General features: G+C 43.2%; 8 protein-coding genes across 15 annotated transcripts in view; 2 read left to right on the top strand and 6 right to left on the bottom strand.

Annotated features, from left to right (window-relative positions):
- The window catches only part of zbtb34 (zinc finger and BTB domain containing 34), an 11,498-nt gene extending 689 nt beyond the window's left edge, over nucleotides 1-10,809 (top strand). The window contains exons 1-3 of one of the 3 annotated variants that reach the window (XM_029439715.1): nucleotides 4,707-4,811; nucleotides 5,714-5,881; nucleotides 7,779-10,809. In XM_029439715.1, coding sequence (XP_029295575.1) covers nucleotides 5,858-5,881; nucleotides 7,779-9,338 — 1,584 coding nt within the window. In that variant the 5' untranslated portion in view covers nucleotides 4,707-4,811; nucleotides 5,714-5,857 and the 3' untranslated portion in view covers nucleotides 9,339-10,809. Of the gene's footprint in view, nucleotides 1-4,706; nucleotides 4,812-5,713; nucleotides 5,882-7,778 lie in introns of those variants that run through there. The other 2 variants (XM_029439714.1, XM_029439716.1) reach the window with 2 other exon arrangements.
- Nucleotides 10,810-24,841: 14,032 nt separating this feature from the next.
- On the bottom strand, nucleotides 24,842-35,507 carry angptl2b (angiopoietin-like 2b). The gene is given in 6 exon segments (XM_029440382.1): nucleotides 24,842-26,021; nucleotides 26,133-26,403; nucleotides 27,318-27,511; nucleotides 29,531-30,089; nucleotides 30,091-30,427; nucleotides 34,840-35,507. Coding segments are annotated over 5 exon segments (1,542 nt in total). The 5' UTR covers nucleotides 30,409-30,427; nucleotides 34,840-35,507; the 3' UTR covers nucleotides 24,842-25,821.
- Nucleotides 35,508-60,343: 24,836 nt separating this feature from the next.
- On the bottom strand, nucleotides 60,344-101,272 carry hmcn2 (hemicentin 2). The gene is given in 82 exon segments (XM_029439320.1): nucleotides 60,344-61,748; nucleotides 61,858-61,984; nucleotides 62,066-62,185; nucleotides 62,295-62,588; nucleotides 62,673-62,801; nucleotides 63,227-63,352; nucleotides 63,641-63,760; nucleotides 63,980-64,114; nucleotides 64,280-64,399; nucleotides 64,495-64,554; nucleotides 64,672-64,912; nucleotides 65,039-65,160; nucleotides 65,450-65,587; nucleotides 65,977-66,129; nucleotides 66,370-66,540; nucleotides 66,802-66,883; nucleotides 67,504-67,694; nucleotides 67,782-67,916; nucleotides 68,119-68,332; nucleotides 68,413-68,603; nucleotides 68,698-68,967; nucleotides 69,102-69,236; nucleotides 69,375-69,509; nucleotides 69,601-69,708; nucleotides 69,839-70,003; nucleotides 70,086-70,207; nucleotides 70,292-70,448; nucleotides 70,585-70,712; nucleotides 70,883-71,027; nucleotides 71,130-71,271; nucleotides 71,372-71,508; nucleotides 72,132-72,213; nucleotides 72,527-72,717; nucleotides 72,803-73,081; nucleotides 73,251-73,348; nucleotides 73,454-73,637; nucleotides 73,718-73,842; nucleotides 74,414-74,573; nucleotides 74,677-74,820; nucleotides 74,950-75,081; nucleotides 75,169-75,250; nucleotides 75,575-75,771; nucleotides 75,970-76,083; nucleotides 76,201-76,362; nucleotides 76,524-76,620; nucleotides 76,706-76,884; nucleotides 76,987-77,100; nucleotides 77,213-77,425; nucleotides 77,551-77,701; nucleotides 78,517-78,653; nucleotides 78,725-79,003; nucleotides 79,213-79,370; nucleotides 79,457-79,583; nucleotides 79,846-79,990; nucleotides 80,144-80,274; nucleotides 80,705-80,896; nucleotides 82,585-82,668; nucleotides 82,907-83,158; nucleotides 83,312-83,439; nucleotides 85,560-85,719; nucleotides 85,930-86,089; nucleotides 87,477-87,589; nucleotides 88,519-88,663; nucleotides 88,758-88,885; nucleotides 89,033-89,128; nucleotides 90,108-90,299; nucleotides 90,384-90,542; nucleotides 90,624-90,737; nucleotides 91,450-91,577; nucleotides 91,839-91,980; nucleotides 92,338-92,610; nucleotides 92,864-92,985; nucleotides 93,452-93,596; nucleotides 93,710-93,973; nucleotides 94,070-94,079; nucleotides 94,081-94,191; nucleotides 94,281-94,387; nucleotides 94,496-94,667; nucleotides 98,148-98,270; nucleotides 98,735-98,893; nucleotides 99,329-99,399; nucleotides 101,014-101,272. Coding segments are annotated over 82 exon segments (12,582 nt in total). The 3' UTR covers nucleotides 60,344-61,369.
- A 1,438-nt stretch (nucleotides 101,273-102,710) lies between these two features.
- On the bottom strand, nucleotides 102,711-117,476 carry LOC115013225 (neuronal calcium sensor 1). 3 transcript variants are annotated; one of them, XM_029439321.1, is made up of 10 exons: nucleotides 117,301-117,476; nucleotides 116,564-116,687; nucleotides 115,401-115,543; nucleotides 112,480-112,504; nucleotides 108,611-108,749; nucleotides 105,789-105,867; nucleotides 105,368-105,456; nucleotides 105,209-105,286; nucleotides 104,429-104,536; nucleotides 102,711-103,954 (listed from the first exon to the last, which is right to left on the bottom strand). In XM_029439321.1, the coding sequence occupies exons 3-9, from the start codon at nucleotides 115,462-115,464 to the stop codon at nucleotides 104,438-104,440; spliced, it is 573 nt and encodes a 190-aa protein (XP_029295181.1). In that variant the 5' UTR covers nucleotides 115,465-115,543; nucleotides 116,564-116,687; nucleotides 117,301-117,476; the 3' UTR covers nucleotides 102,711-103,954; nucleotides 104,429-104,437. The 3 variants fall into 3 exon arrangements, with proteins under 3 accessions (XP_029295181.1, XP_029295184.1, XP_029295182.1); XM_029439324.1 differs by lacking the exon at nucleotides 117,301-117,476 and adding an exon at nucleotides 117,004-117,022; XM_029439322.1 differs by lacking the exon at nucleotides 117,301-117,476 and adding an exon at nucleotides 116,997-117,017.
- A 4,088-nt stretch (nucleotides 117,477-121,564) lies between these two features.
- On the top strand, nucleotides 121,565-132,065 carry adamts13 (ADAM metallopeptidase with thrombospondin type 1 motif, 13). The gene is made up of 29 exons (XM_029440012.1): nucleotides 121,565-121,585; nucleotides 121,848-121,914; nucleotides 122,077-122,210; nucleotides 123,317-123,400; nucleotides 123,492-123,616; nucleotides 123,716-123,862; nucleotides 124,262-124,396; nucleotides 124,781-124,931; nucleotides 125,026-125,130; nucleotides 125,247-125,398; nucleotides 125,476-125,539; nucleotides 125,852-125,978; nucleotides 126,069-126,217; nucleotides 126,301-126,421; nucleotides 126,501-126,581; nucleotides 126,671-126,852; nucleotides 126,940-127,096; nucleotides 127,494-127,623; nucleotides 127,721-127,900; nucleotides 128,171-128,369; nucleotides 128,447-128,549; nucleotides 128,628-128,757; nucleotides 128,870-129,055; nucleotides 129,147-129,351; nucleotides 129,597-129,873; nucleotides 129,946-130,089; nucleotides 130,181-130,360; nucleotides 131,381-131,556; nucleotides 131,650-132,065. The coding sequence occupies exons 1-29, from the start codon at nucleotides 121,565-121,567 to the stop codon at nucleotides 131,803-131,805; spliced, it is 4,068 nt and encodes a 1,355-aa protein (XP_029295872.1). The 3' UTR covers nucleotides 131,806-132,065.
- LOC115013808 (carnitine O-acetyltransferase-like) lies at nucleotides 132,027-138,012 on the bottom strand. Its single transcript, XM_029440330.1, has 14 exons — nucleotides 137,840-138,012; nucleotides 135,994-136,263; nucleotides 135,751-135,869; nucleotides 134,711-134,764; nucleotides 134,443-134,605; nucleotides 134,151-134,325; nucleotides 133,828-134,006; nucleotides 133,635-133,735; nucleotides 133,429-133,548; nucleotides 133,219-133,341; nucleotides 133,003-133,138; nucleotides 132,854-132,916; nucleotides 132,637-132,774; nucleotides 132,027-132,521 (listed from the first exon to the last, which is right to left on the bottom strand). The coding sequence occupies exons 1-14, from the start codon at nucleotides 137,864-137,866 to the stop codon at nucleotides 132,306-132,308; spliced, it is 1,884 nt and encodes a 627-aa protein (XP_029296190.1). The 5' UTR covers nucleotides 137,867-138,012; the 3' UTR covers nucleotides 132,027-132,305.
- Nucleotides 138,013-138,795: 783 nt separating this feature from the next.
- Nucleotides 138,796-139,955, bottom strand: ier5l (immediate early response 5-like). Its single transcript, XM_029439930.1, has one exon. The coding sequence runs from the start codon at nucleotides 139,740-139,742 to the stop codon at nucleotides 138,864-138,866; it is 879 nt and encodes a 292-aa protein (XP_029295790.1). The 5' UTR covers nucleotides 139,743-139,955; the 3' UTR covers nucleotides 138,796-138,863.
- A 2,286-nt stretch (nucleotides 139,956-142,241) lies between these two features.
- Nucleotides 142,242-143,034, bottom strand: part of asb6 (ankyrin repeat and SOCS box containing 6) — a 6,434-nt gene continuing 5,641 nt past the window's right edge. For all 4 annotated transcript variants that reach the window (XM_029439915.1, XM_029439914.1, XM_029439913.1 and 1 more), the window contains exon 7: nucleotides 142,242-143,034. This exon is cut by the window's right edge and continues 163 nt beyond it. In XM_029439915.1, the coding sequence (XP_029295775.1) occupies nucleotides 142,464-143,034 (571 nt within the window). In that variant the 3' untranslated portion in view covers nucleotides 142,242-142,463.

Genomic DNA, 143,034 nt, shown 5'->3' with positions numbered 1-143,034 from the left:
TGTTTGATAGTTGGGTGGTTCGGCCCTGTGAGCCGATGCAAAACCATTTATTTTTCTTAACTACAAGTTTGTGTATACATGTTAAATGGTGCAGAGAACAAACAAAAGCAAGTGGATGTGACGGTCAAGCTAATGTTAACCTTAGCTGCTCTGCTAGGTAACTTAGTGTATACCCCCCCCCCATCAATAGCTAACTAACTACTAACAGAATGGTTTGCAATAAAGTTTGAGACACCGCACATTTTGCACCCCAGTGTATCGGTACTGTATGCATGTACAATGGCATCTACCGTACATGCTAATGTCCCTCAGTGTCCATGCACACGGGTTATGTGCGATGCTTAATGAATAAGCTAACGTTAAGTTACCGAATATGAAGCGAGACTTGCAATAAAAAGTGTTTTTGTTTTTTTAAACCCTCTTTACGTTAATGGGTGGTACCAGGCCTGTATGCATTTGGTTAGTCATAAACATAATCTTTAACGTTACCTATAATGGTTTTTTACTGTCAAGCTGAAAGACTAAATATACCAGTATTAGCAATGGTTTTGGTCATAATTAATGTACCGGTAAACTAATTAAGCGTGGTGGTATGGCAGAAAAGGACAAAGTGCAGGGACATGGCAGGTTATTCTGTTAACCAGGGTTCACCTGAGTCATCAAAGACTATTTATTACCATTTCTGTGACATTAATTTGCTCTGAAATGCCCCAATCTGTTGCGTCAAAAGCGCAGTTTGGAAACAACCGCATGCGTTATTCCAGGACATTTGCATCTGAAACTATTCTAAATATGTTGAACTATAAGGCATGTCAGAATACAGTGGCGCCAAACCAATTACGACTTTTGCATAAGCAACCATTATGGCTTTGCACCCATTCAACCCTATGTTTATAGTCCTGTTTCTGTTAAGGATAAGCAGTAAAACTGTATTGGTTTCATCTGCTAGCTGAAATCAGTATTGTGCATATAGGTGCATACAGTCAGACATTACATGGATACATTTACAGGGTTTTTCTTGCATTTCAGCAGGAAAAGGTTGCGTTGGTTGAAGTATTTTCTACCATTAGCAAAACCTGACCATTTGGCAGTAATAAAATCTGTTTTAAGGGCATTGCGTCAAATGTATCACTGCCATCTGTAATTGCAACAGTGGAATCTCTGCAGGGTGGCTCTAGGTGAAAAGGCAATGTGGCAGGATGATATCCTAGCTAATTAGTGCTGGTCATTAAAAGCAGTGTTCACGCTGCAAACAAGATGTGGTAAATTTGTTAAGGTTGATGGTAGACAAAATGCAAGATAACGGGCTGCACAAGGGAAAGGGCAAATTATGGAGGTCAGAGTGCTTTGATGGATCAACTAGGTTCACTTTCAACAGTTATTCTCAGCTGGGTGCATCAGTTGTTGCTTATAGTGAATGCCCTGGAGAGCGCTTATGCTACGCGTGGTGTTATAGAATACAATATACAATAGCGGCTATACTTTTCAACTGTTTTCTTGTTCCTGTTATTCATATTATTATAGATAAATAAAAGCAAAATCAAGTTAGGACTCCCCTGATTAATCCGTGTAATCGATGATGTTATCAATATTTAAACAAACGCATGTCACTGCGCCACGATTCGTGCGACCACACCTAGCTTTATACCAAAAGTTTACAGATGGCCTCTTTAACGTTACCAGGCAACCTTTTAGCATTGAGTTTGAATCCTAAATACTTTGACACCAAATCCTCTGCCATTGTCCTGATGGTCAACTCTGTTTACTCCTGTCCTGTGATGAGGGAAATCCGACTCCTGCAGACACTTTCAGTTTATAATTGTAGCTCAATTGAGCTTGATGAATGCGGGTGCTGATAGCCTATGTGAAAATTAAATATTAGTACATTAATGTAACTGCTTTGGCCTCAATTCTTAATGTAAACATTAATATTCTCAATATTGCATCAGGTTAGAAGATTCCTTGTTGAATTAGCGTTAGTTCTCTGAGAATCTCTTTCACATCCAAGCGATATTAGTATTGTAACTGAAATATCCCTAATCAAATCAAATTGGGACCTTGTGAATCAGAATTGAATTGCCATAGTACGGTGTAATTCTGTTACTTATGATTTCTGTTCAGTATTTGAGAATGAATATGTTGTTGAAAAGTATAAAGATAATGAGGAGGGGCTCAAGTCTTTTCAGTCTTCCGCTTGTGTTGATGCACATGTGAATAAGCTGAACTGAAAGATGAACATTTTCCCTGTTTTTCTAGTTGTTTACTCCACACAAATCAAATAAGAGAGCACGCCCGAAGGATAAGCATACAATATTTAGCTTTGCATACTGAGCCATAACAATTTCCACAATGTATGTTATTCTCACACCAGTTCCTCACATCATACCTTCCCTTGAATGTATCAGAATCAAGACTATTTTTATCTTGGTTTTTAATATCTGTTTGAAATTGCTCTCCCAACCTTTGCTTGTTAAGCAGTTCTGTTGTGGGTCTGGTCTGCCCCACAAGCTGTTTTTCAAAGTAGGTGAAATGCTGCTGATGTTGAAGAAAGCATACAATGCTTGCTTGCTGACTTTGATTTTTCTCCTAATTTCTTTTCTTCTTTTTTTTTGAGTGACATGCCAAAGTTATAAGCTTTAGTTGATGTCTTACCACCAGAGTTATGCTGACCTTATGGTCGGCCAAACTATCACAATGTACTCAGCATCCTTTAAACCTACCTACATGAAGCAGCTGTGTCAAAAAAAGGTGTATTACCACATAGGCAACTTGAGCTGCACATGGAATTCTTTAGCTGAGTTTAAACATTTTCAGTTTTTCCCACGTGAGCCAAGCATGTGACTCTCACCCAGCATGTGCATCTCAACTACTGAGCATACATTCTTTGGCTGCCCTTCAACTTGGCGCCATTCAGTATGCATGCTGTTGGCAGCCATTACTGGTATGTTTTACTGTATGAACATGCAGTATTTGAAGTCTGCTAATGGGGGAGTGAAAATAATATACAGTATACCTTCTTACGGTTCTCTCTTTTTCGCTAACTCGTCCCCTCTCCTGTGCCAGGAAGACAGCATATGGTTTGTTGGACAGGTGTCTTGGCAAGCTTTGACAACTGGAGAAAGTGTTTACTTTCCCAAAGTGCTGATAGGGACTCAATGCGCAGAAGATCTTGCTGAATTGCCAGCAAGGGGCAGGGAGGGAGGGAGGACGAGGTGCAGAGGGAGAGAAAGGGCAGATGGAGTGGGTGGAGAGGAGGGTTAAGCTGGAGACTGACACATACTAAGGTTTTGCAACACAGAAGCATTTGCTCTTACAAACAGTGAATTACACAGTAGGTAGAGTAGAGTTGGATCTTACAGTTGCAGCTTTTCAAATGGGAGTTTAACCAGTTCTGCTGAGACCACAGACCCTAGGCGTAGGTCTATTAAGATTCATGAACCAGCTAGGAATGCGTCAAAGTTTGAAGTGTTGCCAATCAAGGTCCAAATCAGCGTCCGAACACTTGTTTTATTTATTTTATTTTTTGTGCAGCCGGCAGGGGGGGGGGGGGTAGTAATCGACTTGCAGAAAAGCCGCAAATAAAAAGCTCTGCTAATTCGTTAGTTAACACATTTCACAATAAAAGCCCTGTAATTTCGTAAGTTAAATGATGGTCCTTCGCTGATGCGACTCAGCGCTCTAAAGATGGTAATGGCAATTAACGTGGCATGCTTTCACTCGGTGCGGTCAACACTGCGTGTGTGTGTGTGCAAAGCCCCGCACTCTGAAGCACAGGAGACAGATAAGTACAGGCAAAATGCTGCCGTGACAGTAAATGACAGCAAAACGCAGTAGAGACTCTCACAGTGAGCGCTGTTTATTGTCCCTGTCGAAGCTTTGAATATATTTTGAGTATTTCTCAAGGAAGTTTCGAAGCCCAAAAAGTGGTATTCAGGACAGCCCTAGAACCAGCTGGAGTCAGTATATTATTGTGTTACGGTAGTTTGCACGCTTTTCATGGCGGGATCTGATCTATCAGGTTTTCAAAATGATTCAGCCAAAGTTTGATCATCAGACTTTACATCTTAATGCAGGGAGAGGCTGTTAGCTTGTCAGTTAGAATAACAAGCTCAAGAAGCATTCTCCACAGTTAGGCTGTTGAAAGAAGCGATTCGTCAGTGCTATCGTTGATGCACATTTAATGTATCAAAGAAGCTATGGAGAAAGGCTTTACTCTGTAGGATAGCAGCAGCAAGCAGAACCAGATTTTCTTATTCCTCTGCCAATTGTGGCATACAATGTATACCTTTTATCTCTTCCCTTATGACTGTTGGGAGTTTAACCAGTGGCGATTGATTGCATTTGAATTCTGAATTCATCTTTGGGTTACATTGCCTTCTTTATTTTTACACTGTTTTATACTTGCATTATTAATGTGGTGCCACTCCTAGAAAACAACAAAGTATTTTCAGCGTTTCTGTTGCACTTTATACTGCTCTGAAAAACAAATTGTCTCTCATTCATATATCATGTGGCTATCAGTTATATTTAGACCCAACGCACATAAACTAACTAAAATATGATTTTACAATTGTGTTACTGAATAGACGTCCAGATGTAGGAGGTGTGATTGCTGGTCCACCTTAAAGGTCAGCCCACCTTAAGTGATTACGGGCCGTTATTGCTAACTTCAGGGCTAACCGTTACCCCCTTCACTTTATTCAGCAGATGGCAAGCTAGACGTGGCAGCTTGGCCGTGGTGCGTCCAGTCTAAACAGCCCATTGGTGTTTATTAAATGAACCTATAGAGCGCTGCAGGGATGACGTGTTTGGTACGTACAAATGGGATTTTGGATTATTGCAGAAAAAAAGATTTATGGCAAACAAACATTTCTGATGCTTACACATACGTTCAGCAGGATTATCTCCTACATATTAAAACCACTTCTGATTCTTGAAGTGTAAATGCAATTGCATCAAGTAAAGAGGTAATGTCAGGCTTCAAACGAAATACACCGCGGTCACATGACTCGCATCACCACCACCACCAGTGAGCTAAAGGCAGATTTATGTTCGGCATGATGACGTTCAGTAGTCTCATTTAGCCACAAGACGCATAGAAGCTTCACGAGTGGGGTATCTACTGACGAAGAACAAAACGACTTTCAAATGTTGTACCTTGTTTCAGACTTCTAACCATAAATACTATCCATCCATCTATGTTCTCTTCATCCCAATGTAGTACAACCTGTTTTTTGAAGTTGGAGGAATTAGTTTCAGAAAGGTGACAGAAATGGGAGTGGAACAACTGGTTGCTTTATAGGATGGTTTTGTTGGACTGCCCCACCTTGCTAGTCTACCGCTTATTCTTGCTGTCTCCATGTGCTCTGTGTGTTCGACAGTTGACAACTGACTCATCTGGTTTAAGTTAGGGATGTCTCATTTTCCTAGATAATGTAGCTACGCAGTTCACACTTCAGGTACATTAAAGTTATTCAAATCAATCCAATGTATATGCTTCACCATTGATTAACTCCTGCACTGCATTAAGGGAAAGCTGTTCTTTAATGTTTTTCTTTTATATTTTACAAAAGTGTCCTCCATGTTTGTTGCTTTAGTGCAGCTTTTGCCTGAGTTGCATGAATTAATTATGTATTTCGTTTTTGCCGTCTGTACATATTTAACGCAGATCCCATTAATAAATGAATCTTATTGATTGACTTTTTGCTCGCAGGGCTTTTGTTGCGCTTGCAGTGGCGTTGTGAGTGTGGTTGTCGTCGTCGCCTCTCTACTGCTCTCCGTCTCTCCTGTGGGCGGGGACTGGGCTTCGCCCGTGGAGAAGCGCCATACATGACAGCACACCGCACACTGAGCTGAAATGAAACGAGTCCACATAAATGAGGTAAATAACAAATGCACAGTCTAACACTGCGTTTCTCTGTTGTTTATGGCGTCCTGCACTTACACACACAGAGCTCATCGGAAGGGAAGGGAAGGGAAGGAGAGACCGTTAAGGGAGAGTTGCTGCACTTGTTGTATTGCGGTCAAGAAAGCATCGTTAGGAAAAAAAACTAGCAAAGACTCGGGCCGTGCAGCAGTCCTTCGTCCATACTTAGATGAGCCGTGTGCAGCAGCACGTCCGCCTGGACTGCTGAGGCAGCGAGACCAGAGGCTGTAACTGAGACGAAGTTCCACCACTAGTTAATCGATTGTGGATGCTGGCGTTCTCTCGGACAGATTAAAAAGAAAAGGAAAATGCTGAAATGGGTAGCCAAATATACTTGGGCGGCCGTTAATATACCCTGGGCGACCCAGCCAAGTAAAGTCTATGGGTGGGAAACGCTGGTTAGGCGTTGACTTTTAATTGTTAAGGTTATAATAACCCAAAGGTTGTTCTGCCGTTACTTAAGTAATTCACAGCGTGTTGTACAGCGAATCTTCTCTCTTCTCTCTGAGGTGCAACTGCCACTGATGCAGAAGGAGCACTTCCTGTGGGATTTCCTCCCGGTGAAGCGAGTGCTTGCAGGATGGGGAAATCCCACGTGCAGAGAGTCTTGCCGACTTCCGATCACTTCCCTGGGAGAAACGTTCCCCGACTTCAAAACTTTGGCTGAAATGGTGCTGTGCCGCTGGTCATTCCAGTCTCTGGCGTTTGAGCAGAGCGCCGCAGGTTCAGCCTTCAGAACAAACATGAGAAGTCGTTTGTCCTGAGGCAAACACGCAAAAACGTACTTTGTAAAATGCCATTGTTAATATTTGCCTGTTGAGATACAATGGCCGCTGTTCTTTTCTCTCCATGACCTTATAAATGCATAATCTATAAGCTTGTTTTGTATATTAATTATAAAACAATAATGATAATCGCCGGTGCAAGTCCAAGAATAAGTACAAAGTGTGGACTGGAGGCCGGGAGCCAGTTCGCCTCCTGGGCACTGACGAGGTGCCCTTGAGCAAGGCACCGCCCCCCCACTGCTCCCCTGGCGCTGTGTATATATAATAGCTGCCCACTGCTCCTAATACTAAGGTGTTTTATATACAGAGTCAAAATGTCACTGTTAAAGGAGCGTTAAAAATCCTTTATTTTAATCTTTACAACGCTGTCAGTCGGACAACGAGAAAGTCGAATGCAACCACAGTGAGAACCCTCGATTTGCAAAACTGTGAGATGGTTATGCATAAGGGTAGGATAAGTCGTCAGGCAATGAGTCTTGCAAGAGTGTTCGCAACTCGAGGGATACCATCTAGACATGAACACACAGCAGGCACAATTATGAGAAGTCATTCTGAATATGCAACTCTCCAAATATGGCCGAATCTTCAGAGATAAGATTGCGCACATGCCTGAATATTTGAACAATTATTCACACAGTCCTGCTGTTCATCACTATGATCAGGGTGCTTGTGGATTTCTTTAAAAACTCCTGTTGTGTGTTCCCTGCCCTCCTCAACAATAGAGGCTGACCAGTATTGGATTATTGAGGCTGAGGCCTTAATACTTAAGCTACATTTATATTGTCTTACAGCAAAACAATAGAACAAAATATATCAACTTGACTTAAAGATGCACTTTATAGGCGACTCAAATGTGTCTTGAGTTTGCTGCAATGCAGTCATTGTTGTTTCTTTATGGCATAGAAGTATGTCATCTTCTCCTCCTGTCTCGTTTGTCTTACGTGTACAGTACAATAGTTTATTTTTAACTGTGCAATTGTAAAAATGCTGCAGTGTATTGAACAAAACAAAATGTTTCAAAACCTAATGATTTCCTCTTTCTTTCTTTTTTCTCGTTTTCCCATCAGGCAGCCGACAAACTGGAGAAACGTATCCAAGAAATGGACGACGGCAGTAACATCGAGTTCGATGTGCCGGAGTTCAGTAACACTGTTCTGAAACAGCTCAATCAGCTGCGTCTGCAGGGGAAGTTGTGTGACATCATTGTTCACATTCAGGGCCAGCCATTTCGAGCCCATAAGGCTGTGCTGGCAGCAAGTTCACCCTACTTCCGTGACCACTCGGCTCTCAGCACCATGAGTGGCCTTTCCATCTCGGTCATCAAAAGCCCTGAGGTGTTTGAGCAGCTTCTTGAATTCTGCTACACGGGTCACATGTCCTTGCAGCTCAAGGATATTATCAGTTTCCTCACTGCGGCCAGCTTCTTGCAGATGCAGGCTATCATTGATAAGTGTACCAAAATTCTGGAGAGCATCCACTCCAAGATCAGCATCCCAAGTGCTGTCTGCAGCCCAGAGAAGGACGGCTCGCAGACCAGCGGCAATGGGGTCAATGACAGCAACCTCTTTGTAAATCCTACCCAGATCTCCCCCCCTTACTACTCCCGGCAGAGCCAGGCAGGACACGAAGTGCGCTTTGAGTTGGGAGGAAAAGCCCTATGCCGGGGCCGACAGCAGCCAGAGGAAGGCCAGTCCGACCGAGGCAGTAGTGATAGTGTGTCAGAGCATGATGTTCACATGGAAGGAGAAATGGAGCAAGTGGAACTGATCGGCAAAGATGGGCAAGTAACCGATGTGCATGTGAAGATAGAGAAGACCGAAAGGCCCACTTACTCAGATAGTTCCTCAGCCGGTGATGATGGCTACCACACAGAGTTGGTAGATGGAGAACAGGTATTGGCTGTTAGCGTGGGTTCTCATGGTCCTGTCATACAGTCTGCCTCCTATTCTTTGTCAGGGCTGTCCACCCCGTGCTTTGTCAACCTTAGCAACTCCAGTCCTTCCCGCTCCATTCTCAGTGGCTACAGAGGTGGGCGAGCCAGGGCAAAGCGTTCCGTGGCCATCCCAGTGGGTGTGCTGAGTCATATCAAACCAGGCTCAGATGACAGCGACTCAGTTTTGGGACCCACAGGGTTGGAGAATGATGTGCGAGAGCGTAGCCTGCGGAGCCAGTGGTACCCCTACAATGAGAGACTCATTTGCATCTACTGTGGTAAGACGTTCAATCAGAAAGGGAGCCTGGATCGCCACATGCGCCTGCACATGGGAATCACCCCCTTTGTTTGTAAATTCTGCGGCAAGAAGTACACAAGGAAAGACCAGCTGGAGTACCACATCCGGGGCCACACAGACAACAAGCCCTTCCACTGTCAGATCTGTGGCAAATGCTTCCCATTTCAGGGCACCCTTAACCAGCACCTGAGGAAGAAGCACATGGGAGCATCAGAGGCCAGTAATCATATAGACTCTGCAGAGACGACAGAGGGAAGCGCAGGTCAGAAGGACCGAGTGAATACGTCTGAGGGGATTGCCTTTGAGGCACAATATGCAGAGGAGGCACCAGCCAATGATATGGAGGAGAGTTCAAAATGCAGTCCAGAGGCTCAAGCATCAAGATGTGATTTTTAGGTCCTGCTTCAGGTTAAGGAAGCTTTAAGAAATGTTTATCTTAACTCAACTTAAACTTTTTTCTTTTTGAATCCGCTCCCTCTACTATAGACATTTCTTGCATCAAGGGTTTCTGTCAATTTGTGAAAGTTAGATGTTGAATGCAGAAGAGCAAATGGGTGCTTTACAGAAATTTCAAGCAAAGGGAGTAACAACTTACTATTTTTGAGGAGGTCCCAATAATCAAGACCCCCTATTTGATTTCTCTTTTTATCTTTCCATGTTTTTTAAAACATATTTACAGAGTTATATAGGCATGTTGCAATAATTGATAATGTGAAAGCTCTGGTAAGATGCTTGTCATATCACCTTTTTACCTGACCTGTTTTTGCACATGTGGCCACAGGAGGTCACTTACTCACAAGGAATGATTTTTCTGCCAGTGCAAAGCTTCGTGTGACATATCCGTTCAATACCTCATGATACAACCACATACTACATTACAGACAATATTTTAACTTAAATGAAACTCACCAGGTTCTACCTCCATAGCCAAGAACCTACCAGGCACAGTTTAAAACCCGTTTTAGGTTGTATGTACAGTATCTTTATTGCCAAACCCTGTTATGAATCTTCTCTCGACACAAAGCCTTGATACTTAGGTGAAATATTCCTTGCTGATTGTATGGATTAGGGACATCGTCCTTGTCAAATGTTTCAAGGTCAGCCAGGTTAAAACGATGATTAAGAAGGTGCTATGTTAAGAGTACATTAAATTTGCTAGCTTTCTTGTTTTTTTCCTTTTGGGTAAATGCAGACAATAGAGCGAGAAAACGGCCCTGCATATTTTCAAGATACGAGTTTGATGACTTTTAACGTTTGATCAACAAAACACTTAAGAATTTTATCTCATCACTACTGGAGATCTCACTCTGTTGGACAAGGCATGGTTTTATATGCTGTAATCCATGTATTGGGTGAATTACGTCCATACAGTGAAGTCATTTGTATTCCTCTATACTCTGATGGCAGACTTATACTGAATTATTGTACGTGTAACTTGTTTTGTCCTGAGGTAGGCTTCTAGGTTAATGCTCGGCGTCTGACAGAGACAGGGAGTACTCAACTCAGCACAGTAGGAACAGCTCTGGATCTGTTCACATAAATCAAAAGTATACTCGTCTGAATAATATGCAAACAGAAAGAACAAAGGAATCTCAGCCATTTTGACATGGTGTTTCTCCCATTATTACAAAGAGCTATTGGTTTTTGCTTCCTTCTCTTTCTCTTCTGTCCTAACTTTTACGATGGGACGATTGATCTGTGATCTTTGTTCTCTGCATTGATTGGGGTCAAATGCAGACTTGGAACAAGTTTTCCCCATTTGTCAATTCCTACTTGACGGTGTTGACATAGATGTGGCATAGCTAGATTAAGGCTAAGAGGTAAATGTTGTTAGCTGGTGATCCAAAGTATTGATGCACTTTGCAGAGCTGGTGGGTGGGAGGGATGGGGGTTGTGCCATTGAGAACAATTAGCTAATTTCTGTCTTAATTCTGATGCAGCAGTGGCAGAGTAGGTATAGCTTCACAATAGTGCAGTAAAAAATATTGTGAGCTTTAATGAGACTCTGCAATCACATAATACTATTATCTAAAAGTCGTGCATATGGCATGATCTTTTCTGTATACTGAATCATTGGGATCAGGGATTGGGGTGCTGTTGGTATATAGAGACGTGGGTTTCATTTCTATTGTGATTTTAAAAGTGATTTTAACAATAAATACATACACTTAGAAGGCCTGATGGATTATCCTGTCGTATTTAGGAATTAAAGCTCAGCTTTTTATTAAGAGCACCTGCTATATCCTTTAATTGTGTCCCGTCTGGTCCATGCTTAGTTTGTGTCAATGAGTTTGATTATTTTCCATATAATTTTCTACTTTGTGTGCGGTTGGAGGGAAAATATTGTGTTTTTGTTGCTTATGTCTAACGTCGAGCGCGCAGTCCTTTTATTCCACTGAATGTGCGGTCATCGTCTTCACTCATTGACAGTTGAGATAGCGAACCAAAATGTAGGGGATTTAGCTAAAGTCGGTATAGCTAGCTTTTTTGTTCTCTTTGTGTGTACAGATTTATCACAAACCATTTTGATCATCACACCCGCAGTCCGTCGACCTGTACAGTACTTTTTAGATGAATGTTTACTGAGTTTATTTCTGTCGGCCGCTGATGTGACGTGCGGGTTTGACAGCTGATCTGACCTCATCAAAATCAGTCGCTGGCTACTTAGAATCCGTGTGACGGTTGTTGCGCTTCACCTAGAAACAGAAGGAAAGGTGCATAACTTCTTGTCAGTAATGTTTTGTGAGTAATGGGTACAAACTGCTAAAACAACTTTGTACCAAGAGTTCACACCAAAGACTAATAGGTGATTTTTAACTTTCAATCTCGCATAATTGAATGCTTATTTTAAGAAGAATAGGTTCTTAATTTAACGTAGGACTAGTTCATTGCTATTTGCAAGGAATGCACGTTTCCCAGCTTATAACAATCACTTGTGTAGAATTTGAACAATTTGCTAAGAAGACATTAAGCAGCGAAGTCATAAATAACATAATATATTAAGCCATACAAAAGCTGAAAATATAAAAAATTGTGCAATAGGTATTGTAATTGTTTTAAAGCCAATGTAAACAAACGAAAGTACTTCACAACAAGTGGCATCTTTAACTTAGTGCCTTGCCACAAGCTTTACATTTTAGATTCTGGCACTTGGATTCCTGTGCCTCTTTCATTTTGTAATAGATTGACATAGAGCGATTATAGAATATGGCCACATCATTAATTGTAAAGTGGTACCAAGAATGAATACAAATTAATTCATGTCATCCTTGTTCATTTTGTAGTTTGTTCAGCTCCAGTCCTGCGCCCTTTGTTCTCGCTTTTTATCTTTTGTTTGTTATCTTCGAAGGAACAACTGATTTTGTAGCAATTGATTACAATCAAATGAGGCAGACTCGTTCCCTGCGAGCCGTCGCCCCGTGTTCCCAGATTGTACTGTATCCCTCCTCTCCAACAACTGAGGACAATCTTAACGACATGCTGTAGTTTTTGGCATTTCAACGAAGAAGGGAGATGCATGGCAAACACAAATCTACTTCCTCTCTGTTCACTCGGAGCGTCGGGCAAAGGGAACAGCTGCTCGGGTGTTTAGCAGATGATGAACTTAATATTTGTGTAGGCAAAAAAAAGAAAAGAAAGAAGCTTACCCTCATGTACTGTAGCTGAACTGCACGTTGCTCAACCACAAAATTGTATGAAATTGCCAATGGATCATTTTTTTTACTTGAGTTTTCTTGTATTTGTGTCATCGATTGTGCACTTACAGTTTTTTTGTTGATAGTAAACACCAATTCCATCCGGGAAGTCTAGTTTATCTCTAGTTTCCCTTAAGGGACTAAGCTATTCACTCATTCACTTTGGTCAAACCGTTCCCCCTTAAATGGTGCTTTTAGTCGGATTCTTTCTTTCCTTTCTCAAACGAGTCCATGTAATCATCACAGTTGAATGGAGGGGAAATGTTCATGAACTACAGTGATGTATGTGATTGACACCTACAGAACCAACTGAACTTGGCACACACTCAAATAGACTCTGTCAACTCTTAGTGCCACACCTCGGAGAGGAACACGAGATGCATTATGGGCCACAAGTAATCAAAAGGAAGTGTTTACAGGGAAGGCTGTCAGACTACTTTTTGAAATTGCAGCTCGTCCTATTCTTTTTATAATAAACTCACTTCAGGTAGTTTACAAACACTGATACAGGCTTAGAAAAAAATCTTAAGTCTTCCATAGCGTTTCTGTCAGTTTCTGTCCACTGTGTATTATACGAAAAAGCAATAACCTTTTTAAAAGTGGTGTATTGGGATCATCAAGCCTATTGAAATATTGGCCTGTCATATATCCAACAGACTGAATGTCAGGGAGCTGTTGAATTGAAGTAGGACCAGGGCAATTTGATATTGATTTTATTTTTTATATATTTTCTGAAACTTTGGACAGGTTGACTTTCCACTTCAGAAAAAATATATATAAATGAGAAGAAGAAAAAAAAGCGGCGTTGTTTGCTGGTGTTATAAATGCTCATCGAAATCCAGTGGTAGTCAGTAAACTGCAACAGAAGAACTGAGCGTGTGGTTCAGTCATCAAACTCACTGGCACTGTTCAGAGTTGCACCTCCAGCTGTGTCAAATAATGAAAGGGATTTTGGGCTGTATAGCCACTGTTAGGGAGCGGGCGTCTGTTGTCATGTCGAGGTTCAGTGCTCTCCTTCGGCTCCTCGGGCACCGAGGATGTAGCGGCGCTTGTTTAGGCACAAGGGGGACGTGTTCAGTACGCTATTGTTCCTTCTCCTTTTACAACTCCCTAAACGCTGCACTGCAATGTCTCTGACTCATATGTATTTGGTGACAAGGGAAAAACAAACTTAGAACTCAGGGTATAAAGGGTTAAAAGTGATCTCATAGGACATACTACTCATGTCCATAGTATAAGTGTGCACTTCTCTTCAGGTGGGAAAACAAGTCCTCAGTCGGTGGTTCCCAAACATTCTGCCTCAAGGTCTCAATGAGCCCATATTTTCCACAGAGCTGAAGCTTTGGGGAGCGCTGGAGACCACAAACTGAACCATGACAACAGAAATGCCCAAACTCCTGTTTTTGTCCACTCTACACACAACCTCACAACCCAACTGTGAACCTCAGAACTCTACTGTTTTGTACAACTATGAAGTAAATGAAGCTAGCTAGAGCTGATGTTGTATCTATTGCCATTTATGAATTTATTTTATAGCATGAAATAAAATATATTTATTCAAATTATATATTTTACTCATAATCATTCTGTGCTGCTTCGTTTTGGTTCTTAAGCTTGTAAATTGCTTTTTTTATTATATAAAAAATGTCAATAGAATAACGCGTTTATAAAATAAAGACGCTCATTTGGCTCCGATTCGTCTTTTGTGTCTCTGAAAAATGCATGCAAACAACTGTAATATTCAGCCACCCCTTAAGTAGTCTCATTTACAATGTGTTATATATGATCAAAATGTGTTTCTGGCAGGAATGATGCAGCTGTAAAACTATATACGAATGCCATCTGGAGGGATATCTGACGTATGTGCACCTTTAACCCTCCAGAGGGAGCTAGAGGATAACACATCTCACAGCACGCTCACATGTCGTGCCAGAAACTGCTGTTTAATGCAAACAACATATACATCTCAGAATAAAGTGGCCATTGAGACCTAAAACTGTTAAATATCACTATTATAATGTTACTCATACAAACAGCTGTGAGTAACCGATAGGCCACTGGTTTGAAAATTAAGCTATACATTTTTATGCTTACGATAATTAACAAACCAGATGTCGTTTGTTTTCCTCTTGTAAGTTCTCTTGAGTCTTTAATCAGTTGTGTTTCTTTGCTACAAGCGGTGCTTGTGGAAAAGAACCTATTCACAAAAGTCACAGAAGCCAAGTAGTAGAATAAAACAGCAACACATGACTTTATTCTCAGATGGCTGGTGATAAAATGAATTTATCACCAAGCAGGTTCCTTCCACTGCATCTCCAGTTAGATTCTCTGCACAAATCCTCAGCACTGCGATTTCTCCCGCCTCCCGGGTTAAAAATGCACCCGAAGAGAGAAATGTCTTCATGAAGTGGCACAGCTGTGCAGCAGCCTCCCATAGTGTGACCGCTGTCTGTGGGTTTTACAGAAAGTAAGACCACGAGGGAGCCAAATGACTAATAAAACACCAAATTGTGCAGCGATGTGCTTCACTGACATTTCCTTGAAACAGTTTACAACTCTTCTTCCAGGCTGCGTGTTGCAGTAGATCGCAAATTCAGTTTGTCAAATATATTGTCACTTACTGATCAGTAAATGACATAATGAATGGCAACACGTGAAATAAACATTACTCGTTGCTGAAATTCTTATAAACTGGATGAGTTGTTTAAATGGCAGCGTTATAGGGCTGCACAGACATCTGATCTTAAAATAATAGGCTAGATTGCCCTGTTCAGTGGAATAAGAGAATTTAAAAAACAACAACCACAGAATACAAGGCCAGGAAACCCGAGGCAGTCTTGTTTCCACACGGAGTCTTTAACTGCATGCTATGGTTATGATGTATTGTGGCTCTCTGTAACACAAACTCTTACCAGTGTGACTGGAGTGAATAATTGATGGGTATAGTTGTTTCACACATTTGTTAATATGTGCTTTCAGGGTGATCTTTAGTTTTCTTTCATGGCACATGACTGGTGGCTCTTCAATTCCCTTCAATTTAGTTGCACTTTGTCTCTGCCTGTGTCATGCAGCGATGCACCCACTTAGTCCTGGCTGAAGCTGCGGCCTTCTTACACATCTCAGTTCAGATCGGGTCATCTGTGCCCTGTGGTTTGATAATGTGTCATTATTTAAATCCAAAATGGTAGCTAGATGTTATCTTATTGTCCGTATGGGGTCATTTTGAGTGGCTCGTGGGAAATACAGCAGATGGAGCTTTTAGATTTTTTGCCATTATTGTATTGAACGTGACTAAAACTTATATATATATGCAGCATAAAGGTCGTGGTCGTCATTAAGCGAATGTTACTATCTGATATCTCTCTGAATGAGATAATGTTACACGAGATTTGAGCTGCAGCTCGTGGGGCAGAAGAGGAAAACAGGTGAAGGGGTTCCCACCTGCAAAAGATGAAATACAATCCTGTGGGTTACCAGCTTCCTTTATTCCTGGAGAAATTCCTTTTAGGTAAGAAAACCGTCGGTCTACCTCAAGCATAAACTCGCTCAATAGGAAATACTTAAAGTGATCATTTAGGAAAGATAACCTCTGACCTGTTGGCCTAACAAAACCACAACGTGTGCGATGGCTGCAGGGCGCCAGGTGTGCTCCACGTGATGTGCTATCAAGGCCGTGACAGAATGGAAAAAGATTACACAACATCCAGCAGGTAAAGCAACATTCCTCTCTTAACAGCTGGATATTGCCGATGCTTTGTTCGTCTCAAGCGCCGTAAAATACCTATAAATGTAGCTGCTTGTTAACGTTAGCTGCTGTGAATTGACAAAACAGGTTTGTTTGATGTTTCTGCTAAAAAACTTAAACTATACAACTGCAAGGTAAGTAATGTTAGCTAGCTTTACAGTAAAGCTAACAACTGCATGTGAATGTTAAAACATGCATTTCACTACTGGCTGTTTAAATAGTTTGTGAACAATCGTTGGCTAAAAATACCAGGTCTGTATTGTATGGTGCAGGTGACATTGTGTCCACAGACAATAAGTCCAGGTCCCTGTATTTGTCCTCAACAGTGCCAGACAGGCTCCACTTGCTCACAATGGCCTTTGACATTTAGATTTGGCACAGTAGGAAAAGCACAGGTGTTCATTTTAAATATGAAATGAGCTTCATTTTTTAAATTCCTGTCATTGTGCATTTTGCCTCTATGGTTTACTGGGACAATTGGACACATTGGAGCCATTGTTAAAGGGGCAGCGTGTAAGTTGTGGCCAGAATCTTTGTTTAAAACACCAATATTATCAACAGAATGTGAAGAAGTAACCAGGTTTGTTCTGTGGTTGATTTATTTATTGAACTTTTTGATATACAAGACAAGTACAACCCAGGCCAACAGACCACACAGTATCAAAGGGGAATGCGATGTCGCACTCTATATAAACACAGAGGCAGATCTCATCCCCATCAAAGACGGCGTCGTAGTTTTGCTCTTCCCTATTTGCAATACAGCATCAGAAAAAAAATACACAGACCAGCACAAACAAATACAAAGATAAACCAACAAACCAAACAGTAACACAAAGGGGCCGGCCATGTCACACATCAAAAACTAAAAATGATAAAACAAAATAATATAGATAAATAAAAGGGGGGGGGGGGGTATTAGAGACATTCCTGTACAGAGCAGCATCACTTATATAGTGTAATCCCAGCAGTTATGTATTAGTACATTGTGTGGTTCCCTTCAACACAATAACTGCCAGTCTAGTACCAAACATACTATAAGAACCGACACCACATCTTATAGAATACTTTAATCCTACAGGGAGACATGTATGTCAAATATTCCATAGATATTATATCAAACATAATCTTGTGGCACCCAAAGTAAAGATACATAGAAGTCCCAAGGAATGTAAGCTTTTAAGATATGCGTCTGGCAGCCCAAACAATAGACACGTAGGGTCCTTACGCTATGTTTTTCCAATATTCATCTGGATATATAAACGTCCAAACACAGTGAATGACACATTTCAGATGTATTGTGATCCATTGTATGTCAACGCTGGGGAGTAATCATCATCTGAATGGAGTTTTCTTCCTTTTACAAACTAAAAATGTTATTTGCAGAATTCCATAGCCTATATGTACCCAGGTTGCTTTATCACTGTGCATATAGTTTCCATGCAGTTTCCAGTTTTTGGGAATGAATGCAGTTTTTTCTTTATTGTATTTATAAAGTGCTCTGGAATACTTTTCTTCCTTTCGACAGACAGAAATGAGATTTGACGTTATGTCGAAGACGTCTCTGTATTCTGTTGCAGAGACATGAAATGACATGCTAACAAGCATGCTAACGAGCATGCTAACGAGCATGCTAACGAGCATGCTAACGAGCTAGCTGCAGCCTGTCCTGTTTTGTAATCGTGAGTCACTGTTGCATCCAGTCTGCCCTCAGTCCGACATGAGAGGATGAAGAACTAAAGCTGCCAGCACAATCACGTTCTGCATAAGTTTTAGTTTATAGTTTTTAGTTAGTTAATAGTTAATGTTTTACTTAAAAAGAAAACACAATTGAAACAAGCTAAGCCACCATTCCAATGCTGGTATTTTAGCTATTAGCAACTCCTAGCATAGAACATGGTAACAAATGAAGTCTGTTTTTCCACAAGTCAATTATAAATCTCCCCCACACTGAAACACCTACAATTATGTACTTGTATTTATGTGGATTAGCAAAACGCTTTGTTGAGATGAGGTTAGCGTGACTTGCTGAGTTGGCATAACAGAACCACTACCCAGAAGAAGAGCAACACTGCCTCATTCCCAGAAGCCACTCCTTTTACAATTATAAGTCTTTTCATGTTGTTCATATTTGTCCTTTATTAAAACTAAGTCAATGTGTTGGACTGGAGTTGATCCATGCTGCAAGGACTTTGACTCACAGTCTCGTAATGGTCGTAGAGCTGTTAGAGCACAGCTTGTTGTATTATAGAGCTTGCATTAACTCTACGTAGTAACAATTCATTTGCAGCAAGAAGTTATTGTTTTTAAGAATTTGATAGATTGATAGATTCTTATTTATTACAGTTGTCACTTTACGACTTAAAGTAAAGTTAATGATTAATGAAGACAGACATGCACCGGGGAATGTTTCCTGTGATGATGCATCTTTTCCATGTTTTCTAGGAGCTGATCTCTGGTCTTGTTTAGTGTTGAATAATTTGGTCCACTCTCGTGATCATATGTGGTAGAAATAGTTTGATGGATTTATGAAAGTAATGCCAGATAACAATGACGTCTGTATGTGTGTCATCGTTTCCGGCCTCTGTGTGCAGTTATTGATGCTCTTAAAGGTCACAGAGATCTTAGTCTTACAGTAAAGATACCTCGCTACCAAAGTTTTGTTGAAGAAGCGAAATCCTGCAAGACTGGACTAACCACAAAGTGATACCTTACAAAATAAAATTTCCATTGTGCGAAGGAAAATTCCTCTCAGCCAGTCCCTCAGAGATTTCCTGCAACGCTCCCTGCAAAGGACTCACAGACGTTCTTTGGAAGAACATGAAACAATGGTCGTGGCATGTGGCCGTAAAGCTATAAGCAAATCTGCACATCTCCCCATTTGGGAAATCAGCAAAAATGCTGAGCTTTTGGAAAACGGAAAGATCCTGAATTCAATAGTTCCACTATGTAAGTGATAAACAATGAAGTGACTATTCTCCCAAAAGAGAAGCCTCACCACATTATTATGCATTTCTATTTATAAGCATTTCTTAATAACTCCCATATGCGTCAAAATCATTTTACAGCAGTAATGGGGAACACTTTGAATAAATGACTTGGAAAAAGATGTTGGTTACCTTTTTTATTGCGCTGCATTTTGTTTGGCTCTCAGTATTTAGTATTCCTTGGGGTTCAGAGTGTTTTTGCTGACATGCTGCGTGATGAAGACAGTGATTGGTTGTGTTACCTCCGTGGAATGAGACGGAGAAGGTGAAGCGATGACAGCATCGCTGCGTGACCTCCGCATGTCTTCAGTCTGTGACGGAAAGTTGAAGAGATCATCGAAGAAGAGACTGAAGCGATGACAGAAAGTTGGATGTGAAGGAACTTTGCAGACAATTCATTTTTACCGTCGGTGTAAAAACGTGTTTTAAGGACTGTTTATTACAGGATTCGGCATGACTCTTCTTCACAACCAGTGGAAAATGGGGAAAAGGATACAGTGGAAACGCCATCTCCCCCACACAGTCCACTCTTAGTGCTGGATATGTAACACATCCTGGACACACGCGCTGACCTCTTCCATTCAAACTCTCACTCAAGCTTTTTAAATAGAAGTTATCCAGGGGTCATATATTGTTTTAGATTGGTATTGCTTTAAGGCGTATACTCTGTACCCCAATTCATTCATCATATTTACGTCTTGCATTTGGTGTGTGAAAGCATGAAATGTGAAATGTGTTAAAGTCCCTGGTGAATAATTTGCACTGTTGTTTCTCCTGGTATGACATGCACTCACAACGTGGAGTAAAAAAGGATTTGTGGGCGCACAGGAGAGTTAAAAATGTTTCCTTTAAAAGTGGACATGGACTTGTACAGATGTGAAACAACAATACAGGCCGGTTTGAAGGTTCAGGTTTGAAGGCCCGGGAAATGCGGTTATTTTTGTGCTGAGTGCGCACTGTGTCAGCTCATGGGTTTCCATGTTGGTTGGAGAGTGGGGGCTGCACAGGCCACCCTTACTGAAGGTTTTCCATCGTGGTGAGTCCTCAGACGTACACGGCATCCAAAGAGTCTGTCGTCTTTGTTTATGGAGACGATGAAACGCCGTCCTCCTTTTACCACGAGAAGGTTAATTGACTGAGCAGACTTTAAACTGGTTTTTAAGATGTAATCACTATTTTAAATATTGACTTTTCTGGATTTGGTGCATTTTACCTTCTAATCCATCTTTATTAAAAGCACTGCTGACAAGAGTGACAGTCGCAGTGATGAATGTCTTCCTTTGTCTCATCCAAAGCCACTTTGTCTTGGGGAAGAAAGCTTTTCAGCGTTTGACTTATGAGACAGTTTTAGCAGTCAGTGTTTGTCGGTTTAATGTGGGACAAGTGTTTTGGCTACTAACACACAATCATCCATCTTTATTTTGATGGGACATAACTCTAACACGGTAAGTTAGGTTTTATCCGCAGCGAGGGAGTTTAAATGCACGTGTCACGTTGTGCTCTGCTGATAATTGGTCTCTTTAGACAATCTTGGATTGTCTTTAAAGGTGTCAGTGTTTTTGAATTAATACTAAATTGAGTTTAAATGCTCTCTAACCTGTCTAAACCTTCCTCGAGCCTGTTCACAAAATATTCCATTAATGGAGCTGGGTTCATTGCAAAGTCGTTTTTGCTTCATTTTCCAGCTGCCTTTGCAAATCTCATTGACACATAGTAAAATAAAGGTGGTTTCTGCTGTCAGTGGAGGGGACTGCTGGATGCATTAGTTTTACAGGCCTGTCACATTTCATTTGTCTTTCCCTGGTGCACTCTATATGCAAACCTTGTGACGAATAGTGTTTGGGACAACATGCTTTTATGCAACCAGTTCTCATAACCTTTGAGATAAGAGAAACAGAATGTAGTTTCTCATAATGGCATGTTAATTGTTACTGTCCTTAAAGAAAGAAATGTTTTTAAAACTTTCCCCATACAAATTGTTGATTTTTATTGTAAATGTATTGTTTTTATTTTTTATTTATTGTAAATTAACAATTGAAGGTGTTTTGTGCTATAATTACAACAATAATAATTATACCTAGATCAAACAGATTTGCTGCATGGTGGAGGCACGCACTGTTTTCAGCAGTAATGTTGAGAACTAATATTCATATTAACTTAAACTTATTGGGCAGAAAAGCAAATGAAAACATTTGAATTCACTCAAACAATTCTTACAATAAATTCACATACGATTTATTTTTAAAGCCATCCAATCCCTGTACGCCCAAAGCGAGAGTTGTGTCCGGATACTCGGCAGTAAGTCGGACTCGTTCCCAGTGAAGGTTGGCCTCCACCAGGGCTGCGCTTTATCACCAATCCTGTTTGTGATTTTCATGGACAGGATATCGAGGCGTAGTCACGGAGGAGAGGTGTTGCAGTTCGGTGGCCTGAGGAGCTCATCGCTTCTCTTTACAGATGATGTGGTCCTTATGGCGTCATCGGTCTGTGACCTTCAGCAGTCACTGGATCGGTTCGCAGCCGAGGGTGAAGCGGTTGGGATGAGGATCAGCACCTCGAAATCTGAGAACATGGCTCTCAGTAGGAAACCGGTGGATTGCCTACTCCGGGTAGGGAATGAGCCCTTACCCCAAGTGAAGGAGTTCAAGTACCTCGGGGTCTTGTTTGCGAGTGAGGGGACGATGGAGCGAGAGATTGGCCGGAGAATCGGATGCCACCTGGGCGCCTCACTAGAGAGGTGTTCCAGGCACGTCCAGCTGGGAGGAGACCCCGGGGAAGACCCAGCCCACGGTACCATGTCGAGCAATAGCGAGGGAGCGGGAGTGGGCATGTGTGTCCAGTGTCAGCTGTAACATAACCGTGCAGTGTGTGAACACTTTACTTGTGAATAAATGCTACAAATCCTCAACATTTTCTCTCCATTGATGAAATGCTTCGCCGATATTCTAGCATAAAACGCTTCAAATAATGTATTCATACTTTCACTTTTGAAAAATATAATAAATGTAACATGACATTGTCTACATTAAAATGTCTAAAAATAACTAGACCTTTATTACATATGTTGTTGAGTTGTGCACTTTACACATACATCATCTCAAATGTTTCCAACAATTTTAAAACCTAAAGAAATGTGTAATTTTAAATCCATTTAATCCTGGTTTCCTTTGGTCGCCTGTAATCAAATCAAATCAAATCACATTTATTTATATAGCCCAATATCACAAATTATACATTTGTCTCAGTGTGCTTTACAGACAGTACAGGTTACGACACCCTCTGTGCTTAGACCCTCGCACAGCACAAGGAAAAACTTCCTAAAAGAAACCCCATAATTAAAGGGGGAAAAATGGAAGAAACCTCAGGGAGAGCAACTGAGGAGGGATCCCTCTGCCAGGACGGACAGTCGTGCAATAGATGTCGTGTGTACAGGATAAACAATATAGTACAAATACAACATTTGACAGAAATGATGTTGTGTTGAAAAAGAGAAAGTTTGGATGAATCCAGGAAAATGTCAAAAAGGCTTCCCGGTGTCCAGCAGGACCAGGGCAGCAGGCGCAGCCACAATTCATGATCCTGACGTAAACTTTATCAGTGGCAACCTGCCACATGAGACATAGAAACTCTGGGGATGATGCCCCGGATGTTGAGTTAGTAACATACATTTACATAAATGCATACAGATAGAGAGGGAGAAGAAGAGAGGGAGGGGAGGAGAGAGGAAGAAAAGGAAGAGAGCAGGGAGGTGTCCCCCGGGAGTCTAAGCCTATAGCAGCATAACTAAGGGGTTGATCCAAGGCAAACCTGAGCCAGCCCTAACGATAAGCTTTATCAAAAAGGAAAGTCTTTAGCCTACTCTTAAATGTGGAGAGGGTGTCTGCCTCCCCGAACAAAAACTGGAAGCTGGTTCCACTGGAGAGGAGCTTGATAGCTGAAGGCTCTGGCTCCCATTGTACTCTTAGAGACTCTAGGAACCACAAGTAACCCTGCAGTCTGGGAGCGCAATGCTCTAGTTGGTTTATAAGGTACTATGAGATCTTTAAGATATGCTGGAGCCTGACCATTAATTGCTTTGTAAGTCAGGAGAAGGATTTTGAATTCTATTCTGTATTTTACCGGGAGCCAGTGCAGAGCAGCTAATACAGGAGTAATATGATCCCGTTTCCTTGTTCTTGTCAATACACGTGCCGCTGCATTTTGGATCAACTGAAGAGTCTTAAGTGACTTTTTGGGACAACCTGATAACAATGAGTTGCAGTAATCCGGCCTTGAAGTAACAAATGCACGGACTAGTTTTTCTGCATCACTTTGAGACAGGATGTGTCTTTGCAATGTTACGTAGATGAAAGAAGGCAGTCCTTGAGATTTGTTTTATGTGGGAGTTAAAAGACAGATCCTGATTAAAGATGATGCCAAGATTCCTTACGGTGGTGCTGGAGACCAAATTAATGCCATCCAGAGCTTCTATGTCATTAGAGAATGTGTTTCTGAGGCGTTTAGGGCCAAGTATAATAACTTCAGTTTTGTCTGTGTTTAACATCAAGAGGTTGCTAGACAGCCAAGTTTTTATGTCCTTAAGGCATGCTTGAAGTTTAGCCAATTGATTGGTTTCGTCTGGTTTAATTGATAGATATAATTGGGTATCATCCGCATAACAATGAAAGTTTATAGAGTGGTTCCTTATAATATTGCCCAAAGGAAGCATATATAAGGTGAATAGAATCAGTCCAAGTACAGAACCCTGCGGAACTCCAAGACTGACTTTGGCTGTCATGGAGGATTTATCGTTAGCACATACAAATGGAGACGTATCCTCTCTGCACATGCGTCAGTGTTGTGGTTGTCTGCCAGAAGCTAAAACAAATCCAGTTTTAAAACACATTTTTACAAAACAATTTTTAGATCTTGGTTGTTTTTAACTATGTTAACCGGATGAAGGATTTCAGTTATCGGATTTCTGGAGTTATCAGAGAAACAAGCTGAGCAACTTTAGGTATTAGCTCGCAGCCCCTCAATCCAAACATTGAAACATTGATTTGTAACGTGAAGTTTAACAGTTTAACTCCCTGTGTTAACCCTCCTGAACATCTGGATCTTACGTTATCAGAGAAGCAAGCTGAGCAAACATTCGGGTCAACTCGGCTCGCAGCCCCTCTGCAACATTTCCATGAATTGCATCGGAGAAACTCTGATTTTTAAAGTGAAACTTTGTATTTTTTACCAGTTTTAATCAGCGACTTCGTTCAATTTTGAGAGGAGAAGACGTCTTTGGATAATTCACTCCCAGTAAAAACCTCCTGAATAATAAAGGAATCCTAACTCCCATGATCCCTCGCTACCTCTCCGCGCTACCAAACTCCATCTTTTGTTAGTGTTTTGATTGAGACACCCCTAGTGGCAGAAAATAACATATTGTGCTTTAACTATATTAAGTATTCTTTATACCAAGAGACGCCAAGAAAGAGAGAAACACACAAGCTGTACATATTTTATTGCAACGTAATAGTGACATGACAGGTTTTAATACATTATATTACAAATATCTTATGTACAAACGCAATGTGTTGCATCTATTGACATCAACAAAACACTAAATTTATACAGTAAATACAGTGCTTGATTCATACAAGCATATTGGTGGATACCTGTTTGAGCAATTCAAGATGTCAGAACAAGTATTTTTAAGAAGAAAAAAAAGCAGGACTTTGAAGAGAGTAACTGTTTTTTGTTCTTAGATCTATTAGATGTTGCTTAAGCAGACTGTTAATAACATCAGGTATTGCTATTAACACTTTTGGTTTTATGTTAGAAAAGAAAATGCACTGTTTTTATAGTATATTTAGTTGTAATTAACACAACTGGCCAGAATATCAACCCTGTATAACAAGTCAATAAATGTGACTGTTCCTATAAATTACACATTTGAAAAATGTATTTTGAATAAAATTAAAGTCACTGGATACGTTTCCTGTGTCAACCTCATTTGCTTGTTACTGCAAAAAAACACCTTTTACATAGATACTAAATATATAATGTAGAGTTCCTACCTCAATGCTACTTAACTGAATTCTTGTAATCCGCTCTTTTCTTGTCTAAATCAGGTTCATATAGTTTTTCTCCCTAAGATCAAATGAGAGCACCGACCATTACGCGGTTCTTTGTTTTATCAAAGACAGCGTATTTGAACTCCTCAGCAATGAGCACATGTCTTTACTGATTTTTACATAAAAGGGAAACGATACAGACAGCTGAATAAAGGCGCACTAAGTGCACACATTCTACATCAGCCTGATTTCTTTATATTGCACTTTCAACATCATCTGTCTCTTTGTCCTCTGGCTGGGTGTGGTGCCGCTCCGTTAAACAAAGAAGATAAAGGTTGCACGAAGAGTAGGAGCTGTAAAGGTTTGTGTTTAGCGAGAGATACAGTACAGTATGTGTCCCTTGGATGTTTAGTGAAAGGTGTTTGGGTTTGGACGGATCATCATGACCACTTTCTTTAGTGAATAGGCTCCTCCTCTGAACTCCGCCCAGTAGACTCCGTCCTGGTAGCGGCTGCGGTAGTGTCCTCCTCTGTACCAAACTCCATTCAAATTTGAATGAGCGCAAGAGTTGTACCACCAGCCTCCTTTCTGGTAGTGGGCACAATTGCCTAGAGACATAAAAAAAACAGAACTGTCAGCCTACGTGCATTAACATACATTTTTGCATTATTGGTTTTAAGCTGCCAAGGTTTGCCCATTTTCCATATATTCATTTATACCTGTATATGCGTCATGGTCTCTGTCCAGCGTTGTGAACTGTTTGCCATTATGCCAGGTGAGGGAGTCTCCGGCGTTGCCATGATAACGTCCCACCCTCAGCTTGTAGAAGTCGGCCTCGGGCTCCACCCTGAAGCTGGCGTACTCTGCGAACACCTTCCTGCCGGACCAGTCCTCCAGCGTCACCAGCAGTTTGTAGTTCGCCTGGTTAGTCAGCCAGTAGATGTTCTCCAGACCTAGCCAGTACTCGCCATCGATATTGCCAAAACCTTGCTGTGAAGTGCAGTGATAAGAATAACATCAGTGAGATGAGAACATCCTTTCCTAATGTTCTTTGAAACGCTGTTTTGGGGGATGATTCATGGTTGTTGCTCGTGTTCTGGAGGTAGTTATGAGTGTAGCTCTTGTACGGGGGTTATTTATCGTCAAGGAACATTATTATAAATGGACCCTCTGAGTCAAGTTTATAGCTAGCATCGGGTGTCCAGTTTTCCACTGTTATTTTATTATCGTAAACAGCAGGAAAAAGTGTATATAATATGAAATCCAACATACTAGATGCTGTCTTTGTTCTGGCTCCAGTCATACTGTAAGTGGGTCTGTGGTATCCCCTGCCCTGCACATGCTTTGAATCATGGAAACACCCCTTCTGATGAGTTTACAAATACAATTTCAGATCTCGTGTGGTTAAAAGGTTTTCGTAAAAGTCTTGGAAAGATCTCGATTGTTGCCGTAAGCTGATTTAATCAGGACACTGTTAGCCAGTGAACCGATCCTCCCCGTGTGAGGGGTTTCCCTCGGTTGAAGAAGCTCCCCTGAATAAAACTTGATGTACTCCACAGCCCTGTCTATCAGGTGCCTTGTGATGCAATATCCAGTAAATAAGCAAATTTTTCCAGAACATCAAGAATGCTGACACAGCCAACTATTGAGACATTCAAGTCCAATTTCCCCACATTTTAATTTTACCGTAAACTCATTCACAAAGACCGACTGATGTTGCTGGAATTAATGAGTCATGGCTGTGGTGGCAATGACTGAGGCTGTTACTACATCAGACACTTTGAGACCTCAACAATTACCTATTCATTACTGCTTCACATCTGGTTAGTGGCAACACAACATACATAAGCCATCAGCTTCCCTCCAAACTATGAGCTCGTTGATTTGGTGTGAGGTTGTCGCACCTTGTATGTCTCCCAGTTCCTGAAAAAGTTGACAGAGCCGTCCACCCTGCGCTGGATCACGGTCCAGCCGCCTGGATCATGTCTCTGGTCGCACCACACCTGCATGAGCCGGTTGGCATTCTCTGGCTTCACCAGATACATGCCGCTGGCAGTGTGGCCATCTTCCAGAGCCTGAAGACAATCCTTAAATGGCCCTAAACAAAAATTCATAGCATGTAAAGTCCAGTCACTTACATTTGTATGTTAAAGTTAAGAAAGGGAAATGGAGAAAAGTGACACAAAGGGTTGTTATAGTCTGCCATAGGGAATCCCGTCGTTCAGCAGAGGCTCTCATTTTAACAGTGGAATTGACTTTGGCTGCTACTCTCACAAGGGAAATGGCTGCCGGCTGCACAGCCAAAAGAAACACTGGCATGAGGGTAAAGGGAATCCTGACTACTGAATGATGAAACACTAGCAAAACCGTTCAATCATCTGGGACGCTTTACGGTGCAGGATTATTATTATTTGACTTATTTTCACTTAGTTTTTTGTACTTTATAATATACAGACACATTATTTTTTCAGTTGGAGGCCTCACATCATGTTTTAAAGGATTTCCAGGACTTAAGTGATTCATGAACAGCTTGTAAATCAGTGTCTTAAGATGCACTAAGTCAGCTGAAGTTGTTTTCCGATATTAAGATTAAGTTGTGTGAAGTAACAGGAAAGCGTCCAGGCCACATTAGGTAATTATGCAGCATCAGCCCTGTGCTCTGCTGCAGAAATGGAATTCATGCTACAAATAATGTTTTATTGGATTTTATGGGTCAAATCAGTGAGATCTAATTCGCCTTGTGTGCCTTTACGATTTTACCCCAAAATCCAGACGTAGCAGATGGAAAAACACTCTGGCTCCCATTCTTCAATTGGCTGTGAAAGTGTTTAGCTTCTCAAGATTGCACACTTGTGTGGTTTGCCAACTGGCCCGGATTACAAAGTGTTTAAAATACAATGGAAAGAAATGGAAAGAGAATAAGGGGGTCACACAAACGGGTAGAGGCGAGGGAAGGCGTGCATCGACAGTTTGCAGGAGATATAAAGAAAGAGGAGGTAAATTGAACAAAGCACTTCATTTATAATGTGTCCCACTCAGTTGAGATGTCAACAGAGGAATCGTAAAAGTGTTCCCATAATGTGAATAGCCAGAAGTAACAGTTTGAAGCTTGTTTTGGGGGTTTTGTTTGTGGATGATATGTCTCTCGGCTCACTCTCTGCCATGCATTTGCACTCAGGAATGTCTGTTGAGCAGATACAAGCCAGAGAGCTGCCCTGCCCTGCTCTGTTCTGCCTGATAAAGTCTCTGCCTTGGTGGAACATATGACTGTGTCTTGCCTGGTGCAACTGGAACAAATGACATCATTGACTCTCTGTAGCCTATCTCTTTCTGTTTCTACTTTACCCCCCTCCCATTTTGTGTTGTTAGACTTCATCCCTCCAATTCTCTCTGTTGTTCTTTCAGGTCCCTCTCTTTCCTCTCTGTTCGTGTTAAGGGTTTATATAACTTTTGGGGTGTTAGTTGGCTATGGGCAGGAAATTACTTGCCTCCTTTCAAGCATTCCATACAAAGGCTACCGTTCACATACAACCTTGTGAAAATGGCAAGCAGTAGCACAACATGTCAATGGAAAAAGCTCCCACTAGTCAAGTTGGGAATGTTTTTTTTCTTTTTTTCCACCATTTTAAAACTGAAGTCTCCTAATGAAAGGGAACGACAACAGACTATTCACTGCAACTGATACCACAAAACGCTCTTTAACAAGCTTTATCGTGGACTAACATGTGTTCAAGAGTCCCATGGGCTTGGATCCAGCTATCCATTTAGACACACGTATTTACCCTGCTAATAGGCTTTGTGTTTTTGTGTGGGTTGAATCACGGCAATTAGATGATATGCATCTGAAAAGGCTGTAGACAACAGCAGTTCTGTTCTCACTGAGAGCCCTTTGCCCTGGGAATGTGTGGGACGTATTTGAATGGAAGAATGGGTACTTGGTGTTGTCTTGTGATTAATTATTAATAGGATCAAAACAAAGACAGCACAGACACGCAATACTTTATTTGTGACCACTGTTTGTGAAGGCAACTGGCGGGTTTGGTACGAAGCCGCCAGTTGTCTTCACTTTCATTGGAAGTGAAATGTCTTTATTTAAAGAATCAACTGTTAGACTCACCAGAGGGCTTGTCAGTGGTGGAGGGGCTGTGTGTGCCGGTGGGCATCGTTGGAAGAGCCGGTTGGGATTTCTGGTCACTCTGGATCTCGTTGCTTATTGGTTTGTTAGTTCGAGGAATCACAGGTGGCTGGTAAGGCTTGTTAAGAGGTGGTGATGGTTGAGGTGGCTGTGACCGTGGCTGCGGGACGGGCACGTGACGAGTGGGAAGGCGACTCTGGCACTGCTCCTCCAACAGGGAAATAAGAGTTGATTGGTTAGTGGCCAAAGAAGCCAAGTGCTGGTACTTGTGCTCGAGATCTTTGTATCGACTGGTGAGCTGTTGCATCTCAGAGGTTTGGTTCAGGATCTTGTTCTCCATCTGAGCCAATTCGAGGGCATTGTCTCTCTTCCTGATGATCTCATGGAGCAGCTGCATGTACAGCTGAGTGACTCTGGAGTTCATATTTCGACTCTCCTTCCTCAGAAGCTTGACCTCGTTGACAATACCTCCGTCCACTTCCACCAATTGCTGCAGGGTCTCGATCTGCCTCTTCTGTTTCTGTAGCTCCACATTTAGCAAGCTCTAACTCCTGTTTGTTGACCCGATTCTCCAGCATGGCCTCCGGTTCCTTGGAGTTAACACAGATGGCTCCCGTCACTTTTTGTTGAGGCACAATGAAAGTGTAGGAGCACTTGTCCTGCGGCTGGTCAGCTGGAGCACGCTTGCTCCTTCCAGCATAGAGAAACTCTCTTTCTAAATCATCCTCGCTACTCTCAAATTCTTGGGTCTTGTCCTTGCCATGCCTGCTGTCCGACGAACTCCCCTTAGTCTGCTGGGCACCACATGCTAGTCCATAAACAAGAAGGAGCCCCAGCAGGACCATTGAAGGGGGCTCCATGTGTCTAACTCACCAAAGCCTGAGGAGAATGGGGAAGAAAATGAAGAACATGATTGTATTGTAGGAAACAAATGTCCTAACTAGTTTGCAAGCAGAAGACTGTATATGCATAGTTATTCCGATACTTTTCCCCCTTCTATTAGAATTTAAAGCCCGTCAGGATTGGGCTGCATGCTCATTTTGACAAGGCATCAATGGAGTCCTTCATAGTCTGGCTGATTGAGACCAGAAGAAGGCTGCCCATTAGGTTACACTGGCCTTATCCTCCATTACCAGCCAGGAGCCCTGCGCATAGACACCTCAACCTAGACAGGGCTGGAGGTCATTACAGCTCCTAAAATATAGGCTACTGAAAAAGATTAGATCTGAGAGAAAATGTCTCACTTGCCCCGCTGAGCACTTCAGTGGCTGCTGTTACTTTCCAAGACAGGAAACGCATTATATTCATGTGGAATATATAAAATAAAGAATATCATGGTTGCTACACTGTATGCATCTCTACCGGCATAACTCACACACTGCTGTTTTCCGTGTGGTAAGTGTAATTCATTGAATACATCTGGTCCGGATCCCATTTTGTTTTAATCAGTTTTCCACCATAAAGAGTATGCAGTACATGCTGTTTGAAAGATACTAATCACCTAAAAGAAATATTTATTTTATCTAATGATGCTGTCTTTAGTCAGTTACGTTGCTGTTAGGGGAGTGTGTTTAGCTTAGTTTGTGTGCTGGCTCAGGTTCTCTTTGGGCGACTGCCACTGCACAGAAATACTCCTATCGGCTCCCTTCTGCAGGCCCGGACATCTTTGCTTATGGAAAAGTTGAGACACTAGCAGATGATGCTATTCATGGAACTGTTTTTAAATATTGATCGTGTCGCATCAGGCCTGTCCATGGCCTTTACCAAAAGATGGAAATAAATAGTTTAGACACTGAAAGGAAATTTTAATCCTGGTTTACATATTGTGTGTTTCTGTTTTAACTGTACTAACTGACTAAAAGCTTAATTTAACCATCCAGCGTGCTGAAGAGTCGAATTAGGGAAGTTACAAGTATTTATATTTGATTAAAGATTGGTCTCATAAATTCTGTTTCCTCCATAAATCCATGAAGTTAATGAGAATGAGATACTTAACTGTTAGCCACAGAATTCAAAGAATAGACATTTTTATTAGATAAATAAGTGCAGGGAGTTTTTCTAGATGATGTGGTGTTATTAGGGGATGCCACAGAGTGCTGAGGAGAATGTAACTCCTGTGTAAGGATAACAAGGCCTTGAACTCCTGGGGCACCTTAATTGAAAGCTGCTGCATATTGGATTACAGAGGGGTCCGGTGGAACACCTCCCCAGAGTCAGAAGGGGCCTGTCTAATCAGAAAGCATTACAGAGAACCCTGTATTGGCTTGGTTTAGAAGATCCAACGTCAGATTTGACGTTTTACACATTTTGTTATAAGCTATCTTGGTGTGAAATATAATCTTGCATATAATAGTCAGCACAAATTTAGGAAGAGAGCAGAATTTCTTTGTCTTTTTAATCCGGGCGTGCTGCCAGCACATTAGGTTGGAGACATGGAGAAGAGAAATGCAGCGCTCTCCAAGAACATGACCCTTTGCACATTCGACCCTTTTGGCTTTATCTGTCTAGAGCAGAATGTGTAAACACTTTTCCTTACCGGGGGGGGGTATAATTTTGAAATTATAGTTTACCTGAGCAGAAAAAAAATCTCCTTCAGTACAGAAGAACATACGGTCTGATTCTGCCATGGACTTAGTTAAAAACGGCACCATGTGCTCGGTGGAAACACGACCGCTATGGATAAGAAAAAGCTCAAAGAAGAGTGTAGTTTCACAGACACAAGCTCATACTGATCCTGCTAACAAAGCCTGGCTGTATGACGTCACCTCAGCAAATACTGAATGATTCACAAATGGTGATGTCATAAATATCTTTCGCACTGTGCAAAGAGTTCAATTAATATTGAACTAATCTTTAAGTCTTCAAGCGCTCAAGAAACCACTAATAATAGCTCACAAGCAAGCCCGTACAGAGATAAAAGAGCAGCCCAGAGCCTGTCCCTTGTAATGTGCTGATGACTGTATTTGGCAAGTGTCTCCTGCGGTTTCTCCCCCTGGAACATGAGCTCTGTCTCTGAGAAATGCCGTGTGATGTGCCCCTGCTGCGGAGGAGTCCCATGTTGGACGTCGTTAGCCCGGAATCTCCTGCTCAAGGCTTCACTACACTTCAAAGCTGAGGAGGAAATGTCTGCAGCTTGTGATGAAATGTTTGTGTGTGAGCGAGAGAGTGAATGCGGTATGTGCGTGTCTGCGTTTTTTCCAATAATGTTTGTTTTCAAATAACAACACTCGCTGGGCTCAGTATCCCAGGGACCTGAGAGAGTCCCATCTGCCCCGGCAGACAGCCTGTTATTAACCCATCCCCAGTCTGCCAGAGGGAACAGCAGAAAGCCTCCTCCTCTTCTCTCGCTGGTAACAGCCCCCACAGCTCATCATCAGTTCCCTTTAACAAGCTGCTATTGACTGGCAAATAGCTGCAATGATTAACGGGTGTTGAGGGGTGTCATATACGCCTCCTCCGCTCAGGGCCTAAAGACTAATGTGTGTAGTGTGCAGTAAATAACCGCTCTTAGTTTGATCGGCAGCTCCTCTTGGGTGATTTCTCCAAGTCTGCTTCACACCAAAATGTTTTGGTTTTACTGTCTTCAGGTGGTAAATCTGTGTGTGCACGTCTCCTCCTTCTGGATTTGACTCAGTGTTAAATCAAGTGTGATAGGCGAGTGCGGCGGGGAGGTCAGTGTGTCTCTGACCAGCGCTGTGCTCCAGCCTTTTTGGTCATGCTCAGCACATATTAATTAGAAGGTGGGCAACCTCGCTCAGACTGGCTGATGTCTCTCACCCCAGCCCCTCTCATTTCAGCGTGAGCATGGCATTCCTCACATTCTTCGTCACCTCATTAGAGTGAGCTGCCATACACACATGGAGAGTCAATGGTGGTGGCAGACGGACAGAGCTAGTCCCTCCAGACGCTGGACCACTACTCCCCTTATCCCCTCCGTACCTATAAGACACACCGTATCCACTGACCCAATTTATTCCCAGTGCCCTACTTTCTGTGTGAATACCTCAAAATCACATCATCATCACCCACAACAGGAGATCACAATACAGCCACACAGCACCTAATTTGTCAGTAGCCGAAAAGAAGCGGACGCTTTGCAGGGCGGCTTTGTGCTGCATGGTCAAATTAGCGGCAACTCCGCTGAGAACTGGCAGTCTTCTGCATGACACCCAATATGTGTTGGATCAGAGTCAAATTCAATTTGCTCATGGTAATCTGCACTATTACATTACCTTGAGGGTGACCTCATTCTTTCCTCAAGCATGTAATCCTTGTAAGCGTGTAACATGACATTTTGAACGTGATTAACCTCCACTACCTGCTCAGTTCGGTACAGGACAGTATTTGTTTTGACTCTCCATGGAGCAGGGGAGTTAATGTTGTTCTTCAAATGTTGAGCTTTGGTTCTGTGCCTCACGCTGCTTGGTGCCTTCTTCTGTACTTCACTTGTGATCTGAGTGAGACAGGGAGGCAGGGGGTCTCTGGGATTGTTTCGATAAGTTCCAGCATTGTACCTCAAAGCCCCCTTTATCCAAACACTAGCCTGGCAACAGAAACAAAGAGGGGATTCAACCGCCTGCTTCCCTGTCCTCTTGAGCCCAGGGGAACATCCTGAAGCTGCAGACTGCTTCACACAGTCAGGTCATTTTTTTGTTTTTTTCCAGAAGCGAATGGTGCTATTTAAACACTAGAAAGGGAATCTCCATGTCAGCATGTATCATACACGGCTCCTGCTGCATATCATCTTCCACACACCCTCTTCCTTGACCATGCTTTTGTTAAACCCCTTTAGGGTCCTGTGTTTTGACAAGCTGAGTGTTTTTATCAGTAGTGAAGAAGCACTTAGCCCAGAGAGCCTGCTCTCCAGCATCCCCCTGCGCTGAATTAACCCCCCTCCATCAAGTCTATCAGAGTCATCTGTCCGGTTAGTCATCAGAAAGTAGAATTACCCGTTAGGCACCAAACAGTGAGTCAGATAACAGATGCTGCATGACGAATGCTGAATTTAAAAACTAAATCATTAAGTTAAGTGCAGCAGCTTGAGATTTATCAGTCAAAGCCTGACTTCAGTTTGACTAAATAATCACTTCACATTTAGAAATGTCACCGGGCTGATGGCTTCTGCTCTCACAAACAACTTCAGTCGCATCAAGAAAGGTCATCGTTACTTGTTGCAGTTTATCAATGCAGCGAGTCGAAGTATTTTTGGACTAAATGTAATTTGCATGAATAAAATAAAACCACACAACAAGATGCATGTATAAATAAGTGAAAGGTTACACACTGCTTACGAGATAACTGTAGAGTATGGATGAGGCTCCCTCAGTTGCCTTGCCCTCCTGGCAGAGCTGATTGAAGTTTCTCCTGGTAGAAAGTCATCCCAAGTGTGAAAGCTGCACCCCTGCGTCCTCCTCTCCACCTTTCTGCGCTCTGCCTGTGAAGTTACTCACTCTTCGTTACCTTCGGTCAATTCCGGCCGTGGAGGGTAGCGGCGTTATAAAGCCTGTTATTACAAGACCGTCATTAGCCCAACACAAGGTCAAGTTGCCAGAAACCCTTCAGCAAACATTGAGTAGATTGTTCCAAAGTCCACTTGAAAAAGTTGGAGCACTTTCAAGAAACAACTGGTAACTACAGCTGGATGGTGGAGGTAGTTTTCCTGATTAATGGTCAGAGTCCAGAGCAGGTTGTGTACAGCCTGTGGCCCGTTAGGAGAAGACTGTCACTTTTCTGTGGGCTGAATCCATCACTTCTGCCTCACAGCTCTAAGAGGCTGTCTCTCTCAACTGCACCTCTCTCCCTCTCTCTCTCTCTCCCTCTCTCTCGTCTCTCCGTCTCTCTCTCTCTCTCTCTCTCTCTCTCTCTCTCTATCTCGCTCTCTCTCCGTGTCTCTCTCTCTCTCCCTCCTTGGTGCTTTTAAATGATGAAAAATCCTCTTGCAGTGTTTCACCAGGCAGACAAATTGAGCTCAGAGCCTCCCCCTCTCCCTTAAAAATGAACACATTCTTGTGTAAAGCAACAGCCTTCTTTCTCCACCCCTCCTCCCCATGGCACAAAAGAGATCCACAAGCATGCACAACACCGGCCACACACACACACACACACACACACACACACACACACTCACTCTACTCAAGTTTCCAACCCCCTGCCCCCTGGCCGCTGCTTCACCACTACCACTATTTCTGGCTTGGACTGCACGGTTGTTCTGGTGGTGGACAGCCGCGTTGTTACAATGATCAGATCCTAATTGGCCGTGAATGAAAGCTTGTCTGGAGAGAGCTGGGAAGACGTATAGGAAGCAGATCCAGGTGTTTTGACCTAGACCAGGTCTGGGTGAGCGCCTGGTTTATAGCCTGGAGGTGAGACGTCTGAGAGGGGTTGGATCTGTGCACAAAGCAGCACATTTAAACTGCGTATTGCAGGGGGATAATTACGTAATGACTTTGAAAGCAGAGCTGCGCTTACTTGTCCACGTGTTGGTAGACAAAAGGATATGAAACACGTTGTCATGTCAGAGTGTGGACACTGCTGCCAATGCTCTATAAATTTCCCAAGCAAAGACTTGGCTTCATCTGTTTGTTTGTGACGTCTTCAATAACATCTGAACTCTTTGACAAGCCAATAATGTTGTCATTGGATTTCCTGTTACTGCTATGATAATTAGTATTTAATAGTTGTCTGTACACATAGAAACGTCGGAGTAGCATTTTCCTCAGAGCTTAATTTATATTTTTCAAGCGGCTACTAAAAATGTTTTCTTAATCTGGTATTAACTGCTTTGTCAGCTTTTGAAATTAAATGGTCTGAAACCCAGATGGGCAACAATGTTCATCAGTTATTAGTAGCGTTGTTGTTTTTGTGCCTTGAGTTGCTTTAGTGTTTTATTGTAGCTTTGTGTTAAATAAAATGCGTAAGATTGTCTGTGGAGTATGTTTTACAATGCATACGATGTGTGAGTATAAACTTTAAATATGTTACAGATGGCGACAAACTTTTATGTGTGTCAACTATAAACTCTGAAAGTGTTTGGATGCGTATAAAAAAGGAAAGGAAGGGGTGAAAAAATGAGCAATGAATGAAGAAAAAGTGACTTGTCTCTGTTATAAAACATGGCGAACAAGTCAGTAGCTGCAGCCTTGCAGTTACATTATGAATGTATTCTTTAAACTTGTTTTCTACTAGGTGTGCAACTCTCCAGGTACTCCTACTGATCCTATACTGTACAATCAGCGTTTTCCATCGTATTCTTTAAATTTCCATCCACCTTTCCCTTTAAGGCTAAGCCTATAGATTTAAATATTGGCCCCAGTGCATCTCTGAAATCAGCCTCTTGTACAGTTAGCATTCATGTGTTTTCTATCAAAGAATGTCATAAAACAGTCATACTGCAGCTTTGGGGAAATGTTCCCATGCACTATTAACCAAACGTTGTAAGACTGGAAAAGCTATTTGCAATAGGTAGCGTTCAACCTTTCTGATGTCAGCGGCTGCAACATCCTCGAGGGCATAATTTAGTAGCAAGTGAAAGAAAAAATACTGCAAACTACAAACCAGCTTAAGTGAACGCAACAGCTTTCTGTAATTTATGATGAAGAACCTCATCAGTGTTAAACATAGTCCTTCTTTGTGTGTGTTACATAAATGACTACATCAGATTCATGTATCATTTCCTTGACAGATCATGTGTGTGGGTTGTTGATTTCTTCCACAGTCGATTCTGTTTCTTTCTTAAATGAATGGATGCGTCTAAATGTTTCCCCCTGATGTCACAGTGAAAATGTACAACTGGCTTCATAAGACAAAGTTCCTGGCAGAAGATGTCGTACTGAGGAATGGACACGTTCATTTTGTAACATCCAAGATTAAGCCCGACTGACGGACCGGTCACACGACAAACTAATCCCTTAAACAGATTTTTGATCAAAGTAAAAGTGAGTCAACCCTTAGCTCTGATGCGTCACATGTTAAGCTGAACTTGTATTATCTTTTTCCTCTCCTAAATGACAACTGCAGATGACTCTGCGGCCAACTGGTGAATGGCGGTTTTACTCCGCGGCTGGGAAGCGGAGCTGCTTTTCAATGTTGAGTGCTTTGAGTGACTCACTGGATCTCATCCAAAACCACCGTGTTGGTGCAGTGATTAGTTCTCTTTCCATCTCTAATCCTCAGCAGGTGGAGGGACAACGGATCATAAAAATGTCAGGGGGAAAATGTTAGTCCCATTTTGAAATAGTAACCAATCAATGCATTTTAAAGCTGCGAGCACCACATGGGAGAGGATCATGGAAAGTGGCTCCACGTTGGAAATGTCTCACAGATGGGCTTCTATGTTGGTGAATGAATGAGCATGTTGAGAGAGTTCTCTGGTTGCTCACAGGTCGTCTGGGATTAGCAGGAGGAAAGCTTCTGTTATGAGTATAATTTGTGACCAATTTTATAAAAATGTAGAGTTTAAGACGGGATGATAGCTTATTCATGATATTAATTATTGTAATGAATTCTCTCTTTGCTGTTATCCCTTAAATGGTAAAACAGGTCAAGTAAATGTCTGATTCAATATTAAGTCTACTAAATCAGTGTTTTGTATCTTCCTACAGCGACTTGCATGGGAGTTTTAACAAAACAAGCTCCCACAGATATGAGGAAGTGAAGAAAGAGCAATGACCCTGCAGCACTTTCGTAAGGCAAACACAGCTTTGTTAGATCAGGACAGCTTTAAAGATTTGTTTTCAAGTCTTTCAAATATTAAAGTATTCAAAAAAAGGCAGTGTAACCTTCAACTTATGATGTTCATGTTGTTCATTATGACAGCTGTGATCAAGTGCCCTGCAGTAGAAATACTATTGGGTAGAAAACAAACCTAATAGTTTGCAAAGAAAGTTGGAGCTGTTTAAAATGACAGATTTACATTTTACAGGCTTTTTGCCATCAGCTGATGTTTGTGAAACAATGCTTTTGAGGCAACTTGATGTATGAAACTTTCTTTATACAATAAACAAATCCATTGAGAAAGAAAATATTCACTATTAATGCAAACATTTTTGTAAACCTGTGTTTTAAACCTTTAAATATTCAATAGGATTCATGCTCACAGAGTAATTAAGTGCAATCTGATGAAAGGGAAATGCCCCTAAAAGGTGAAAAGGTTGGGGAGACAATTTCTTGGCGAGTACACAATAGTTAAATAGAATAAAATACAATACAATTGAATAAAATAGAATAAAAGTACAAAATTGTTGATAAAAGATTGTAAAAGTGAATATTGCACAACAGTGGTGGAATCATCAGTTCTTGGTGTGGTGGTCTACCAGGGGCCGTGGTGATTGTACAGTCTGATCGCAGCAGGAAGAAAGGTACTTTGTACCTTGTACTTGTCAGGTAACTCGTCATTTCAATTGAAAACAATGAATGAAAGTAAAATAACTGATATGTTGTGCAGCTGAAAGTCGAACAACACAGCTCCCAGTTCAATACAAACTACCAATACTACTAATACCCCATAATATGTTCCATTGAGTGGGATCACGTGTAATGACGTTATAACCCAATATGAGTGGCTTGCTGTGTGAGGCCTCCACAGTGAGCTTTGTTTAAACATGGGTGTGTACAAGGCCAGCATGTGTTCCTGTCTGCCAGCCATGATGGATGGTTCTCTGCTGACCTATCTCGACCTCGTCACCCCCGGTCTACGGTTGCTCGCTGCTTGTTGTGCATTTTGTTTTGATTGACAAGCCAATTACGACTGTGAATTGGCTTTAGTAATTTGTTGATGTAATAGACTTTTCTTTTGGCTATGTTTATTCTGTGGCTAGATTTCGAATTGGATGGTAATGTGACCGATTTATCAAAAATAAATATTAATATTTTTCTCTGTGATGTGGCGTGGAAACACTTTGCTTAATTGTTCCAAGGCCTTGCTGTGTAGGACTTTCTGTGCCTGGTGGCTAGACCTACAAGGACCGTTCTGTTGGGAGGAAAATGTTGAGTTTTATGATCCGAGTGGAAAGAATGGGACTGGCTCAGGATTTTGTCAAACGCACTCCAACTGTTGCAGAAACCACCAAATGAGACCAGTAAATATGGAACGTGTGAGAATTCAAAGAAACACGATTTCGTTCAGACTTCATTAGTCTGATGTTGAAAGCATGAGCAGCCTGTGTGGCCTTGTCTGCAACTCACTCGTCATAACTCATGCGTGGATTTAACAATATATATCGCTAACAATGCTGAAGCAGCAAATAACCTAAGTAGATCTGGCCATATATGCAGCAAGTGACCAACTTTTATTATTTTATTTTGTTTCTGTTTCTTAACGAGCATTAAATCCCAACGCAGCCCAGGATCCTGCATACATTCAAGTTTGACATTATGCCTTTGTAGCATGGGACTTCAAGATCAAGGTTATATTACATGTTTGTCATGAGGGCTAAAGCTTTACCGTATGTTTTCCAGACTTGTTTTAAAAGGGAGCTGTCTTTACATCATTTGGAAAGAATCCAAAGGAACTCTGTAGGTAAAAGTCTTTTTAACAGGTGTTGTGATGTGGGATCCATGGAAGCGAGACAGAACAATAAATAAAGGACTGTGCCATATAACTTGGAAATAACTTGAAAATATAATGACGTGTTACCTAATGTGCTGGTGAAAGGCAATGGCAGTAGGTGTGTATGGGTAGTATATGCGAGGACAATTTAGGGGGGGGGAGCAGTCTAATGGCCTGTCATAGGAACAGAGTTGTAATATAGGAAAGCCCTGAAATGTTCATGGTAAACACTTATAGTTCTGTCATCGGGGGAGGATGTCGGTTGTAGAGTTTAGGTTTCAGAAAGCTCTCGGGGAAGTTCATGACTCTGTATGGATTATGTCAGCAACATATTTGACCTACTTTCTCAACCTAATAATCATTGCTAGTGCAAATACAAAGAATTCCCTACAAAACGGTCCTAGTGTAGAAAAAACAGAATCTTCCACAATATAAAATGTATATGTATGTACTATCTAGCACACTATTAACACACTGTACGCGTTGCAGTTGTCACAGGCCTTTAGATTTATAGCACAAGTATGCATCTTCAAGTCACACTTGGAGCAAATCATGAATTTAGGATCCCAGTTATTTCATCCCACATGTTCATTTGACAGGTTTGTTTTATAGCAGCAGTGATCACTCTTCATATGTCATCTTCTTGGCTCCGTCAAATGCTATTGGACACTTATTTGGCAACTTTTTTTTTAAGCCAGCCTCCAAGCCAGGTATGGCACGTAGTAAAGCGATGTTAACCGGGAATCGTAGCTCGTTTCTCTCTAGTTCAAGCTGCTGGACTGTGGAGAACACAGTGCATTCTGTAGTTGTGTATTTAAGTGCAGGTCTGCTAGCTTTAATGACTAGTGTCCTGGCTCGAGGTAGACCATAGCTCATTGCTGTACTGTTTATGGAAGTACTGGTGGCAGCTCAGCCTGACAAAAAAACACTGTTACACTGCCTGACACTGACATAAGTAGCATTAAAGAAGCATTATGTGGAGGAAATCATCAATAGCCTGTAAGCGTTGAAAGGTGTTTATGGGGACATCCCAAACTGAGAACGTTTAGTGCAAATAGTCTCATCATAGAGTGTGTCTTTATACCTTATGTAGAGTATTGGGCCAGTCAGAGAAGTACTGTTTGATCATTTCCTGTGTGAGGAAACTGCTAAAATAATACTCCTTTTATGCCAAGGACACACGTTAGATGTGTGTTAGGGACCATTTAGAAAAATCTATACTTGCTTTTGTGCAGTGATTACATTTTGCTATACAGGATGACTTTTGTTACACAAAAGTCGAGAAATCTTGAAAGTAAATGCCGTTCCACTAAATTGGAAGAATCTCGTTTAGTCTGGTTAGATCATCTTAAAACGTATAAGAAGGCTCTCTGTAATGCCAGAGCAGCTTATTACTCTTCCTTAATAGAAGAAAATAAGAACAACCCCAGGTTTCTTTTCAGCACTGAGGCTGACAGAGAGCCACAGCTCTACAGAGCCTTCTATTCCTATATCTCTCAGTAGTGACGACTTCATGAACTTCTTTAACCATAAAATTATAATTATTAGAGATTACATTTACTAAATCTCCTCCTGACCTCAATTGATAATGACTTAACTTCAACCTCCGGAATTTCAAAAACATTAGTAACTCCTGAAATATATCTAGACTGTTTTACTCCAATCAACCTTAACCAACTAACTTCAACAATCTCATCGTCTAAACCATCAACCTGTCTTTTAGACCCAATTCCAACTAAACTGTTTAAAGAAGTTTTACCCTTAATTAACACCTCGTTATTAAATATGATCAACCTGTCTCTATTATCTGGCTACGTACCAAAATCCTTTAAAGTAGCTGTAATAAAACCACTTCTTAAAAAGCCTAGTCTTGATGCAGAGGTTTTAGCCAACTTTTAGCCGATATCTAACCTTCCCTTTCTCGCTAAGATCCTTGAGAAAGCAGTCGCAAAACAGTTGTGTGACTTTTTACATAATAATAGTTTATTTGATGTTTTTCAATCTGGATTTAGAGTTCATCATAGCACAGAGACGGCACTGGTGAAAGTTACCAATGACCTTCTATTGGCATCAGACAAAGGACTTGTCTCTGTTCTTGTCTTGTTAGACCTCAGTGCTGCTTTCGACACTGTTGATCATGACATTCTACTACAGAGACTGGAACATTGTGTTTGCATAAAAGGAACCGCACTAAGCTGGTTCAAGTCCTATTTATCTGAGCGATCTCAATTTGTATGTGTTAACGATAAATCCTCCATAACAGCCAAAGTAAGTCTTGGAGTTCTGCAGGGTTCTGTACTTGGACTGATTCTCTTCACCTTATATATGCTTCCTTTGGGCAATATTATAAGGAACCACTCTATAAACTTTCATTGTTATGCGGATGATACCCAATTATATCTATCAATTAAACCAGATGAAACCAATCAATTGGCTAAACTTCAAGCCTTAAAAACTTGGATGTCTAGCAACTTCTTGATGTTAAATACAGACAAAACTGAAGTTATTATACTTGGCCCTAAACGCCTCAGAAACGCATTTTCTAATGACATAGAAGCTCTGGATGGCATTCATTTGGCCTCCAGCACCACTGTAAGGAATCTTGGCGTCATCTTTGATCAGGATCTGTCTTTTAACTCCCACATAAAACAAATCTCAAGGACTGCCTTCTTTCATCTACGTAACATTGCAAAAATAAGACACATCCTGTCTCAAAGTGATGCAGAAAAACTAGTCCATGCATTTGTTACTTCATGGCTGGATTACTGCAAATCATTGTTATCACGTTGTCCCAAAAAGTCGCTTAAGACTCTTCAGTTGATCCAAAATGCAGCGACACGTGTATTGACAAGAACAAGGAAACGGGATCATATTACTCCTGTATTAGCTGCTCTGCACTAAAATACAGAATAGAATTCAAAATCCTTCTCCTGATTTACAAAGCAATTAATGGTCAGGCTCCAGCATATCTTAAAGATCTCGTAGTACCTTATAAACCAACTAGAGCATTACGCTCCCAGACTGCAGGGTTACTTGTAGTTCCTAGAGTCTCTAAGAGTACAATGGGAGCCAGAGCCTTCAGCGATCAAGCTCCTTTCCAGTGGAACCAGCTTCCAGTTTGTGTTCGGGAGGCAGACACCCTCTCCACATTTAAGAGTAGGCTAAAGACTTTCCTTTTTGATAAAGCTTATAGTTAGGGCTGGCACAGGCTTGCCTTGGATCAGCCCCTAGTTATGCTGCTATAGGCTTAGACTCCCGGGGGACACCTCCCTGCTCTCCTCCTTTTCTTCCTCTCTCCTCCCCTCCCTCTCTTCTTCTCCCTCTCTATCTGTATGCATTTATGTAAATGTATGTTACTAACTCATCATCCAGGGTATCATCCCCAGAGTTTCTGTGTCTCATGTGGCAGGTTGCCACTGATAAAGTTTACGTCAGGATCATGAATTGTGGCTGCGCCTGCTGCCCTGGTCCTGCTGGACACCCGGAAGCCTTTTTGATATTTTCCTGGATTCATCCAAACTTTCTCTTTTTCAACACAACATCATTTTCTGTCAAATGTTGTATTTGTACTATGCTGTTTATCCTGTACACACGACATCTATTGCACGTCTGTCCGTCCTGGGAGAGGGATCCCTCCTCAGTTGCTCTCCCTGAGGTTTCTTCCATTTTTCCCCCTTTAATTATGGGGTTTCTTTTAGGAAGTTTTTCCTTGTGCTATGCGAGGGTCTAAGGACAGAGGGTGTCGTAACCTGTACAGTCTGTAAAGCACACTGAGACAAATGTATAATTTGTGATATTGGGCTATATAAATACATTTGATTTGATTTGATTTATACGTGGGCATTAAAACGTGTGTTACCACCACGTTAGCGTACAGTGTGTACAAACTTCGCCCTCAGGAGTCAGGGGAAGCTGTACTGACACCCATGTCTCTTGACAAATCCTCGGTTTGTCCAAATTTGAGGGTGACAGAGAAACTGATCTTGAACCTAACCCTACTGATGACCTACAACATACCTGTGTCAGGACTACACATATAGATGCTGGCATAATACACGAGTCAGGCAGTATTTCACAATTTTGTTTGTTCTGTTGCAAGCCAATACTTACTTGTTCTTTGTCACCCTTTCTTCACTGAGCATCCCGCATTACTCAAGGTACAGGAATGCACCTAATGTCAGGCCTGACCCTGGTTGTGTTTGTTTGGGGAGAAGTGTTAGGTCTGTTGATTGGAACTCTTTTAGAACTCCAGTACTGAAAGAAAAAACAAGTTGAAAGCCAGTTCAGCCACGTCTCTTAAACTCTACAGATTTTAGTGGTCTCTCTTTCTGAAAATAAGATTGGGAAAATAAACATGAAAGTATGGAATCAACAAAAGTAGAGGAAGGTGTTTACAGGTAGAGAGTATCTTTGTAAGTATCTGACTAAGACCAAGAGGCAACCTCCGAAGATTAGCAGAAGTACCAAATAAAATGCAGTTCCTCTAATGGCCACTTGAGGCTGGCTCCACTAGCGAGTCAATCCTCATAGACTCCTATTTTAAAACGCCCAACTTTACAGCAGAAATAAACATGTTTACAGCCCAGGACAAACAAACGCTTTTCATGACTGAACCCTAACCCTAAATATACACCGGGTGAATTAAGGCTTAAAATGATGCATAATTAAAGGTGTGGTCACTTTGAGTGACAGGTGGACCTCAAATTTAAACCTGCTATCACAGACCTGAAAGCACATTTTCAACATAGAGTTTACAAACCTGAATGTCTGCTTAATACAATAGTTTACACCTTTAATTAATACCCCATAAATCAAAGGCAGTTGTAAGCATACTATACAAATAATGAATTCAGAAACTAAAGTACCCTAATCAGCATGATTTGTAATGAACGTGATGGTGAGATGGTGAGATTCATCAAAATCTGTTGACTGATTTCTGAGAGTATTTTAAGAAACGAACAAGCAAAACAACCAAATCTAATCCATAAACTGTGTCTTCTATTCTCAATTTCTATTTATTTAGCATTTTATTACAACATTCTCACTTAATGAGCAGGTTTCCACGTGAAAGCCGTTGACCTGGAACTCCCAGGGATCACTCACTCCAGTTTATGTGACCATATTCAGTCAAGTGTGGCCTTTTCCATCCCAACAAAGCACCTGTGTTTGCTCGACCCTACCATAAATATTGAACCTATTTTGCCAAGAATTTTAATTTATAAGGCGAATCTGTAACTCTGCTAATGAGCTCTAAACCACTTGAAATGAAAAGTAACAACATTATGTTTCTTTCCTATGCCTCTGAAACAGCTGTTGTATTTCACAAACTATCTTTGTGAAGCCTTCCGAGGACTGAACACTAGTGAGCTGAAACAGCACTTTGTCCCCAAATAATATGGCCTACAGGGATTTCCCCATCAATGTGAATTCCTGCCCCCTGAGAGACCAGGACTAATGTTGCATTTTGCGGAACATCTGGCAAAAGGCTAAATACCAGTAAATGTGGGCAAATTCCATGATACACAACTTATTAAATTACAATAGTAATAATTATATAAGGATAGTAAAAGGCCTGCATTATAAATAAGAATGAAAATATCATAAATTAGTACAAAGAAAGCAAAAAGTATACATTTTAAAATCATTATAATGTAACAGCATGTGTGTTGAGGCCGCTAACAGTAACAAACAATGGATTCTGTGCCTGGCCTCCATCATTTACACCTCGCTCTGTTTTTTATTGGTCTACTTCATCTCATATATTTACCACTGATTGCTGACCACCTGAATGAAAGCACCTGGCAAATATACCATGGCCACATGATATATCCAGATTCAACAGGTTGATGGGGGTCACATAAACACACCATTAAAAAAAAAGGGACTGGCAAGCTGTGGCTGTTTTATTAGTAAGGGCTGAACATGATACGGTGTCACTGGCCACGGTCTGAGCAACAGAAGGTTGCATTTCTAGAACATCCATTGTAATATGGCTTCTTGGCTTTTGTACAGATTAAACAAATGAGATATGTTGTGTTAATTAGCCGCTGGATTGTGAAAAACAAGTTGTGTTCTGTATCTGTGTATTTAGGTTCAGGTCTGCTAGCTTTTAATGAGTGATGTCATGGGGGGGGGGGGACAGCCGGGGGAATAATTGGACACCCTGGCCTGACACTGACCTAAGTAGTTATGAGCCAGAGAAGTTTTGTTTGACCATTTCCTGTGTGTGGAAACCAATAGGAAGTGCAGCGGGGATAACGTGTACCCTCTTTCATGCCGAGGACTTGTGTTGGATGTGTGCTTGGTATCTTTTTCTGAAACTATTTGCGTACAGTTGTTACATTTTGCTATATAACTTCTGTCTTTTGTGAAGTTACACTTGACACTTGTTTGATAAGGATACCCTTATAATTGGGTGATGATCCACTTCCTGTGTCAAGGCTACATGATGTGGATCAGACAGTACGTCATGTTCTGTGGGCAGTTCATTAGTGAGATTTAGTCTGATTTGTATAGTTGTACCATTAATATCTCTTGTTGTCTTCAGTGTACATTAGAAGCTTGTATGTGAGAGTTTGAAAATGTACAATATTGTCCCATAGATGGAAGCGGACCACACAAGTAGCAAAGCTATACTTTGAAACAACAGCATGTTTGTTGTTGGATCGTTCTAGGTCAATTAAGCAGCCACAATTGTGTTTTAGGACTTCTCTGCCACCTTACCGTATACAGTAGCTTCTCAAAACAGGCCAGCCAAAACCAGACCATCATGAGTATTATCACTTCCCTCACATACAGATCTGCAGAATAAATCCCCTCCATTAAATCCTGTATAGACTTTTATGAGTGCACCACATCGACAAATATTCCAACTATCAATTAACAGTCAATAATTTACCTGTTGTTGTAACTGTCTTTGTGTTGCTCTCTCAGTAGCTTTACCTTTTTTATGGGGTATTTTCCACAACTCAACCCAGCAGGAAGCAAATATAGATTAGATTTTCCGTCGACTGTCCCTTTGGTGATTTTTGTTAGACAACAGCTTACAAATCATTTGTTATGGTTTCCTCTGTGAAAACAGCAGTTAATCAGTTGCCGGAAGGCTTTGGCTGTCTCAATGTCAAAAACAGAAGAGAATCATACCACTTTCAAGGAAAACATCCTTGCTCCATTTGCCTCCATGTTTTGATGACTTCTCCATGTGTGAAGAGGAAGTCCTTGACTGAACACAGGAAGCTTTCTAGCAGGACAAACAAGACCTCATAACACGCCAGTGTTATCTATTACGTCTCTACTGGCAGGAGGATGGTGGCGTCACCTGAAAGCTTAAAACCGAGTGAACATTCATCTTTTAAATGATCTGGAGTGAAGCCAACTTATTGTAGGGCAGTCTGACTCTACTCAATCTGTTACCTGAGGGATTTCTCTCTTCCTGAGCTGCTCTCCAGCCATTTTACTTCATGGACCCGCCAAGACAAAAACCCACTTTAGATGGAGGTGGAAAAAGAGTAGCAAAGAAAGGGGCCAAGCGGGTAGTTGTGGTGAGCTAAAATTGCAGACTATAGCATATCTCTAAATCACAGAGCCCAGAGGATGGAAGAGGAATCCTCCTAGTGTTATTGTTTCCCATGTTCTTCCACCCCCAGTAATATTTTCCAGATTAAAGCATGCTCCTTGCCGTTACTCTAAAGACGGACCCTAATTTCACAGGAGAAAACCAAAGGAACCACAGAATGGGAATTGCTTTTTCCACTGCACATGAGATAATGTGTTGCGAATTGTGTTGCGCCTGGGTTCAGCTGCCAAACTAAAGCATTATTTCCATTCTTCACAGGTCTGTTATTAGGAGAAACAATGTCTGTTTGAGACTGAACAGATAGATTCATATATGAAGCTCTCAGAAATGAGCAATTGAGGAAGAAATGGTGATATCCTGCTACCGTTTATTAGACTCAACAGCTTGCAGTGACGTAACGTAGAAGTTTTATAGTTAAGCAAAAGCCTTGGGTGCCTTAATAAGGGTCTTATAGTGTGGAGAAATCTGGCAACAAAATGTTTACTTCTATAACCTAAACATGGCTTTAGTGGAGCAGTGAGCCATTTCCTGAACCACATCAGAAAACGAGACAAGCTTAATAACCCCACACTTCTGGACAAACACATGTATACACTTAGTATCCTCTCAGCACAGGCTGCTTCCAGAGGCCAGTGTTGAGCTCATGGTTTGGCTGAGTGTCAGCAGGCTTTTTATACTGTACGGTCAGACTCCAACAGACAACCAGTCCTGCACGCCTACTTTGGACACCAGCAATCCTTTTGTGTTTACTTTGGAAACTTACCTTGGAAACGTTTCCGAACATGTTAGCTCAGTTGTTTAGTTCTTCCACTTCTTCGGTTGCAGCCATGTTTATGAAAGAGATGACCTGAAGGTCTTGTTTTCATTAGAGCATTTGAACTGAACAGACTCGACGCATGGACAAAACTTTGGGTCATTTGTTGTAATTTACTTCAACAGTAACTGATCATTGGGCCCAACTTGAATCAAGGCCTGGAAAACGTATCCTGATTGTCCCCCACCCTCCCTGTGGCAGCCCCAGGCCAATGCACATTCATCAGAGTCAGAGACATAATGTGAAACCGGGGTCACCATTCACTATAGCAATGAGAACTCTGTGCAACTGGCTCCCCGCTGATGAATGTGTAAAGTGCACACTTTAGTGTGTCAAGTGTTTAATTTCCTGCAAGTGGCCGAGCACATAATTTTGGTCCATTTGACAGATCGTTGTAAATGTCATATGTCATTGCAGAGGACTTGACGTGGGGGCATAAAACTATTCAAATTCATCCGGCAACAACAATCAAATGAAACATTTTATTAGTTTCCCTTTGCAAAACTGGCAGCAAGTTTCCCTTTGGAACAAAAGGGAGCCTGTCAATTGAATTGTCTCATAAGTAAAACTTTATACCATTAGCTGTTCCTGCAGAGCAATGCGACATGTTTCTTTTCCGAGAGCCCTGTTCTTGTACCCCTGCTTCGATAATAAAGTATTCACTCAAAAGCTTTATTGTTCTGCACAGGTTCAGCGCATTGCTCCAGACAGTTAATCAAACCTAAGCTCTCACTTGCACGGCTATTTATGGTAGATGCCATACTTGATTACGGCCCTGTTTATAGATAATAAGAAGATAGTATGTTATATACTTGGTTACTCCATTACCGAAAAATAGCTGGTGACCTTTTTCCTTGAAGATAATTTTAAATGCGGAGCAATACGTATTATGTTACGTCTCTGTCTAAATACGTTAAATTGAAAGAGAAGAACCACGGTTACCTAATGTTTGTTGGTCATAGCTTCCATGAACTTTGAGCCAATATTTAGTCTTGACAATTGTGCCAATATTAAGTCAGCTATTTCCATTGGCCAGGCGAAGCATTGCCATTTAAAAGGCAAGAGCCCAGACACTATTACACTCGTCTGTCCCGTCAACGTTCCCAGATGATGTAAAGTCTGTGTGTTGGAGTATTATGTCAACCTTGGATGTTTATTATCGGTGCGATTAGGCTTAACGCTAGTTTTGCTAATTTACTGACTCTGGATGAAATACAAAGTCTGCATCCTCTCTGCTTCTGTCTTTATATCACACAGGTAATGTTGGACCTACTCTGACTGAATATCCCCTTTGTGACATAAATGTTATTATCCACTGTATGTATTATAGCTGCCGTGCAGTGTACTTACAGGCACTTAAATAACTTGTTATTGCCAGCTTTCTGCAGTAACCTGATTCATTAAATGTTCTCAATCCCGGTTCAAGTTTTTAAGGTTGTAGTTTTTCCACTGTGTGCAGCACCGTCGGCCTTGCGTACATGGCCACTATCAGTGACGGTTAAACTAGTTCAGCATGTCGAGTTGGAGTCCGAGGAAGTCGACAGAGTTGTTTGAATGACTTTTCCGCCAAGTTATTCTGTGATTTCATTCTTCTATTTGAATGTTTCCTTCATTTTTGCACGCACCTTTTCTTTCTTCTTCCACAAGCGAACCGCCAAGTGCTGACACCACCAGTGCAAAGCAAAGCAAAGCAAACCTTGCTAAGGAAGCTTTGTAGACACACTCGTGGGCAGAAGATAAACACTTGTGGTTGAAAAAAAACCAGACTTCTCCCTCCACTGCATGTCTGTTGTAAAGACATTACATTTATATTATTATTATTATTTGAGTGACACTGTGGGATTAAAATGTATATAAAAAGATTGAATGCCAGTTTAAAGCTCTGTAAGTTAAGAACAGTGTTTTACATTTGTCATTTTCTTATCAAGAGCGACTTACAGTGAACTAACAGGGTCAACTCGGGGTTAAGTGCCTTGCTCAGGGGTCAGCACCTGGTATTGAACTCACCACCCTACAATACAAAAATGTATTTAAGTTCCAAATGCAACATGATACCTTTTTCCAATCTTAAATTGTGTCTCAAGTGTGTGAATAAAGGAACCGGCACTAAATGATTTTGTTAAACTGACATTGTTACACAATTTATAGTTTATTTGTTTGAGAGAAAGCAAGAAGAACAAGCACAGTAGTGTTCCATGCTTTAAATATATTAGTTTTGGCTGGTGGCTTCCCTTGCAGTAGGTTGCAAAGATATACAGACAATAAAAGTGCTTAAAAGGGCCGAATGTTTCCAGTGGTCTGTTAATAGCATGAATCAGAGGCTGGTCCCAATATTGTTCTGTGCCGTGGATTTAAATGAAACATAATGCATTTTGTAGGAAGTGTTGTTGTTCAGATTGTTTCCTGTGTTCTCATTCTTCCTGTTCTTTTAATACGAGCCTCAATGTTTTCAGATAAGTTCACTTTTGCTGTGTCCCAAAATGTGTTGCCTGCCGTAGCTAACCTTTTAGCTACCGTAGTGACTATAACCAGGAGTTAAGCTCAATATGTCAAGAGTTTATACCTTAGTAGTATAAATTGTTAGAATCTGTTCCCCCTATCCTTAAAGCTGCCACAGGGGGTCCCAGACTGCAGGTTTGTACTACGGACCTGAACAGTGAAAGTGGGAGAGCTGATGGAAAAGCCATCTCCACTGAGACGGATTTTATTACTTTCCAAGCCTATGAGGTCATTTTGGAGGAATGTCCCAGGGAGTAGAGTAAAAGTCAGGTCAGAGTACTTGACCTGTTTGTTTGGAGTCTTACACCTAAAACTTTCCATTTCTTCAAACATACAGAAAAGCAGCTTGAATTTCTTCCCTCTCAGCCGTACTGGAGCTGAGACTCAGTTCCAACCAGCATGGAGCTTGTAAAAGAACAAAGTGTCAACACCCACGCTGAATATTAAACGATTGTAGAGGAACCAGCTTCGGGGAAGCCTTCATTGCAAAAGTGCAAAAGCAATTAGTGTAGTGAAATTGAGTCATAGACTTGTAGAGGATAGTGCAGAGAGCCTTGGCTGAAACACTTCTGTTTCAGCTTTTACAGACTGACCTAAGTCAGCAAGTTTTCACGATTCTTTGTGAAACATAGCAGTTTCACTTTGGGCTGATCTATTTGGATATAATGCCATTCAGTTTTAGTTTTGTTCTCAGTAATCTATTATTAATCCATAATGCATTAATTGTTTAAGTAACCTTTTAAACAAAATAAATGCTCTAAATTGAATGTTTCCAGCTTCTCAAATGTGAATTTCTGCTGGTTTATCTCATCTTTCGCAACAGTAAACTGCATATCTTCAGTGAAGATGTCACCTTGATGTCATTTTAAGAGAAACCTAACATTTATAATCCTTTGACTTTTGAATAAAAACTACTTTGGATGTATTGACTAGCCTCCAATTTACTACGACGTCAAGTACAAATGTGCAGTATGCCATCAGAGGTACTGGGTTTGCTGTTATTAGGGACATTTATCTTAGATCATCAGCGTAGTTGTTAATCTTCACACTTGTCCTGTTACATAATATATTCTCCAACAGCAAATAGAAAGAAGAAACGTTCATGAATGCTGTAGCTTTCTGTAAACAGAGAGAGAAAAGGAGAAATACATCTTAGTGATTAAAAATATCTCAGAGGTGGATCTTATACCCCCTTTTCTTATAGCAGAGTTTACACCCGACCTGGCTGCGAGTTTACAATACGGATCTATTATTCATAAAATAAGTGTTGTTGTTAACGCTGCTGTGCTGTCTGAAATTATACAAGGTTGTGTTTATCAATGTATCATTACAACGGAGCCTGGTCCTGCCGCCTCAGTGCTTAATGTCTCCCTGAACATACCACTGCATTGCCCTCAATGATTTAAGCCCTGAACCAACACTGCAGCCCATGTGTGATTAATGCTGTTCTGGATGAACGCCGCTGACCCAAATATTACAGTTTAAGTTTCTATCAGTACACATGAATAGTCTGGTAGATCAAACAGCGTGTCGTGCCAAACGATCCACTAATGTCGAGGTGTGATACACTTCGGTGCTTGATCCTCAGCTGCTCCCGTGGCTACTCAACGATGACTGGTTAAACTGTGAGCGTGCAAAGTCTTGTTCTGCCCAAGAGTGATAAATGCATTGTGCGTGCACACGTGCAACAGAGAGCTTCTCTGTTTGTTCAACAGATATTCTGGTGCTTACAACTGGTGAGCTGACCCTGTTATATGACAGAGTGGATGAAAGGTTCTAGGCACGAGCTCGTTCTTTAAACTGGTTCTTTAAAGTATAAAATTCCAACATCATTACCCAAGTGTTTTGATTTATCACCCACAGCTGACTTTCATCCATCATTCTTTTTTAGTATTTCATCTCTCTGGTGCCCAAGTTTGCCAGTACGTGTTATTTTTGCAACAACAAAGAACCGGCAGAGCGGCTACAGGTCGTTGCTATGGGCTGTAGTATTTCACAAACAAAATCTTTTATGTCTCCTACTGAAGTCGTGGGCATTTTGTTGGCCCTGTCGGTGTTGTAAAATGTTGAGAGGACAAGCTAAATATAAGTGTGTATTGGATTTCATAGAAGCATGAAATGGTCAGTGCTGAGAGGAAAGCCAGAGAGCACCCTGTCGCCGCTCCGCAGTGTGTCCCGGGGCGCTGGCTGTGATGGATGGCTGTCAGCCCCTCCATGTACCACCCCATTTCCTGGGGTCCCACCGCTGGAGGTCACATCTCTCTGGAAGTCAGCCACCAGCGCTCTCAGTTCCAGGAAGAAAAACTCTGATCCAATACATCCTAGACACTCATAAACTGTCAAATGGAGCCAAAGCAGAAAATGTGAATGTTGGACAGGCGATAAAATTATGATTCTGCCAAGACTAACAGAGCTCATAGCGTGGGATGGAAACCAGAAGTCTTCTGCTAAAAGCTATACTGCATTTACTGACTCTTAGAAGTGGTAGAACATGCCTTTATTGGACCGTTTTAGTGTCACTATTAAGGCCCATTCTTTTCTTGTGAGGTAATTCTGTGTTTGCAATTATATAAACGGGGTGTCTTCAGTGATGTCACCCTGCAATGTTCACTTCACAGAATTGTTGATGATCTGTGCCTTCTTATCGGAAGGCAGGAAAACCAGTTACAGCTTCAACTGTTGCCGCTCAAGCAGAGTTCTTGAAGATGTCCTAGATTAGCTACAGTTACTGCTCATGTTTTTATTAGTTGTTACTTTTGGAGATATAAAAATGTGCCTTAAAGGATTGAAAAATGTAGCCTCCTAATGATGAGAGTCTAATCATTTCATAAAAGGTCATTCAAAGTCATGACCTCAGTTACTGTGTGGGAGGATCAAGACAGTTGCTGCGCTGTTTTTGGCTTTCTCTTTACCTCTGCGTTGCAAAACTATTTATGACCATGATATTTCCATCTCATCCCATTCCAGGCCTGCGAATGAAAGCCTGTGAAGTGTTGCACTCAGCCAGTTGCGACTTGCTGGTTTTTGATTTATAAAAGGTGTTTTGTGTATTAAAGCTTATCTAGAAGTTGAGAAACACTAGTCACGCAGAGCTCTTGTAGATTGGGGAACAGCTGTGGAAAACACTCAAAAGGAACAACTTGAACTTTTAAAAGTCATTTTACAACTGTGTGATTACAGACAGGGGCCAGCGGGGCATCTGGTTGAAAATAGGAAACACAAGTGTGGTTTAGGGTTGCTTTCCTTCTTGTTCCTGTTTAACAGACATGGCCTGACCTTCTTTTAAAGCAGCTTGTACAAGAATTGGATATAATTGGATTCCTTACTTTTCTGTAACAGAACCTACCGAGTAGTTTTAATTGAGGGGAAATAATATACAGAAGCAACAGTTCACCAGACGATTCTATTAAAGACGTATCTCACTGTGTGCCGCTGTGGTATTTTTGTCGATAGCCTAAGGTGCTCTACCTTGGGCGTGAGAAAGTACTTCTTTACCACCAGTCCTGCACAGCATGGGTTGTGTCTGAGAGTAATCACTGGTGCAGGATTGACAAGTACCTGTCCAAGAGTGCAGTAAATCTCAGCAGAGTAATTAGTGAACAACTGGAGAATGGAGGCTTTGGCCTCACTAATGGAGCAGGCACAACATATCCTGAGGGGGCAGCAAAACTTGCTTGCTTTGTCACCATGGTGGTGGAGGGGCATGTTTCAGAGTTGCTGATGCAACAGTCGTATTATTAGGAGCTTATTATGTATTCAGACCTGCCTTAAGAGATGTATTGGTCATGTGGGGGCAGCAAAGAGAAGCTATAAACCCTGACATATTGCGTAACCTTTAAATGTCCATGTGGTAAATGTGTGACTTATTTACACATCTAACAGACACTGAGCATCATTAGCTTTCATTTGGTTAAGTAGGTCCAATGTTCACTTTCCATTTAGCTGGTTGCTGCTCTCCAACTCCTCCTGGGGGATACATCTGGCTCTTTAGCTGCTAACTGCTCCACTATGTGTGCTGTTGATTGTTGGAGGGTGATCTGAAGGATGTTTCTATGTTGCTCCGTTGGTTGCTCGGATGCAGGTAATGTGAGAAGAATATTCGTGCGAATGGACAATAAAGTTTTATCTTATCTCTTAACCTTTTTGCTTTGAGTGAGAGTGAGACAATTATTGTTTATAGCAGCTTTAATGTAATATATCCAAGCTTAATTCATAGTCCAATATATAACCACTGTGAGCTATCATTGTCTTATAATGGAGGTGTTATGTTTCCGTCTGCACGTGCGTCCGTACCAGGAACAAGGCACAAACATCCTCTTTGACTAAAGGATGAACGGATTAGATTTTGACGGTCAAAGGTCAGGACCTAACATCCGCACTGTTCTCCTGAACGTACCTCAGGAACGCCTGGAGCGAATTTCTCCAGATGTGCCACAAACGTCCACTTTTAGATTTGGTGGTCAAAGGTAAAGGTCGCTGAACCTATACTTTGACTGTTTTACTAGATCATGGCATTTTATACTATGACTTACGGCATATATGACACTTTTTCATGACTATACAATGACTTATGAACTGATTTATTTCACATTTTCTATTCTCTATGACAACCTACATACCTGTTTACTATGACACTTTCTACGACACTTTTTACAACATACTTTTGTTAAAACATTTGATAGCATGATATACTATATCTTTTTAATGAAATGTCTTATGACATACTAAACTTACTTTTTTTATGACACTATAATGTGCCATTTAATTCCTTGTTTATAATGATATAGTGTACTTCTGTACTACTGGCATACTGTATGACATACTATACTGTGCCTTTTAATTACTTTGCTTATGACGTATTGAACTATGACTTTTTATGTGCCTTTTAATTAAACTTACACAAACGCACTTTGACTTTTTAGCACTATATACTCTTTTTTTATGACGTTTTTATGACACTACTGCGCCTTTTAATTACTTTGTTTATGACATACTGCACTTTTACCTTTTAAAGGCTTATTATACATTCTTTTTTTATGGTATTTTTATGCCATATTATACTATGATTCTTTTGGCTTTTATACAATAACTTTTTTTATGGCACATGATTTGTTATGACATTCTCTACAACGACATTCTTATGTCTCCGCGCCGGCTGCAGCTGTGACCATTATATTTCCTTATTGTCCATCCGTCCATATCATTCTCGTGAATGTGATATCTCAGGAACGTCTGGAGGACATTATCCTCAAGGATAAACTGATACAATCTTGGATCCATACATGCTAATTCTGACAATTGTACCAAAACATCTTAAAAGGATAAAACGATGAAGAGATGACATTTTGGACAGACACGGATGCAAACTGTAAACGGTTGGCGGAGGCATGCAACCCAGAGGTGGGAATTCTAGTTTTATGCTTAAATGATACTTGTGCATCCGTTTGAGCCTGGAAAGTAAATTTGCTTCGAAAATCTGGCGTCTGTAGTTGTGCTGTAATTCCTGGGCAGAATCGACCCCAAAACGGTAGCTTCGAGACTTTGCATGGAAAGCCACCAAAGAACTGTGCAGACTCTCATGTAGTCGTCTTTTTTACCTCTTTCCATCCGTAGCTACAAAATGTTAGGATTTGATACAAGCCCCCCCCTCACCCCATGCAGTCTCATTGATTAATGGTAGGAAGCGGGGCTTGGCTGGCGGTTTGGGAAGCAGGATGGATGGAACTACTGCGGTAAGCGTTGTGGCGATGAAGTCAGCGTCTGGCCTACATTAAAAGTCAAGCACTCACACAACAGCTACATTCCAGCCAACATGTTTAGAACACATGAAAGTGGTGTCCCAGATATCGGCAGGCCGGTGTCTTTTCTGCAATTATTAGAGGGAGGGAGCATTGTGGGTGGTTGGCAGAGCGGGACTGTCCCAGCAACAGTTAGTCATGATATCATTGGCTCCATATTCTACAGACATATGCCATATGAAGTCTTACACAGGCCTGTAAAAGGTAAACACTGGTCCAAAACTCATTGATGTTCTTGGCAAGCTGTTTCCTGACGTGTGCAGGAAATAACGTCAAGCTGGCCGAAGAGAATGATGTCAAGGAGTATACCACACAGTGAGCTTGTTTTGTTTTTTATTGCTCCACTGGGAGAGGTGATAGCATTGATTCATTCATTTAAGCAGTATTTCATATTGGTAATGCATATCTCCATGAGCTCATGCATACTCTGACACTTCTGCCCCAGATATCCGCCTCAGCTTTAACAACACAGTCAGATAAAATATTGCTACGCAGAACACAACGTTGAAAAATCGCCGCACATGCATCATAAACAACCTTTTTTATCACAAAGTACCTCATTTGTGTGCCATGTCTGCATTATTTCACTTACTATTACTATTACTATTTCTCTGGCAGATGTTTTAAACATTGTTATATATTGAACTGCTGCCATGGCGACAAGTAAATATTACCATTGCATCCTTTTCATCTGTGCACACAGTATTTCCAGCAGGGCATGGGGTGATGCTCGGGGTACACATGTTGATTATCACGTTTACAGCCAAGTGAAGCTTAATATGCAATCTGGAGAATATACTTCAGATTCATGGATTTGTTTCCACACTTACTATGTTGACAAAGTGTGAAAATTGTATTAATGGATTTAAAACATGTTGCCAACATCTTTATATTCACACACACGTCACTGCAGTGTGCAACCTCATTACATTTGCATCTCTGGCATCAGGGCGACCTTGAGAATACGGAGGCCGGGCTCAGGCTCGCAGCAGCACACATAGATGGGACTTTTAAAGGAGTTGGACCTGCGATTGTTCAGTAAGTACTCAAAGCTCACTTTAACTTCAAAGAACCAAAACTGCACTTGAATCAGACATTTTTAATGATCTGTAAATGAAGTAAAACACAATCTGTACTCAGTATTTTGGTGAAACACAGTGTCCTTGACAAGCTCTCCACATCCTCCTCTTCACTTTTACCATTAGTTCACCACATCATAGTATTACTGGATCTCCCCACACTTAGTTACAGACAGTCTGAAGCTGGGACATTACTCATGTTCTGGTTTGGATTCCAGATGAAAACAAAACAAGTTTGTGACAAATGTCTGAATCCAACAGAAACTGACCTCATGTTCAGTCATATTGTAATTTGGCATCTGTTCTTTGACAGCAGACATAGGAAAAGCGACACAATGATTTAAAAAGCCCCACAACCCAAATTCAAAACGCTCAACAGCAACATGCTACATTGCACATTGATTGCCACGTTTATTATTTGATGAATGATCAACATTTGAAGCTGCATTAACTGATTTTCTGACCATTTGGTGAAAGTTTTAGCAAACAGTTGCCTATTCACACATCCATGTAAGTCCTGTTTTGGTTTTCACTAACTCCTGAATGCTTCACGTTCACCAGTTAGTCATTTAGTTTGTCTCTCTGCGGTCATGGAGCCGGACAGGTATGTTTATAAGAGCTCCCTGAATCTGGATACAACGCTGGTGAGAGCTGCGAGACTCAACCAAAACGGTTAAGTCGCCGTAAAAACTAAAACAACGAGCTGAAAGGAGCTAATACGCCCATTCATAATGTACGATCAGACAGGTTAGAGCTTAGGCAGAATCTATGAAATGTTTGACAAGACTTTAACTTGAAGAATTCTTTTGTTTGAATTTGGGAATAATGGTTACGCTATGAGCTCCATTGCTGATACCTACTAATAGGCAGCAGTGTTTTGCTCATTAGTGAGTGGAGCACAGTGAGTCCCCATTTCTCCCTGACATCCTGACTGTGTAAAGCAGTAGGGGAGATGGTACTGGTAGCCATCTCTCAGCCTTAAGCACTAACATCCACTAATACTTGTGTTTTATAGAAAAGAGGAAAGTGCCTCCAGTCTGCCTCTCAGTGCACTTACGTGTGTTACAGGGAATGTGTGAAGCTTTATGAAGCCTTAATGAATGACCTGCTGTTTCTCTCAGGAAGTAATTCTCCTTTCTTTTTCCTTTTTAAAATGCTATTGTTAATTATTTGGACCCTCTGCTTGTTCTATTCACATGTACCCGTTAAAGTTATATTGGCACTGCTGCTGTAGTTAATGCACATGGTTTAAACATATTGAAGACGTAGCACGATTGTTTTAATTAGCTTCACATGTAGCATCGTCAAAAATAATTACAGTTATCAGGAAGTAGCTCAGGAATTCTTTCCGTGTTTGTTACTTACATGGAAGACTTAAACTTAAGGGCCCAGTTGGACTGCAGACATTTGTGTTTCATGATTATAATAATTTGGTTGTGGTGTAGTTTGATTGATATTGAGTTTTTCTAAAGTGAGTAAAAACTAGGTTAGCTGACGCACGTACAGCATTAAAGCCACACACAGTACATAAACTGCTCTTTCACAATCACTCGTAATTCCTAACATCCAGGCGAAGCTAATGACCACATCACAGAAACCTCAAAAATCAAAACAACTGCAGGCAACCTCCCCCCCCCCCCCTCCCCCCACACACACACACACACACAACGCTGGAGCATCAACAAACACACCCCCTCAGCTCCGCTCAGGTCAGCTTTCCATGACCTTCACTATTAGTCACTTCAGGGAAATGAACAGCTAAAGAAATAGTTCTAAATGACAGACGCCACACTGCACGAGCTCCACAAACGTATCAGTCACATCTAAAAGAAGCTGATCCCATACAACGGTGTGTATCTCGGGGAAAAGTCAGGAAACATGTTGATAATGTTGAAATTCCCTCCTGTAGAGATGAATCTTCTCAGTGTTATTACAACCAGCAGCTCAACATATGACAGTGATGACAGCTCAGAGAGCAACAACAAAGCACTGAGGGCCCAACAGTTGATCTTACACTCAGCTTCAACATGTTGAGAACAACCTCAAGTCTGCTCCATCTACTGAGCAGCGGAGGTATTACCTGAGGAGATTTACTACAGATGTGAGGAAAAGTCAATGAGTAATGTCACTCCCTGGGTCCCTGGGTCGGGGTATCTGTGTAGAATATCGTTGATTTAAAAACACATCACGAGATCAGACGTCCTCTATGAACTTTGAATTTGGGCAATATTTGGATATAATTTGACACATTTTCCTACGAAGAGCATCATTTAACTTCTGCATTCTCAGAACAGAGTAGGAAAAAGATTATTTCCAGGATCTGAAGGTCAGATTGTCATCTGTTCTCATACATCACCGTAGCGCCACCCTGGGTTAATAATACACTGTTTGCAGTCACATCCCCATTGTACGTCCTAAACATTTTACAAAGACTGACCGAGGCTACAGTTTGGTAATAACAGACAATAACAAGTGTTGTCCATTTTATTTTTTACACTCATTTACAGCAACAGGGAAACATTTTTACTGCAATTGTGGGAATTTTATGGTTCAAAGTTAACTTCATTTCTCACACTGCAGTCCAACTCTGTGGTGAGTATTTAAAAACACTCAAGTACATTCAGATTAGCACCTTTGAACTTTTTCACGTGATAAAAAAAATGTTATAAAAGAGTACAAAAAACACATACGATACATGAAACAATGTCGCAAGCGAGATAACTACAAGCCACTGTTACAATGTGCCAGGGAAGGGTTGTCACCAGGCTGCGGAGCCTTAAACGCATTTAATTCATTTATAATAAGGCCTTAATTGGTATTTAAAAAGGACCCTCCATCGTCCCAAAAGGACATAAAAAAATGCACTAAATCTAACTTGTTTGAAGTTGTAGGAACCCTGAAGTAGATCTTTATTAATTCAACTCTTCTGGGACTGGAGGTGGTTTGAACCAGTGATGTAATGACTGAAATAAATTAAAATAGGGGGAAAATTGTACAATTTCATAACCGTTGAAAGACTTATATTGCGGGCTGCAGACATAGTTTCATTTGACAATAAATGTGTCTCAGAACTATAATAACATCGTAAAGTAAACAGTAAAGAAAAGTTCCTGGTGGATACTAAATAACTTCAGTGCTTGGTTGACATAAAAAAAGATTTCCATGCTGCATTTTCAGATATGATTAGAATTAAATAGTTAATAAATGAACAAAATGTTCATCCAGCAAGTCAGTTCATATTTCTTCTGCTCTATAATTAATTCAACAGAGCCTGGTGAACACATTATTTTTTTTAAAGGGTCTTTTCCACTGACATTTCAGTCACAGGTGGGGGTACACATCTTCATGAGATCCACTGACGGACCATGTCCACCTTCTCTCATATGTTAGAGCTTCTTTGCATGGCCTAATGTGTCCGAGGCACAGGGTTTTGGGGGGAATTGCCTTACGGGTAAGAGGCACCCAGAGGCCAGTGGGAGGCGGAGTCATCTCTAAAGCAGCACAGAGGCTCAGTAGGGGTATGTCGAGATGGAGACGTAGATGATAAAGATGCTCTGGTAGGTAATGCGGCCCTGCAGCGAGATGGTGGTGGCCTGCACCTTGAGGCGCACTAGTCCCGGTCTGCTCAGAGCGCGCAGGGTGAAGATGATCCCCCTGCCCGCCTCGTCTCTGATGCCAAACACCCGGCCCATCGCACCCGTCACCGATTCCTGCTCCAGCACGGTAAAAGATGTTCGCTCTTGCAGGACGCCTGACTCTGAGAAAGCCGACAGTCGTACGACGTTGTGGTTGGCGGGAATGCCGGAGGGGAGAGTGAGCATCTTGTACTGCAGGAGCAGAGTAGAGCCTCCTGTAGCGCAGTCCAGAGAGCAGGGTCTGTAGCACGTCCTTTACAAAGGTCAACAGGAAAGTGTCACTCACACATGAGCCATAAAACATTTTATTTAAAGAAATAAATATCTACAGTCTGAATGCAAGAATTAGTCGTGTCATTTACCCGGGGCTTCGTCCACTCTGATAGGATGCAGGGCAGGGTGTGTCCAGGCACTGGTATCCTCCTCGAGTATTAAAACACATCTGATTGTGTCCACATTGGATGCCTTGTTCCACACATTCATCGATGTCTAGAGGTAGAGGAAGGGGGGTTAGCTGTGATCGGTTCAGGGAGGAAGAAGGCTCCAGTTACAGTTGAATGAAACTCTTACCTTTGCAGTTCTTGCCATTGGGTAAGAGCTGGTAACCAGGGGGACACATGCACTGGAAACTGCCAATGGTGTTTCTGCACTCGTGTTGGCACGGCTTTCTGAGCAGACACTCGTCTACATCTGTGCAGAGAGTAACGTGAAATGTGCCAATCAAGAGGTTGACAAGACAAGTGTGATGTGGACTTCATTTAAAACAATCTTGTATTGGATGGTGTTTATGCGCGCTCACCAACACATGTGCCGTCTCTGTTGGTGTAGCCCAGAGGGCAGCTCTGCCTGGTGATGCGAGACACTCCGTGGGCACGGGACAGGATTGGCCTGCCGAGAGCAGACACCAGCTGTGGGCGGAGTCTTGCCCTGACTCTGGTGCCGTTGGTGAAGGTCTGCCCCCTCTGCAGCCCCGCACAGGAGCGCCCGTCTCCAAGCAGCACAGTACCAGGAGGACACTGGCACCTAAAGCTGCCTGGCACATTGCGACACTGGTAGGCACAGGGGTTTGGCGTCTGCTGGCACTCGTCAATGTCTGAAAGGTAGAACAGGGCTCTAGTAAATGCTCATGTGCGCGTGTCTGAGTTGTGTCGTAAAACAGACGCAGCAGCTGTCGTACCCAGACACGGCAGGCCTACTCCCTGGGATCGGTAACCTCTGGGACACGCACAGCCGTAACCTCCGATCGTGTTCTGACAGATCTGAGTGTAGCGACACATGTGACTTCCATCCTGGCACTCGTCTACATCTGAAACATATGCACAAATCCCACAATTACATTTGCCTCTATCTCCTAGTGGTAAGAGTTTCTTAAAGTAATGACGGCACCATCATAAACTGTGTTGCATCCTGTCATAAAGAGGATCTTTGTTTCTTCAGTCAAAGGTTTTCACTGAGTAACAATTATGAGACTTTTTAAAAAAGCGCTTTAGCTTTTTTCTTGAAGGACAAGCGGCGACCTCTAGCTGTGCAGAGCCCTAAAGCGATCCCGTAAAATCTGCAGAAGCTTCCACTGATTATACTAATGCGGACAAGAGCACATTATTTGGCAGCTGTCAGAGGTTCATAGTCCAAGGTTTCCTCTCAGGTGTTGTCTTCAACAGAGTCATGATGTAATGCAACATTTAGCAGCTACACAGAGTAGATAACAACATAAAGTGTGATGCTACTAACCCATGCAGGCTCCATTCTCTGATTTGGTCATTCCAGCTGGGCAGCTGTCGAAACACTGGTACCCTCCCTCTGTGTTACGGCACTCCTTGTGAGCCGGGCAGACGTTCCTCATGCACTCATTGATGTCTGTGGAAACAGATCTGTTACCAATACTCTCTTTTTTCACCACCGTCACACATTTTGTCAGTCAGTTTAAACCATAAATAAATCTAAATGTCATCCTTTTACTTGTTGTTTTGCACAATTGCATAGAAATTATCATACGCATACTATTAACACGATATCAATATCTCACTTTTTAAATATCACGGTTGTCGTCAACACCCCTGGTTTACATTTTACAGTTATTATTGAATTGCCATGACTTTTCTAAGCTCCTAATATGACGTGGGAGTCCAAGTTTAGGCGACTGACCGATGCAGCCGTGTCCCGACAGCTGGTATCCAGGGTGACAGATGCAGCGGTAGGAACCCAAAGTATTAAGACACTGATGCTGACACGGGGAGAGAGCAGACTCTTGGCACTCATCCACATCTGAAACACACAATTGACACATATGGCTTTCATGAATCTGCTGCAGACATCCCAAACACTGTATCAGAAGGTGTATGGTAAGACATTAGATGTGTCCTCATGGATTATTGCAGGAACACATATAATTGGATTAAAAACAAAAATAATAAAGGGGAATGTGTACAACAACTACAGTAGAAGATAAGTTGTTATGTGCATACAGGATTAACAGTGACTTGCCTTCACAGCTGGTTCCTGTGATGCTGGGCTTAAACCCTGGTCCACACTTGGCCTGGCAGCGATATGTGCCCACTGTGTTGACACACTGCTGGTTGTAGTGGCACATGTGTGAGCCCTGGGAACACTCATCAATATCTGGGAGGAAGTGAGACACAAGTATAAGACCACATGCTCTTCATACCCCGCTCTGCAAGTCCAAGGGTGATGACGCACACACAAGGGCCCCGTCCCTGTGTGTTTATATGTTGTATGTTTTATGTTTTATAAAATACCTACATGAAAAAGATTCTTCTGTCTCACCTTGGCATGTGTTGGTCTCCGTAGAGATGGTGAAGCCAGAGGGACAGGCACAGGAAAAGCCTCCCATGATGTTGTTACACGAGTGAGAGCAGGGGGACTGCAGCGCACACTCATCCTCATCTAAAACGGACACATTGGATCATAATGTAAAAATAAAACAACTGGTACAAGTGACAAATGTTGGAATATAAATGAGGAAAAGGAAAGCAGCATACCAGCGCAGTAGGAGGCCGTGTCAAGGTTGAAACCTTTAGGGCATGTGTCTTCATAACCGTCTGCAAACAGAAAAGTTTACTTCATAGCTGTTTCAACGTTCAGATTCAGTATTTCATGTGATGTTTGTGAAGTTTTAAGTCATTGTAATCCCCCCCCCACCCCCCCTCCTCCGAGACCTGGTGTGAGGAGGCTGGCAGTGATGTGGAAGTCCAACGTGAGAGTCAACATGTTGTAGACGCTGTTCATCCCGGAGACCTTGAGCAGCTGGAGCAGAGGGCCCCGGCGCTCCTCCTGGCCCTCATAAATAATGGTGTGATTACAGCGCAGCACCAGGGGGTTTCCCCCTCTCTGGTGGGTTTGCGATGACCACGAGTACAGCTGCCCTGGGCCCGTCTGCACATATGACTCATCAAACTCCTGCGGGACACAATAGAAATGCCTGTTTAGAGAAGCGGAAGAGAAACTTAAGAATGTCAACAAATTCTCTGGTGAAATGTTTTGAAGGTCTGTCAACAAACGTCGCATTGACAGCAGTGAACGCACTTGTAGGCTCAGATGAGATGTCGATAATGAAGGAGGCACAAATCCGTTAATTACGAAGTCAATTAATAAAACTCCCTCTGAATCCAGACCTCTGGCGACATGGGTCAAACGAAGGATCTCCCCTGTTTAAAAAGAGATTTAAAAAAACAAACACTACAGCATTTACAAGCACAAAGCAGCATGGTGAAACTGTTTAGAATTAAAAGGTAAACTCAGGAATGTCAGTGGATGTGAGTGGCGCCATCTGCTGGTTGTTGTGTAAAATACACAACAACATGATTTTAAATGACTGGCCAAGCTCACAAAACCTTTTGTGGAATATAAATTGCCTAAAATAAAAATAAAAACTTGATATATTCAGTGGCTAACACTTATCATTGACACGTACAACTGATCTGGGGCAGAACTTACCAGTGTCAAACTCCAGCTGAGACTCCTGTCTGAACTGCCCCTGAGTGAGCGAGTAGCCGTTTCTGGCCGCTCCGCTCTGCCGCACAGTGGTCCAGTAGATGGGAGCAAATGCAGACACCAGCACCCGCAACAAGGGACCTACAACGAAACAGCATCAGCTCTTGGCGTCTTACAGAACCACTGAAATACAGTACATACTGTCTACACAGGATGAGGATCAAATCCACAGAATTAGCTCTCCAGAGTCACAAAGAACAGAACATACTTCGCTCAGCTTCTCCCTGAAACTGTGGCTCATTAAAAACATTTTAGTTTTTAAGGAAAATAAATTTTATTTTAAAGATAGATCAGTTGCATCATCTATGTTTCCTTTCTTTTAAAAGCTTGCGACATCCAACTGTGCACATTTAAGCCGAATGTTGTTTATACACTAAACTGTTGTGCAGCAGCGAGCAGTGGAATGATTCAGAGACCCGTCTCTTCAGACATCTGAGATGAAAACAGGGGATATGTTGAGCGTCACTCACCCACACTGGGAGGGATGTTGTCCAGGCGTCCCTGCAGAGTGCTGCTCCCGTCTTCCTCATTGTCTGTAATGTTGGCCTCCAGGTAGGAAATCCCAAACTCTCGCTCGTTCACCATGCCTATCAGGCTGCCTCTGGTCTTGCGAGGAGACTCTCCTTTCATCACCAAACAAACATGCACTTGATTAATTTGATATTATTCACAATGATTTCAGACTTTGGGCTGATACGTGTACATTAAATGATACCTTTTGATGTGTGCACACTGCAACAAACAACATCTGGATCAATATACGACAAGTTCTCCTTAATAAGTTATGAAACCGAAGCAATAAATGAAGAAAATATCAGCTACTTGTCTAAACTGAAGGAGAACAAACAGAACTTAATTCAGACCTGGGCAGAGACCAGCTAGGCATGTTCTGGAGTCGATACTGGGACCGCTGCATGATCGGCCGCCGTTGGCTGCTTCTGGGTTGTTGCATAATCTGATTCGCTCTTGGATGCCTTGTCCACAGGTGCTGGTACATGGACCCCATTCCTCCCAGTTGGAGTAGCCTCCGTTGACTGTTTTAGAGAGAGAAGAGGAGAAGACGGTACAGTTTTGAGTCTGGATTGTTAAAGTAACAACCAACGAGCTTGAAGAAAGGTTTTCCTGAAGGTTGGGAAACAATACGAGACACGATGGAATATGCAATACGTTAAATGAAGCCAATATTTGACAATTGAAGTGAATTGAAACTAGTTGAAATGTGCTGATTGTGTATTTGAGTGTATATTTTGTCATTTCATATCTTGTGTGTGTGTAATTGTAAGCAGAGAACTCACTCTGAACCTTGAGAGCGATGGTCCTCTCAGCTGTTCCAGCTTCACTCTCAGCCACACACTGGTACTCCCCTTCATCCGCAGCCTGTAGATCAAACAGGTGGAGGAGGACAGTTTGGCTTAATTGGTACTCTGAGGAACAATTTCCCTCCAGGATAAAACTGTGTCTTAGATCACATATAGTTTTATGTCGAAAGAAAGCTGACATTTTATACCGGGCAGTTGAGACTATTCCATTGAAATCTTTGTCATAATAAGATATTATTGGGCCACAGAGAGGAAATTTCCCATTATAGTGCTGCGTGGGAAGGACAGTCATCTGTCTGTGAGAAAGTCTCCACTGCAGGCTGTGCAATTACGACAGGAGTTAGAGAGCTAACAAGGTTACAGGCCGAGGAAAGAGCAGCCGAGTCTGAGAACATCCAGCTCTCTGTTCATCTCCTCCCTCTGTAGCTAATGCTGTTAGCCTTTCTGACGGAGCTGAATCTGATTTAGGAGGGAACAGGACGCTGCAGGACAGTCGCACACTGTTCCTCCACCCTGCAGATGAAGCTTGGAGAGGATGACTACCGCTACATTGTTCTCCAAGCCATGAAACATTTATTGATTTATGTCGTTTGCTCAAGGGCGCTTAAATCCTTCAAACTTAGTTTAACAAAACTTGGAGAAAAGAAAGAACAAAACATAAAAGGAAACTGTATTTACAGTGATGCTGTAAATGACCAAGGATCCGTTGTGGAGCGCTTGCATTCGGATGGAGCGGAGCAACGGTTTTCCATCCAAGAGCCAGCGGAGGACCGGGCTGGGCTCTCCGTGGACTGGACAGTCGAGCACAGCAGAGCCACCCTGGACGACCGTCTGAGACATGTGGGCTTCACCCTTCAACACCGGAGGCTCTGGAGGCACACGGCACACATTTACAAGATCATCGAGGCGATATCAGTGTCTGACGGGGGAGCCGAACCCCTCGACAGGAAGCTCACCTCTGATGCGGACGAATGAGAGCGCTCGGATGGAGCCCACACTGTTTTCTGCTATGCACACGTAGGTCCCCGCTTCACTCATAGTCACATTGTCAATGATCACAGAGCTCCTGCCAGCCTCGTCTACAGTGGCACCTGGAACATGTGTAATCAATCAGGTCATAACATGGTTCAATTCTTCTTCTCGCACTGCATTAGTGGCTTTATTGCTTTTTGTTTTTATGTTACTGTGATGGACAGAACCTGCCATCTTGAAGTGATTTTTGTCACACTGGCAGTTTAATACTTTGACGGTATTAAAGTGCTGTGCAGCTCAAACTGTAAAGGAAGAGAATACCTGTGTAAGGACTGTTGTTGACAGTCCAGGAGATGACAGGAGAAGGTGTTCCCAGAGCGTGACAGGACAAGGCCAGACTCTGCCCTTTGTTCAGGGTGACATCACCTGGCAGCTCCTTGAAGGCAGGCCTCCTGTTGATGGACAGGCGGATGTCTTGTCTCGCAGAGCCGGCTGCGTTGGTGGCTACGCATGTAAACACACCAGCATCCCCTGGCTGTGAGAAGGAAGCAAATCAGAACTGATTTGTATGCGCAGAGCTACACTGAGATGTGGATCAGAATAAGGGTTGCTCACCTCAGCCCTCTCGATGATTAACTCTCCTGATCGCAGGACAGTGAATTTGCCTGGAAGCTTGGGCACCGTGCCACCATCCTTCTCCCACGTCACTTTGGGCTCTGGTGACCCCTGAGCGGCACAGGGCAGCAGCGCCTGGAATCCTTGAATGACTGACAGGTCTGTCTGTGCAGGAGGAATCATTGGCGGGACTGAAAGGCAACACATTTTTCATTAATATAGCTATTAAACAAAAAGCTGCTATAGTCCGTCTCTACATGATATGAAATGCCACTCCTAACTCACCTTGTATAATTAGCCACATGTCATGGCTGGCTCTGCCGGCGAGATTTTTGGCAGTACATGTGTACAGGCCTGCGTCACTGCGCTGGGTAGAAATAATGGCCAAAGTTCCATTGGCAAAGATATGTATATGAGCACCGTCAACCACAGGCCTCCTCTCTTTATGCCAAGCAACTTCAGGTTGGGGCTGCCCGTCAGCCACACACTCCAGACTGACCGGCTGGCCTAGCACTACAGTGTACTCCACACGAGGCACACTCAGCACGGGTGGGACTGGAGACACAACACACCAACACAAATTCATTTATAACTGTACAAAATAGGTATTTTTGGGGGGGATTAGGGGTAACCAGTTTGACCATATTTTAAACCAGCATTTTCTTCCCATCTGTGAGATTTAAAGCTACCTTGAAGGACTAGCTTGGTCCTGCCCACAGCTACGCCTGCTTCACTCTTTGCCAGGCACTGGTAGGTCCCCGCATCGCCAAGCGTGACGCGAGAAAACTTCAGAGCTCCACTAGAGAGCAAAGCAAGCCTGTGACCTGTAATCCAACAATACAGTCACATCACATTACAAACTACAGGAGGCTTCCATATGTATTTTTTCCATGAATGTGACGGATACATGCATCTATACCGTGCATTAAAGAAGTGTTTGCTTGTGTTTTATATCTCACTACCTGTTGCGATGGGAACTCCCTCTCTTTGCCAGGTGATGGACGGTCTGGGGAAGCCATGAACCTCACAGGGCAGAACAGTCCCATGATGCAACACCACTTGTACTTCCTCCGCCATTGGCCTGATCTCTGGGGGCTCTAAATTCATAGGAGAACATATTTATATACTGTTTACATGTTTTGACAACAGGTATTTCCACAGCAACATGGAGCCAGTCTGACGGCCTACCTTGCACAGAGAGCGAGATGTGTTTGTGAGCCACCCCAGCTGGGTTGCGGGCTGAGCACGTGTACCTGCCAGCGTGGCTTGGCACAGCGGCAGTTATTTCCAACACTCCTGCGTTGAAATGAGTACAGCGATACATCGTTTAACGTCACATTTCAAGAGCAAATACATATCCCTTGCCCTGTGGCAGTAGAACCATAATATTTAATAAGACGAAGAGCCTTTAGACGTGTTGTCGTACCAGTGGGCAGGACACGATAACTTCCTCCTCTGACGCCCAGTTTGACTCCACCCTTGGTCCAGGTGACAGTGGGCTGAGGGCGTCCTTGTACGTGACAAGGCAGCACCACAGGAGACATTTTCACAGCCGTGACTGACGTGACGTCGTCTTCAATAGACGGTGGGACTAAAAGAGCAAATTCATCAATTCAATCGTCCGAAATGAGTCTCTTACTGTCTGCTCGTTGTACAGAACTGAAAATCAATACCTCTCAGGATGACCTCAATGACCCTGCGCTCCTCCCCAACATCATTGACAGCAGTGCACTCGAAGTAACCTTCATCGTCATTGGACGGTGTCAAAAGAACCAGCGACCCAGAGGACAGTAACCTGGACAGAACAGCACAGTTAGGTCCGCTTTTAATGGCCAGTGTGATTTGTAATGTACGCATGTTGCGTATTCAAAGGCCGTACCTGTATGCACCAGGCTGCTGGCTGATGTCGAGCGGAGTGCCATTCCTCTTCCAGGACACTTCAGGCGGGGGTACGCCTGTCGTCTCACAGCTCAGCACAGCTCTGATCCCTGCGGTCACTGTCACATTGAAGGAGCCTGGACTGATTGAAGGACCCACTGATGGGAGACATATTCACACATTATAATCATAAACAGAACCAACACAGGGACCTAATGGTTCATAGATAACATTACAGAATAAGCACCATCAGGATTATCGAGTAACTTCTTTTCTTTTATTTGCTGTATTTACCGAACACCCGTAGATCCACTCCCCGGTGATCTGAGCCAGCCTGGTTAGACACGGTGCAGTAGTAGCGACCAGCATCACTCAACTGAACCCCGTGTACACGCAAGGAGCCCTCTGATAACATAGTGTACCTAAAACAAATACACAATCAAAGGAGTATATTCAAATTCAAGCATATTTCTATCAAAATAAAATAAAATAAAGCTTTTTCAAACTTTACCAATTGTGTACGTACCCTGCATGTGGAAAAGTAAAATATAACAAGGACAAATTGCGTTAAAACAAAACTAAAAGGACCTACTTCTTGTTATCTTGAGTTACAGGGAAGCCATCTTTCCTCCACATGACCGTAGCTGAAGAGTCACCTTCAACTTCACAAGGTAAAACTGCATCCTGGCCCACATGTGCGGTCACCGACGAGCTGCTCTCCTTTATCACTGGTGGTACTAGAGAAATAAAAAGTGACACAATACATGTCGTGGGTTTAGCGTGTACAACTATTTCTATAATGTATTTATATCAGCTCTTTATTAACAGGCCCGACATACAGAGAATCTCCACCGTGAAAAACAGACTGGTGCTTCCAGCTATGTTGGTGACCACACAGCTGTAATGGCCGCTGTCCTCAGGCCTGACTTCCTGTATCTCCAGGTACTGACCCCCTGCCAGCCGCTGGATACGACTACCCAGCTGATATAACGGGAGGAGGGTAGGAGAAAGAGACAGTGTGTGAGTCAGAGGAGGGGGCTTCTGGTTCGATACCTGTGTCTGTTTGTGTTAGACTCTGTACCTGCAGTTTGGCCTCGTCTTTGTACCACTCTATATCCGGTTTGGGGTCGCTGTCGGCCAGGCACTCCAACGTCAGATGTCCATTAACTGGCACTGTCAATGTCCTCACATCACCAGAGCCAACAAGGGTCGGTGGGACTGAAACACAACCACAGATTGAATAATGTGACAAACAATTCCTATAAGAGCTCGGTAAAGACGTGGCACATGTGGAACAGATCAACTCAGAAGGTACATCAGGAGCCAGACGTAAAGGTCATGCACTAAAAGAAATACATGCTCATCTTTTCCACACAGAGCCCGACATCATAAAGAAAGGTGTGCTGGACGAATGTGTGTTCCATCACACATGATTTACTGTCATAATAATCCAAAGAAAGACATTATTATAAATGTGTGAATTTGATCTAAGCAGCTTAATGTGTGTCAACAGCATTGCGTGTTATTATATGTACATTATTCTAGCATGAATAAAAAGGTAGAACAGGATGCTGCACACATAGATCACAGCTGTCTGTGCCATCAATCAGAACATCCTGTATGTACCTCATAATAACTGCAGTGCATGACCTTTACTTTTGTGCAAACATCTATCTTTACTCCAGAATGTACACAGAGCTTCCTAAAGTCCCAGGTGCAAGTAAGAGAGGAAATTAAGAGAGAGAGAGAGAGAGAGAGAGAGAGAGAGAGAGAGAGAGAGAGAGAGAGAGGGAGAGACATGATATATTTTCTTCCAAGCTGAAAAGAAAAGCTTGTGTCACCTTGGACTCTGACCCAGTGGTTTTTTCCATCCTCTCCAGCTAGGCTGCTGGCCAAGCAGGTGTACAGACCTGCATCCTCGACCTTTGAAGAGACGACATTAATCAATGTGAGCGGTTCTTGCATAACAATGCTGCATTTGCATTTGCTTCTTTCATCATATAAGGCTTCATTTCATATGATTTAGTTATTTGTTCACACTTAAAGTTGTGACAGGCATAATAAGTTTTTAGGAGAAATTTATTTCCAAAAACCTCAATAAATAGAATTTCCTGAAAACACCGTCTGCAGAAAGTTACGCCACCGTCACCTCTCAACATCACTCTGCACAGTGCATGTGCTCGCAACGTTTGACTACTGCAGCTTTAACTTTGCAATACTATTACATACTGTTTACCTGAACTTTGCTAATCCTGACAAAGTGTCCATCCTGCTGAACAATGTCAGTTCCTTCCAAGGGGCGACCATCTTTGAGCCAGCTGAGGGTGGGGGGGGGGACTCCCACAGCGGAGCACTCCAGCTCCAGTGGGCTGTTTACTGCTATGGTCAGCTCTTCTGGAGAGCTGGAGATGGATATCTTGGGAGGCTCTGGATTAGAAAGCAGAAAGTTTTGGCTCAAGGTCTTCAAGGTCTACAACTTTAACCTTAAATATACAGATTGTGTCGGGGTTACCGTGCACTGTGAGGTTGAAGCTCTTTGTGCTGCTTCCAGCCTGGTTACTAGCCACGCAGCTGTAGAGGCCTGCGTCTGAAGGCGCTACATCCGGCAGCTGCAGCCGTGTCTCCTGTCCGTCCAGCAGCAGGTTGCGGTGAAGAGACAGCGGCTGGCCGTCCTTCATCCACGTCAGTGTCGGAGGGGGAACGCCGCGTGCTTCGCAGGTTAACGTCACTAAGGATCCTTGAACTACTGTTACTGGCTCCACTGGCTCAACATGATCCACACCAGGTGGGACTGCAGACCACACACACACACACACACACACACACACACACACACACACACACACACACACACACACACACACACACACACACACACACACAAACACATCTGTATGAAACCCTCAGATCCAAAAAATCAGTTGAAGGGAAATTAGGTGTGTGGTATGTTCTGATTTTACCTTGAACCTGGACATCATAGCTGAGCTCGGCAAGACCAGCTCGACTGCGAGCCACACATGTGTAAAGTCCAGAGTCAGACAGCTGCACGGGAGAAATCCTTTTTCATAAAGAAAGGGAACACTTAGCATTACCTCATCTATAAACATGTAATCTCTTTCTCAATGATTATGTTTGTATCTAAACTAAACTAATCTAAACTGACCTCAGCACAGAGTCACCAGATAAGAGGCGTGTGCGAGGAGAGAGAAGCAGAGGGCGTCCGTTCTTCAGCCAGTTGATCTGAGGCGGAGGGTGTCCTGCTGTCTGACACTCCAGAGTCACAACACTCTCCTGTGTGACCTGCACCTCTCTGGGGGCGGCGGTCTCACCAGAGATGGATGGCGGGACTGTTTACAAGTAAATTAAATTAAAACAAATCCCTAAGAAACTTAAACTTGTACACAAATACACAAATAAACAAACTGACCCAGGACGAACAGGGTGTAGATCTTGCTCTCCTCTCCAGCCAGGCTGACAGCCAAACAGGTGTATGTCCCAGCATCCTCGGGACTCAGCCTCAGTAATGTTAGCGTGCTGCCATCAGGGGTCCCACTGCCAGGTTACAGGTTTTTACATGGTTTATAGATCATTTTACAAAATATTATTAAATTACAAATAAATAATTATAATAAATAAAATCACTTCAGCTCGCTGTGTTAATTGACACATTATGTTTCCACGTAAACATCATGTTACTGTATCCTTTTTTTTGTGTCTAAACTATTTTTCCACCCCTCCTATCATCCCACGATTTTCTCACACACACACTCACACACACACACACATTTGCTTTCTCTGGCTGATGCAGTTGCAATGACCAAAGACGCTGCTGAACAGCTGTAAAACAGCTGCTCTTACTGTTCCCCACGATCAAATTAGGCAAGGGGAATATAATGACTCCATTTGTCCGTCCACACGTCCCTCTGTCAGGCTTGTTAGCATTAACGATGATTAATAATTTACTTTCCAAGCCTTTCGGGAACAGTGTTGACCGATTTCTGTGCTGCTCATGAAACTATTTCAGAGCAAAATGTGCAACATCAAATGTATTATTAATGTTACTTTATGTAATTCTTTTTGCATTTAAAGACCAGGCAGTAAATGGGGAGTGTGAGTCACTTACACGACGTGACGGGCGTCTGATCCCTCTAAAGTCGCTCCGTCCTTCAGCCAGCTGATGCGTGGTGTGGGGATTCCAGTTGCTCTGCACTCCAGGGTCAGCTCCTCTCCCATGGGTGCACTCACTTCAGACGGGTGTTCAAAGTCCAGGATGGTGGGCGATACTGCGTAGGACAAAGATCACAGCTAAATTCCACTGAAAATCCTTTTATGAGTAACATCTATCATATTCCAGGGTGTCTCATTATGCTCATACGTGTAGTTTACCCTGCACTGTGAGTGTGTAGTCTTTCTGTGTGTGTCCCTCGCCGTTCTTGGCCACACATGTGTACGTTCCAGCATGAGACAGAGTGAGAGGCCCCAGCTCCAGCCTGTTCCCTCGAACGGACCATTGCCACTGCAGACTGCTCTCTGGAGAGCGAACACATTCACTTTAAATAGCTTTCACACACACACACACACACACACACACACACACACACACACACACACACACACACACACACAACACACTCTATTCCAAATCCCCTTTCTTCATACCAATAGGAGTTCCGTCCTTGAGCCAGGTGATGCTGGGCACAGGGACCCCTGAGGCCTCACACAGCAGGAACACATGGGAGCCCAGGCTGTAGTTTAGAGACTCCGAGAGAGGCCCGTCCAGGACAGGTGGAACTGTGGACATGTTGGTAGAATGAAACCGCTTCCTTCTGAAGAGTTGTTTAAAGGGTTACTTTGAGAACATAGCGGAGGTATTCTCACCATGAACTGTCAGTCTGAATGTTCTGTCCACCTGTCCAGCCACATTGGATACTCTGCAGGTGTAGGTACCTCCATCTACCATCTAGGAACCAACAAAGCAGGTCATTGTGGTGAGGGAGGGTGCATTCTGAGCACAGGCTTGAGGTAAAGAATGAACTTGGTTCCTTCCTACTATGCTAGGCGAGTGCTGCATCTTGTGTCCTCTTTTCCAATCTGTGTATTTTATGGAATGGATGTTTGAAAGTGAAATATGTGTTCATTATACATTTAATATGGTAGCGTGTAAAGTCTGGAATTGAGTTTGAGCCCTGTCAAAAGCCACTTTGGAGTCCTTCAAATACTTTGTTTTATGTTTTCTTGGCAGCCTCAAGCGTATGACGTAAAAAAATTAAGAGAAATTCCTGACCTGAACTCCTGTGATCTCCAGCTGGTGAGGATCCATCTTCAGTCTGTTCCCTGCGGCCAGTTGCAGCCCGTTCTTGTACCATGTGACCTCGGGCTCAGGAACACCATGTGCTTCGCATCTCAGGGTGACCGAGGAGCCAACTTGCGGGGTGATCAAGTCTGACTCTGCATCTTGACGGGGCTTCAGGGTGGGCAGGACTGATGATTTGCACAGAAAAGACAGGGCCATGATCTCAGTTTGATTCATTCAGAATCGCAGATGATTCACTCCTGAACTATCCTCGGTCACAGCTGGCTTGCGGTAAACAGATCTTTTTAGCCTCGACAATGTTTTGAGATTTGATCATCTGTATATGTAGCTGAATTGTGCAGATGGGTCACCATGTGTTTGCTCACCGTAAACACTGAGGACAATGCTCTTCTGGTCCTGGCCTGCTGAGTTGGTGGCTGTGCATACATATTGCCCAGCATCCTCCAGTCTTGCTCGGGGCAACTGCATCATCTGGCCGCCTATTATATATATATATATTAAAAAAAAGATATGAAATGTAATATCTGGGCCATTATTAGATTCAAACACAGGAAGTGCTCCTGACATAAGAATTATTTGGGTGGCCGAGGTCTGACCTGGCAGAATGTGGATGCCGGTGCTGAAGTGGAGGACCTGCCCGTCTCTGGTCCAGGTGATCTCTGGAGGAGGGTACGCTTGGACGTCACACAGCAATGACACCATGTGGCCGTCAATCACACTGACGTCCTCCTCTTTAAGGCCAATGATTCTTGGAGGCACTGACAGAGATACAACAGTTGTGTTGTACACTCAGAAGACGTAAAAGAACATCCGATAACATCCAATATAAAAAGCCCTGAGGACATGTGTTGGTCCTTCTGATTTGATGGGAAATTGAACACACAGTGGTAAAGCCATTTGAGGTATGGACGTTTCTTACCTTGCACTGTCAGACTGAAGAGCTTCTCAACTGTTCCAACCTTGTTCTCAGCTACACACAAATACCCAGCCATGTCTGCAACCTGCACACTGATGAGCTGAAAGGTGGGATTGAAGTGTTATTCCTCAAAGTCACAGTTGGTTCTGTTTACAAGATGGTGTTTGTCTAAAAGTCAGACTAACCTTGAGTTGAGCCCCATCCTCACTGATGTGTTCCGAGTGCAGCGGCAGCCCGTCTCTCAGCCAGGAGATGTCTGGAGCAGGGTGTCCAGTCACATCGCAGTGCAGGACCACAGAGCTGTTGACGACCGCTCCAATGTCCTCCATAAACTCCTCTGATGCTCCCACGATCACAGGAGGGACTGAGGAGGTAAACAAAACAGGCATCTCCTTCAGAAATTATTCTGTATCATCTCTAAAGACATGCATTTTATTGCATGCATGTTACAGCTGCGCCTGCTTACCGAGGATCTCCAGTTCAAAGTGCATGCGGTCCTCTCCGGCCTCATTAACAGCCTGACATGTATACTTTCCAGCATCTTCTTTCTGCACTCGGGAAATCTGTAGCATCTGTCCACCTGGAAGGACAAACCCATACATGCAAACTCCATAAATATGAAGCCCCAGTCATGCACAACAACCAAACCACTGCTTTTAACAGAAAGCACACAGGAAGGAGTTCCCTCTGACCTGGAAGTATTACCACTCCATTGGCAGAGGTGAGTTTTCGTCCATCCTTGTACCAGCTGAGCTTGGGAGGGGGGATGGCATTACTCTCACAGGACAGGCTGACTGGATGGCCCAGCACCACCTCCCTCTTCTCCACCCTGTCCTCATCATCGTCATCCTTGTATCCCGGACCGCTGGCTTCTCTGTTGGTCACCCGGTGAAAGATCGGAGGAACTAGCAAGACGAGAGCACGTTTGTGTCAGGTCGCTTTATATCACGCTTTATGTAACTTGTCCAATAGTGTATACAAAGAAGTTGGCACTTCAACTTGAAATGAATACACTCATGATTTAACACACCCTGAATGGTGACACGGAAGTCTCTCTTGTCCTCTCCTGCAGAGTTGGTGACCACACAGGTGTACTGCCCCTCATGGGACATCATGGCGTCCTCTATGAGGAGGGTGTAGCCCCTCTCATTAAGGCCGGCATGGAAGTTTCCAGTCAGCAACTAGAGACAAAGACAACACATCAGAAGGTAAGATGGAATAATCATCTGTGGGAACTCTACTTCTTCAAGAGGCATTAATGATTTCACACATTTAAAGTCTGTTCACAGGACTCGGGGAGAACAACTGAATAGTGTCTACTAGCTACCACAAGGTTGAATTGCACTGTGGGTAATGTAATGTGTCCTAAATCTTTAAAGATTAACCGGCCTCAAATCAATTGAATAAATGAGTATAGACATCAGTATCAGTGGTGGGTTTCAATGGTTAGATAATAATTACTACAGACTCAACTAAACATTTGGAAAGTGTTTAAAAGGTCGGCTTTTAATACGCAATCTTCAGCCTGTATAGTGTTTTATAAAAGACCAAAAACAATACCTCCACCCCCATTTAGAAAAATCCATCTTAAATCCACCTAATCCTCAGTGTCTGCTGCTCCCTATTGGAGGTCCTGCAGAACCTGCACACAAGCCCACACACATGTTGAACAGTAGATATTGCACACAGAAAAGAATCACGCTTCACATTAAAATACTGAAACTAAAGCACACAGGGCAAAGCAGTATTATTACAACATTTTACATCATATTTAATCCCTGGATTCCACTTCTACATCTTTGCTAAAAATGATCGAGCTTACTCGTAGCACCAGATCTGGAGAGTGGAGGTGGCTTGTGCAAGAGGATGTAAATTCTGTTGATGCTGCTGCAATGCGTACTGGTTGCCAGTAGAGGCTGATAAAGTTCACAACTAAAATCCCCTTAGAAGGACATGACATGTTTGTGGGTGAAAGCTGTAAGGATGGCACACCAACCTGTCCGTCTTTGAACCAGTTGACCTTGGGCTCCGGGAAACCTTTGGTCAGGCAGGAAAGAGTTAAACTCCCATTGATCCGTACTTTCTCTTCCTGACCACCAAACGTTAAGGAGTTGCCTTCTATCTGCGGTGGGACTGCAAACAACAGGTTGTCATTACTTCTGTCTTAGCTCATTTAATGTGTAAGCGGTGTAGATGTGTCTTACCCAGAACGCTCAGAGAATAATGTTTGATGGCGGTGCCGGCTGGATTCGTGGCCCTGCAGGTGTAGAGGCCAGTGCTGTCTCCCCGTGCCGAGCCCAGGCGCAGCGCCTGCCCACCACGGGTGTATGTCGACTGGGGACTGGACACGATGGGCTGGTTGTCCTTCAACCAGGTGATGCTGGGTGTGGGTGAGCCCTCAACATCACAGGGAAGGACTTTGGGGAAACCCAGCACCACCGACACCTCCGTGGTCTCGCTGGGGCCCTTGATGGTGGGGGGAGCTGGAGACAAAGGCTGACAATACGTTAATGTTTAACAGCCAGTGAGATTTGTTCTGGCCCACAGCCCAGGATGAATAGATCCTCAGGGGATTGGCCTGTTGTGTGCAGGAGACCTTCTAAAACAGAAATGCAGTGTGTAATTCTTTGGGTCTGTGCTCATAGACCAGGCACTAAAGCTAATTAAATATTAGGTTTGGTAATGTACATACCTTGCACTGTGAGTCTGAACTGGCGCATCTGAGTTCCTGCGTTGTTACTAGCCAGACACTGGTAAAGCCCCTGGTCCCTCAGTCTGACTGACTTCACCTTCAACACCTGGCCATCTTCCAGGAACTCCACATGGGGGTCTCCATTGCGGGACAGAACCCTGTAGAGAGGAAGGAACGGTGGGTCAAATCAATACGGTGGGACCGCTGAATGTCACATTAATAATCTGTTACAAGTGACGCTTACTCTCCGTCGCGGCTCCATTCCACTCTGGGTGCTGGTCGTCCGCTCACGCGACACTGAAACTCCACTTCCTGACCCAGAACCACAGTTAACTCCTGCAGTCGGGATGTTCCTGAGATCACGGGCGGAGCTGCAACACACATACACCAGAAATACACGGGTTAGTTCACGTGGTTTTAAGTATTTATGAAATCACAAATTACATCACAGTTCATTTAGCTGACGCTTTTGTCCAAAGACGCTTGTGATGTTAAAAGCTTTGAACAATTTCACATTGATTTATTTATGCACGTTATTGTTTTCAATTATTATTTACTACTATTATTTGTTTGTTTTCCCCCCCACTCTTTTATATCCTAACAACCGGTGTAACAGCTGGTTTATGAGCTCACCTTGAACCACAATGTGATATTCTCTGCGGGCTTCTCCAGCTGAGTTTTGAGCTGTGCAGGCGAATCTTCCTGCGTGTTCTGACTGAACTCTGTAAATTCTCAGCAGCCGGTTTCCATTCTGCAGATACACCCCAGGACTGTCCACCTGGACGTACAGAAACCAGTTCAGTGCATTCTTAGTGTCAAATTGTAATAAGAGCAATGACCACTTGGTGGCATCGTGCAGCTAGAGATTAACAAGGTTGCAGGCAAGTGTTGCATTTAACTGTTAACAGAAATTCGAGGTGAAAGGACTCACAGGATGACCGTCTTTAGTCCAGGTGATTGTCGGGGAGGGGATCCCAAAGGCATCGCAGCCCAGAGTGAGAGGCTGCTTCAAGGTGACAGTGAGGTTCAGTGGCTGCCCGTCATCTTGGATCTCCGGGGGAACTGCAGAGGCAAAGATTTAATTTGTGTTTGGACTATTTCAGTTTAGTTAAAGCCTACTACATTGCATAATGAGATGCATGTTAAACTGGGCCTGTATCATGTAGGGCAGCCTAAAGTGGCATTTATACACATATCTTTTTATGGTGCATACAATACTGAGCTATTAAAATAATGTAACCAACTCATTTGCCATTATGGATCGTGCACAGTGATTCAGCCCAAAGATTCATGGGGATCATTAATGTTGAGTAACTGTAATAGTTTTTTATTTATGTATGAATACGCTGATTTATCTTTGCTAATAATATGTTGGATTCATGTTATTTTCAGACATATTTTAATTTCTTTCGAAACATTATTAAACCATAAACTGGTGGTGCCACAAGGCATTTTGTTGGAGGGAGACAAATAGGTGTAACTGACATCTCACCATTTACTTTCAGCCTGGTCTTCCTCTCCACAGAGCCTGCCTCATTGGTCGCCACACACTTGAAGTCCCCGCTGTGGCCGGCAGACGCTGTGCTAATTACGAGCGCTCCATCCCTCGCCACAGAAAGCCCAGATTGTTCGGGGTGTATCTCCAGGCCATTCTTGAACCAGCGCACCTTGGGAGGAGGTGCACCTGCAGGTGCGGAGACAAGAAGAAGGATTGTGAGTGAGTATAAACTGAAGCTTTATTGATCTCGTCTGACAGAAAGATAAGTTACTTCCATTCCTCTGCTTCTCTACGGGGGGAACTTAATGGGCACGCGGCCCAGACTAGAAAAAGCCAGCTCTACATTTATCTGTTGGACAGCGGGACAGCAGGGGAGACTTTGCCAAAAATGGGTCCTTGTAGCCTGCGAGCTAAAGATTTCAAGGTCACATGAAGAAAAGTAAGACACAGTGTGCTAGAGAGATGTAGGATGTACCGTTTAAAACACTAGAATCAAGATGTATTAGCTCACTGAGGTGAGAGTGTTCAGCAGTAAGAAGAGTGGTCAGACAAGCAGTTCAAAGGCACTGGTGTGTACACTCAGAAGCCTGAAACCATCACTGGGTGGAAAAGAGGTGGAAATGGTCAAGAGGACAACAGACTCCCCAGGAAAAGGACAGAGCGGCGAGTCTGGATGAAAGAGTGGTGCAGCGGAGTGACCCAAATGGCATGGCTCTGTCTATTTCCAGAGGTGTTACATATACAAACACCACGCAGGAGGAAGGGAAATCAAACACTGCACCCCTCCTCAATCCACGAGGATACTAACTGCAGGAGACGCAGCACCAGCAAAGGTGATGTTATCATCCGTCGCCTTTCCGAAACACGTGTTTACAGTTAAGCAGCTCTAAGAAAGTTCATTATCTCATTGCTGGGGAGGAAATGCATACAGATGTTCTGTTTTAGATGTTAACACGTCTAATTAGTAGACTTTGAATTGATTTGCTGGGGCTGACGAATTTGTAGATGATGTCTTCCATGTGTTTCTCAAATAATTACCTCTATCAAATGCAATGTGTGTGTTGGTGAAGTAATAATATCCTCCTGGCAGAGACCGTGCTTTATCTCCCTCACACAGACACATCTCAAGAGAACAATGAGGGGGATCCTCATTGCCTGCTCCCGGCTGCCTCTCCAGAGTGTCAAGAGCATCAAGCATTTCAAGAGTGAGCCCCTCCGAGGCCTGGTACATTCTGCATGCCTGCCGGTATGACTTGGAGAGAAGTAGGGCTAGTGTAGCTCTTCCTGTGCTTCAAGGTGCACCTCAGACATCTCTGTCCTTCATCTGCCAGCGGCAGCCTGTAATTAGGATTCCTCTCCCAGCAGGCTCCGACGCAGAGGAAAGCAGATGTGGCTCGCTGAGGCAGCAGGCAGACTGATGTTCCAGCTGTTGCTCCACATTGGACACAGACCTCACCTCCTCTCACCGTGCGGGTAACCATGACACAGCTCCACACAAATAATACCTGTTAGCACGGGCTGTCAGAGGGCAAGTATCCATCAGTGTGCCCCGAGACATACGCAGGATGTGTTTCGATAAAATAGCGAGCTCTCCACACCGCTCCGGGATGCTACCTTGTTCGCACAGAGATGTTAAAATACAGAGACAACAGCGTGCCTCTGGGAGCTGTGATAAAATGAGGATGCGCCTTTTAAAAGGTGGCAAGGATCTTTTTTCTGGTTTGTCAACTAGTTGACAGCCAAACATCCCTTTGATGGTGTGCAAATAAACATATCTGCCCTCCATTTAAACAACCTTTAGTCACACAATGTCACAGCCTGTGATTGTCTTATTCTTTACAATCAGGCTGACTCATTTGTGAATTATTTCTTACCTTCAGCAGGGCAATTGATGACGACCTTGCTGTTCGCCACTCTCTCCATGATTGCATCTCCGGGTTCTGCAAAGGACGGGGCCGCTGTGAGGACAGGAAAACATGTTAAGTACAAGGGCAGTTGAAAAAGTACAGATTAGTAATGGATGGTTCCAGAGTAGGTAAATGAGAAGAAACCTTCAGGGCATCTGAGGGACTGCTGTGGGTGTGAGATTTGAGACGTGTCACCATACTCTCTGGCCAATCAAGTGGCCGTTTGAACTCTCTTTTTTCATTCCACTACTTTATTCTACAACTCTTGTGAACTGGGTGCAAAACTCACCAAGAATTTCCAGTTTGATCTCTAAGGTCTCCTGTCCCGCGCTGTTCCTGGCCACACACCGGTAAGTGCCCTGGTCAGCCAGGCTGACCTGCAGGATCCTGAGTGGTGTAGTGTTCTTGACCCCAACAGGAAGTCCATTGTGAAACCAACTGACCTCGGGCCTTGGCTCTCCCTGGACCACACATGGCAGAGTCACTCTTTGGCCAATCAGGGCTTTCAGGAGAGAAGGTGCTGGCTGAATTCGGGGCTTAGCTGAGGATAAAAACAAGCGTCCTTAATGAATGTTACACAACTATTTATGTATATATCTTGCATCTTTTACATATGTTACAAGTGACGTGTTGGCAGCATTTGGAAAAAGCAAGTTTTATGGGTTCTAAGAAGTTCAACTTTCTAATGAAGTACCTTGAATGTGTAAATTGTAGCTCAGGGACACGTTGCCTGCTGGGTTTTCTGCAGTGCAGGTGTAGAGTTTACTATCGATGAGGCGCACATCAGTGATCCTCAGAGAACCTGAAGGCAAAACAGTGAACCTGGGGAGGGGTCAGGGGTCAGGGGTCAGGGGCGAAGGGATGGAGAAAACTTTATGAGTCACTGAAAATCTACAGCCGCTGTGTTTTGGGAGAAGAAGTGACCCTGAAGCGACATTACCCAGTATCCCGTCATAAATCTAAATAAATTAACAGTAAAATATGTATAAAGGCTGCGAGGTGTTAGTATAGTATTTGAAAACCTTGAGAGTGCGTCAGGACAAATATCAAGATGCGGTTTTGCCTCTGTTACTATTTTTAGTAGAAGATGAGTTGATGAAAGCAGCTCCTATAAACAGATTCAGACAGTGAATTCAGAACAGCTACTGCCAGAAGCACATTGATAAAGTGCTTCATTAGTACGTAAATGAATTAGATAATATGTGCACATTTTAAGCAATTTGTAAAAAGAATGCTACATTGTCCATTGTATTGTATGTTTTACTTTAAAGATGGATGAAAAGTGCTGATCAAGAAAGCACTAAGTGGAGTCTTGTGATCTCCCCAATGAGCTGTTACTTGTACAATTACCATTATCCAGGTAATTACAGCACAAGTGGCCACAGTTTGACCTGGTGACGTCGCCATGGGGAAGGTCACAGCCTCGCAAAACATTAATGTGCACAGCAGCTTTCATGTTTATCATTATTCAGCGAATGCAGATCATTTGAAAATCAAAAGCTTGTCCTGATGGTTATCCATATGTTTCGTCCCCCCCCCCCCCCCCGAGAACAGCTTCTGCCAACACATCCCGTTCCTTTTGTCACCCGTGTGATCGCATGCACTGCCCTCCACTCCAGCAGTTAAATGTGGGATTAAAGTACTTAAATGTAGTTCAGCGACTTTAAAAAAGAGTTTGTTCATCTAGAAGCTATCCAGCTGTACAAATGTATGTCATGTGCAAATGTAAACACACCTCCGTGATTTATCTTAGATAAGTGTGTGTGCTAAGCAACTGAATTATAACCATAACATATTCATGTAAGTGGAAATGAGTTTGAAGCACAAAGAGCTCTCTCTCTTTCAGCTGCACATATGGTGTAATGTCGCTCCCCCACCTCCTCAGTCAGCCTGAGGAGAGGCAGCAACATCTGACACTGGGAGTGACTCTGCTGTGGTCGATCTGCGCCGCTCAGACCGCTGCAGCTCGATAATGTCCCCCCCCCCCCCCCCGACCATCCATCACTCCCCACATTGGTGTAAAGTCATCTGTGTACATAGTCTGACACAAAGACTAACTGGGACAAATTGGCCTCATCAGGATTACGTCTGGAGTGAACACATCCACTGACTGAGTGTTGGATCGCTGCGTGTCTCGACCCACACCCCCCCCGCCTGTCTTGTTGCTACTACTAGCCTGTTACAACTCTTACCGCCACTGATTTAAATTATTTCAACAATCAGCACCCCTGGTGATTACCTCTGACCCCACAGAATGCAGCCGGAGAGAATGAATCTCCTTCTTGTTTCCGCAGGTCCTGCATATGCAAAGCACGGGCCGATGTGGGGGTTTGTTCACAGCGGTGTGTTATTCTCATCAGACAACAGTAGTAAAGAGGTCAGCATGTTGTTTTACTGCTCAAGCACCCCAGGGAATCCGAACATCAGGCTTGTATCTCTTCCTGTGTCAGTTCGTTTTCCTCCCCTCTTCCTGGCACCCCCCCTCACTCCACCCCCACCTTTCCCTTCTTCCTGGCCCCACACAAGTCATACTGTATCTGAGTCACCGCAGCTTTCAACCCACTCTCAGTCATTCTTCTAAATCCCCCCCGAACCATTCGGTGTGGTGTCTGGCTCTGTCATCTATCCAGTCTGTGTCCCCCAGTCAACCAGCCTGTCTGCACCCAGAGTGACCACACATGAGAGAACATGTGGGACCAGATGTTCCTCCTTAGTTTAGCCGACGAGTGAAGCCCGCACACAACCCTCCGGCAGACTGTTGCAGCCTCGGCCCAAGCTGCCCGTTAAAAGTCATCGCTAAATGAACTCCAAACATTAGCAGCAGCATCAAAAGCTGAGTCAGAGTCAGAGTCAGAGGCAAGGTATGATGGGAATCTTTCCTACGTGATGTTTAACTAATTACACGCCATCATTCCCGTGAGTGAGGTAAGACTTCCTCTTACCCAGCTGTGACGGGGGGGATGGGTTTCCCATTTCTGCTCCATGTGACGAGTGGAGAGGGACTCCCCTGGGGCTCACACGGGAGGACAACCTCTGCCCCCACCTCTGCAGCCATCTTCACGGTGTTGTCGTGGCCACTCACACCCTCGATCGTAGGCACGGCTGGTGAAGAGGGAAAGAAAGAGGTTAAGCAATCTTACTATGTTTGAAGAATATGTTGATAATAAGGTCAATCGCCAGGATAATCTTGACATGAAATCTTCATATCGTGCCTGCGGCGAAGCATCATGCGGTCTAGACAGAGGTCAGCCTTTGTTAAATCAAACACTGCTGTGTTTAGGTGACTGCAGGTGGAACATTTATTCGCCTTACAGTTGACACTGAGCTGGATCTCTCGGCTGGCATAGCCCACAGGGCTGGTGGCGGTGCAGATGTAGATGCCTGCATCGTCAGCGTTGGGGCGGGTGATGTGGAGGTATCCATCAGGGTCAGATTGAAGAGCGGAGTGGTCTCTGGGTAGAGGCTTCCTCCCCTGGAAGAACAGCAGGCATAAGAGCAGATAGAATATACTGAAGATAAAAAGCTATCCGCACAAACAGCGCAGGGACACGAGGCTCGCTTTGAGGTTTACAGCCCGACCTTTGATGTCTAATGTAGTTACAGAGTACCCCTTGAACTCCCTCTCTATCCCCAATACACACATGTGAGAACGCAGCCTACTGAACACGCTCTTGCTTTGAACATATTGCTTTTACAGATTCACTTTTATCTGACAAGAAAATAAATGTACTTGACTCTCGAGTACTGCTCTGACAACGTTTGTGAGAAAGCAAGGAAGAGAAACGTGCAACAATATGTACGTTGACCTCACTCAGTAATGCTGACCATGTAACGTGCAGGGGGTTTACTCCTGCATGCTTTTTGTCTGTTTACTCCTTCATGAAAAGGTGGATAGATATCGATGGACTTAAGCATCGGGATATTATGTTTTGTGTTTTTGAGAATTGATAGTATTGATTTTAGTTAATAGTTTCTATGCAAAGGTTTGGGTCAGACATTGGGTCAGATTGCACAAAAAGTAGTGCTATGATAAAAGAATAAATTATGCAGATCTCACTGTTCTGGTTGCATAAAACTCAGGTTTTATACATAATTCTTGCCAATACACAGCCCTAGTCGAAAAGGTAATTAGATTGTGCAATCATATTGTAGTGAGTCACAGGAAACAGGGCAGCGGTGTGGTACTGTACACATGCAGTGATAATATTTAAAGATCATCTTAACTCCTTTTTGCATTCTTGCTTTGTTAAGCATGCTGGCTTTGCACCGGCTACGCCTGGCTGCGTATAACCTTTGAGGTTTTCTCCTCGTGATATGAATCTTTTTTTAGTGCTACAAGAAAGGTTTTAAATAGATAGAGTGATGTTTTACAGTCAAAGCAACAAGATGAAAGAAGTTGCCATGTGACATCCTTCCTTGATTGCAATGCAAACTGTTATTGTTGATGCCATTTTTAAAGTGTTTTGACAAATCAGAGAAAAATAATGTGAGTGGGAGAAACTGTGTTGTTAGAGTAATGTGCTAAATTCATTAGAGCCTAAACATGACTTAAGTTAAAGTAGTAAATCTTTAGACAATGCATTATTATATGAAGATGACTATCATTATACTAGTGCTGATTACATTAATAGCCTTTAAGAAAAATCTAGTTTGTTTGATTGTAACATGATTGATACAGCGATTACGTCAACAATTATTAAGTCTTAATGATGATTCATTTTAAGTCGAATGAATGTTCTCCTCACTAGATAATATGGTGGGAATAAGAAGCAGCCAATTAGTTATGCATGGGTTTATAGGAGGCAGCCAAAGCGATCATTAAGAAAAAAGAGATTTTGACGGCGAGTCGGACATCCTACCTTGGACCAGACAACATTTGGCTTGGGAACGCCACTGGCCTCGCACGATAGTGTGATGGCTACGCCCTCGTTGGCTATGTAGTGGTACGGACCAGCGTTGATCTCAGGGGGCGCTGTGGAAGAAGTAGGTCACAAAGCACAGCTGTCTGATCGGCTGGGAAGAAGCCACGGCATTATCACCGGCCTTAGCCAGCCAGCAGTGTCAGCACTCGAGGCATTTCTTCATTACAAACCGATGATGAACTCTAATCTGGCCTGTCTGTCATTAAGCGCCTATGAACAAAATTCCCCTTTCATCAAAGCATGCAATAAAAGAACCCTCTCACTATGATGACAGCAGGTGGTCAAGTCATTGATTGTTGTTTACCACGCTGAGTGAGCACATTGTTGACATGACTGTCCAAAGCGTAATCTTTGGTGCAAACCTGCCACTGAGAAGCTGTTTACAGGATCCTAAAGGAATAGTCTTGGGAAATACTTTTATTTGCTTTCTTGCTGACAGATGAGAAGATTGAGACCACTCTCCATGTCGGTACGCTAAAGATGAAGCTGGAGCCGGGTTAGATGGTTAGCTTGGTTTAGCATATTAGCATGCTAACATGTACTGATAAGCAAAAAACACACAGTTACATCGGAGGCTGATGGGGGGATTTTGAATGTTAATCGATATATTTTGTGACCAGATACCCAAAAAACATTCCCATCAGCAACTTCAAAGCTCACTAATGTACTCACGTTTGATTTGCTTAATGTCTATGGAAGCTTAAACGTAAACACTACAAGTTGTGGCTTTATAGGGGGTTGTATACTGGAACTATTCCTTAGGGGGGTAATTGACTTCCTTGAGTATCCACTAGTTACCTTTGATCAGAGCCAGGCTAGCTGTTTTCCGCTGCCTTCAGTCTGTATGCTAGGCTAAGCTAATCATCTGCTGGCTCTAGCGTCATAGTCATCTTGGGTTAAGTATTGATCTTCTCATCAAACTCTTAGTCCAGAAAACGAAGAAATAATGTATCACAATTCCATTAACTTGCACTCTTACCGTGCACCTCCAGGCTGACTGTGATGTTCATTGACCCTGCTACATTCACCGCAGTGCAGACATATGTCCCAGCATCCTCTTGGACGGCTCTTTCAATGTACAAACTGCCATCACTCCTCAGGAACATCTTCCCAGTCAGCTGAACCTAAGGAGGAGAAAAACGACTGCTGTCACACAGGATCGTAGAGATTATCTGTGTGAGGTACTGCATGCATGTGAAAGCTAAATACTAGTCTTACAGGTTTTCCATTTTGGGACCAGTGTCTTTCTGGAAGAGGTACTCCATCCAGCAACATGCAAGGAATACTCAGGGACTGGCCGATTCCGGTGGTGATGATTGGGGCACCTTGGGCCAAGAGAGGGGGCTCTGCAGGAGAAGGAAGTGCAAAAATACTAAACAAGAGCAGGAAAATGTGAAAGTATTTTAAGGCCACTATCAGCTTTGCAGTTGCTAGCATTGTCTATTGTACCATTGTGGTAGTGCAGAGAGATACGAGAGTTGAGACAAGCATACCCAGTCCTGTAACAGCGACTCTGGCCTCGGTTGTAATGCTTCCAAACTGGTTTTTGGCCTCGCAGATGTACAACCCTTCATCATCCAGCCAGACACCTGTAGTCAAACACACAGTAAACCAGCACTGAGCAAGCTTAACTCGACATCTTTTGAAACACAATCCACACGTCTGAGATAAGCAGCATCTCTACACTTGGTATGAAAAAAATATATATATCTAGAAAAATAAGTCCATGTTAATAGCAGTTAAGTCCTCGAGTCAATAACAAGCGGTATTACTGGTTCAACTGAAATTAAGAGTTTAAAAATAGAAAATAATAATGGGATTATTGGGTTTGCCTCAGCTGCCAGTCTGCTGACACACATGTCCCACTCTCTGCAGATCACATGTTGGAGCATCAACAGGATTCCCTTCTTGTGTTTTAAATAGTCGGCCCCGATGTTTAAATAGAAAACGACAAGACATTAAGTATCTAAGTAAAAAGTGAGGAGCAGAAGGGCGAGGGACGCTGGAGTTTGTGTGTGGACACATTTTCTAAAACAATGGGCAGGTAAAAAAAAAAAAAGAGGCCATCTGCAACAGATTGAGATAATGAGGTCAGATGGCACCCACAAATGGAAACAATGACAGAAGCGGCTCATGCAAACATGTCTGTTCCTCTCCAATGTAATAGTACACACACTATAAACATTTATCTCAGGAGCACACAGGATCCCCTTCAGTGGCCAAGATTAGTCATATTGCTGAAACACCTCCAGAGTTCACAATTTAAATTCCCAATGAGGGAGAAACCACACGAGACAAAGGGGACACCGACTTATTAACAGCATTAAAGTGATGAGGCACGTTTTTAGTTTATGTCTTTCACAGACCAGAAGAAGTGCTTTTAGCAGGACGGATACATCATATGTAACTGAAGTTAATGACATCCTGCTGCACCCTCCTCTCTTTAGAAAAGCAGAATTTAATATGAAAGGCTGCACCTCTTCTATATATAATCACTCATGCCAGTCAGTGCAGTGTATTAGCCAGACCAAAGCTCTTTGCTGTGATAGTGTTTCATGGATAACTCACTCTGGATTAGAAGATGTCCGCTCTCCAGCTGCATTGTTGTACTGTGGCTGTTTATCCTTGTAAGACTCTGTCCGTCCTGTCTGCGCCAGGTCACCGTCGGCTGCGGGGAACCTCGAGCGACGCATGGGAGGGTGATGTTCTCCCCTACGTTAGCCGTCACGTCGACCGGTGCCTCCGAGAACAATGGGCCCACTGCGGAGGGAAGAGGGAATTTTCCTTTGTGTATATTTTGAGAGAAAATCACACTTTATGCAGAATACCAAAGTGTGGTCTCACCTCCAACCTCCAGACTGACGGTGCCAGCGGAGGTTCCAGCAGAGCTGCTGGCCACGCAGCTGTACTGACCCGCGTCGACCTCCTGCACCCCTCGAATGTGCAGGGTCCCGCGGTGCACATCCTGCTCGACGAAAAGCGCGGAGCCCACCTCAAGCTCACCTGGAAACACACAAGCCCACTGGTCTGTGGACATTTTTCTCAGTTGCTTTTCTGTACACACTGTCTTTGACCTTAACTTACCTTTGAACCAGTGGACAAGAGGAGGGGGGACGCCTGTGGCTCGACACTCCAGAGTCACGTCACCACCAACAGATACAAGTACGTCCTGCTGTGCCACTGTTATTCTAGGTACCTCTGGAGGACAGACAGGAAGCTTAGGAAGCACTTTGATTGTGCATTCTTAAAGAACGAAAAGCAATAAATCCAGGTTTGGAAAATAAGCGTAGCGTTAAGTAATGTTGGCTTAAACCAGGCTGCAGAACAGACCTGAGGTAAATATCAAGACCAAGCTCACATTTCACACACATTCTGTGCCAACAGAGAAAGGGTAGATGCTTTTGGAAAATGCAGACAGTCGAGCCAAAAGTATGAGATGATCCATCTCACTGCCTTGACAGTTCAATGTTGTTAAAAAGTACACGCAGAGGAAAGTGTGTACAACACCAGCACCCCTTAGGAAGAGGCTGCCACCGTCGATCAGTATTGAGGTTTCCGTCAACCACTAACTGACACGCCACGGCTGAAACTTCAGGCCTACAACTGTCACCGCTCACGAAACAAGGAGAGAAATATGCTAATGATGAGACGGAGCACACTAGCTGGTGCTCAACTCGCATATCATTCACAGATTGATTCCAAACAAATGCTTCTGAGGAATAGTCAACAACACAGACTGAGAAAGTTTCCTTATTTGAAAGTCTGAAAAGTAACGCCAACAGAAACGATTATTCAGATCCGAAAAAATAAATAAAAATGAATGAGACTGTAAATAATAAAAAGGATCATTCCAGCAACAGCATGTTTTCACTTTGACACCCTCACCGTCGGTGGTGATATCTTGACTTACCTGCAAAAGTAATAGACACAGACTGAGAGGCGGTCCCGGCCTCATTGGTTGCTAAACATGTGTAGTTCCCAGCATCCTCTGGGAGGGCCCCTCTGATGGTCAGGACTCCATGTTGGTTTAGACTCAACCTGTAACACGCAATCCACAGAACTCATGTTTGTTGATTACATGTGCAGACGTTTGTCTCTAACCCTTTCTGTTTTTCTTGGGTATCATGAGAGACATTTTTCTTTCAATATGTATTTTACACAGGCATATAAAGTACTTAACATGAGTACTGAAAGTGAGGCAAACAAGATGTGGCAATCACGTATGTAGTTTAAGTGGAAAGTAATGACTCTCTGAGCCCTCTCTGCCGGAGGTGTTGAGTGGGCTGAGAGTTCCCTTACCTCGGCCGATTAGTAAGAAACATGTTTCCATGGCTCCAGAAGAGCTGGGGAGGGGGGGAGCCGGACGCCGAGCAGACGAGGCGGATCTCATCCCCTTGGGAGAAAGCCTGGCCCTGCGGGTTAACCACCACAGAAGGAGCCTCTACAGTTGGAGTCAAACAGAGGCAGAATGCTGATGATGACTCAGGGCCTTGTCACCGCTGCATGAGGTCATTCATAACTTTAACAACAGTAAACTCCTGATGATGTCGGCTACAATGCAATTATCAACGCTTGGCTATTTTCAAAATCCATTACTAACATCTGAGCGTGTGCCCACACTTTTCAACATGCATCAATTCTGGCTGACGAGGAACATTTTCTGACGAGGAACGTGGCTCCATCTGACTGCGAGGAGGCTAAGCCAATAATGGAAAACAGATGACGGGGGCCCGAGAGGAGCCACAAGGCGTGTGAAGTGTTTAAGCAGATGACCCGCAGGGTATCGTTCCTGCCATACCTGGGACGAGAAGCCACGTGGTGATTCTGCTGTCCCCGTGAGCGTTGGTGGCCACACAGTGGTACTCCCCAGCATCCTGAGTCCGCACCTCGCTGATCTGCAGGGACGAGTCGGGCAGCAGCTTCACCCTCCCTGCGCGGGCTCGGATGGTATGACCCGCTCGGTACCAAGTCAAGTTGTGGCGCATGGAGCCTTCCACCTGGCAGTACAGCACAGCCACGCTTCCCACAGAGGAAGTCACATTCACAGCCGGCTTCAGTTCCGGAGAAGGCTCTGTTTAAGTGGAAACACAACCACAACATCAAACTGGTGTTATCAGCGGAGAGCAAACTGTTTATTCTTTCATAGAAATGTTTGTACTGGCATTCTTTGTATCATTTTGATGTTTTAGCCTTAAATCTGAGATTAAAAAAAGACTGCCACTTATTTCAAAGCCTTGCTGTGACTGTGATGCATGCAGGCCTGCCCACTGAGGAGGTGTGTGTGTATGTGCGTGCTTGCATTGATGTTTGTGTGTGTGACATACCTCGAACAGTCAACTGTGTTAAGGCACGTCCCTGTCCTGCGTTGCTCTGCGCTATGCACTCATATAGGCCTTCATCCTCCGCTGACGGATGGACAATCTCCCATGATGCTGTGCCAGAACTCCTGATACAAAGACATGTTTGGTTTAATAACTGGAGTATGACAATAGCAACAAGATCCCATTTTATGTCACATTTAATTAGTATAGCTGGTACACACACACACACACACACACACACACACACACACACACACACACAGACACACACACACACTGGGAAAGGTTTGAACTACAAGTCAGCCTCTCTTCATGAATTTAATTCAAAGCAGAGCGTGAAAAAGAAAAGGCGCTTTGTTAATTTCTCAGGATGACACAATCGAATATGTAATTGATTATAGAGTTCCTGCCAAATCCAGTCAAGCAGCACTAATGCTTAGCAGACATACCCCCTGGTAAGAATAGTGAGTGACCTAATTAGCGTGTTTTTACAGCAGGTAATGGGCGAATTAAACTGCAGCATCTGAAGTAAACTGAATCCGGAAGGCGAGCCAAATGTTACAGAGTGCTGAGCGAACAGGAGAGACTCACTGAAAGAACTTCTCCTCTCCCAGTGAAATCCCACTTCTGGTGAATCTGAGCCTGTAGGGAATGTCACTCTCCACCGAGCAGCCAATCGCAGCGGGCTGCATGTAGAAGCCTTTCACCACATCAGGCATGCTCACAGCTGGGGGAACTACACCAGGGAGGAAACCAGGATTAAAGGTCAGCGGATGAGATTGATGAGGTGCGAGAGACACTGCGGAGTGGCTTTGGCGAGATGTGTCTGCAGGTTGGGGGTTTTCTTGCCTGGAACAATGTTGGTGTAGGAGACACTGGACAGCCTCTGGAAGCGGTAGCCCTCTTCGTCTTTCCCCGTGCCCTTGATGAAGAAGCTCTGGGAGGGAGTGCGGAACTCCGGGAGACTCCACAGTCCTTGTTGGCCCAGGTCAGAGGGCAGAGGCACGGGGATCGTGCGTAAGGAGCGCCCTGAGCCTGACATGAGCTCCACGTGGCTGAGCTGACCTGGTGGCTTCAGGCCTGTACATTTCAGCAAAACATAGGCTGGAAGTCCTGAGAGACAAAGAAAGGTCAACATGAAGTCGTCTTCCGCACGTGTTCTCAGTCAAATAAGGAGCAAAAGAAAGCCGACAGAAGCATGTGCAGCACCTTTTATTGGTCCTCTCTCTCGTGTGGTTGAACTCTGAAACAGATACACTGGAAAAGCCGGCCCGGAAGTCTAGATTGCTGACTCCTGTGACCCTCAGAGTATGCCGTCCACTGCAGCTGACCTTTAGAAAGAAAGCAATAGTGTTCAATTAGCCAATTATCATAAAACAGTCAGAGAAAGATTTTCATGTTTTAATCACCACTGAAGTACCTTCAGTTTCCAAGCTCCAGGTCTGGGGAACTTCAGGTTGACGACACGAGCGGAGTTGGGAATGTTCAGCAGCTCCTTCAGGCCCTGCGCTTCACCAACCACACGACCTAGAACACAAGAACAGGAAGTTAAATATGTTCTTCTTTGTTTGGGTGCACAGACAATATGAATAATTAATACGGCAGGAAAGAAAACGGTATTAATGCGTCGTCTACCGTAGGGATCGGTGAGCTCGATTTGCGGTGCGGGTCCACTGAGTGACACGGTGACCTCTCGAAGGCTGGGGTCAAACGGCACTTCCCACTTGTTCTCCTGTGCACTGTCGTGGTTGGAGGACAGCAGGTGGACCTTCATGGCATGGACTGTCTCCTCTACCCACTTTAAAACCTGACAGGGGGAGAAAAACAGAGCAATATGTCATGCTGGAGGAGGCTGGGATCCGTCAAACTGTCAACTTAGAAAGAGAGGATGAGGACAGGAAGGATACGATTGCGTCCCAACCCCTTTCCTTGCTCGAGGAGCAGGCTGCTCTTTGTCTTCGGACTATTCTTTCATCGCAAAAGAATTCCTCAGAGGGATTTTTTTGCCTAAACAAAAGGAAAAGTGAAGCAGCTCAACTGTCAAACTGATAACATACAGTTTTCTGCACTCTCAAGCTTGTATTCCCAGAGGAGCGTCTGTCAGGCAGCAGTCCCCACCCTGCAACACAGCGTCCATGAATCATGAGGCTTGTTCCTCAGAACAGAGAGCAGTGGTGCCTTTGTTTTACACTTAAGCTGCGTATTCCACAGTATCAACCTTACGAATGTGCAGAAACGTTTATGGACGGAGACGTCTGGCTGTTTCTCTCTTTACTGTTGAATCCGTTAAGCTTAAGAAGCCCGACGAGGTCAGGCACATTGGGATTCCAGGAGGCTCACTTATTAGTCATTCCACCACTTAGAGCAAAGATTACGCAAAGTCCGAAATAATGGTCAGTTTGATTATATTTAATGGCAAAACAATCGTATCATACAGACTGTAATGTCCCGCTCAGACGCTCTCCAGAGAAACATCTTACCAGCTCAGTTTTGACAGGTGCTTGACCTTCTATAATCATTACCATGGTTTTGAGTAGAGTACAGTTTCCCTTTTGTTTTCTTTAAAATGAAAACAGAAGCATAAAACCCCCACTGATACTTTGCAGTCTTATTTCAGTGGTCGCAATAGACCAAACGTCTTCCGTCTTCCAAATGGTTAACCAGCAACTGCTGTGTCGTATTTGTTTTGACCTCGAATGGAGAGGCATTACGGCTGCGCTGCATCAGTAATGAAACAAACTGAAAACATTTCTTCAGCGGGCCCTTGGAGATGGAGCCAACGGCAACACATTTTAAGACATTTGCGAAAAAACGAGCAAACAAGGAAAGCCTTTGATAATTTAATTATCAGGCCTTCGCTTTTTGTCTATCAGGTCCACTGGGTGCTGACAGCAGCTGGTTCCTCTCGCCGTTTTACAACTGGAAACAGCTGTAATGTCTGCCACATGTGCAGCCATCACCAGCAGAGTAGGAAACTGTGAAGAAGTGACCTACATATGCCCCAGGATAGTGGCCGTTTCTTATGCAAGAGCGCAGAGAGGAGTGGGCATTACTCAGGCCTTACATAAAAGGAAGTGGAGCGCAAAGATGGGACGACTTGCTTTCCGGGCCGTGGTAGGTCTGGAGGAGCACGCTGAGTTCTGCAGCCACTCCCTGTCTCAACCACTAGGAATGCAGAGGATCTTAAGTCCTGTGAAACCTCATCCGGCGTGTCTCAGTTGAACGGGCTTACGGGGCTGTTACAGGAAGGACCCCCCCCTTCTGCTATTCATAGAAGTGTGACAGATGGGCCGGAGAGGAAGGGTTAGCTGAGGCTGTATTCCCCTCACTCGTCCAGGTGCATTACCTGCTAAAGGAAAATGTGGCCGTGCAGTGGTTAACCACAACAGTTTTGACTCCAGATCTCCCAGTGGGGAGGGGTCAGCCTAGTCCTTACCCAGGCTTAAACACCACAACTGCTGACATTTGCAGGAAGATGTCCCGCTACAAATCAAGGTTATTAGAGCGAATCAGTTCCAGATGGACCCCCTGCTCTCTTCACGGTGGGAGTTCTGACACACCTGCTGAGTTTTGCCCGTCACAAGTGGCCTGTATTTGGGAGAGGCAGCTACACTATAAACGGTACAGTACAGCGCTCTCAGGAAGACGAGGATAAATGTTACCTGGGTTTAATTTTATGTTTGACATCCATTTCCAGCCCCTTAAATCACCGCTGAATCCACGTAATGAGGAAACCATAAGGGCAATGTTATGAAAGACTCTTCAAGGGACTTGAGTTGAGTGTCTGTGCAGCTTGCTAGGTAGAAACATGCCAAACAAATGGCCATGTCCTCTGCTGCAAAACCGCATCTTCATTTCAAGCGAATTTAAAACCCTGTTTCTGTGTGCAAGCCAACATCACAGCAGACATTATCTGGAAGCTGAAACATCACAGCCCTCGTTTTCAATCAGCGCTTCAGGCTACCGATGACTAAAGGATGGCATCATCATCACCATGAGGAGCACAGATCGCGGTCCAAGTTTGACAGCACATTAGCGGGGCTTTCATGTCCACGCTCATGTTAGCAGATCCTCTCGTTGATCCTAACCAGTCAAAACGTTTAAAAAAAGAGAGATGAGAGTGCGATACAGAGAGCTGACAATGAGTTGTTGTGTGAAGACTTGGAGCCGAACTCCACTGGGCAGCTGTGTTGGAAAGAGGGAAGCCGTGACAGATCATATCCTGGGATTAGAGAGGAAAATAAGCAGTCTGTTTTCACTCCACTCTCCCACCGGAGACCACAAAATAGATTTTGTATATTTTTGATTTCAACGCACTTTATTAAACTGTCATCAAGAGGGAATATTTTTGGTTAAATTTGTAGTACTTCTGAGGTTTTTAAGGATTAAAGGATTTGCATTAATTTGGTAAAAGCATGCCAACCAAAAGCTATAATCACACAGGTTTTTAAAAAGCACTGACATACAGTAATTCAACGTGGAACCAAGAAAAATGTGTTTATAAGTATGCACATGTTTACATGTAACAGTACACCAGGACATGTCACAGGCTGCTTCAGCACAGAGCCATGTGGGGTTGAGGTGTGAGGGCTGGACTGAGTTTGGCCTCCTTCTCAAATACTGCAGCAGCAGAAATCATATTCAAACACTCCTTAAACAGCTGGCAGGATTATGGAGTGATAATGAACCGAGCTGCCCCACACACAGGCATTGTATGTTTAGCTACATGCAAGCACGAGTTGACAGGAAACAGACCCGCACACACACACACACACACACACACACACACACACACACACAGACACACACACACACACACACACACACACACACAGACACATTCAGAGTTCAGAGGTTCAGTGGGCCACCAGTGTGCAGAGCTGTTGGCTCCAGCTCAACGCTGCCCAGCCATCTCCTGTGTTGACATGCAGGATACCAGTGTCTCTTGCAGAGGAAACTCTGGCTTCTTTTACGTCTGCCGGGGAAGTGAGCCCTGCTGTCTTTGGCTTCTTACACAGGGCTTCTGTTACATGCCGCTTCCGACATAAAGGAAAGTCACTCACCCGTATCATATGAACAGGAAGTTTAATATCAGCTTCAGAAAGAAAAAGCATAAATGTCGGTTTTATTACATCAGTGTTTTTTTCTCCTGCTCCTGCACTTCATGAACACAACTGGATTCTACTTAATACGAGTAGAATCAGTCGGATGGATGTCATATTAAATAATACACAGCTTTAATAAGGGGTTTAGTGGAAGTCATTGCAGCACTCTGACGTGCTCTCACCTCGTTGACCTGCTGCTTGTCCAGGTGAAAGATCTGTCCAGAGGAGGTGGCAGCGATCTCCTCATACACCCTGTAGCCGGGCTGAGAGCGGTCCCCACAGTCCCCGGTCAACACAAATACCACCTGGGAACAAAGAGGGGGGGGGGGGGAGTTAAGAGGATTACTACCGTTCAGTGTTTGCTTTTACGGACTTGCTTTTCAGTTGGCTCCAAAGTGACGCTAATGCTCATTGTCATGACTTGACGTAGAGGCTGAGACGAGAGTCACTTTGAAGAGACGCTCCTCTGCTCAGCTGAGCGTCAGGGGGCACTTCATTGGAATGTAGATCTTTCACAGCATGTTGCCTTTGTTACAGCGTGTGATAAATGCAAAGATAGTCAAAGGTCTGTGGGACAGGACCGGTCACCTTAACAGCATCAGTTCGGGGAGGGTTAAACACGACGAGTGAAACGCTTGCATACTTGTTTTCTGTACCGTTTTTACACACTGCAGCTGTGGTAAAGTGACAACATCTGTCATAATGTGAGGTGGATGACTGATGCCGTATGTGCAGCGCGTCTCTGAGCCTGATCTGTGGGATCCTGTACCTGGGACTGCCGGAGCTGCACCAGCTGCAGAACATCTCTCTTCAGGCGGTAGTCTTTGGCTCTGGCGTCAGTGAACACGTAGATGAAGGATCCAGGCAGGGAAACCTCCAAAGCTTTCTTTATGGCTCCTATGCTCATCTCGGGGCAGTCGCCCCCACCCTGGGAGACAGAATCACAAATGATCAAATACTCTAAATATCTTATTTTATACTCAAACAGCTCTGGTGTAGCTCAGCTTTCAGACTAGCGTCCTCTTAGCGTAAAGAGGGACACAAGTTATGGCAAATAATTCATAGTCAGAAATAAGAAAGACAATATGGCTTTATATACAAAAGAACTGCACTCAGGGGTTTTAACACTCTAGCCTTACCTGGTCTTGTGTAGCTTATGGTGGCTAATGTTCGCAAACTTCAGACACATATTGCAATAACTGAATGTATGATTCTCCTCTACTTCTACGTGATACCAGCATCACATCATGGTCCCTCGTGGCCACAGTTGCTGCTGATAGTAGTCCACAGTTACAGCTTAGTGTGGAACAACACGGTGGTCCCGCTCCTATAGAATAATCATTTCATGTATTCTGGTTCCCACCTGGACAAACAGCTCTTGCAGATCCTGCTGGAACTTCTTTGGGTCGGTGGTGATGGACACAGGTCCGATATCTGCAAGGTTGGAAATGTATGTGATCACAGAGACTGAACAAAATCAAGTCAGCTTTTAATAAAACATGATCTGGTAGCAAAAACAATAGTGTATGCCTAAAACGTATTCATCCCAAAGAAAATAAGGGCTTAACTGGTTTTCTCCTCAAACAAAAACAGCTATAAATCAGAACAAAGGATTGAGTTGTTCCTTCACAGCGGTTCTGCCTCTGTGAGCAGAAAATAACCATCTACAGCCCAAATAAGCCACACTTATCAGCACCAGAGTGATGCCCTGTAGCTTTTGTGCGAGACATGAATATTCAATGTCAAACAACACAAATCATCAGAGTGGATAGTTTTGTTGCTCTGACAAAAATCTCAATGTTCAAGTTCTGCTTCACACAAATCGCTACAATCTGGCCAAACTTCGGATGACTGTAATTTTCAGCAGCTGTCAGCATTTTCTGCCGTTCCTCGAGCAGCAGCGGCAGCAGACTCCAGTATGATGGATAAGAACCTGTCAGGGCCTGACATTTATTTGGATGCCTTCTGGGGCCAATCGTGGGAACAGTAAACATTAACCGATACACAGAGAAGACATTGTTTTTGCTATGGAACATGGCTGGCTATAAACACAAGCCTTTCATTATAGTCATGACAGAGAAAGACCCTTATCAGGTAGGGTGGAGCCTCTGGAGTTCTGTGTGTGTGTGTGTGTGTGTGTGTGTGTGTGTGTGTGTGTGTGTGTGTGTCTGCGCATGTTATTCCGACTGTCAAATAGCATTTTGAAGTGTCTTTGTGAGACTAATGATGACATTTCTAACTCATTCACAATCTATTTTTCCAACAGTGGAGACTTTCAAGTCCTTGTCTCCTCCTAATGAGTGACTGTAAAACACTGACAGCACCGTCACGCCTCTTTGTCCGCCACCGCGGCTTCTTTTCAATCTTAGAAGTTTACAAGGTCCCCCCCCCCCCTGACTGGCTAAAAACTAGGGGCTACGAGGGTTCTGCGGAGGCTTGGATGGAGGTGCGGTGGGTGGGGGTGAGTGGGCTAATTACACACAAGCAGACAGCATATGCTTCTCATCAGTGCTCAAACACCCTCCCCCATTAGAGCACTCTTATTTTCAAGCTGCAGCTTTCCCATAGAGGACAGATGCTGGGGGTGAAGAGCCTTACCTGTCCCACAGACTCCGCTCTCTAACAGCTCACATATTCCTGCTTCATGTCTCAGTGTGAGCTCAATATGCTGCTCCATGTTCAAGGGGACTTCTACTGAAACAGCTATAAACATGCGCGACTGCTTGTGAGGTGTGTTGCAACTTGCTGTGATCTTTTCAAGTAAAGCAAAAGAAATGACAGCTTCAGAAGAATAACAAAATCAGAGGCAACGTGACCTTCAAGCCGAGTTTGTCATAATGCGAAAAGAGGCAGTTTTTTGCAGCTGTTTTGTTGCCTTGACTTGGCAAAACAATCTGACTATGTTGGCTGATTTGTTAAAAGCTGCAGTGATTTTAATTGTACTTCACAAACACTCAAGATTAAAACATTCACAATAATAACAAATAAAAAACAAGTTGCCTATTGTGTAGCTTATTATTTTAAAAACAAAGTTTGGTCTAAAAGTACCTGGGTCATGGAAGGGGACCAGGACAAAGTTTTTGATGGGTCTGGTCCTCCGGTTGAGGGTCTTCTCCAGGATCCGCGATGCGCCATCGATCACCTGTTTCAGATCGTCATACATGGAGCCGGTAACATCGAACACAAAGGCCAGCGTGGAGGCGCTGTCACCGGATCCATCACCCTCCTCAGCCCGGGGGACTGCCAAGAGCCTGTGTGCGCCGATACACAGCGCCAAGACGAGGCACTTTAACAAGACACCGGTCATTTTTTATTTACTTTTTAGATTTACTGCATCTGTCTACTGGAATGAGTGCGAATCACATAAAAATTAAAAAGTTGAGGAAAGTTTTTAAAAGTTCAGATTTCAAAGCTTTTCAAAGTCTGGGACTGCTTCCAATCGGTAGAAAAGATATCTGAAACAATCCGGCTCAGCTGAAACACATCAAAATCCAGAGTAAAATACTTCCACGGGAGTACATCCGTGCGTAAAGTTTGGAGGAGCGTGTGGACTAGCTCTGTGTTGGAGAGCCCCTGGAGAGCTGGTGCTCTGACGCTTCAAACGGGGGCGGAGATGGGTATTAAAAGGTTCCCGAGGTTGTTTTTTTTTGTGAGTGTGTGTGTGTGTGTACCTCGACCCCACTGTGACTTCCACGCCGCTTTAACCCTATCCAACATTCCCCCTTCAATTCAATTTTCTCCGTAATCGAGGTGGGCCCCTAGAGACGCGCTTTTTAACAGCTTTGCGCACATTACCGGCGGAGTCTGGAGCCTGTATTTTGGACATGCAGAGAACATTGTCTCAGTAACAGCCTCGTTATTATAAATAGCCATCGTTTATATTCAGCTGACACCAATCTAATTTTATACATAGCCCACACTGAGAAATCTCTCCTCGGCATATGAATGTGTGGAATAGCTTTGACGTGCCACACAGAAATGTCACTTTCCCTTTGTTACTGTGTACATTAGCTGCACTAAATATAAATACGTTATTGATTATTGAATATCATTCTTAGCACTTTATGTCTGGCGATTAAATATCGTGTCCTCACAGAGGAAGCCAGCCCTGATCTTATGAACGTAAATAATTCAGTGTCTTCTTCCAAAGTAAGTGGAAGGAACCCAGAATGTTTCTGAGACAAGAAGTTGGTTGTTCACTTCATTTAGTTACAGATGCTATATTTAAAACGTCTATAAAGTACAAAGTGAATCAAAGATGTACCCAAAGGACAGAACAATCTGCTTTCAAAGCTCTGGACACTCCTCCTCCTCCTCCTCCTCCTCCTGATATCACTTTGCATCTGTTCTTGATGAAATGAGAACAGAGAGCAGGTCCGAGCAGCTTCTAGAAGCCAATGAGCCTCATTAACCCATATTGATGAAAGTCATTGTACTTTACCAAACGGTGCCAAGTTGGCACGAACGATTCTGTGTTTCAAAGCGTCCCACACTCAACATGACATTATTATACATGTATTATTATTATTAGTGAAGTCGCTCAGTGCAATACTGGATCATGCTTTACATTTTGAATACAATGCAACTGGTGAAGTGTTAGATCATTGTCTTGAGAAGTGATTCATTGTGGATCATACAAGGAAAGTTTTTTCTTCAATGCTCCTTCAAACGATCCAAAAACCTGTAAATATATATTTTGAAACACATTTTCCCATTCATTTCAAATACATACACTAAGAAAGCAGTAATGGAAAAGTTAGCCACTTAAATGCATTTTATTCTGTGCTCTTATACCGTTAATCAACAGGTAAATGACATTTATCATTTAGTAAATTATCATTTGCATAAGGCATGAAATCAGTGAAGCTGACAAAACATCTTAATGCTGTAACTAAAACATTCCAACAATGGAAATAAAAAGGCATCATCACATGCTCTGGCCTCGCACAGGACAAATACAAAGTGGACAATTGCAACCACAGAGCTCGCAAAAAGCTTTACAACCAGAATTGATGTCTGTTTGCGCCTGAGTCTCGATGACCAGGGCTTTGTGTGTGCGGAGGGTGGAGGGTGGAGGGTGGAGTACCACGCTCTCAAAAGAAATAATGAGCCTCAGTTCAGATGTAAGCTGTGAGACTTCGCTGTGTTGCTTGGTCATGTCATTCAGGATGTGCAACACTGCAGACACTAGACGCTAGTGCTAACGGGGAAGTGGAAACACAATAGGATGCAAACATAGTAAAATAATCCATAGACACTCTTCTTTAAATAAAAAGCCCATTCTCTCAGGGAAAGGAACGCTCGCAGCGTGAGAAGAAAAGTAATCCCGAAACAATGAGTAATACAGAGCAATACATTTCAACACCTTTGATCAAAAATAAAACTTCATTCCATACTTATGAGGAACTTCCCATAAACGCAGCAAAAGCAGAAGATGAATTACATTATATAATGTCCACTATACTGCTCTGTGGCTTTTAGTGAGTGCTCACATTATCACCAAGGAACACATGTTTCCAGAGGGTTGGAGTCTCTCCATGTGGCGGCGAAGCAGCGGCACATGTCCTCTGAGTGCTTCACGTGCATCCCCTGGTTTACAGTATGGGAACAAGACTCACACTAACATCTCGAAGGAGGGGGGGGGGGGGGGTCAGTTCCATGGACAGTCCATCGGGAAATCACAACACTGCGTTTGCAGAAATGCTCTTACAGTCCACAACACTGAAGGGTGTAGGCGGTGCCACAGAGCTGTAGAAGCACAGATAAATGACTGAGGGTTTTGCTGACGTTTGACTTTTCGCCGTCACATCAGAGGAAACATTTGTTTACAATCCGAACTGGAAATGTAGACGAACGGCGACTTGACACGGATGCTGTTGCACGCTGTGCGACGAAAAAGTTTGCGGTCCACTTCTGGGCGAGCGAGTTAAACGTGGCTTTCCCTCCCGTCGCAGGTGTGATGGTGCTGTGGATGCTGAGTCGGATCCATCTGAGAAGTTGTGACAATGATCGGCGTTGAATAGAAGACAGTAAGAGGTGTCGTGAATCATGGGCGTGTTCAGGGCGTGCAAGATGAATCACCAAACAGACCTACTGCATTACCAAAATGTGTCTCGACGAGCTCACTTCGCAGTTGACAAAACACTGAGCAGGATGTCAGCAACAATTGGCAGCGGCCAGTGCATTACATTAAGCAGCAAGAGCAGAGGGCTGTCTCGCTCTTCACTCAGCACTGCAAGAGTATTTGATTGCCAGCAAACAAGTGGGCCATTTCAATAATTCATAGGAACAAACTGAGAGCAGGAAGTGGCTTCTTCACTTTAGATTCAGCCCACAGACTACATTTCCTCTCTTTTATTCTTCTCTCTGCTGAATTAGGAATTATAAAGTATTATAATAGAACTAAAGCACATCCTGGGATAAAAAGAAGTGTGCAGGTACTAGCTCATTAACACCCACTCACCTTACATTCCTACACAAGTCCATCATAGAGAGACAAAGCCTGAACGATGGAAGGGTCTGCCTTTGAACCCTCCTGAAACTCCTGCAGCGTCAGCTTGCCGTCGGCATTCTGGAAGAGGAACACGACACAAAATAGAAGTGAAGCCCCTTAATGCTTTTACCAGGAGCTACCAGCAGGGGGCAAAACAGGCTCTTGTGCTGATGTTGCTCCTGTTCTCTGCTGTTGGACGGATCTGTGGTTCAGTGGACTTGGATGGTAGCCACTCTCTGCCAATACAAATCACTATAAGTGCTGCTGCACAGCTAGTCCAAAAGGCTGATCTTGGCAGTAGTGGGCTGACACACACACACACACACACACACACACACACACACACACACACACACACACACACACACACACACACACACACACACACACACTAAAGCACGCTGCATCTCATCTTTCACTAAAGTGGAGTAGATTCTTGGGGCTGAGGGGCATTAGCACCGAGGAGGAGACTATATATGATGTTTATAGACTGCAGGCGGCGTTAGTGACGCTGTGATGGCGACAGCCAACGGCTCTAAACTTAACAGTGTCCATGTCAAAGCCCCGAGGGTAGCAACTAAGGCAGATTCAGTCCTCTTAACGGTAAACCAATTAGTGCACTCGTATCAGTGTGAGGCAAAATGTGACGTCACGGTGTCGAAAGGAACATCAAATGGTAGCGCAGCTATTGCGTCATCACCGTGTATCTCGTCAGTCTTCTGAGATTATTTGGATAATTTAAATACTGACCTTGTCCATCATGGCAAAAATACGGTCCACTCGTTTCTCTGGTGTGTTTTCTTCTTCTGGCAGCTCCACAGTGTTCCCCTAAGATATCAAATCACTACATTTAGTACCATTCAAACAAGTCACCTGTACAGTATACGTCTGATGTCTGGTGAAACTTACCACCATCTGATAAATGGCATCTACGATGTTCAACATCTCGTCTCGGGTGATGTAGCCGTCATTGTCAAGGTCATAGAGTTTAAAAGCCCCTGTGAACAGAGAAAGGTGAGGAACTGAGATAAGAACTGTGAGCGACCGTGACTTCAAAATGTAAAAAAAACTAAATATAAAGCACAAAGTGTTTCATGCTGTCTTTTGAAGTGGAAAGTACAAACAAGCACGTTTCCAGTTTGTGGTTACAGATAAAGTTGCAAGTTTTCTACAGTGTTTAATTTCCAAAAACGGTTGTTCGACGTATTGGGTCACGACCCCCAGTATCTCCTATTTGCTGTTCTCTAAAGAAACCGCCGGTCCTCTTTCATATTCACATGGGCGGTCATTTAAATGTCTAAACACAGGGGAGGAGACTGCATCTGCTTACATCTCAACTTCTCATCAAGAGTCCCCCGGGAAGTCACTGACAAGGCCTGGATGAACTCAGAGAACTCGATGCGTCCATCCTGCAGGGTGGCAAAAGGGAGAGAAGATGATGTTAAAGAGAGAGAGAGAGAGAGAGAGAGAGAGAGAGAGAGAGAGAGAGAGAGAGAGAGAGAGAGAGAGAGAGAGACAGAGAGAGAGAGAGAGAGAGACACAGAGAGAGAGAGAGAGAGAGAGAGAGAGAGCGAGACAGACAGACAGAGAGACAGACAGAGAGAGACAGAGAGAGAGACAGAGAGAGAGACAGAGAGAGAGAGAGACAGACAGAGAGAGAGAGAGACAGACAGAGAGAGAGAGACAGAGAGAGAGAGACAGACAGAGAGAGAGAGAGACAGACAGAGAGACAGAGAGAGAGAGAGAGACAGAGAGAGAGAGACAGACAGAGAGAGAGAGAGACAGACAGAGAGACAGAGAGAGAGAGAGACAGAGACAGAGACACAGAGAGAGACAGAGAGAGAGACAGAGACACAGAGAGAGACAGAGAGAGAGACAGACAGACAGACAGACAGAGAGAGAGAGAGAGAGAGAGAGAGAGAGAGAGAGAGAGAGAGAGAGGAGCATCTTGCTTCACACTCGCTGTACTTCCATGATGTCCTTGTTGTATTCTGCTGAAAACAGGGCCAGACGTTTGCTCTAAGTCAGCTGCTATTTTTGCCGTGCACCTGGCTCTCTCCTGAGGCACAAACATGTCACCTCTGGTCATTAGCAGGATGGATGCGACTGGCTCATTGTCTTAAAAGTTACAGCACACAAACAACCGCCGTATATTTGGGGCCGACGATATTTCCCAGTGACTCCGCACCATGAGTGGGCACGGCAGATAATTCTGTGCGACAAGGTAGAAAATATTCTGACGCTTAATCCCTCTGAGCTTTGTTAGAATCCCATGCTCTGGATATTACCACAAAAGCTGGAAATTTCCAATTACCCTCTCAAAATTGTGGCCTTCGGCGTTCCTCTGCCAGGCCACACTCTGCACACTGCAGCGGAGAGAAGCGTCTGCTAACATGGATAATAATCAAATGTAAGACGAAAGCTTAAAAGTGGCTCAAAACGCCTAATATTCAGACTCACTCAAGTTATGACCTCCATCCTCAAGCAACTGCATGTAGACGTACTCAAATTAAGCCCTTTAAAAAGGCTCTGCATAAAAGACAAGTGAAAACAACAGCTTGCATGTAAAATCGATGTTCTGTTAGCGGAGCCTTCGGGCATCGGTCAGTTCATACTCTCAGCAGATATTAAAAGGATTGTGTTGCAACAAATTCGTGTTTCAAAACTAGCTGCCTACCTGCAACCGAGTTCAGCCCCGGCTCTACTTTCACAAGACAGCCATGTGCTCTTCGGGGGCCCCGGGGTCAGCTCAGCAGACATCTCTACCAGACATCTGACCGGCCAGACAATGCTGAAGTCATGCATTGCTGATTACATAAGTCATAAATACTGTTAAGATCAATGCATACTCTAACTATGGGGTGCCTCGCGCTAATGAAGGTCACAGATAAACATCAGACGGACGGGTTGTCTGATCTTCCCGACACAAAGCCTCTTCACTGAGTCAATAAACCTCCGGGGGGGGGGGGCTCGCCAGCATCCCAGGAGCTGTTCATCGACAGTTTGCCTTCCTGAACACACTTTGAATAATCTACAGCAGAGATGATGTGGATTACTGCAGGAAAATGTTGCTTATAGACAATTTGGCCTTGTTGAAATGTGCTTTCTCATCACGTCCTCAAATAGAGGATGCAGCCCACGTAACAGAGAGTGATAAAAAAACAACAAACGTACACATACACCTTTTGAAAAACAAATTGCCGCTCGTGGAAACTGAGTTCTGGCACAACATGAAGAGTTACGATAATGTGTTACTATTAATGCAATGACTCATCTTTGTTTCTTTAAAGGACAGAATCCTCTGTGCTGTTGAAATACTGACTGACAATGTTAGAGCAGAGATGTATTGATTTAAAAGATGTGGTAGGTAGATGTGAATGTCCTTCATTCTGTTTGTACCAACCTTACAGTTAGCGAAAAATACAAAGAACACAAATAGGGCAATTATAAGATACTGAAAACACCGAACATCGAATTTCTAACACTAAAGTAGCAGGAAAATACATGAATAGGATTCTATTCTACTGTCATTATTCTATGAAAGCTCCAGTTTAAAGAAGGATTCAGATTAGCTCAGGGGTGTCAAACTCATTTTAGTTCAGGGGCCACATGCAGCACAATTTGATCTCAAGTGGGCCGGAGCAGTAACATCACAGCATAATAACCTGTAAATAACAACAAATGTTACAAATGTTTCCTTCATTTTAGTGCAAAAAAGAACAAGTTCATCCTGAAAATGTTCAAATTTGATCTTTTTACAAAACATTATGAACAATCTGAACTTTCTTAAGAAGAAAAGGAGCAATTTCAACAATATTAAGCCTCAGTTCATCATTTACACATGTGCATTTACAGATCACAGTGTGTCTACAAAGGCACAAAACATTTTGTCACAGGTATCTGGAACAGTATTTTACTTTATGATCAAAACATCTCATTTTTACACTTTGCAAAATCATCCCGCGGGCCGGATTGGGCCGGGTTGGGCCGGTTTTGGACCCTGGGCCGCATGTTTGACACCCTTGGATTAGCTCTATTCACTGTAAACATCATGTTCCTCATCTAGCAGCAACCCTGGACAAACTGTCAAACTATTTCATTGTCATTCTGAACTAATCATTCTATCATCATCATAGGAAATTCATCACAAACCTTATTTTCATCAAATACGTTGAAGACAAAGGAGGCGAACTTTGTGGGGTCTCCAAACGGAAAGAACTGCTTGTATATCTTCTGAAAGCCCAGAGCGTCCAGCTGCCCGCTCGGACAATCTTTAATGAAGCCTTTGTACCTGAAAAATAAAGATACACAGACGGAAGTTATGTCAAGAGTTCAAATATCATGTGATGAGAATATACAATCAAGACAAAGACTGGGCGACAGTGATGACAGACTGAAGCCACCTCCTCCTCTCTGCTGCTGCAGGCATTACTGATTCTGCAAGATCAAAAAGGTAACGTGCAAAGCTATTTGTCTCATTCACAGATAAGACGATCGCTCTAATGCAATATTGAGCTCAGAGTGGTTAACTCTAATCAAATTACTCTATAGTCCTCTTTTGATAACATGCGTGGCTGATAGATAAGTCTGAGAGCTTCCTCTCGCCCCTGGAAATGACATATCTAGGAGAGCGACTTAATATCTCTATTAGCCTAAATATAGAAGCATCTCGTAAGCAATTTCAAGCGCAGTCACTCAGGGGGAGGCGGTTTCCTTGTGTGTCTTCATAAAAAGGAAAAACCGCAGCCTCAAAGTCTAACTAGACTGTAACGTGTCAAGAAGCGAGGAGGAGAGTGTTCGCCTTTACACAAATAAATGCTAGATGAAAAGTAGGAGAATGAGGAAATAGCAGGGAAATAACACTCTAGTTATAAAAAGAATGGTAAAAAGCTTTTGCTCTTGATCAACAGCAAAAATGACGCACAAGGGAGCACTGCATGTTCGTCTGATTCAGAATAAGACGGGGCTGTAATTACGGCCAGAGAGAGAGAGGGGGGGGGGAGAGTGTGCTGCTGAAGAATGAAGGCCAGGACAGATCTTTTCCACTCACACTCTGGCTCTTCACTCCTCTTAAAACTCTTTACTTTTAATCTGCCTGGGAGATAATGAAGCCAGCTACATATAGTTAAAGAGACGCTTTGAGGAGCAGCTGAGGAAAAGTTCAGCCAGAAGAAAGCAGAACCATGCAACTCTCACATTTGATTTATTTGAAGATATGCAGGCAAATTAAAGCCTAGCTCACTATAACGTATAATACAATCTAATCCGTATTCAAAGTGCAGAGCACACAATGCATAACATAATACAAAACCAAAATCTTCAGTCATTTTTATTGTGTGACTACGGAATTATATCCGGCAATTAACATAAAAGGCAGAATGGTACTGTAACATACTGCATAGCATAGTGTGGGAATACATGTTTTAGTGTAGAGCACATATGTAGTGCAGTCAGTAGCACTTGATTTAATGCAAGACAGAACACTGTATCTATTAAGTATTTATATTAAAAATACCAATTATTTGCATCATTTAATATATATATATATATATATTTATATATATATAAATATATATATTTTATATATATATATTTAATATATATATTTTTTTATTATATTTATATTTATATATATAAATATATATATTTTATATATATATATATATAATATATATATATATTTAATATATATATGTTTTTTTTATTATATATATAATAAAATATATATATTTAATATATATATATGTATTTTTTATTATATATAATAAATATATATATTTATATATATATGAATTATTATATATATTATATATATGTATTTAATATATATATATATATATATCTGTGCTGCATAGATTTTGACCACTTTTTAAAAACTGTTCCTTATGAGTCACTCAACTTTATGGTGCAATACTAAAACAGTGGAGTACCCCTTTAAAATAATAGAGCAGTGAATAAAAGGAGTAATTCATCATGTTAGTTTCGCACTTTATAACTGTCAGACTCACAATGGAGGGAATGAAAAGTGATGCTGAAGAACCAGAGACATTGTCTTGTTTTTCTTTATTCTTACGCTCCCTCTTCAGCCTGTCGATAGTCACGTGAATGTGCTTAATTAGTCTTACAGTAACACACATATGTGAGGCTAGCAGTGGAGTTACATAAGCAGAACACACATCCACAGTACATGGGTACAGTACAAAGGTGCTGTACCAGTGTTAACATGTTTGCCCAGTGTCAGCTCTTTGTCAGTGTCATAATCAGAATCCCCTTCATTTGCCAAGAGCACATCATGTACGAGAGATGTGACTTTGTGTACGTGTCTTAGCACCAGTGTCACCGTCAGAATGTACTTGAAGTAGTGCAATAGTGGAACTGCACACTGTACTTGCAGGGACATAGCAGACGTGACATTGTGCATCAGACCACGCTGGGGGGCCAGCATGAAGATTAAGTATTTATCACTGGCACTGGCTCCTTCTCCTTGGCATCTACCGTGGCGGTGTGCTAAAGAGTTGCACAGCATAGCTGGCAGGAACATCCCATGCGCTATGGCATTTTGTTATTGATTTCAGGTGAGCCTTGAGCATACTAATGCTGTCCCTTAGAGCAGAATTAGGAAGGGGAACAAATTTAATGCACAACACAGGCATTTATCTAACCCCACTAATTCTTCTATGCCTGCGCCTGTGCTCTAATTACACGCCATCTGGCGTTTCCCCTGGTAAAACTCCCTCTCATCCCTCACACTCAGCCGTGTTGATTGCTGCTGATCTTCAAGTGAGGACTCATGCAAACTTTGCTGTGAAAGACAGCGAGAGTGATGGTGAGCGAGCCGGCTGCACAGCCTGGGGGGTGGGGTGTGTGTGTGTGTGTGTGGGGGGGGGGGGGGGGGTATTCCGCCACAGTGCACTCAGTCAGCCCCAGAGACAAGCAAGCTCTGAGGTTCTTGACCTGCCAATGCCCAATGATATCTAATGCTGTTGCTGTGTGGCTGTGAATGTGCCCCCCCCCGCAAACCCCCTAACACGGGACATGAGCAGCGACTGGATCCGGAGACAGAGCTCTTTTCATGCATGCAGAATTAGGTTGTGAAATGCAAAACCGAAAGCTGAAATGTGGACATGGAAGAGTGATCACTTTATTACAGTGCTCTCTCTTCTGATGTACGCCATTCTTTATTTTTCATTGTTTTTCAAGTGAGACAATAGCCTAAGAGCAGCATGCACAGCAAACAAAAGTGATGACTAGGCTCATGCTTGAATCATCTCTGCAAATGAAGATGCATTGTCTCTTGTTCGCTGTGCCAGCAGCTATCAAATTGGTCCTTCAGAGAAGCATTCAGAAAGGTAAACCTTAAGCAGTAATGATCACCACAGTTCTGGGACTTATCCTGGCCCGAGGTGTCTCGCTTTGATAAATATGTTTCATTTTGATGTATGCAAAGTGCATGTTAAAAACACGGCTGGGATCAGAAAAAGGCGAGACCTCGGCGAGACGATGGCGGTGCAGGTTACACTGAATAACAGGTAAAGAATCCAACAGGGAGGATTACTAATCAGCAGCTCTGTGGGGGCTCTGTGACCATGTAGTGATTAAGTGCCTGAAAGGGAAACCTTACGCCCCAGCCATTCTTCTGTCATCAAACATCCGTTTTGCTAATAAAGCAACAACAACACAAAAAGGTGGTTGAGGAATGCATCATGGAAATGTTTGTAGTGTTGTTTGCCTTCAAAGTCGTTCAGTCTCAGTGAGGCTTCAAAGTCATTCTATTTTAAGAACTCATCTGTCTTCAGGGTAGAGTGAGGGAGATGGCTTCAAATCAACCATCAAACCAAATGTAAATACACTATCCGTGGACAAACAAAACTAAATCCTGGGCAAAATATATCAAAGTGGGTTTTAGCAAGTGGGTCGAGACAAGACCCCTCCCCGTTACACCGAGCTATGCCAATAAAAAACACAGTCGCTAATATACGACTAGCTTCACATCAGGAATGAAAAGTAATGCACACACTTACCACTGCTGCACCTCTTTCTCTGTAACTGTAGGAGAAATAAAGAGTGACGTTAGCTTAGAGGAAAAGTGTGGGAAGCAAACATGCTGTTAAGATACAACAGAGGAGCCAAGTAGCAGCATCGCTAATCATTTTTGGCCCAAACCTTTCACATATCGTCTGACTTATAACCAACCGTGCAATTATTGGAAAAATAGCCTCGTTTACTTGAGAGTAGAATGCATTGATTTTGTAGCATACTATCAGAGGAGATGGGATGGTAGAGGACAAGTGGGAGTAAACCCTAGGGAGCCACAAAAAGACAAACAAGGCTGAGGGAAGGAAGGTCAACCACAGATTTAAGAAGGAGAGTAGTTCAGGAGGCAGGCTGCGTTTTAATGCCCACACAAATATCATTATCTGCCAGCATCTAAATCAACCAATCCCTCATGGCTTTCGCTTGTCTCTTCACATTCTCTCAAGTAACTACTGCAATCCTCTGCCTTTTGGACCCCGGGGTTGCTAATGAAAACAGGGGCTGTAAATCAACAGCATTAGTTTGAGCGGGGGATCCATTGAGAGAGACTTTCTGACTTCATGCCACTGTAAGTCTGAGGATTAAATGCTGTCTGCTACTGTACCACTTAGGTTGGGCCTGAGGGGCAAAGCAATAGCCTTATAAATACAACAAACAGCTAGTTAGTTAATCAATAATGTCTTCAACAGTAATGTTTAAACCTAAGCAACTCATAGTCACTGCAAACGTGTACAACCAAGAGTTTCATGCCCAGACTTTCACTTGCCTCAAATAAAACATTTTGGGAGAATTAAACTATTATATTAGAGACTGGTGAGCAAATAAAAACATATGTTCAACACTGAGATCTCTACATCCGTATTCCATAATGTGACGACTGCAGCGCTGGAGCAGAATCATACAGAGGGTGTCGATAAGGAGGTTTGTTCTGCTCAGCATTTCACCGGGATGCCCATCACGTGACCCTTTCCTGTACAGTACATGTCAGGGTCAATGTCACGACTGTCAGCCAAGCCAAGCTACCATTAAATTGGCCTAAAAATGGCTACAAATTAAAACATTTTATTACGTAAGTTCAGTCAGAGGCGATGGGTAATAATCAGCCCATTGCAGGAGAGTGCCGGGCCCACTCTGCTGGTTGACCCTGCAGGATCTGCTATAAACACATCCCGCTTGCACTCTGTCACTGTGAGCCTCTTCATGGCTTTGACAACTTACAAAATCATCATGCCATTACATGGGCCTGGCCTACATCCTGCAGACATTTTAAATGGAGTGTCGGTGTTTCCATGGGGTGCCAGAACAGTCATTTGGTTTGAATTAAGCTCCTTTTAAAAAAAAAAAGTACAGGTGGGGTTCCTGCAACCATTTTCCACCGTTCTCACTAATAACAGGGAAACACTGGATAGCCTGAGCCTTGGCACAGCTCACTGTTGTGTTTTATTTAAAGGTCATAATCATTTTCTTATGAAGATGAACACGTTAGCGGAAGACAGACATCGTCTTTTAAATGAACAGGTCTTATTTCTGGCCTGGCCTGGCCTGGCCTTGTTAGTTGCGTTTCAACACAGAGGGGAGAAAGAAAACACTCTACCTCTTCTGCCACGGAATTAAAAAAAAGACACATAGGCACAGAGAAATTGACTAAGTCCCCAAATCTGTCAAGAACCAAATGGGGAGCATAGACTAAAATGGCAGACAAAGCTTCTCATGGGAGAGCAGAAGAAAGAGGCAACAGGCAAAAGCAGAAATGATAGAGTCTCGAGTGAGCAGAGAAAGGGGGACTGATCACGCTGGGAGAGAACACTTGGTGCCCCTCTCAGCGATGCTAACCAGATAAGATCCTAATTATACTATTCCATTCCCAGCTCAAAGAGGGCAATTAGGGGATAAAGCGAAGGAGACAGGGCGAAAGGGTAAGAGAGGGAGAGAGAGAGAGAGAGAGAGAGAAAGAGGACAGCAGCAAGCAGCCCAGCACGAAGCCCAATCTTCCTCCACAGCAATTTCCTGCCACAACAGCTTTCCAAGGTTCTGCTGTGGAGAGACCCACCACCCAAATAACACTGTCATTAAGCAGCCAATGGATGTCAACTCCCACCCACACCTGCACACTGTACTGCTTAATGATAATAATAATAATATAATAATAATAATAATAATAATAATAATAATAATAATAATAATAATAATAATAATAATAATAATAGCGCTGTGCTACAGAAATGACACAAGTATTAATATAAAATGTGATTTCTGCTCAAATTTGGTTGAAAAATATATTTATTTATTTTGTTCAACAGGAGATTGTCAATAAATAATTTAGTGCTAGCAAGGTGAGAAAAGCAAATACTGTTAATTTGCAATGTCCTAATAAGTCAACAGGAACAACACAAACCCATGTACTTGCAATGTGGGAGACCTAATGCCACCATTTTTTAATTTAGACTCTTTATATTTATCTCTGTATTCATATGAAAATACACAGGAGGTCCATGACCTGCATATAAAACCACATCCTCCAGCTCGATAGCTAATACAAACTCAGAATCTCCATATTTATAAATCCTTTCAGCGTGATTTACAGATGCTGATTGCCACTTGTGTAAGAGCTTAACCAATCGCCATTTGCTACACAACATTTCAATGTAAATTTAAATCAAACGAGGAGCCGATTCCCAGCTGACATTTAGTTGTAGCCCCGTTTTGTCGATTAATGAGAAACGGTTGGAGAATCCCGACACATCCCAGCAGGCAGGGCTGCTTACTGTACAGCCTGTATGGAAAACAGTAGTGTATAGTCTTTTACCTTTGACCAGAATGTTCCTTTATTCTCATACAGGCTAGCTTAAAAAGGAGTTTGCATCTCTACAAAGACAAGCACAAGAGAGAAAGACGTGAAGGTACTCACAGTAGGTTTTCCTCGTCAACTCCTCCACCACCTCTGGCTTGAGCTTGCTGTTTGATTTACCCATGATCTTCAGCTCTCCTCCACACCTCCAACTCCACCTTGGCACGCAGCACCTGTTACTACCTCCTCTCCAGTCTGCTCCTCTGCCAAAAACATACACAAACGTGGGCCAGTTTAGGTGCAATGACACTGGTGAAGTAAAGAGAAAACTCGCTTTTGTTTTGTTTTGGAGCAAAAAGGAAAAATAAGAAACTCCTATTCAAGCCGAACGTTCTTTGTAGTTCACACTAACTGCAGTCATGATCTGCTCAGATGCACTCCAGACAGGCGAGACAAACTCCAAAGGCTCTGGGAAGAAGGAACGGCAGGTTGCTGAGTCTACACGAGCGCCTCTGAGTCGCCGCCTATGTGCCTACCGCCTCATTTCTTCTTGGCGGTATGTGGGCGAAGAGTGGCGTTTGGACGCGTTGCTACCTTCGTCCTTGGATACAAGAGTCACTCAGTGTCTGAGTTAAACTCTCTCTCTCTCTCACAGTCATTCTCTGTTCTTCTCACTCCTCCCACCCCTCCTTTCCCACCACTATCTCTATCGCTCTGGGTAAGTTACTGTAGAAAAGAATCCTCCCTCTTGACAGCTGAGATAAGGAGGTGTGTGTAAACTAAAACACAATGAACACAGCTCGCCTTGGATGCACCCCGCTGCACTTTGCACTCACTCAAAAAAAGCGTTCACTCTAATCCCTGGAATTTATACAGACGTAGAAGTTAAAAGAAGAAAAAAAAAGGTAAAAGGTTTCAGTAATAATTTATGGAACAGCAAAAAGAAGCAATGGCTCTACATGGTTCCATAGTTTCCATGCCAGCTGAAAAAAGATATGGTCTTGCTCTTAAAATAAGTGTGCAAGCTGTCTACCAAGCTTAGAGGCGGATTTGACGAGTGACAGTTTTCCTTTCTTCTCCATTCTGACTCATAATTCTCCCTTCTTCCCGGCCTCACGACAGCATGTTTTGGTGATTTCCTCCTCTCCGTCACAGCAGACAGGAGATGAGGCATAATGGAATTTCTTTGCATCACGGGCCTAGCGTTGGCAAGCAGGTATGCCTAACCAGAGCAGCTATCTAAGCCCCAGAATAGAAAACTACTGTATGAATGCACAAGGCACCTTTACTGCAAACATCTGTTCTCCGTGTCCGTGGCCAGTGAAGTCCTTCTGAGGGATGTCACGCTGGTAATCACCATCTTGTGTTCGCTGCAAGCCTTTTGTGGTCCTGGGTGTTACTTAGACACTATGAAAATAAACAGACAGACAGTTACAAAAGGAAATGAGAAGCATTTGCTGCGTTGAGTTATCACCTGGAGCCACAGACACATGTGAGCACTTGACTGGAAAAACAATCAAAACAGGCAACGACCTTCTCTACTGTCTGCCAAAGCTTCTGAAGAAGCTCATTGTGGAGCAATATGGAGGTAGTACAAGTGCAGAGGGAAATGCTTTAAATGAGCACAGTATAATGTCTTCTAAGTGTAATAAATGATCGATTCAAGTCTTGCGGAAACCTTTAGCTAGGAGAAAACAGCACAAGTAAAACACATACCACGCACTCTTAGATTCCCAACCAATGAATGGCTGAATGAACACAGACGCTTTGTTTCCATATATCCATATTGGTTTTTTGGTTGACAGGAGTAAGAAACAGTCGCAGCAGCAGCAGCAGGTGGGACGTTGCCTGAGCAACACACAGTTTATGGCTTCAGTACAACAGGAAGCTTGCAAGTCATTGTACTCGCAACGTTTTTTGGTACCCACGTTCCCTGTAGCGAGTGAACTACACAGAAAACTCACCTTGAGATTAATAAAAAGCGTTTTCACGTAAAGCGACTTCGGGTTTTTTTTTTTACCTGAGCAACAAAGGCGGAAAGTAGCCGTGCAGTCAGTCCCGAAGGCGCGAGCCGTCTTCCTCCGCCGAGTTCCGGAGCGACTCGCTGCTGCGCGGATGGCCGTCCGTGCTGCTCTGATGCCGCCGCCGTCAGGGAGTGACGCTGCTGCTGGCTCCGACCGACTCAGCTCAGTGCCAGAGACACTGACGTCGTGGTACCATTGGTCATACAGGGGACTCTTTGTATGCTTCTTTAAGAGCCTTTGCACGTGCCATTTCGTATACCCAAAATCACTTTTTTGACGCACAATCTCATTTCTTTGTTTTTTAAAGGCAGATGTGTCACTTTTAGGGAGCTGGGTGTGACGTGAGTCTGGGATAGTCTTTCACGTGGTTCATGGCTGGAGTTACTTTCCCTTTTTTATTAGCTAATCACTGCACAACTGTGTGTTATTATGTTTATGATCAATTTAAAACCGGAGGCCTATTTTGCAAATTGGCCATTATTATGAGGCTATATGTGGTAAGGGCTGTATGAATGATAATAGCCTAATGTCAAGGCATGTTGACTTCATAGGCTAAGCTTTATCTCTAATTATATAGTTATAGCATATTATTGGAAAATGATGTATGATGTTATTGTGGCTGCATGTATAGCTTAGAAGAAGCTATTAAAAGGGATTCTGTAGCATTTTAGCATTGCACTTTCATTAAATTGGGGGACTCACAGGAGATTAAAAGAGAATGGTCAACATTGATGCAGCAGGATTAGCTGAGATATTCCGAGTTGTAATACTTAGTAAGGAACTACAAAACACTGCAATTCCCATTTCAATCTCCACCCGTAAGGTCTTAGCACAGACCGTCTGTTCAAAATTTGAAGTCTCAAGCCCAATTTTAGATAACCCTGATGACATCATTATCACCACATGATGAGATCATCAGGGTCATTTTCTCAGACTTTAAAAAAGCTCCATTCAGAGCTACAAAATACATTTTAAAACTATTTCAGCGGCTCTACGTTACAATTAAACTGATGTGCAAGATGTAAGATGCCATTGTATAAACATTTAGGTAACTTGCAAGTGGAGCGGTCTAAAAGCTTGAGAGTGGGACGTCAAATTGAGAGAGCATACCAGGAAAATTCAGGTTGAGTTTATCTAAACATAGCCTACTATAATTACTGATTTGGAGAGCACAAGGCCAGCGGAGAAACATCGCAGTATGGGAATGAGGAACAGTAATTTCAGATATGCTACTGCATTTCCATAAAAAAGAAGGAAAGAAATTCAGATTGGTTGAAAGCAAAAGATTAATGTTCTGCAACCTTCACATGTATTGATTGCTTTATTAGGCTACATGAAGTCTCATGCTTGTTATTCATATTACTGGTGCTTTAGTCCTCACTTTGCAGTTAGACCTTTTAAATGCCGGTCTCATCAGCTGCATGCTAACAGATGTTCAGTTATAGCGTTTGTCCATTAACAACAGCTACACTATCATTCTACAGCCCAGTAGGAGCTTTCTGGGAGGGCTGGATCTAAATGTAGGCTTGTGTGGCTTGGCCATCTTAGCAGTCAGTGTCCTTCCCTGCAGTCCCTTATTCCAGTCAACTTGCTGTTACAGTTTTCTCATAGGAATAGAGGGAACAAGGCCAAGCACAGGAGAAGGAGACCATGGCAAAATGGGGTAAATGTCTGATCTTTTAATGTTGTACACCTGAGGCAGCAATGATTATTTTTAGGAACATCATTTATCTCCAACTCCGGTGGGTAAACCGACCGAAACTCACTTTATTAGCACAGTTTACCACCGACCATTTAGTCCGATATAGATTCCATAAATCAAACAAGTGATCTGTATGTTAAGAGAGGGTGTTTTCAATGTTATTCCATAAATCATGAGTGTTTGCTTAGAGCTTTATCTCTGATAGAAATGCAACACACAGCTCCACAGTTGGCACCAATTCTCCTTCTTTTTTGTCGGCTTATACATTATAAAGTGTGGAGTTTCCACAGCAGAGCATCAACCACAGACATTCATTTCTCCTTTTCCCTCCGATCATTCAAGCGCACATTACAAAAGCACCGGATAGATATTCCATTTATCAGAAACCACACACCATTATCATTAAACCCTCATCAGCACAGGGGCATCATTAAATGCCCCTGCAGCGTCTTTGCATCACCATGATATGCTGACATGTGCTAAAACAGCTGGGGACTACTGGGAGAAAACCACTACCTGGAAAATATCTGTATATTTTGTAGTGCCACTGGGTTTTAGCACCCTCAGTATTGCATTACAGGCTGGAAAGCCTTCAAGTCAGGGGCTGACAACATACCATCAACACCATATTTGTCTTAATTAGCAGCAAAAACACAAGAAGGTAGTAGAAACTCATCGTTGACAGGCTTTCTCATATTGTAACTTGAAGACAGAGTTGCTCGTACATAAACAAAGCACACGACGATTGAGAGAAGCATCAGTGTATTTGAAAAACGGATGTTATGACCATTTGTCGGTGGTATTATTATGTATGGCTGTAACTTTGATTCAACATCAGATCCATCTCTCTGGCAGTTTTATAAATAGTCACACAGCTAACAGAAATGCAGCTTCAGTGAGTTAAGACCTGAAAGGCGTGCTAAATATAACCAAGACAATTGATGACTTGCATGATTAAAGCGAGAGACTCAATTATTTTAAATCTCTCAGTCTGTCACTCTGTGCTTAGAAAGCAAGATTTCCGAGCCAGCTACTGAACTTTTCAAACAAAAAAGAGTCAAATTATAGCATCAATTATTACCCTACATGCATAATCCAAACAAATCCAAACAAAAAGAGTTTGGATGGTCGTAAAGAGGCGGGTAAACATTTATAGTTTTTGCTCACATTAATCTTTTACAACAGTGTACCAGATGGAGGGAATGACAAAGGGCAGCAGATGAACCAGAACCCTTTTATGTACAAGCCGGAGCCACTCTACATAAATGCATCTCAGAGTGAGCTTCACAATGCAAAATGTAGTTGTATCCAAAAGGTCGTGGCGCGCAACGTACCACTTTGTAGAGTTTGACACTGAAATTAGCATATTAAAAAAGGGAAAGGGTGACATAGAAGTGGTCGTGTCTATCATCAGGTTTCTATGATCAACTTTATTCCATGAGCAACTTCCTCATTCTTCATTAACCGCAAGCAAGAAACATTTTCCTGAGGCGTCTGTTGTACCCACTTGAGTATCCCATATGGCTACATATATATAATTTAAGATCATGAATATACAATCCCTACCCTCTTCTGAACAGACATGGGTATGAGGATCCAACAACACTTATCGCAGTCTGTCGTGCTCTGTAAATCCAGCAGGGCATTGAGGTTTGAGTGGAGCGGACGATGCTGGTGTGACACCCAGCTGTTAATTCAGACTGACAACAGGCAGATATCTGGCAGACTGACAGCAGATGGGGATGGAATCCTAGCTGTATGGAGATAAACCATCTCCCCCGTCTGAGAGGAAGAGGATGGAGAGGATGAGAGAGACAGGAAGGGAGGGAACACTTTGTTTGCAGTACGGGGAAAGAGATAGCTGAAAGGTGAAATACAGTCTGGTCTGGTCTATAGTGTGAAAAGTCCCTCATTTGGCCCAGTTTAACATTCGTACAGGAAACATAATTACAGCCATGACCCAGAGGATAAAGCTCGTCAATTTCCGCTTTACTATTTTATTGTTTCCACGGTTAATCTTCTGCCTTCAAAATAAGGAGTTAGATAAGGTTTTATGTCTGCCATAAGGGAAGTTATTGTGTGTGTGCAGTGTCTTCCTGTCCACAGGATCGTGTCTGCCCTCTAATGGCTACAACAGGAAACAACACCCACATGTTTTATTTAGGATAATTGAGTTTTAAATTCAGCAGTGATTGCAGATGTGAAAGGTCTAAATATAAATATGGGTTTGATCCAAAGGTGGACTTTGTGTAACTAAATAAAGCTTGCAGCTGCCATCGCTGATTCTCTTTCATCCCCATCCAATGAGAGCTGTCCTATTGGTCCCAGGGGTCCAAAAGGCCCCAGCAAATACCGTGTGTCACTCATCAACTTTGTCCCTACTGTTTACATAAACATGTTACTCCTACCCCCTTGGCTGGGCTCTGTCCTGCCGAGGAGCAGGATCACATATTGTCCTGGTGTGACAGCAGAGCAGGTAGACGCACAGGAAGAGGGAGAACATGTTTTTAACCACTCTGCTCTGTCTGCTGTTACTGCGGCCTGGCTTCGCCGCTCTAATGAGTTCTCCATTGGACGAGGTAGGTGGAAATCTGCAGACAAACAGGAGCACTGCGCGGTTAGCGATTCTTCTGCAAAGTACATTGAACTCTTCAACTTTTGAAACAGTTTATCACCCTGTGAAAGCCCCGACCTGCAGAGAGTCATAAATATGTTTTACTGGATTCACATGGCAGTAACTTAAAAAACAAAAGCTCTGAAATACTTTGTGTTTGGGGCCACAGGTCTAAATGTGGTTACACATGTTTGTAAAAGTAATGCTATTGTTTGTGTCCTCTTTAGCTTTTTCATCACTCCTCTAGTCAAAGAGACATAGTGTCCTCTCCTGGTTCTTCTCCTGATACCGCAGGTATGTCTATGTATGGCTGAAGTGTACAAACAGTTTGTAGCCTGCGTACAATGAGAACTATCCAACAGTGAAACACCATCTTATAGTACTTGGGAAAAACAGGTATTATACACCAGCAGATTTCTAGTGTGTGTCTACACTGTGTCTTCTCCTTGTTCACAGTGAGTGGAAGGCAGCGTCGGTCGGCTCCGATGCCTGATATCACACATCTGGAACTGCTGGTGGTGGTGGGGCCTGATGTGCAGCAGGTCCACAAGCAAGATACAGAGCGATACATCCTCACCAACCTCAACATTGTGAGTCCGAGCAAAACAACCGACGTTCTGCTGATTGAGTGACTTCAGATGTATAGGAAGAGAGTGCTAGTACAAATACATGTACTTGTGTAAAGTAGGTCAGTTAATGTACTCTGGGTAAACCATGCTGCCTTATATATTTAAAAGGGAAAGAATTAACTTGTCACCCAATACACACCCCACAGCAGAACTCTGTTCTAACCAACACATTATGCTTTTATGGAGGGAACTGATTATCAATTACACAACAAGAAAAGAGGACAAAACTCAGACATTTACACAAAACCGTGACGGGTGCAACGAGCACTATAAGGCTACGTAGGCCACATTAAATAATATGCCACCTCTACATCACCGAAGCAAACAACGCAGAGGTGTATAAAGTTCTGTAGTTTTACACATGTAGCACACACAAGCTGCGTTGCACAGTAGCGTTGACATCCTCCTCTGCAGAGTTACAACCATCACAGTATCTGTTGTACTCACCTGTGATGCACCAGGGATTCATTATGGTAGATCCTATGCCGAGGTACAATAATGCTAATCACACCATTTATTCCATTCCCACACGGATTATCATTTTTCATGTGACTTGTTTTTACTTTGCAACATGTGCGACTTGAATTGTAGTAAAGTAGTCCCAGTGAAACGGACGTTAGAACATCAGGAAGTACATCCATGGGCCTTTCTACTGTGACGCACAAACTTAGACTACAAGAGTTACAAGAACGCTTTAAATCAAATCCTTTGCTTTGATTGGACCACTCAAAGGTGGGCGGGCTATATATGTAGATATATAAATATATATGATATGATATTATGGGTTGAAGGTTGGTACTAGTCTACGTAAGCACATATTTTATTTAGAGAGTGAATGTAATACTTCCTCCCCTGAGGGAACTAGCTTAAACCAACACTATGCACAGCACTGTACGGCTGAAATAAAGAGTAATGAATATATAATGAAGTAAAACACAACATAAGTTGTTGTATTTGGAAATGTTTTCATAGCCAGATAAGACATATAGAGTGCACTGCAATACTTACGTCCCATTACACTTTATATTCATATTCATCTGATTTATATTCCATTTCCCCCCCCCTAGGCCTCAGAGCTGTTGAGAGACATGGCCCTGGGCGCCAACATGAGGGTGCACCTGGTCCGCATGATCATCCTGTCAGAGCCAGAGGTATAAGCGGGTCCCTGTTAGAAGTTCAACACAGAACCAAGTTCATAAGCTTATTTTTGACTTTGTTTTATTATCACTACCTCTCTTCTAGCCAGAGATCCAAATGTCTCCCGACATTACCTCGTCTCTCAGAAGTGTGTGTGACTGGGGCAGAAGGATAAACCCCTCAAACGATACAGACCCGCTTCACGCTGATCTCCTGTTATACATTACAAGGTGCGTGACATGGCTAGCTGGCTGTATTTGTAAGTACATGTTTTCTTAATGTTTGATGAACGAACAATGTTTTACTATAATCTTTATCATCTCAAACAGGTACGACCTGGTGTTGCCTGATGGGAACAAGCAGGTCAGGGGCGTAGCGCAGCTGGGGGGAGCTTGCTCCAGTGAGCAGAGCTGTGTGATCACAGAGGACACAGGCTTTGACCTGGGCATCACCATCACTCATGAGATTGGCCACAGGTAAAGTCATGCACGTGATCAACAGTGAATCTGTAATATATGTTTTAACGTTACAGCTTATGAACCTTATTTGGCAATATTTTATTTTACAAGTCTGTCATTTCCATTAACATTTCCAAGAAGTTTCTTCGAAAGAACTAATTATAGAGAAAGAAGAGACAGCGTTTAGTTTAATTAAAAAAGATAATTGCTGCCTTAAATTGGACCGTCGTTTAGTCAGTTCACAGCAAGTCAGGTAAAAATATAATATTTGCAAGTTTATAATTAAACACACATGGAGAACAAAGTGTAAAACTTTAAATATCATTAAGATTGCTGAAGCATTTTAATAACTATATTAAGAAATGTGTACAATGAAGCATATTTAACATATTCTATATTGAATTGACTTTCACCCAGTTTTGGAATCAACCATGACGGAGTAGGAAACAGCTGCAGCAGGAGTGGGTTCATGATGGCCTCTGACGGAGGCTACAACAGTGTGGATCTCACCTGGTCTCCGTGCAGCAGACAGCAGCTGCTCACATTCTTCAGGTGAGCCAAACGCCTCCCGTTCAGCACGCAGACCTGGGACTGCTGAAAGGGCATTTCATCTCTCGCTCATATCTTAACGTGTTCACCTCAGGTCGTGTTCACCGGTTTCCCTTCTCACAGTTTGAGGTTGATGTAATATTTGGCTTTGATTTTTAAATCCATTACAATGTTATTATATTTGAAGTACATAAACTGTGATATACAGTGGTGGGAAATAAGATATAAGGTACAATATATAATGCAGTTGAAGTACAAAGTAGCAGGACAAGTACCGTAACATTGTACTTAAGTACAGCACTTGAGTAAATGTACTTAGTTTCTGCCAAAAACAAAACAAATCTGCAATATTTGATAGCGAGATGTGTGTTGTATTAATGTCCCCAGTGAAGGGAACGCTGAGTGTGTAAAGGACCTGCCTGCACTGGGAGGCTCCCTGCAAGACTGGAAGCCTGGCCTATATTATGGAGTGGATGACCAGTGCCGTATAGCTTTTGGTAGCACTGCCAGAGCCTGCTCTTTTACCAATCCTGACCTGGTAAGTCACCTGTAGTAGCAGCTTGGTACCACCAGGTGGCATTTCACCACATTTCCAGTCATGTCTGTAATATATTGGTCTCCCTTTCCATCAGCCCGCTTGTCGTGTCCTGTCCTGTCACATTAGCCCCGATGATAACACCTCCTGCAAACGTCTCCTGGTCCCACTGCTGGACGGGACGGAGTGTGCACTGAATCAGGTACTGCTCCGTCATCAGTGAGTCACTTTGGTGCAATCATTCTCCCATTGAATCAGTGAGTGTTGTTTACTAAAAGGAGGCCTACGCATGTTTGTCCACGCATTCCTCTCATCCAGTGGTGTCTGAAGGGCCGTTGTGTGACCTCAGATGAGCTCAGCTCCTCTGTGGGGGTGCATGGCTCCTGGTCCAACTGGTCCGAGTTCTCCCCCTGCTCCAGGACGTGTGGTGGGGGAGTCACGCATCGCACACGCAAATGCAATAACCCAAGGTAACGACAGTGACGCAAGCACCAATCGTAGTCAGTGCTGAAGATCCCGTGACTGTACTTTACTTAAATCTTTTCAGACCTGCTTTTGGAGGGAATGATTGTGAGGGACCGGATGTTGAAGCTGAACTTTGTCACCAACAGGTAAGTTCTTGCTGTTTACATTGGGCCTCCATACAGTACAGTAGGTCAACAATATTTACTTTGTGGGTGATTTTTGTTAGCAGTTCGCAGCCTGACCTCTCATAACAAGCCTCTGAAAACAGAATCATTAATGGGACCATTTAGAGAATTAGAGGCCAGGAAGTTGTTGAGCTTACAGCAAAGTGAGCCCTGAATGGCCTGTGTTTGGGGATGGAGGTGCAAACAGACGGCACCATCAGGCGAGAGGAGTAAACTAATAAAAGAGAATAAAATAATTCCTGTTTGTCTTTTTCTTACCATTTGTTGTTTCAGCCATGCGGGCGCACCCAGTTGGATTTCGTGGTAGAGCAGTGTTCCCAAACAGACCTCCACCCCCTCTACCTGCTACCAAACATTGCCTCTTTCTACACCTGGATCCCCGCTGTAGGCTTTGCACAAGGTGGGCCAAAAGACATTCTCTTTCCATGTGTAAAGTGCCAAAACCTTTATTCCTAACTTTTGTTTTCTTCCCTGTGAACCTTTCTACCAGGGGACGAGCAGTGCAGATATATGTGCCAGTCAGAGGGAGAAAACTTCATAGTGAGCCGCGGCTCTCAGTTTGTGGATGGGACTCGCTGTGAGGCAGACAGCTCGCCTCCCTTTGGCTCCACGGCTGCTTGTCTGAGAGGGAAATGCCAGGTAGATGATAAAGCAGATGTTTCAAACTTTATTTTTATAGTCAGTCTTACACCTTTTTAAATGTTCTGCTTGTCTCCGATCAGCTGTTTGGCTGTGACGGTGCACTGCACTCTGGGTTGGTGAGGGATGTGTGCGGGGTGTGTGGTGGAGATGGATCGTCCTGCAGTTTGACCTCTGACTCCTACACTAGTGGGCAGGCCAGAGGTAGATGAAATGAAGTCATTGGAAGAATAACTAGCAATGAGTCGTTATATGGTGTGAGTTATAATTCTTTCTGTTTCAGAGTATACCACCTTCCTCTCTCTGCCAGTGAACGCCACGCAGGTTCATATAGTCAACACGTCACCTCTGTTCACTCACATGGGTGAGCGCCTTCACTTGACAAGAGATTTCTACAAGAGCGTTCACAGGAACTAAAACTTGGAGTTGTTTTTGTCTTGTGTGTGCGCGCAGCTGTAATGGTCGGGGATCGGTACATTGTGGCTGGGATGAGCAGCATGGCGCTGAATATAACCCACCCCTCCCCACTGGATGATAACCGCCTAGAGTACCGCCTCCACCTGACCCCTGACCTTTTGCCTGAGACGGAGGAGCTGTTGCTGCCAGGACCGCTGTCGGAAGAGACAAACATACAGGTCAGGAATGTATCTTTCACACACACACATATATATACTCAGCATTTATTATTATACACTCTGTATGATTATCTGTTGTCTTTGAAGGTGTATCGCAAATATGGAAAAGAGTACGGAGAGAAAACTAATCCAAACATCAGCTTCCAGTTCTTTGTACCTACTAGAAGCAGCGACTTGACAGACATCACACCTAAAGGCAAATGGGCCGTCTTCACAACGCCCTGCTCCGTCTCCTGTGGCTCCGGTAAGTAACTGTTAATCAGGAGTCATTGAAAAGCACAAAAGGAAAATCCATCTTATTATATTTGAAGAAGTCATTATACATTCACAGGCTGATTGCACGTTACAGTGTTGGCTCTCTTGTTTTAGAAGTATGATAATGTGCATTAAAATGGACCTTTTTAGAGCTTTTATCTCATGTTTGCAGTGTCTGTCTATTATAAGGACACTGCACTGTTAAATATGTCAAATGCTTTTAGTCATTGTTCTGATCTCTGATGTTTTCAGGAGCAAATATCAACAAATGTGATGAACTGATTATTAGTTCCCCATCTGCCATAAAGGTTCATAATAAAGCCCTGAAAAACTCATGCATTATTTAATTAAAGGTGTTCCTATTAAGTTATTTTTTCTTTTTGCAGGTGTACAGAGGCATGAACATGTCTGTGTACATGAAGATACCAATCACCATTTGGAGGAACACAATTGTGAAACACCTCCTCCCCCCGTACCGCTCCACACAAGCTGTCAGCTCTCTCCCTGTCCCCCCAGGTTAAGTTCATACTCAACACTGGGTTTTTTTCCCCCCTTTGGAATGACATGCAGCGATGCAAAAATGGGTATACATGAATTATTTACTGTCTTACAGGTGGGATACTGGGATGTTTGGGCCTTGTAGCGCCTCCTGTGGTGGAGGAGAGAGAGTGCGTCCTGTAAGATGTGTTCAGAAACATGGAGCCGACGTGGAGAAGGTTCCAGATTCTGAATGCCCGACTGGTAAAGCTCCACATACTGCTGAACAATGTAACCTGCAACACTGTCCTGCCAGGTATGAAGTCTACACTGTACTGTTGAGCCTCATGGGTCAAATAACTTCCTATGACCACGGGCAAGGACGATGTATTGATATTATATCGTCTTAGATTGTGGATATTGTAATATCGTATAAGTGTCTTTTCCTGTTCCTCTAGGCTATTATTTGCCTTTACCCACTTAGTCATGGTAGCCATATTGTTATTTGTCAAAAATGGAGGTATTCTCTCTATATCACGTGTTCTGCACAATATGAATGATTTCAGGAGTTTCTGTCTGTTTCCAGATGGCGTGTGTCAGACCCGGGGGAGTGTTCAGCAGTGTGCGGGCCAGGAGAAGCGAAACGCGTCGTGTCATGTGTCCGGCCGGAAGATGGTCAGGATGTGGAAGTGGATCAAAGCTTTTGTTCTTTGCAGATCAGACCACCTGATTCTGTGCCCTGTGTGGTAGACGTGTGTCCCATAGGGTGGGAATCAAAGAGAGAGGTGACGTAGAAATTGTCTAAAATCTGCCCCTTGTTTCAAAATGTGAAGAGTGTCTAGAAATTGCCTTTCTTCACCAGGAACAGCCCATGCTGAAGTCTGGTGTGTCTCCACGCTCGAGACAGGCTCCTGTGTATGTCTGGAGTCCTGTTATCAGCCAGTGCTCAAAGACCTGCGGTAATGGTGAGTGAAAATAAACTCACCATCACTCAGAAACACAAAGTCCTCGTCAGATAAGGTCAACCAAAGATGCTTATGTAGGAACCCTGCAGGTGTGGTTCTCCTGTGTGGACCACCAGACCAGACTGCGGGTGACTGACGCGCACTGTGATTCTTCCACCAAACCTCCTCCTCAGTCTGAAACCTGCAACACATCTCCCTGCCCCCGCATGTGAGACACCAAACATGCATACCTACGTACCTACTGTCCAGTTTAATGCATCAAATCTCATGTTATCTTCTATTTTCTCAGTTTAAAAAGATGTTCCTTTTACAACCACCAGGTGGCGCTCTAAGCAAGGAGTCTGCAGTGTAACGTGTGGAGGAGGGGTGGCCAACAGGGTGCTGTACTGTGCCGGAGAAACAGGAGGGGAGGGGGAGGAGGAGGAGGTGGTGGAGGATTCGGAGTGCACTGACTTTCCCAAACCCACAGCAGTGGTTTCATGTAACAACCACAGCTGCCCAGCAAGGTGAACCACACAAACACACACACACACACACACACACACAAAAATACATTGTTGCAAGCAAATGATTTAAATAGCAGTGTAATTCATCCAGGTGGAAGGTGTTCAGCACATCGTCCTGCTCGGCATCCTGTGATTTGGGTGTAGCTCAGAGGACTGTGTCTTGTGTCCAGTTCGTCCACGGCAAGGAGAGCGTGGTGCCGGGGGAAAGCTGCCATGCAGCTGTCAAACCGGCCACCACGGTGCCCTGCCTGGTGCGGGTCTGCACCTTCAGATGGGAGGTGAAACCATGGAGCCAGGTACACAGGAGACACGTGGACCGGAAGATTAGGATTAGATTAGACTCAAGATGACACAATTAGTTGACTAAGTTTTATATCAGTAGAAACTCTAAATATTGGCTTTTAGACCAACAAAACTTGTGAAGATGAGATAAATGATGATTAAATGTTCCAGTATATTTTGATATTTACCGACTATGCTACTTTTTCTTTCTTCTTTCATGTGAATCCTGTTGATTACGTGACATCTTGCTCATTGTCAGTGTTCAGTACCCTGTGGATACGGGATCCAGTCCAGAGCAGTGTCCTGCATGGGCCCCTCTAAGCCGGAGCCCCTCAGCCCTCCGTTCTGTATGCACATGCCCAAACCCATCACCATCCAGGGCTGCTACATGGGAGGCTGCGGAGACGTGCCGCCCACCTCAGATGTCATCACTGCAGTTGCGCCACGGCACCCATTGGACCGTCCTTCTCCGAGTCCAACAGAGGCAATCACCGTCCCACAGGCCACGACAATGACCCTCCCACCTCCTAAACCCGGTCAGTACACATAAACTAGCCATTCTCAGAAAGAGCTGCAGGATTATCATTAAAGTGTCTTCTTTTTACAAGTGGCCTGTGGACAGCTACTGCTGGAAGAATCTGGCACGGTGGATTTGAAAGACGTGACGGGCCGCTGCATAGTATCCATAGGTCGGCCCCTAGATGAGGTCATCCATATCAAAGTGGAATCTGGCTCCCTGAACTGCAGAAAAAGTATGTTTTTATCAAATATATAAATGTGATATTTCTCTATGTCGTGACAGCTAAAGAAACGTCTTTCACGATGTGCTTCTGTTTTCTACAGAGGAGTATGTTGCATTTTTTGATCGACTGGCATTTGTGAGGAAATGCGAGCAGGTCGTGGCCAGTGAACTGACCACCAGAACCAACGTCCTGCTGGTGCGTCAAAATCTGCTCACCCCTGGGAACGGGGTTGTGATCTCCTACCGTTCACAGAAAAACACGAAGAAGAGCCACCATCAGGGTAAGAGTGCCTGCGAGGTCATCACTTCTCCTATCTCACAAGATTGGAGGATGATTTGTTGCAGGTGTAAGTGAACTGAGCCCAGTGTTTGAGCCTATTGCATCATAAAGGTTCATCTAGAGAGAAGTTTGCAGTATTGTGAACACTTGCACAGTCTAATGCAATCCAATACAAAACACCTGCAATAAATACAGTGAAGCCAAGAATATAGTTGAGCTTAAAACACTATTTTGTTGCTGTGAAGGTCAAGAGTTGATTTAGCTTCAATAGTTTATGTTGTTGTGTTGATCTCACCTCCTCTATGAATTTGGAGTTGACCTTTTTATCTGCCTAAAATGTGACTGAAGTTGAATAAGCACCTCACACAGTCTCAACAAATATCAACCATTTCCCAACATTAAATTCAAGAACCTTTTTAAGGACTATTCAGGCCCAATCGTCTCAAATTCAAGGACCAAAACATGGCATCGTTTGATACACAGATCAAGGCCATGGCATGAACTTTTATTGATTTTCTGCAGGCTTTGCATCGTGCCATATGGATGCACTGCAGATCTTTCACAAGCCAGTATTCCTAAATGTCTTTGGCGAGCTGACCTGACTTGGAATTTAAATTCTCCAGGCAAAGCTGAAGGTTCGCTTGACGTTAGCTTTCTCACTGGCTTGCCGCTGTTTAACCTGCATCATCGGACTTCACTCACTCGAGCACGAACGTGATCGTCACATTTTCTCGAGGAAACAATGAAGCGGGAGACGCAGACTTATATTAAGTAAAATAATATAAAAATTAACCTCAATTTCTATTCTTGCACAAAATATATGAATTCAAGCACTTTCAATAACCCGTGTCTTTTTACAAAAGGCCTTGGTTTTTTTTCTTCTGAAATTTCCAAAACTTTCAAGGACCCGTGGGAACCCTGCCATTTCCTGGCCATTGGACTACATGTGACTGTACAGGTGTTCAGAATTTTTGATGAGATGAAATGTTCCTTGTCTCTGCCCCCCGACCCCCCCCCCCAGATTGTGACATTCAGCTGTTTTCCCCAACTGGTGTCTTTGAGAATCCAACAACGTCCAACACTAACCACAGCTGTCGAGTGCTCATCAACGCCCCCCCGTCCGTCAAGATCAGAATCCAAGCGCTACACATAGGATTGATACTCAACTCCACACAGTCCCAGTCTACATACATCATGGTGCGGACACGCTCTAACACCTTTCATATCGTACGCCGTTTACTGTACAGTGTGATAATGACTGCACTGTGCTGTCTTGTGTTTCTGCTTCAGATTCGGGACATGGATGTCTTAAAGACCAACGTGTTTAAAGGCCAACAGCTGTTTCAGTGGCACTCCTCTGGAAATATGGCTGAAGTTGAATTTCATGGCGACTACCTGCATTCCACAGGCAGCTTCAGAGCCGAGTATTCCTTTACGCGTCGTTGATACGACATATGAACTATTTTAAAGTTTGATGTGTGTGTAGAGCTTTTGTAACAGCCATTAACTTCCATTCTGTTGGATAGAAACCATGTTTTTTCTTTTGTTTCTCATTCCTGTGGTAATTATTTTGACCTGAAATAAATAATAAAACAAATCAAAATCTTTACGTCAAGTGAGGAAAGTATCATCCTGAAGACTGCAGTAAAGAAGAAGATATTCTACTATTACAATCAGCAAATCATTTTATTTTAAAGTTTATATATATATATACTGTATAACACAATAGCAATATATTAAAATATAGAATTTCCTCATCACAAAGGCTGTCACACATTGCACTTCCCACGACCCTTCGATAGCAGCCTCCCTCCTCGCCTCCAGCACTCTCGGTACATCCTCTACGTCAGCGTGGCGTTCTGCCAAGCGTCTCCGGCACCGGTTCAGTTCCAGCTCCCGTGCGGCCCGGCGGGACACAAACGCGTTGACCGGGCTGCAGAGTGGGATCACTGCTCAGCTGTAGCTGTGTCTTCCAGGAGAGCTCTAATGTCCAACAGAGCGTCCTCTACAGCCTGGGCAAACTTGGCAGCGTTGGTCTCGTCACAGCTGTTGAAGGCCGTGATGGCGATGTTGATGTGCTCATCCATGGGATTATAACACACTCCGTAGCCATCTGGCACCATCGGACCGAAGCACATAACGCAGTCTGTCTTGGAGCCAACCTGGACACGGAGACGGGAGACGGGAGACGGATGAGGGCAAGCAAACAAATACGACAACAAATAATCATTTGCTCAGTAACAGTAAAGTGTGCATGTTATAAGATGCAACATATACCTGGCTGGTGGAGAGATTGAAATGCTGAGCCACGGCAAAAGAGGTATCCATGAATATCTCGGGCATGGAGGTTAGGTCTTCAATACTCAGCATCTTCAGCCCGAGGATGTGTCTGTCTATGGCGTGTCCATGAATTGCCTAAGAGAGAACAAGTTGTGTGGAACTGATTAATCAGATGGCGTTTTATAAAACCACACACTTGTTATAAGACTCTCACTTCATACGTGTTCTTCTTATGCGTCTCAGAGGCCTCCTTCAGCAGCGCCAGCCTCTCTGGGTTCTGTGGACAGTGTGAGATGTTCAGTAAGACGGCGTGCATGCCTTGGAGTGTACATGTATTGTGAAACTCTAGCGGTGTACCGGTACCTGTTTAGCTGGGTCTTGCATTGCCTGGACAAATTTAAACGAGTCTGCCGTAGTTGCGCGGATAACGTCCGTTCGTCCGTATTTGAACATTCGCAGCGATGCACTCTCGTAGGTCGAGCAGCAAAAACTATACATCCTGGAATAAAAAGGATTTATGAAGTCATGCTCTTAATGTCCACGTTCAGCATCATTTGACTCTGAAGAGGGGTTTCTTGCCTGAAGTACGCCAGCTGAAAAGCCATTTGCACGAAGGCATCTGGACTCAGCTTGTGTTTCTTTGGCACATTTTTTCCAAAATGAGAAAACATAAGCGCCTTCACATCTAAGTCATGCACCATTCTGAAGAAAGAAATACAACAGTGAGTTAAACAATCATCACAAGTGAGACAACAACAATAACAACAATCATGATGGGACTTTACATACATGTTCATATTTTGTTTGGCACTCTCGATGTCTCTCTTGACCTCGGGGGTGATGTTAAAACGCAGTTTCAGAGGCATGGGCAGGGGAACCATGGGAGTGCGAACTATTTCAGGGCGGAGCCTGTAGAGCAAATAATGAAACATTTAGTCTCATTTGATCTCATTTGAAAATGTGCAAAACACTCCTAAGAGTTGAAAGAAACGTACACGTAGTTAACCACAAAATCGATGAGAAACACGATGGGTGGACCCTCAGCAGGTGCATGTTCATACACCAGTCCACATGTGCCGTCTTCACCAACAATGAACTGAGGACGATTGACAAGCACATTCAAATTCCCAACCGTTACCACGACACTGTTAATCATCTCCAATGTCAAGTCATTTGTCTCCAACTCGCCTGTAACGTCTTGTCAAACCAGCGGTTGCCGCTGTTCCAGCGCGCTCCTCCTCCATGCAGCATCTGTGCAGCCACACGGCTCGGGTACTGCTCGTCTGACACCCGTGGCATCGGAGCATCCAGACAAACTGTGAAGATACCTTTCTGGATGGCACGGACCGACTCCTTATTTGTCTTATCTGAGGAGGGAAAAATAAAACGCCTTTAAGATCTCATTTTTCTCTCAAATACTCATTTAGACTCTTTGACTGGATTTATTCTAGACAACAGAATAACTCTATTGATACTGAGATTTTAGTACCAGGATCCTTTTATCTGCTTACCCTTAATCAGATTGTTGTAGGCTTTTCCCCAGGTGTTGCGGTGCTGTGATGTGAGGATGCCAATAGGCTCCTTGTTAGTCTGCAAAGACGAGTTCCAGATCTTCTCCAGCTGCATGTAAATCTGGTCTACTGTCAGCGGGGTGCCATCGCTGTGGTACACATCCAAGACGAAGAACTGGGGAGAAATGCCAAGTTGTTTTCATACAGCCACAGGTCCAGTAGTGACATTACAAAATGTGTTTCTGTTTAAGTGTCTGGCTGAAGTGTTGAGAAGAAGTGCCATCTAAAGTACCTGGAAGTTGTGGACCACAGTGATATGAGTGACAGGTTGTTTCCCGCTGTGATTCACAACAGTATCTCTCTTTGGACCGGGGATACGGCAGGAGGACAGGATCTGGTAATACTGGTCCATGCACAGTGGCTTCCCACTCAGGTACTCTATAGGCAGGGTATCACTATAACACAGCATCTCATGTTACACATTTGCAGTTTGGCAAAACCAACGAAAAGCCTCTCTGTTACAACATTATGATATCTGCATTAGTTTCAGACAAACTCACGTGTCAATCATTTTTTTAAAGTCCAAAACTCCTGCAATCAGTTTGGCAGCAAACCTGCAAAGGAGACAAATATATGATGATTCTGAACATTCAACCAGCAGTCAGCTCTGAGTGGAGACATTTACAACTAGACGTCATTGACTATGACCTACTAGTGACATTATGAGCCTACTGTCGCCGGCACACTTTAAACTCTAGCCCTGGCTTCACTGGAGTGTTTCTCTTTGGGACCACTGTGTTCACTGCATATCCCATGGATCACAGCAGTCACAAACAGCTGAGCACTGCCATGAGCAGCCAAAAGGGCTTTAAATAGCCAGCATGTGGCGGGAAGCCTGCACAAAGGTCGACTTGAAACTCCATTTTCACCCGTGCTTGTTTGCACTACACTTTCACACCATGTAAATCACTCTTGGAAACTTTATGAATGTGCTTATATTAGACAACTAAAGGGATAGTTTGGATGTTTTGAAGTGATGCTCTGGAGAGTTCCTGCACAGGAGCAAAGCTATGTGCTGCTGTGGGAGACTTTGGTGGAGTGTGATGCTTCGGCCATTGGTAGAACGGCTTCAGTTCCCCGTCAGAAAGGGATGTCTGCAAGTTAAAGCGCTGAAAATATCATAAATGTATAGCGGTGCACTTAAACTGGTATTGACTTATTAGGTGGCTTAAATACGTTTCGAAGCTGCCCTCGTCCAAAGCAGTACGTGGCTTTGTTCCAGTGTCGTAACTCCCGTCTGCTGCTCCCAACTATGGGCGTGTCGACCTCCATCTACTGTAGCTGACTATACATAAGTACCTCATAAAATCCCACTTCAAAACACCAGAACTATCCCTTTAAGGTTGATGACTTTGAACTCAAGAAATTCCCAGCACACAGTAGAAGCACTTGGGGCTTCTTGTTTGTGTAGGTCTGGAAGTTAAGGTTTTATGGGAACCCAAGAAATGTACAGCACACATTGAATGATGTGATGGTGGGGATTTGTTTAGTAAGACAAACAGCTTAGTTAATGGTCCTACAGTGGATCCTGGTCTCTCACCTCATCTGTCCTTGTCGATCTCGGAAGTGCATGCGAGGCAGGACAACCCCAGGGCTGGTGTAGACCGCCAACGGCATCCGGCAGTCGAGATAGGCTGACTGCATCCACCATTCTGACAGCTACATAACGCAGTAGTCAGAAAGCAGGACAGAATATGCATCTATACATTCCTCCAATGCTTGTTTGGATTACAAGGCAGAAATACCAAAAACATATTCAGCTAATTACAGCCCAGATATCTACCCAGTTGTCGGTCTTGCCAGCCCGTCGCTCCAGGCCTTTCTGCAGCCTTTCCCCGACACCACCGTGGAGGAACTCCTTCACCAGCTGCCTGGTGTGTTCCAGCTCTTCCTCGCTGACGATGGGCTCCAGAGCAACCAGGTATCGCTCAAACGTCTGCTTTAAGGGCGGCACGGGCAGCTTAGGTAAACCCTCCTGGTGCACCATAGACCTCTCTGGGATCTGTATGACTGGTCTGACCAGGCGACATGGCTTCACCATGCCAGGCCGCAGCTGGAAGACAAAGTATTAATAAGCACAAACTCTCCTCCGCTTCAGAGATTTGGTCAAATATTTTTAACTGACCCATGGCCAGAATGCAGGCTTGATATTAAAGTTAAAGTGTGTAGTGGTCATCTCACTAGTTGAACCAGGAGATGAATTGGACTAAAGAACTGACTAATGCTGCCTCACAAATCCAAGTGTCAACATGTTGTCAAATATTAAGTGTATGCAATGGAATCCTCAGTGGGAATGAGTTCAATTAAGAAAAGGATTAAGTGTTGTGAACAACATTTCTTTGCATCGCAAAGGCATATACTTTACAGTGAGATGATTTAAACTGTGACATTTGACACCAAAACAATTTAGCAAAGGCAGAGTTAGAGTTTGGACCCACTGGTGTTGAATCTACCAACTTATAAATAGAAGGTTGACACAGTTGAACCTTTTGAAATGGTAGCTAAAATAAACACACACGAAAACAAGATATATCTCTGTGCTCACTGGTGGTTACCAAGTCCTTATTTGATTTAATTATGGTAAGATTTGAAATAAAAAAAAGTAATACCACAGTGTATAATTACTTTGTTACACGTAACAGGCCTGCATTCAAAATGTTACATAAGTAAAAAGTACAAAAGTATTAGAATCCAAATGTAAATTCTGCACAATTTCATAATAATATATATTATATTATTGGATTATAATTATTGAGGCATGTGTTCATCTCTTTACCGTTACAGCTGGTAAAAGGTGGAGCTCATTTTTATTACTTTATATACTGCTGGTAGCTTGTGAAATTCACCAAGGGATCAATAAAATGTATCTTAACCTATAATAATAATAATAATAATAATAATAATAATAATAATAATAATAATTATTATTATTATTATTATTATAATAATAATAATAATAATAATAATTATAATAATTATAATAATTATAATCTTATTATCTGAATCTTAAAATTAGTCATTAATAGTGACTAGAGTTGAAGTATAAAGTAGCAGGAAATGCAAAAAACTAAAGTTTGCCGGGTTTGATACTTCGTCCTAAATAAGATAACATTGGTGACACGAGCGAATTCAGAAGTAGTGCAGAACTTCCGGTAGACGCTTTCAAAATAAAACACTATGACCTTCGAATGTTGCAGGCGTGTTGTATTCTTAGTAAGTCATGCTACAACAAATAATGAAGAGAGATACATAATCAGGGGCTAAACTGTACTGTAGTGAATACAACTACTAGTATAGTGCCTTGTTTTGCGTTGTCCTTTTTTGCAGCATGCGCAGTAAGCTAACGGTATGCTATCGGCTAAGCTAGGCTAATGTTATGCATAATGTCACAGTGCGGGGCTGCTAAATTACGCTCTAAATTAACACTATTTCATAACAAAATAGCGTACCATGCAGCCTACAGGGGTAAAACACGAGTTACATTTTATCCTGATATTGTCACATTGTTGATGTCCTGTACATCGCCCCACCCCCGTCACTCAGTCTAATGCCGTAAAACCAGACGTAACGTTACTGCGTTTGTTGTTACGCAATTAAAATACATGTAGACTGAAAAACAATAGACTTACCGCAGCCTTGACAAAGACACCCAACATCTTGTCAAATAGACGCGTTAAAATATTAGGCTGTGCCGGGAATAAAGATGGGAAACCCTCGGGCAGTCATGTCTCAAGGACACTGTGTGTATTCTCAGCTGTCCGCCCCCCTCGGACCTAGGGAGCAAAGACAACTGCGAGCTCTCCACTAAAAGTCCTGTTTCTTTCTAGTTGAGTTTGCTTTGCGTGCCTGTCGTTTAAAACATGTTAAGCACAAAACCTTTCAGCAATAATAAGCTGCCTCATTTTATCATTATATTTATTTTATTATAAGAAATAGGGACTAATATGCTACATTCCAGGGATCCATAATAAACTATTGGGCTGTGTTATTGTTGTTGTTGTCATACATTATAACGTTAGATAGGCTATGGTAAAATGATATCAATGGGAAAAAAACACAAGGTCACATTAAACCCTATATGTAGTCCTATCTATGATAACCCCACTCTTGCGCACACTTATATATGTGTAGTGATATCTTTTTTTAGGATTTGAAGTTGCGATTTAAAGCCAATACATCCAGTGTTTTAAAATGATCAGTTTTATTGATTGATAAAAGCAGGCCCTGGCATAAATAAAACATTTACAGAATGGTAGACTGTGCTGCGTTGATCTGGTGCATGAAGCTGTACAGATCTTTACCGGCCACATGATGGAGCTCGTCCAACATCCCAACATCGCTCCAGAGAAACCGCGTTAACTCATTTCTTCAGGAAATACAAACCAAAGACAGACTCTAGTACCCCAAATGGATCACCAGAGAAATACGGTTTGAATTTAAAGGTGCAACTAGGTTAAAGTGTGTGAAGAAAGTATATCAATTGGCACCAGAAATGTTAATGTGCAAAAGTAATCCGAAATGGAAATGATTGCTCTGTATATTCACATTTCATCAACATTTTTCAGTAACAGATGAGAGAGAGAAATGCAGTCGTGTCATGGTTTATTTGAAAGCAATAAAATAAATCGATACAAAGAAAAACAATCATACAAATCAAAATGCTTCGATTGCTCTGGTCCACCCGCTGCCTGTTAACAGTGTATGTTTTAAACAAATTGTTTGAGCGGCGAATATTTGCTCAAGGTCCGTCTGCTGCCAACTCACAAACTCAGATAGTCCACCTGAACCCAACACAGAGATCAGGTTGGAGATGTTTGTGCTGTCCAACTGGTCCGAGTCTGAATGTAACTCATCATCAGTCCTCATCCTTTTACATGGCACTGGCCCAAAGTCTGGCAAATAAAACTCTGGATCAACAATATGATAACTTGTGTCCACCTTTCGCTTTTTTGCGTAGCACTGCGCGCCCTGCAGCTGTTTTGACGGCGCGCAACAGTCTGAGTGGAAGTATCCATTCGTGACAGTAGTCACCACATGCGTGTCCAAGTCCAGGACAGTCTTTTGGTTGGCTTGTGCATTTGGGATAGGTAACTCCCAGGGGGATTTGTCTGCACAACTCCAACAGGCTTCCGAAACCATGAGATCAGCGTCACTTGGTGAAAGCATTGCGCAGGCAGATGCGTCTTGGTGCGCCACCTCTGCAGGCTGGCCGTTGTGCTGGTGCGCTCCGCAGTGCCAAGTATCCGACTCAACCCCAGTAAAGTTGCAGTAGAAGTCATCGGCCAACTCCGTTAAGCTCCCAGGCAATTCGAAATAGTCTTGCCTTTCACGGACTGCCGCTACATCCTCGTATTGATGCGTCCTCTGCGTTTGCGACAAGTTTTTGCTCACATAAAACTGCCTGGCGTTTCTCAGTACGTACGTTACCAGTAAGTTCTTGTGGAGCTTGATGCCTCCTCTCTGCGTCCTGGAGCTTTGGATTTTCATCAAAGAAATGGAGATCAGATTCTGTGCGTCAAATGCACACTCCATCCTCAACCGGGCCAGCCGTTCTTTCCTCTCACTCTCTCAAATCGTTTGGTTCTTCACTGAAGAAATCTGTATGGCTTTAGTTGAGATTCCTACTGGATTCGTGTAGACTGTGTCCATAGCTCTCCATGTCTTCCCAGTAAGGGCATGGATTTGCAACTCTCATCTTTCCTTGCCACGCCCTCACGTAGACATTGTCCAATGGGAGGGAGGTGGTGCTTCTGTTATACGCAAATATCACTACTAGCCTCATTCAGAATGCACGTAGGAGCGGGCATGCTGCATTTCACTAAATGTGTTCTGGGCTTTTTAAATCTCAGTGCGGACAAAAATCATCACAAGTGTCCATGTAGAAAAGAAGAAAGTAGAACAAATTAGAATAAAAAGAGAGGAGTGGAATAGAATAGTTGGTAATTGCAACAGAATAAAATATAGAGTAGAGTAGAATAACACAGAATACACAGAGAGGAGTAGAATAAAGTATAATATAGCAGTAAGTAAACACAATAGAATGAAGTAGAGAGTGATAGCATAGAGATATACTATAGTAGTTAGTAATTGCAATAGACTACAATAGAGTCAGATAATAGAATAGAATATCCCTCAGAGTAATAGAATATAATAGAGCGTATTAGAGAGTAAATAAACACATGTAAAAAGAATAGAATATACAATAGTAGAGAGTAATAGAATACAATACAGACTACATAGGAGTAGAATAAAACAGAATATAACATATTAGAGAGCAATAGAAAAGAACAGATTATACAGTAGTAGAGAGTATTAGAACAGATTAAAGTCAAATAAACGAATAGAAAGAGATGAAGAGTAGTAAAACATGGTGGCAGTTACAATAGAATAGAACGGAATAAAGTAGAGATCGGCAGAATAGAGAAGAATGTCCCTGAGATAAGTATAATATAATATAATAGAGTATTAGAAGGGAATAAAACAGAGCAGATAATAATCTAATAGAATATAACATAGTAGAGAGTGATCGCATATAATAGAGTTTAAAGAATATAGTAAAGAATAACCAAAAGGAGTAAAATAGAACATACAGTACAAGAGATGGATATAATATAATAGAGAGTAATAGAAAGATATAACACAAAACCCTAGAGAGTACTGAAACATGAGACATATGAGAGAATATAGCATAGTAATAGAATAGCAAACGTATTAATAAAGCTCTTTTTGTACAAGTAAATGCAATTCAAACTGCTGTCCAGAGCCATACATGACAGAAAGACCAAATCAAACATGTCTCCAGCACAATGTAGAAGGAGACGGCAGTATAAACGCTGGAGAATCAAGAAAGGAGCAGTAAAGGAAACTAAAATGTTTGGATCACACACTTTAAAATGTCAACATGGCTGTATATGCAATAATATTCTCTTCTATACAATACTATGCACTTCTGTCACATAAAAGCCTTCTGTATACTGCACTGCACTACTGTACTGTACACAGACATGTCCTCACATTAAATATATACAAACATGGCTTTAAAGCACATGTACACACACAGTCAGTTATGAGTTACTGTCTGAACCTGACGATGATGTCATTAGGCCTGCCGCCGATAACAGAAATATTGCCATCGCACTCAGACGTGTGAAGTAAAAAGCTCTTTGTAGAGAGATTATCTGTCATCCGTGGCCCACATCTGCTTGTGTGTACACACACAGATGGCTGACATCATACTGAACACCTGGATATGACTTTGATTTCCTGCCAAATACGTGAATCAGGAGGACAGCCACTATTATGGTTATCATGCTCTGATAATGGTGTAAATTGGAGTCTGACACGTGTGCTCTCTCCGGAATATGGTTTAAATGGCAGGGAGCAGATTGATATCATGTTTTATGGTACAGCGTGCTACGGTAATGTTATGGTGTAGTTCAGGAATGTATAGCAGCAGTGTGATTAAATACGTTTAATTGTGTTTCTTTAATTGTATTAAGTAATAAAGGGGAGTTAAAGCTGTTATCCAATACATCACATTGCAACTATTAGCACTCAACTCAATGTGTATAGGTAAAAGATTTGGCAGAGGACATAGTGTAGGAAAGTATAGTATAGTGCACTATATGGTGTAGCAAAAAAGGTTTAAAATATACTTACTTTTCATCAGCAACCTAAACAGAACAAAGTAAATACTCGGGTGGAATAAGTGTGTTACCTTGAGAGAATACACATGCACTCAAAACAGCTTTGAATATCACGTTTTGGATTAAGTGTTGCATTATTGCTGGTTAATCAGTAAAGAAAGAGGAAAGGTGCCAAAATGTCAAGTTGGAGAAAAACAATAAGCGTAACGAAGGTTTTATTGAGCCTCAGTGGAGAGAAAGCACATCCTGCAATCTGTGAGAGACAGACCTAAAGGTCAGGCCAAATGTCAAATGGACCGAGTATCAGTTTTGAAGACCCTGCTGTACATGCACACACTGGTGTTGACTTCAGTAATCTTAAAGATCAGAAGACAGTGAATGGCTTCTATTTTGTATTGCAACTGCCTGTACACATTGATAAGAGTCACTCCACTGTGCAGCAGCTTAATCACAAAAGGTGAAAATGTAGTTACAACTCGCCGGCTAATTCGCACAGACATCACTTTGTCTTAAAGTAAACATTCACACGTTTGTCTGGGAGTCAGAGAACAAGCCAGTTCAGTCTTTCAATTTGGACCTTACACAAACTAGTCAGTAGCTTATGTTGTCAGCGCTGACTATCTTGGGGCTTGAAGCGGTCCCAGCCAGGCTTAGGGGTATACGTGTTCTCAGGGAGAAGAAAGTCTTTCAGTCTGTCTGGTAATGGCAACGCTTTGACTCTGTCTCCCAGGGGCCCCGGCTGTAGGTGGCTCCTTATGAATGCCCTAATAAGGCTTTGCAGAGCAGGAGGGCTTGCTTCATGCTCCACTACGCGGTCGTACAGGTCTCTCAGAGACTGAGTATAGGGGTGCGAGTCCGGACAGAGCACAGGGATCTCCAGCCGAAAAGGCATATGCCGCGGCAGGAGGTCTACCCTCGCCATGTCGAGCAACACCTCAGCTTTCTCCAGCAGCTCGGAGGCGTGACTTTGATCAGAGCACTGCTCCAGGGCCTTTTTGAGCCGGCAGAAAAGGAGGTTGTAACCTGACCAACAAGTGTGTCCGTGATGGGAGCAAACCAAAGAGGCTCCGCTCTGAATTAAGAGCACAGCCAGAGGGAAGAGCAGGTCAAAGTGCCGCAGGCATGTCTGCGTCAGGGAGGGCATCACGGAGGAATGGCCATCCTCATTCAGACAGGAG

This window comes from Cottoperca gobio, chromosome 9, assembly GCF_900634415.1.
Source record: "Cottoperca gobio chromosome 9, fCotGob3.1, whole genome shotgun sequence".
Taxonomy (NCBI): domain Eukaryota; kingdom Metazoa; phylum Chordata; class Actinopteri; order Perciformes; family Bovichtidae; genus Cottoperca; species Cottoperca gobio.
Note: the sequence above shows the minus strand (reverse complement) of the source record. Positions and strands in the feature narration are given on the sequence as shown.

What these genes read in the sequence shown, in the direction of transcription:
- LOC115013225 (XM_029439321.1), bottom strand. Translation starts at nt 115,464, where the DNA reads ATGGGTAAATCAAACAGCAAGCTCAAGCCAGAGGTGGTGGAGGAGTTG. An exon ending in ACGTATTTGATGAAAATAAG is followed by an intron (nt 105,868 to 108,610) that starts GTTTGTGATGAA and finishes GCCACCCTGCAG; the next exon opens with GATGGACGCATCGAGTTCTC. An exon ending in TTTTTGCCATGATGGACAAG is followed by an intron (nt 104,537 to 105,208) that starts GTCAGTATTTAA and finishes TTCCTCTTCCAG; the next exon opens with AATGCCGACGGCAAGCTGAC.
- adamts13 (XM_029440012.1), top strand. Translation starts at nt 121,565, where the DNA reads ATGAGTTCTCCATTGGACGAG. An exon ending in CGGAGTGTGCACTGAATCAG is followed by an intron (nt 125,131 to 125,246) that starts GTACTGCTCCGT and finishes CCTCTCATCCAG; the next exon opens with TGGTGTCTGAAGGGCCGTTG. An exon ending in ACATCTCCCTGCCCCCGCAT is followed by an intron (nt 128,758 to 128,869) that starts GTGAGACACCAA and finishes TACAACCACCAG; the next exon opens with GTGGCGCTCTAAGCAAGGAG.
- LOC115013808 (XM_029440330.1), bottom strand. Translation starts at nt 137,866, where the DNA reads ATGTTGGGTGTCTTTGTCAAGGCTGCG. An exon ending in GCCAAACAAAATATGAACAT is followed by an intron (nt 133,342 to 133,428) that starts GTATGTAAAGTC and finishes TTCTTTCTTCAG; the next exon opens with AATGGTGCATGACTTAGATG. An exon ending in ATAAGAAGAACACGTATGAA is followed by an intron (nt 132,775 to 132,853) that starts GTGAGAGTCTTA and finishes GTTCTCTCTTAG; the next exon opens with GCAATTCATGGACACGCCAT.
- ier5l (XM_029439930.1), bottom strand. Translation starts at nt 139,742, where the DNA reads ATGGAGTGTGCATTTGACGCACAGAATCTGATCTCCATTTCTTTGATG.